Source organism: Patagioenas fasciata, chromosome 1 (assembly GCF_037038585.1).
Source record: "Patagioenas fasciata isolate bPatFas1 chromosome 1, bPatFas1.hap1, whole genome shotgun sequence".
Lineage (NCBI taxonomy): Eukaryota > Metazoa > Chordata > Aves > Columbiformes > Columbidae > Patagioenas > Patagioenas fasciata.
Window position 1 is genome coordinate 171,381,690 of NC_092520.1, and position 142,407 is coordinate 171,524,096.

The 142,407-nt window shown below is 38.8% G+C and overlaps 5 protein-coding genes, 1 long non-coding RNA gene and 4 other non-coding genes across 36 annotated transcripts in view; 6 read left to right on the forward strand and 4 right to left on the reverse strand.

Annotated features, from left to right (window-relative positions):
- Window positions 1-4,458, reverse strand: part of LOC136111260 (uncharacterized) — a 12,756-nt gene extending 8,298 nt beyond the window's left edge. For 2 of the 3 annotated variants that reach the window (XR_010652724.2, XR_011736049.1), the window contains exons 1-3: window positions 4,222-4,458; window positions 2,608-2,678; window positions 1,356-1,466 (exon numbers count right to left, since the gene is read on the reverse strand). This is a non-coding gene — a long non-coding RNA (uncharacterized lncRNA). Of the gene's footprint in view, window positions 1-493; window positions 1,467-2,607; window positions 2,679-4,221 lie in introns of those variants that run through there. The other variant, XR_010652723.2, reaches the window with a different exon arrangement.
- Window positions 4,459-16,304: 11,846 nt separating this feature from the next.
- TRNAD-GUC (transfer RNA aspartic acid (anticodon GUC)) lies at window positions 16,305-16,376 on the forward strand. The gene has a single exon. It is a non-coding gene; the product is annotated as a tRNA-Asp (tRNA).
- A 186-nt stretch (window positions 16,377-16,562) lies between these two features.
- TRNAD-GUC (transfer RNA aspartic acid (anticodon GUC)) lies at window positions 16,563-16,634 on the reverse strand. The gene has a single exon. It is a non-coding gene; the product is annotated as a tRNA-Asp (tRNA).
- A 444-nt stretch (window positions 16,635-17,078) lies between these two features.
- TRNAW-CCA (transfer RNA tryptophan (anticodon CCA)) lies at window positions 17,079-17,150 on the forward strand. Its single transcript has one exon. It is a non-coding gene; the product is annotated as a tRNA-Trp (tRNA).
- An 8,238-nt stretch (window positions 17,151-25,388) lies between these two features.
- TMPO (thymopoietin) lies at window positions 25,389-48,897 on the forward strand. Of its 5 annotated transcripts, XM_065836884.2 has the most exons (11): window positions 25,389-25,821; window positions 35,669-35,795; window positions 37,176-37,334; window positions 38,790-38,890; window positions 43,465-43,584; window positions 43,688-43,783; window positions 44,326-44,436; window positions 45,312-45,401; window positions 45,491-45,556; window positions 45,717-45,811; window positions 47,014-48,897. In XM_065836884.2, exons 1-11 carry the CDS (start codon window positions 25,579-25,581, stop codon window positions 47,303-47,305), a joined length of 1,500 nt encoding a protein of 499 aa, XP_065692956.1. In that variant the 5' UTR covers window positions 25,389-25,578; the 3' UTR covers window positions 47,306-48,897. The 5 variants fall into 5 exon arrangements, with proteins under 5 accessions (XP_065692956.1, XP_065692966.1, XP_071656457.1 ...); XM_065836894.2 differs by lacking the exon at window positions 45,491-45,556 and having other exon boundaries at window positions 25,391-25,821; XM_065836902.2 differs by lacking the exons at window positions 45,312-45,401; window positions 45,491-45,556 and having other exon boundaries at window positions 25,397-25,821.
- A 4,997-nt stretch (window positions 48,898-53,894) lies between these two features.
- Window positions 53,895-63,320, forward strand: SLC25A3 (solute carrier family 25 member 3). Of its 2 annotated transcripts, none has more exons than XM_065836862.1 (8): window positions 53,895-54,021; window positions 54,175-54,328; window positions 58,152-58,273; window positions 60,877-61,056; window positions 61,172-61,353; window positions 62,013-62,185; window positions 62,750-62,860; window positions 62,971-63,320. In XM_065836862.1, exons 2-8 carry the CDS (start codon window positions 54,181-54,183, stop codon window positions 63,129-63,131), a joined length of 1,077 nt encoding a protein of 358 aa, XP_065692934.1. In that variant the 5' UTR covers window positions 53,895-54,021; window positions 54,175-54,180; the 3' UTR covers window positions 63,132-63,320. The 2 variants fall into 2 exon arrangements, with proteins under 2 accessions (XP_065692934.1, XP_065692942.1); XM_065836870.2 differs by lacking the exon at window positions 58,152-58,273 and adding an exon at window positions 57,866-57,987 and having other exon boundaries at window positions 53,900-54,021.
- LOC136097417 (small nucleolar RNA SNORA53) lies at window positions 61,518-61,757 on the forward strand. Its single transcript, XR_010650806.1, has one exon. It is a non-coding gene; the product is annotated as a small nucleolar RNA SNORA53 (small nucleolar RNA).
- A 4,618-nt stretch (window positions 63,321-67,938) lies between the features above and the next one.
- APAF1 (apoptotic peptidase activating factor 1) lies at window positions 67,939-112,509 on the forward strand. 7 transcript variants are annotated; one of them, XM_065836822.2, is made up of 27 exons: window positions 67,939-68,036; window positions 79,287-79,428; window positions 79,711-79,900; window positions 81,159-81,356; window positions 82,343-82,526; window positions 83,579-83,691; window positions 84,218-84,349; window positions 84,777-85,015; window positions 85,561-85,728; window positions 86,652-86,783; window positions 90,185-90,298; window positions 90,896-91,074; window positions 92,911-93,037; window positions 95,106-95,231; window positions 95,850-95,981; window positions 97,874-97,999; window positions 98,447-98,608; window positions 98,911-99,039; window positions 99,831-99,956; window positions 100,837-100,956; window positions 103,370-103,495; window positions 103,860-103,985; window positions 105,787-105,906; window positions 106,243-106,368; window positions 107,144-107,269; window positions 107,729-107,872; window positions 110,856-112,509. In XM_065836822.2, exons 2-27 carry the CDS (start codon window positions 79,291-79,293, stop codon window positions 110,997-110,999), a joined length of 3,747 nt encoding a protein of 1,248 aa, XP_065692894.1. In that variant the 5' UTR covers window positions 67,939-68,036; window positions 79,287-79,290; the 3' UTR covers window positions 111,000-112,509. The 7 variants fall into 7 exon arrangements, 5 of the variants coding, with proteins under 5 accessions (XP_065692894.1, XP_071656447.1, XP_071656439.1 ...); XM_065836813.2 differs by lacking the exon at window positions 67,939-68,036 and adding an exon at window positions 77,540-77,665; XM_071800346.1 differs by lacking the exon at window positions 79,287-79,428 and having other exon boundaries at window positions 67,946-68,036.
- IKBIP (IKBKB interacting protein) lies at window positions 68,067-77,189 on the reverse strand. 3 transcript variants are annotated; one of them, XR_011736052.1, is made up of 5 exons: window positions 77,026-77,189; window positions 75,241-75,468; window positions 73,509-73,626; window positions 71,049-72,612; window positions 69,027-69,105 (listed from the first exon to the last, which is right to left on the reverse strand). XR_011736052.1 is itself a non-coding variant. In XM_065836848.2 (4 exons), exons 2-4 carry the CDS (start codon window positions 75,432-75,434, stop codon window positions 68,350-68,352), a joined length of 1,068 nt encoding a protein of 355 aa, XP_065692920.1. In that variant the 5' UTR covers window positions 75,435-75,468; window positions 77,026-77,182; the 3' UTR covers window positions 68,067-68,349. The 3 variants fall into 3 exon arrangements, 2 of the variants coding, with proteins under 2 accessions (XP_065692920.1, XP_065692912.1); XM_065836848.2 differs by lacking the exon at window positions 71,049-72,612 and having other exon boundaries at window positions 68,067-69,105; window positions 77,026-77,182; XM_065836840.2 differs by lacking the exon at window positions 69,027-69,105 and having other exon boundaries at window positions 70,374-72,612.
- A 13,134-nt stretch (window positions 112,510-125,643) lies between the features above and the next one.
- Window positions 125,644-142,407, reverse strand: part of ANKS1B (ankyrin repeat and sterile alpha motif domain containing 1B) — a 436,612-nt gene continuing 419,848 nt past the window's right edge. For 9 of the 12 annotated variants that reach the window (XM_071800388.1, XM_071800376.1, XM_065841641.2 and 6 more), the window contains 4 exons: window positions 141,041-141,127; window positions 136,422-136,559; window positions 128,734-128,901; window positions 125,644-127,563 (listed from right to left, as the gene is read on the reverse strand). In XM_071800388.1, the coding sequence (XP_071656489.1) occupies window positions 127,453-127,563; window positions 128,734-128,901; window positions 136,422-136,559; window positions 141,041-141,127 (504 nt within the window). In that variant the 3' untranslated portion in view covers window positions 125,644-127,452. The remainder of the gene's footprint in view (window positions 127,564-128,733; window positions 128,902-136,421; window positions 136,560-141,040; window positions 141,128-142,407) is intronic. The other 3 variants (XM_071800411.1, XM_071800380.1, XM_071800412.1) reach the window with 1 other exon arrangement.

The following is a 142,407-nucleotide window of genomic DNA, read 5'->3' on the forward strand; positions in this document are numbered from 1 at the left end:
AAGGTTCCTCTTTGTCCATCTCTCCAGCCTGTCAGAACAGCAGCCCTGCCCTGAACTGTATCAAACAGCCTCCTTGATATGGTGTGATCTGCAAACCTGATGAGGATGCTGTCTGTCCCCTCCACAACCCTAGAAACACAATCTAAGGACATAGCTGGTAAAATAATATGGGAGGACAGTGCTGGGAAAGGTGTGAAGAAAAGCCATGGAAGTGAGAGAAGATTTTATACTTGGAGATATTAATATCTAATTGTTACCTTTGGGATTCCTAATGGTTATGTGTACAAAGGGGCACAGCAGGATGATGCTACTGTTTTCCTGAGGATTGATATACATTGCTATGCTTTTCTGCAGATTTATATCATTATAAGTGGGTGGAGTCCTGCGCCAACAACTACTTTGTCTCAAGAAATCAGTAAAATGACTTGAGAAGACACTGAGCTCGTTGTTAAGGAAAGAAGCAAGACTTTGTATTTTCTGTTCAATTCAATCTTGTGATGTTTATTTCAGTATCACAGACTAACATTTCAACTTTGCAGTCACCCCTCAGGAGCTCTGACTAGAGCCCATTTGTCAATTATTTTTGCCAATACTCTGCTTCACATACCTCTTTCTTCTCATTAGCGATCAGCTTAGCCTCTTCCACATATGTCAGGAAGATGATGCAGAATATTTGGGGAGCTGTAATTCATATTTGCAGAGAACTACCTCCCTAATGTTTTCATTTCAGAAATACTGTGGCAATACAATTAAAAATCAATGGCTAGCAACTGAATAAATTTCACAAAATGTACTTAACCAGTCTTTCAGTCATGGAGAATTTTCTTACGTAACCTCAGGGTATCGTGGTTTGTAATGAGAGATAACATCTTTTATTTTTGCAATTCATATAGCTGGAAAAAATTGAGATATTTTCAGGCAATGTAAGCCTTTCTTTTGGTCTGAAATGGTGCTGGCAGAAGACCCCCTGTTGTTGTCTGATGGAGATATTTATATTTAATGGAAAGTTGAGTGTATTTCTTTCACATATTTGACTTTTGACACTCGAGCCTCAGATCTCCTCAGTCTCTGTTTCAAGTTAAAATTCTGCAATAACACTGCTTAGAAATAATTGAAGCTTACTGTCATGTTCTTAAATCCCTCCTTTCTTAATCTGCCTCTCTCCTATGAAAAGAATGTCAGCAGTTATACTTGAAGACCAGGAATCAACATCAGAAAATCACATAATCATTCAGACCCAGCAGTATTCACTCAAAGGGACCGGCTCAATATTTTGACTAGCGGTGTATGTTAGACCCTGTCCTGACTTCCTTGGTTTCTCTGAACTTTTTGCCCTCTATTAGCCATTGACTAACCCTGTACTAGTTTCAGCAGATGTAATGATGTTGCTTCTTTTCAGTCTGGGTGTTTTCTCCTTCAGGGGATGAAACAGGGCTTGCAGAAACTTTCCATTTCAGATGTCTTAGCTGCAGAGAGGGAGAGACGTGTTACAGAGACATGCTCATGACGTGGAAGCAATGGACCCAGCTCATAAGGTCTCCTCACCTGCCCTACAGCTCTTATACAGTCTCATGACCCTGCCATAGAGTATGGTTCCTGTGTGTCAATCATAAATCCTGTGATAAACTCTGTGTTTGCTGCTGACGCTATATTTCCCCACTTGTTTTGTAGTGCCTTTGTTGAATACATCTCTAAAGGTCCTGGGGATCTGGCAGTGGGGGTCAGGGCCAAGGCAGAGCCAGTGCAGCCCCTTCCTGCCGGTGTCCATGGGGAGAGGCCCTGGCCGGCCATCCCAGAGCTCCTCACCAAGCCTGATCCTGACCCACATCTGTTGGCTGATGCGCCAGCCTGGCCTTAGCCCATTCCTGTCCCCACAGAGGTGCCCAGTGCTTGGGGCTGGGGCTGCTCTGGTGCCCCCAGCTGCCCTGCTGTGGGCTGGGACAGTGGGACAGGCCCTGCCAGCTGCCCAACCGCCAGCCTCGGAGAGCCACCTGTCCCTGTGGAGAAAGGACAATAACCAGTCAAATACAGCTTCTTATCTATATATCTATATCCATTCAAATACAGCTGCTGATCTATATTGCAGGGATGGTTTTCCCAGGGAATCCACAGTCTGGCTTATTGACTGAGTTCCTGTTCCTCTGTACATTAAGTTTTGAGATACAAATTTCGCATTTGATGGAAGTTTCAGGTTCAATGGAAGCATACATGTCCTCAGCCACTGCAAATACTACGAATGCCAGTAAAATGCATTTAGTGTCATCATAATTATCCACTGTCATCTCCAAGTACAAAGTCAACTGCTGCTCATGCTACATGCTGCTGTAAATCCAACACCACTGGTGATCTCAGTCCCACCACAGTGCTCTGATCTGCTGTTAGCAAATAATGCTTTACTGGTTCTCCTCCTCGCTGCTGGTTTCACGAGACTGAGTTCAGTCCCAGGGTTTGACGCACTCTGTGCAAGCTAATAACATGAGGGGCTTTTAAAACTAAAGGCTCTTAAAACTGAATTGTAGAACTGCTACATGTTATTGTGAGGTTTGCTTATTTGGTAGACCTTAGTGCCTGGATTTCACTGCAACACAGCACTACAAATTCTCTCACCCTCTGCAGTCACGTAGGCAAATGTGGTTCCTTGGTGATCTCTATATGAGCTGTATTTCAGGCCTGAGGTCCTGGGGAAAAAACAAACAAGCAAACAAACAAACAAACAAGCAAGTTTTGCATTTTAACTCTTAGATTTCTTGTTCCTGCATTGAAATGAGGCCCTGACAAACACTGGCAAATACAGCACCTCAGCTCTTCCTCCGTAAAATGACCAGCGCACCCAGTACATGGCCCATGGCATGTGTTTACATCCCTGAGCTCTTCATCCCTTCCGCCTTGCGTATCCCATTCCACCCCAAAATGGAGTTTAACACATTGGGTCTCCAGGAAAATGAGAAATGGTTTACAGGACAACTTAAAGAAATGTTGTAAGTAGGGTAATCTTGCAGCATGGCAGCTCTCTGACTTTTCCATACCGTCTCCAAACCCCTCATCCTCTAAGATATACTCCTCCTGTGAGTTCCTCATAAATGGCTATGTCTGGGAGAAAATGATGCTGTTTGCAGAACAACAAAAAAATCCCCTCCCATTGCAGGCTGTAGAAAAACAAATAGTGGTTATATAAAAGGTCAACTATTTTAAGTCATTTCAAAAGACAATGAAAAATCTCCCCTCTTCAGAAAAGTCTAGGAACCATATCTATGTCAACTAAATGCATTATAGAAAAATTCTTCATAATACAAGTATTTCTAAGTCATTTCAGGGTCTGTCTTCTTATGTTAGCTTCTGCTACAAACTTTTTCTCTACTCCAGTTTATCTGTATTTAGAAAGCAAGGAATAGATAGTCATTTAATGAAATTAAATCATATCACATCTTTAGTTGCTTGAAAGCAGTTTCATCTATAAAAAGCAGCCTCATCTACAAAAATGTATTTGTACTCTATAAATTTATTTTTACAGTTTTCAAAGACAGTAAGATGCATACATCTTTCTGAGAACGATGTAGTTCAGTGACTCCTCAGCAGCTGCTGTTAGGCATTTGCTGTACAAATGACACTATCACTTGCATAAAACAATCCGTTCAGCAAGTCAGAGTTCATATGTCCTTTGGATAAGGACTTTGATTTATAGACCCTCCTATCCTTCATTTCCAGTCTCTTATTAATAATGTTATCTGTGATCATTCAGACACAAAGAATTAATAACTCAGTAAGTGAACATCAGAGCCTTTGCTTGCCCAATGGAATAACAGTCATTAAGTTTCTGCCAAAAGATCATTGCTTCAGACATAATGATGAGTAATTATCATACAGGCTTGGAAGGTGCTTACACATAGTATATAAAATTAAAATATTCCCTTTTCTTGGGAGTTGATTCGTGGTGGCACCAAACCTATCAATTAAATTACCTAATGAAACACATTTCAATCTAAAACAGTCTTCAGTCCCAGTGTAACTATCTTTTTAGTAATAAAGTTGCAAGAATATGAGTTAAAGCTTTTGTGTATGACCATATTCCTGTAGACAAACTTAATGAAGGAAAACGGGTCAGGGTAGATAATATTTCAGTATTTCTGAAATTAAGAGAAAACTTTAGGAAGAAACTTCTTGAGACAAGGAGGGGTATATGAAACAAGCAGGAATAACGATTTCCTATTGAAACAAGCTTACCTTTATCCCACCTGACTTTGGACTGTGTGGGCAGTCCGGAATAACACTCTAATGGCCTAACACTGGAATTCTGTCCTTGTTTCTTTACTGACTGCCTAGGGAGGGAATGTTCACAGTGTGCTCATTAGTGTTGCCGATAGGAGCTAGGAGATAAACGACCACAATTTGGGCATCGCTGCTATGTGCACATAAAGTGAGAAGATGACGGTACACATAAGAGCCTGCCAAGCTGCTCAGAGCTCTGGCCAGACAATTTTGACAATGTGCCTGCTGCCGTTGGACTGCCCTGACACCATCGCACATGCTCACCCTTTCTTTGTACCATACCCAACCATTTAGGACTAGCCATGAAACAGCTGTTCTTGACACATAACTTCATGCGGCTTTTCTTTTCAGAAAGTACCCTGGTGCAGGGAGAGAGTGCGCTGCTCAATGGCCACCTCTTGGCTGCATAATTTGAACACCTGAAGGAAATGTGGTTTATGGGCTGCAGGAACTGTAGTCGCAGCTTTCCAAGTTTCATATGTTTCAAATTCCATGAGTTCTGTGCATATTTTCCTCCCTATAAACATAACTTTCACTACCTTGTCCTTTTAAAAGCCACAAATCCTCAGTCACCAAAATCTCAAAGTCATTGTTTTACCACAGAGGAAGTTTAAATAGGAAACTAGCAGAAGGCAACACCCAAATTCTGAATGCATCCTGAAACACAAAGGTATTAGAATCTGAGATATGTACCTATCCAAAACATCCTTCTCCCAAATATCTCAACTGAAGTTCTGCATCCGGTCTACAGAACTGCAGTGCTCTTCTGTTCCTCCCTAAATTGTAAGCAAACTCGGATCTAGGTCTAGACTTCACACAAGCATGTCGCTAGGTAAGAGAACAGTGATATTATTAATTGGCCCTATAGTGCCCTTTTTTGAGTGCAGTTGTTCTTTCTCTTTCAAATACAAGGAAAACAGATTGCTACACTCTGCAGTTACAGGAAGCAGTCTATGATAAGAATGCATGTTGTAATTGGATATCCACTGTGGAGGGGTTTCATTAGATGGAGATACATTGTTGAATTAGTCAGGCCCAAAGGAATCTCAAGGCCACTTTGAGAAGCTGAGAACATAATCTGCTGTGAGAAAGAGGGGCGTTTCTTCATTAACAGGGCCTCAGCATGGCGTGAGTCGTCAGACCTATCATCGGTGGGGCTCCAGCGTATGGACTACCCGTGATACTCATTTAGCGAATCCATGCTTGGAGCGTGGACGCATGATTAGAGAATAGTTGCGTATATAAGGAGGCTTGTTTCTGTAATAAATGGCTTTGCGTGATTCACACTGAATTGGAATGCCGAGTCCTTTATCGCTCCAAAAATCCGCAACCCATTTACCTAAAAAAACCTGTATCATTTTGGTGCTTTAATCTTTCATCCTATGAAAATACAATGTTATTCTACAGGGACAGTTAGAATTTAGGAAGCTTCGGCATCTTAAGATTTTTTCTCAATAAAAGTGATGACCAGAAGACTGATTGGTTAATCCAACCACCTATCTTCTGATATATCTTCTGTCTTGAATATACATCTTTTGGCCAGATTCCCAGACTGATCTAAATAGTCTCGCAAAGCTGCATCTCATCAACTTTGAAATCTTCTAGGGAATTGTACTAGATGATGGGTACTGTAAAAGCAATTCCGTACCCAGGTTTAAAGACTGACACACTCCTAAAAAGGTTGGTTTCAGTATTGTATTGGAACAGAGCCCCTTTGCAAAGTGTTTGCTTTTTCTCCTTTGTTTAAAAAAAGGCCTTCAGGCAAATACACACTTGATGTATTCATAATTATTGATTTAATGCAGAGGGTGTATTTGTTAGTAGTAATAAAGTATTATTAAAAATACTCGTATAATTATGTGTTAGAAGTAAATATTTAAAGCATTATGAGTCTATATTTTTAAGTCTCTACAGGAAGCAGAGGTGCTTTACAAATAGAAAGTGAACCTTTTTTCTACTTTAGTTCCTTTCACCTCCAGTTTTACAATCGTGTGTATCTAAGCAATTTAAACATGATTTCTGGCTTCTAAATATTACCTTCACTCTTCATCCCTTTTCTTGCACTGTACAGGTCTCATTAACACACATTAATCTAGGAATGTACTAGCAGTCAGGTTCTCTCATCAACACCTATTACTCTCAACAGTGCTTAGCTATAAATAGTCAAGCTCAGCTTTTAATCATATGATGTAGAGTTATGAATGACTTTCCATTCTTAATGAACAGTACAATCATTTTTGCCTTTTAAACACACCTGAAATTTATTATATCCTTTCTTGGCTTAAAAGCTAGTTTTATTTAAAAATTGGTAACTTATTACTGGTTCAATTGATTTTAAAAACAAAAAAGGCATTGCCCAAAACTAGTAGGTTTTGTAGATGTAGAACAAACACATATTGTGAAAATGTCAGGTAAATAACTTGATGAATAACAGAGGACTTCCTCATATGAAGAATAACATTTAGAAATACTAAAGTTCATCCTAAATGTTTTAGAATAATATGCTGACACACACAATATGTGACTTATCTGATGGTGCCTTACAGGTTAAAGAAATGTTCTAAGAACTTGCAGGTGTGCAGAATTATGTAAACAGGCCTTAAGAATGCAAAACTATTGTGCTTAAATACACTAGTAAGTGAATCAGAGAGAATTTTTCATTCTGCGGTAGACAAATATAAATATATTATTCACAGGTGCACCATTCTTACTCGTAGTGTTGTTGGTTGAGAGTTTTTGAAAACCTGAATTTACCTGTCTGAAATAATTCCGAAAAGCTGACATTTCAGATTCAGTAGCCCAATAAGTTCATTTAAAAGTTATCTTAAAAGTTTTTTTAAGTTATTTTGCTTGGGTGGAAGAGTTTGTAGGATCAGGATTTTGTTCATGTAAGACTTGGCAAAAATTTTATATCTTCAGTTGAATTTTGTTAGAAGTGCAAAATATTATTGGTATTTAGCACTGAAGTCCTTTCAAAAAGCTTAGTTTTCATGTTCTTTAGAAAACAACGGTTCTAAAAAATACCTTTATCATTTCCTTCTTTACTTTTCTTAAACTATGTCAGAAAAGATTGTGCCTCCGTCATCCATTTAAACAGAAGAGCCTACACTATTTCTTCCAATGTGAGTAGTTAATCTACATAAAAACTTGACCTTCTCCTGTCTTCCTCTTTTCATAGTTTCTGAAGTGATGTAATTAAAAGTAGATCAGTGTATTAACCTGAGAATGTTCATACAGCAGAGACAAACTGACCAAAAAATATTCTCCCTCTCTGGTTCCAGAAAACAGTCCTTGAACTCTCAGTTATTGTTAAGCAAAAGAAGGGGCAGGAGCATTCATTAATTTGGGAAACCCACCATGTTTGGTAATGAGGGCTTTTGCTGCACAGATAGGGGACTGAGATGCAGTGCTGATGCAACTTTAATAATTTTCTTCCTCTTGATCAGTCTTGCTACACTGAGAATGAGCAACTGCAGAGTTACCCAACTTTACGCAGAAGGGTTAGTTTCATCTTTTGCAAAATCCTCAAAATGTGAGTCCTTCCCACATGCATAAATAGGGAAAATTATCTAACTGCTTCCCCATTTCCTGCTCCTCTTTCTCCCTTCTGTCTTCTCGTTTCTGTATTCATTATTAAAAACAAATGGACAAAAACCAGGCATTAACTGCACATCTGGCTCAGCTCTGGCAAGAACTCTCAGGGTGCAAGTGGCAAGAGCTGCCAAGCACTTTAATTTCAAAATGGATATTCTCCTATTAAAACTTTCTGTAAGAGACTGATTGATTTTTGCTGCCAAGTGAAACAGGCCAGTCCCATAGTTAAGACATTGTTGTAACTCTTCTCCTTTCCAAACTCAAAATAGCAAAATGCTATCCGGGAATTCAGTTAAGAGCATGTGAGAAAGGGGAAACAAGTGATGTTTTCTACAGCCATTTTGACCCAGATTGCTAGAATTTAATTTGAGGAAATTTTAAGAGTTGGTTTTGTGTAAGACTAATTCGATTTAAGATGTATGATTATTTGTTTCTCCTAGTTTTAATACAACAATTACATAAACTAGGAACATCAATTTCTGCTATCAATCTAATTTTGAAACAGTAGCTTTAGCGGACCAAAAAGTAGAGCATTTCTGAATGCCACCAGAGGGAGCCAGTACAATTGCATACTTGAAACTGTAGTTCTTTGCGGAGGGCGGCGGGGGGGAGGGACCAAAACGAAACAAAACATTATCCTGAAAAATAGCAAACAGCAAAGAAAAATAGATTATTCTTCTGAAACACGGTGTTTGTGACTTCTGAAGTAAAACCCTCCACATTCCAATCACACATAATGAGGAACACCAATGTCAATGACAAAAAAAAAGCCTTGTTTATATTTTTTCCCCAGAAACAGATGCATTATTTTGCCTTGCAGTACACTTTAATAACCTCTTATTTTAATTGTTTATTGTAACCTTGAGAATGTGTCCCTTCATGCTTTAAACTGACATGTCCAAACCAGTGATTGCAGATCGCCATCTCTCATCAGCCACGAGAAAGCTGTAAAATGTCCTGTGTTCTCTGAACCTGACTCTACCTAGCCACGCATCTGACATTTTTTCTCCTGCTGCTTCTTCTTCGGTGTTATTAGAATTAAGAGTAATTTGGTGATTGTCAGGCGATGTATTGCAGATACATAGCAGTGCTAAGCTCTTACTTCAAGCAGCTGTGCTCTAAGCACATAATTCTCAACAGTTCCTCATTTGTGGTCTTGGCTGTTCAACTGACTTTAAATATTCATCTCTTGTTTCAAATTTAAAGTGCACTGTGATTCATTTCTGCACTTTCTTTAAGTGTCAGGCTTTTACAATTGAGCGAGATGTTTAACCATCCATCACATCTTGAACACTCTGTGGTGAATGTGCACATTTGCTTTTCTCTATCATGAATAACATTGGAAATGGCAATTAATTTCTGTAAGGGCTTTTTAATGTTTTATTTTATACCATCTTCCTTCCTCCATCTGCTAAAATCTAAAAACCTATCCACTTCCCTTCTATTGCTCTCACACACACTGAAAATTGTGTCAGAAGCAAAAGAAGCCAAGGCCAGGATCTTCTCCTGGCCTGGCTGAACAGGACCAGCAGTTTCCTCCAGCCTCTAAATTGCTTTTTTGCACCCCCATGACTTGGACAAGACATGGGGAATACAATTTTTTCTTAAGGAGAAACAAAACAGGGGAGGAAAACAAAAACAGGGGAATGGGGGGAAGAATAGTGAAAAGGAAGACAAAACAGTGAAGACTGCAGAGTGGAGAAGCCAGAAGTAAGAGTAATAGTACAATGCACAGCAGGGATAAAACCCAACTGCTTGAAACGGGAATTAAACCTTACTGGTTTCTGTTAGTTATGAGGACCACCTGGGATTTCTCAAGGTTTCCCTGTGCACATGAATTATGGCAATCATTGGAGTACACCCCTGAATAAGGAAAAGAAGAATGTGGTTTCCATGACATGTGGTCCTTGTATCCTAAGGAAAGGAGAAGGAAGGAAACTGACACCCCATCAAGCCATAGTTTTGTCTAGAAAGGGGGCTACTTTTCTGTTCCCCACAGAAGTGCACAACACATTGAAGTAGTAAAGGGTGGCAACTGCAGGACCAGGAATACACAGTGGAGCCAGCACTACAATAAATTGCTAGAGTGCTGATAGCTTTGATCCAGTGCTTGGTTGTTAAAATAAATGAGTTGTCAACTCTGTATTTTGCTGAGGCTCTTCTTAGCTTTTTTTTTTTTTTAACATTTATCTTTTTTTTTTTCCCAAAACATTCATCAAGCTCTGAAGGTCCTCCATAATTGAAATCTTTGAGAAAGATTGCAAACAGACATTATATTGTTCATATAAGGTCCATTAACTTTGATGGCATTCAGAAGATTCCAAACTGCCATTTGTTATGCTTTCTACTTAATACCAAATGCTTTCACAGCCAAAATGCACCTTGATGATGCACTATGATGTTTCATTATCTGCTTACAATGCTGCTTTCTATCTCAGCTACAGTGTTTTCTAAACTCTGGATTTCATGAGTCAATCAATTTTTCAGTGATGCGTATCTGCCTGTCGTGCTGAAACTTCTCAAAATCTTCATAAAAGCAGCAAAACAGACATAAATTTCCCTTTATACTTCCATGAAACATCCTGATAGAGTTTTCAAGGTGAAGTCAGTCTCCCTTGTGTTACCTACTAGATAAAAACTAAACTGACACCTATTCATTCTGGGCTCAGCATGCTGACTTTTTTTTAACTGCTGATTTTTCGGTACTACAGTAGTACAATCTGTGAAACTGAGAACAGCGAGCATTATTCTGGTCAGTGGCATTAGTAAGTTCTGACATGGGAGGATACATTTTTTTTTTCAAGTCTTCTACAGGATCTTTTGTGTGTTCCTAATTTTATACCTTAAGCAAGCACAGAGGTTTTGGTTTCAATAGCACCTCCTCCCTATGCTCACTTTGGTTTAGATGTTCGGTTTTCCTCACTTTAATTACCTGGCCTGCATCTATCCGTGATGTCTGTATCCAGTGAGCACTGGAACACATGAAAGAAATTTCTGATTATCAGCTTTCTAAAACTCATTGCCTATTTCATCATCCATAGTTTTGTAAAAACAATGTCTCCCCATTCTCTTTACAGTATAATTCATTTCTTTGTGTGATGCCTCTGTCTTATGACATCTTTGGTTTAGGTACCTAACTTCAGTCTATGGTGCTTTTTATTGTTACTTTATGTAAGTTTTGCTATCCCATGTTTTTTTTCCTTTCTGTACACTTCATTTTGCTCTATTAGATTCATGATTCATTTTTTTTAAAATGAATCCTAGAAGCGATATGATGTGAGAGTCAGACCTGATAGTTATATTATGGCCTGTATGATAGAACTTGATTCTTTTTTTCACATTTGTCTCTAGAATTTTCCTTCTAAGTACTACATGATTGGTCTACTTTGAAGCAAATTATTGACAATTTTAAGATTCTAAGAAATCATGTCTTTCAGACCAAGTCACACCAATGGTGAAATTGTGTGGATCCGTTGCAGTCTTTCATCACAGCTAGAACATTATGACTATTCTTGTAGTTATATGGTAGGCATGCTCTAGCATCCAGAACTGCATTACACAGTAATACTAACATTAATCCACAATCTATTCATTTTTTGCAGTATCTTGATATGTCTTTTACAGCTTTGCTGCGTAAAACTCTTTTGAGATTACTTTGAAACTACACATCTCATAAGCCAAAGAGACGTATTCTGCACACAAATTGATCAACCTTCTCCCTCCTGAGTCCTATCCTCTGATTTCTAAACAGGACATCTCTCAGATTTCTGCTATTCTAAATTGAAACTACTCATTAAAACCAGCCAGCTTCCACTTTTTTTTTGTTTGAGTTTTCCAGTTTTTTACAGTATCTCTTTAATACATTTGCTTGGCAATCCCTTCAGAGGGGAAAAGTGATCAGAATGCCAATTACCTCTGAGAAGGAGTTTATTCTTATTGGGAGTATCCATTGGATTTCAACCACGCTATAGGAATATAAATGGCTAGATTCAACTATTGACCTTTTCTTTTAGAGTGCTTTTTACCTAAACAGAAAAGGCAGTTCTGCATGGGCACTCCTTGTCTTATTTTATTTCACAATTCTTAGGACATAAATTTTCAAGCCCTGAGATCCCTCCAATGGGTTTTTAAAAGGTTCCATTTATTGGACAGTTCACATGATGCAACAGGGAGAGGAAGCTGCCCAGCTGTGAGGCTGCATTTAGTACTGTATAAACTATACTGAGCATGCTAATAGGGGAAAGCCCCTTAAGTCCCTCCTCCAAGAAATCCAGCAGGCACTGACACACATTGTCACTGTCCACTTTACCTTGAATTACTTTACACAGGATGTCTGACCACTCATTCCTTTAAGTGATGTAAACTGATTTTTCCAATAACTTCTAAAACTTCATTTTAGCTTGATCAAAATACATTAGCACAGAAAGAGGTTACTAAGTCACACAGATGGGACAACAAATCCACTACAATGGACAGAAACTGTATAAGGAAAAAAAAAAAACAACTATACAGAAAGCACCTCTGTAAGTTATTTATGTGAAAAAGAAAGCTTGACGTATTTAATCAGGTATCATTTTCAGAGTGTGGTTCAAAAAGCTTAGGCTGAGAGATGCCCTGGTATTAAGAGGCTCGATCTAGTTCAAGACACCATTGTATGGTTAAATTTTAAGTGATTACTTCAAATTAGAGACAGCACCTTGACTTCATTCCACCGTCACTGCACTGCACCGTGCCAAAACCACTGCTGCTGGACTTGGGGCTGGCAGCACGGCCGCACTGCACTTCACAGTTTGTGTCTCAGATCTGTAAAAGGAAAATGAGTCTCAGTGTCACACCTGGACAACCACAGTGCCAGAAGCAGGGACAGTTCTGTGTGGCAGAAGTACAGGCTGTTACAACAGCATGGTCCATCCCAGAGCACACTGCCAAGGATGGTATCAGCTGTGCTGAAACTCAACATGCCATGGACAATGGCATAGTATGTTCCTTGTCAAGGCAAATAAATATCAGCAACTGACACATAGGGATGATATCAAATTGAGGGGTGTGACTGATACACTCAAGGGTAGGGTTTTCATTCTGCAGGACTTTGACAGACTGGAGAAATGGGCCAACATACGTGTCTTCCGATTCAACAAAGGCAAATGTAAAGTTTGGCACCTCGGATAGAATAGCCCCATACAACAGCTAGGAGCTGACTAGGTCAACAGCAGCTTTGCAGAAAAAGTCCTGGATGTCCCAGTGGACAACAAGGATGGACAAGAGTGAGCGATTTCTCTTGTGGCAAAGGAAGCTAATTATATACTAGGCTGCACTAGTAACAGCATAGCCAGCAGATCTAGTACTTGTGAGACTGCCTGTGGAGGACTGTGCACAGTCTGGGGCACTGCCACACAGTAACGATATGGACAAAATGCATTTATGAGCTCAACAGAAGGTCAGCAAAAGAGCAGGAAGCTGGAGCACATTACAAAGAAGGAAACACTGAGAGAGCTGGGTTGGTTCAGCCTGAAGAAGGCTACTAGATGATCTAATTGTGTCTTCAGCTACTCAGCAGGAGGGAATAGAGAAGATGGAGCCAGACTCTCTTTGGAGGTGCACAACAAAATGACAAGAGGCAACTGATCATGTTGCAATATAGCAAATTCCAAGTAAATATAAGGAAAACAATTTATTCACAGTGAGCATGGACAGCCGGTTGTATTCTGTTTTGTGGAATCTCCCATCCGTGACGACATTCAAAACTCAGCTGGACAAGCTGCAAGTTCAGCTTCAGCTAAGCAAGGTGAAGGAGAGGTAACCAGCATCCAGTTACAATGACGCAGTAGATCCCAGCCCTACTCCTGCTTATGGGCATAAAGGGCCTCCTGCAGATGGCTGTTGCTCCAGGGAGTGTGTCCCTAGTGGATGCTGAGTATAAAGTTGGTGCAATGATGAGGAAACCATGGAACAAGGTTGTCAGAACTGGACACATGGAATAGCTGTATGCAAATCCCAAGAAGAAGGCAGATGCTTCACAGACTTTGGAACACTGATGTTAGTCCCTAGTACCTGTTCTGCTTTGTGCTTACATGTCTTTCTGCCAAATCAACAGGGAATGCATTTGCTCTGTAACTGGAAGTCACTGCAGCCTTGTAATAGCCCACCCACTTCAAACCAGCACCTTTGCTGTGCTGACTCGTACCTCAACATCTCTTCTTGTTTCCCTTCTTAGACAGTTTTGAATAAGTCATATTCTTGGTTGGAGTACACAAGGATGTCTTTGAAAGACGTACTTCAGAAGTGCATGTAGGCCCCACTGAGAAAACAAAGGTGGTAATTGTTTTCACCACAGCAGGACAGTTGGTTAATCCTTCTTTAGGGGTGTTAAAGAATCACCATCACCAGCTCATGTCACAGCAGGTATTTTTGGTAGATACACTTGCTCTCCCTGCCAAATGGGTGGTGGGAGGAGGTTGTGCAAGAGCATGAGCCGGCATGTTGACTGGCACTTTTGGTTCAGGGTTGTCTTGTTTGGAAGAAGGTGTGGAGAATGTACAAGATGCTTGATGCCATCAGAAGTAGCTGTCCCCAAAATGGGAATGGGTGGGCAGCAGAGCAGTGAGTTAAGGCATGACAAAGGACTCTTGTTGCTAAAGTTACTTTTTTCTGACAAAAACACCCCAAAAACATCCACTGAGCTATTGAAAATGGTGTTTCAAGTGTGCAGCACTCCAATAGGCTTTCCCCATGTCTTCAGCAGGTCCAGAACTCCCAGACAGATCTGCTTTTGCCCTCGTGGACAAAGTGAAGAACTCAGTAAAACATCTAAACAACTTGTTGTGAGCCTGGCTCTGGTATTCTGAAAATGCTTAGCAATGTCATAAATTTCCAAGAGACATTATGGAGATAGTAGAAATCCTGTTCCAAGAGAAGACAGCCCAAGGAGAGGTCTGTGCAGGAACCCGAGACAAAACCAGCTCTGAGGCAAAGAGCAGCAGCAAAGGAAGGTTTGACTGCAGCAAGCACCACACAAGCCATCACATCTCGGCTACCTGACCACAGAGATCAAGGAACAGAAGGAACTGAGAAGTGACTGGCAAAATCTCTAAACTAGCGAAGTGTGAGGGGTCCCACAAAAGGCAAACAGGCAAGTTTGATCCACCAGAAAATCTCCCATCTTAAAGTTAATCATGAACATCTTTTGAATAACATTTGAACCTGCACAGCAAGTTTGGACCAGCCTAGCAACACTGTTTTTGACCCTGCTCCACGAGATTTACAGCCTATCACCTGATCACAGCCCTACCAGTTCATCTCATTAAACTACCTTTAAAGGAATTAAATTATTATGAGATTTTTTTATTTTTCACTTGTCAGGATAAAATTTGTATCTGTTGCATCCACTGAGAAACACAGTTACATTAAAATGCTGGGATGATTTTTAGAAAAGTTTCATTTACAGGTCACTTATATTTGGATGTCTACATGTAGATTGCTGTTTGTTCTTTAGCCAGGCTTGTCTGAAAAAGCTAAGCTGGGGTCCTTTTATCCAAAGAAATATCTCAAAAGAGAACACCAGTTGTTTCAATCACCCACTTATGTTTGGTGTTAATTCTTCATCTAACAAGCTAGTAAATTAAATATAGTTTCCTGTTTAATGTCACCGTGATGCAAACTTACAACCATGTTACTGCTGACCGGGTCAGTATCAAGCCATATGGTCAGTATGTGTCCTTCTGCCTTTTACTCTCAAATCTCAAAGTACATGGTTTCCATTTCTCTGGTTCCCTTTTTAGGTAGGTAAGAAGCAGGTGCTCGAATCCCTTCACCCCAAGGACTGCTGACTCCAGGGCTTCTCAGGTTCCCGTAAAAAGAAACTGTCTGCGTGAACGAGATGAAAAAATACAAAGACATCCGAGGTGCTGCTCTGCTCCTCACCGTCTCGAGCAGGGCAGCTCCCTCGCCCTGCAGCTTTCAGGGATCTGAGCACGCACCTCCCCAGATCGCTGCGCTGTGGGGCGGGAGGGCGGACAGGAGCGACGGGAGGGGCCCGCGATATCGCTCACTCCCCACGGCAGCACACAAAGTCCGGAAGGACGCGGAAAAACACGAGCCGTATGGAAGTCGTTCTCCTCCCTCCGCCCTCTTCCCACCGGCTCCCAGTGCTGGACAAAAAGCTGCGGTACGCCAGCAGCGCCCAGCACAGCCCCTTCCCTTTTCCGCGCCTGCAGCACACAACGCACGGCGTGAGGCTTCTGCACATCGTGCGCTGGGCTCGCCCCGTGTGCCGCTGCGTATCCGCAGCCTTCCCGAGGCCAGGGAGAGGGAAGGAGCGGCGGTGTGGGGGACTGGGGAACCCCTGTAGCCTCCCCGGGGCTCAGGGGAGCGTAGGGGCGGCCCAGATCGGCGGCAGAGGCCCCTTCCCGGGCAGCGGCTGCGCGGGGGCCGCGGCGCCCCCCGGCTCCTCGTTAGTATAGTGGTGAGTATCCCCGCCTGTCACGCGGGAGACCGGGGTTCGATTCCCCGACGGGGAGAAGTGCGAGCGCGCGCTTTTTGTTGCCTCCCCGCGTCAGCTTTGTTTTCCTGCCGCCCCCCTCAGCAGGAACTGCACCAGACCCAGCCGTTGCCCCCCCCCCCCTCCCCCGGGCGGCAAAAGGCGCCACTCCAGGGCGCCACGCCCTTCCGCTTGGGAGCGGCGGGGATAAAAATCTTCGTACGGCCTCCCCGTCGGGGAATCGAACCCCGGTCTCCCGCGTGACAGGCGGGGATACTCACCACTATACTAACGAGGAGCTGCCATGATAATCGGTTTTGCGGGGCTGCCTTTATGCATCAATGCACAGAGAGCCCTGTTGTGTGATAGTGCCAGAGAGGACTTGCAGCGGGAGGGGCTATCTCCAGGCGGCGGGAACAGGGACCCGTGAGCCTGCGTACGGCGGCAGTGCCGCGGGAGACGAGCTCGGGAGAGCAGGAGGCTCTTGCTGCTGGAGGCTGGTAGTGGGCGTGTGGACGGGAGGAGTTAACGCATTTGCGCGAAACGGCGGGAGACGAAGCAGTGGCGCCGGAGAGCGGCCGGTGTGCGCGGCTCCTGCGGTTTTAGTCGGTGCGGTTGCCTCAGCGGGCAAGAAGGGTCCTCAGCTACGTCGGCCCCCCGGCCTTGTCCGAAGTGGCTGGGGCTGTGCGGCCGGCGGCCTTTGTGGGCGAGTTGTAACACGCTGAAAGCTGATGCTCAGCAGGACCTCGTGGCGCAACGGTAGCGCGTCTGACTCCAGATCAGAAGGCTGCGTGTTCGAATCACGTCGGGGTCACTTGCTTTTGTTTGCCTTCCTTTGTTTCCTCCGCCGCCCGTTATTGACTTCATCTCGGAGGAAACGGAGGAACGTGAACTCTCTCTTTTTGTTTCTTTTTTTTCCTAAAGCTTATGGGCCGCGCTTTTTGCTTGAGCCTGAAAACGAAAGCAAAAATACAATACAAAACGCGGGCCGTCTGAAGAGCGGCACCGACGGGGCAGCCTGGGCAGAGAAACGCCAGAAACAGGTGTTTGGAAAGCATCTGCCGTTCAGATTTCAACAGCAGCGGTTTGTGGGAAGTGCTGGGACAAAAAGGTGTCATGAAGTGGGAAAGAAACGAGGACACCGCTTCCTTAACCCCCGGTTGGGGCCGCAGCTGGCGGCAGCGCACCACGGCGGGAGCGGCGGGCCTACCCGGAGGCTGGGGCGGGAAACGAGCGTGCGCGGACGTATATGGGAGTCACGGCGCAGGGTTACTGCTCCAGCAATGCAATAGTAAAGATCCCATTGGATAAAATAGACATGGCTTTGTATAGGATGTTTGTGTATGCAGGGCTTCCCAATATCACGCTTAAATACAGAAGGCAAGAACGCGTCGAAGATCCATTTGAAGTTTTACAAAGACAACCCGCTGTGTGGAAATAATGAAGAAAAAGTCAGAAAGATGTATAGAAAGAGTCGCTTTAAATTTTAAATAGGACAGAGGCCAGAAGAAATGACAGGGAGACCCTGTGTTGACTATTATAAGTTCACACGAAAAGGATCGAGAGGCAAGGGAAGCAAGTGGTCCAGGGAAGCCGAGAGCTGTAGATGCTCTGTTAAGAACCCTGATGGCGGAAAAAAACCCTCAGGAGGAGGGAGAGGGGACCCTGAGGAGGAAAGAGGGGGAAGCGGGGTGCCACGGGAGGTGCGTCAGAGGGTGATGGGTTTAGGCTGTGAAACAAGAGGTTTCTCAGAGTAGCCATTTCCACAAGCTGAGGTGCCAGAGGCAGAAAGGCACAGAAAATACTTAATTTTCATCTAGCTATAAGATAGCAAGTCCTAGAAGTAATACTTTGATGACTTATATGGACTGGAAAGTTTGACACCTTTTGAAATTTCATAAAGAGGGAAACAGAATAGTTTGTCAAGAGCCTGAATTTGAAGGACAGAGAGAAACATACCAGAGATAAGATTCTAAGTTTGTAAGGATTGATTATTAGTGTTGTGAACCATGGCAGAAAATGAGGAGAATACAAAAGTCTTAGAAATCAGAGTCAGCAGAGTCATCAAATTATGTGGTGGGTTTTTTTAAGATAAATACTGCTGGTTTTATGGGCTGATATTTGTGCCATATACCTTTAAAACCTTTCAAACACAGAAATGTTGCATCTTCCTCAAATGCTTCATTCCAGTGCTTTGCTATAAGGACTTTGCTTTGCAGTAAGGACTGTTATGAAGTGATTATGTGTAGTTTAACCCTGATGTCTCCTTTGATGTAACTTAAATCCAGTACTCATGCTATCACACCAGAGAACAGTATATTCCTTTTTATAGCTACCTCTTACATATTTGAAATTCGTTATGCCTCTCCATAGCTGTTCTAGAGTAATAGATCGTGTTTGCTGGGCCTCTGATCATTTGTATCACTTGCCTCTGGAGTCCTTCCAAATAAATTGCATTTTTAAGTGCCCAGAACTAGTCAAAGTATTTCAGCTGACTCAGATTTTTCCAGGTCTGAAGAGAACTGCCTCACATGCTGTGCTGACTGGACTTCCATTTATGTGGTTAGTCCTTTTCATTTTGGATGCATAATCTGTTGGATGTTTCCCTGGTCCCACAAAAATATCTTCTGTCTCTACCTTACCATCCTTCAGAGAGCTGGAGGTAATGGGTGTTTGCAACCTGCTTGCATTCCTGTACTGCTGCCAAAGCAGGTGCGCTGTTCTAAGGTTGTTTCCAGACAATATCTCTGGCTTGCAATAACGGCTTCATCTAATAATACTGAAGAATACTGACACAGGTTACCCAGAGAAGTGGTAGATGCCCCATCCCTGGAGACATTCAAGGCCAGCCTGGATAGGGCTCTGAGCACCCTGATCTAGTTGAAGATGTCCCTGCCCATTGCAGGGAGTTGGACTAGATGACCTTTGAAGGTCCCTTCCAACCCAAACTATTCTATAATTCTATGAAGTTTTCCAGATATGGTTTCACACCAAACCTAACGCAGTGGGAGTGCAGGTTGTCACAAAACGGTCAGTCTCACTCTGCCCTGTCCATCCCTGCCTGCGTGTTCCCCTTGTTCCACTTGGATCATGTCTTGCAATCACGCAGCAGCAGCAGCTGCTGGCTCCGCATGCAGACCTGGTGGCACAACTACTACCTCCAATACAAGGAAGGTGACAGAAGCACATGGCCTGAGGCAGGAGAGAAAGCAGGATCCTGCCTTTCAACAACAACCACAAGTACCAATGGTTTGGTTACATTTTTTTGTTGGTTGTTCATTGGAGAAAGAGCCCACTGTCCCTAAGTCAATACAATCTAGTGATGTTTAAAAATTAAATGAAATCATTAACTGTGCCTTAGCTATGTCCCTCTCGATTTCCTACCAGTAAAATGGGGGTAATCATTCTCTTTATTCTCACAGCTGTTTTGTCAAGTTGACTCCTTTAATTCCAAGGCACTCAAGTATGCTGGTGTTTGTTTCTCATCAGTATTTCTACAGTACATGTGCTTCCGTGCTTTTATCCCTTTCTAACTTCTGAATACTTCTCTTAACACAGACTTTTTTTCTTATTAAGTTATTAGTAGCTGTCAAGGTTTAAGGCAAGGCAGCAATAAACCATGGCAGATGCTCTCTTTTATCCCCTTTACCTTCTGCCACCCCTTCCATTAGATCAGAAAGATGATGAGAAAGATAAGGGGAAAGGAAGAGAGACTTAGACTTCAAGTTGGAGAGTTTTAAAGGGTTTTACTAATGCTACTAATAAATAGAGAATATATACAAAATATACAAAACCAATCTCAAGTGCTTGATGTGGAGTTGGCGTCACTCCAGCAGCAGCGGAGCTGGGTGTGCGGAGCTGGCGGCTCCAGCAGGTGCAGCTCAGGCCCCCAGAAGTCATGGGCTGGACTTCACAGCAAACCAGAACCTGTTTGCAGGGATGCAGGGCCTGAGGCCTGTAGATCACAGGCAGACGGGCAGGGTCCTCTCTAGATGCCGGCCATGGTCGACGAGTGCTTGACCCTTGTGATCACCCTCTTATATAGGGGGTATGATGATTATGGGATAGAATACTTCTGTTGGTCAGTTCTAGTCACCTTTTCCATCCACTCCTCCTCAAACACACCCCTCTCACAACGGAACATGGGAAAGCTTATCAGTCTTTCTTAACTACCATAGTAATAAATCTAAACATGAGCTTCTTCAGCATTCCGTTGGTCTCTTATCAGCACGGAGTACAGCCTCCTAGGAAAAATATGCAGGCTAAAACTCAGAAAAGTGCAGCCACCTAGAAGAACTTAGCTGAAAGAAAAATCATTAAAAGAGAACCGGTCTTGTTTTTAACAAAACCAGGACAGTAGCTAAAGACAGGTAGTAACTTAAATCCACATGAGGTTCAAAAGTCTTGGAGCTGAACTAATAGCTTAAATATGGTAAATACAGCTTCTGCACTATCTCTGCCTGTATATGATAAAAATAGATATCCGAATAGTTATTTGGAAATTATTAATTGTGGGAAACTTCCCTGTAAATTTTCCTTTTCACTTTGTTTCCATCAGTGTACTTAAGTAGGAACAGATACTTTTGTTTTCACTCCTCATTGCTACTGGCCTACACCTATCTCAATATCAGCAGTAAGAACAGTTACACCTCTCATTTGTACACATTTCTCTCCCTGCCTGGGGACCTTTGTACGGAGCACCCCAGCGCTGGGTGCCCCTGTATTCACAGCAAGGGTGACCACCCATCTGTTTACCACGTCAGGCAGTGCAGGTACAGCGGTCTGTGCTCCCCAGCACGTGCCAGCGAGCAGCCTGTCCCCCTGCTAAAACTGTGTCCAGTGGCAAATTCAGCAGATATAACAACTTCTACAACAGAATTGCCCCAGAAGTTATATGCCCATTATAGTAAGGCATGCTTTTTTTTTTTTTAATCCCTTTGGATTATACTTTAAAAAGACATTTCTGATAAGAAAGCTAGAGTTATTAAAAAGCCATCTAATTTTTCTAATTTAATCAAGATTGTAAATAAATGAATGATATTAGAAAGTACAGTTACGCTGCACCATAATGATTAGGCAACTGCTTATTTTATTTATAGTAATACTTTCCAGTTTCTGTTGCTTTTCTCAGAGGGAATATTATTTTCATTGTGAAACTCACTGTGCACCAAGACTGAATTAATACTTCATCTAAGTTTTTTACATTTTCTTTAGCTAAGATTTCTGTATCAGCTTAGTGTAAGACAACGGCATGTCTGTAGCACTACCTTAAGTGCCTTTGCCATGAAAAGGTTTATAGCCTTTGCGATTTTATTGTGTATTATGAGGCAAATGTTACACATGAATGCAAATTATACATCTAGACTTCATTATAGATTAAACCCTCCACTGAATTTAGAATACTTTTTTCCAGTGTAGTGCAACATAAACTGCCTGTCTCATTTGTATGGATGGAATTAGAAGTTTGGAATCATAAACTTGGGGAAACTCAGAGCCAGACATCTGAGATAATTTAGAAGGCATTCGGTGTTTTCATGTCAGATAAGACTGTATGACTGTTTCTCATGCTTAAGGAAAGCTAAAAATTCCAGACATTTGGGAGAGTCCTACAAAAGAAGGATTTTTGGCTTCTACTTTCAGCATCTTTTACATTTTAGGCAAGTTTTCAGCAGTTTTTCAACCACTGAAAATGGCCGTAGTCTCACACCATTTGCACTTTTTTTTGCTAAACTTGCCTTTTGTCAGCATTTATACTGAGAAGAGTTAAAATGCAACTGTTTTTCTTTTTCTACCTGTTTCTCAGGTAGAGTCAGGTATTCTGGTCTTTGAAAACTAGAACTTGCTGTTAGGGATAAACATTTAAGTACTGGAATGCTTCACAGAAGCCATGGTAAAACAACTCCAACCTTTAAGGCGCAAATCATCTAATAGGCCCACCTCATCAGGTTTTTTGTTGTTGGTTGTTCTTTTTTGCTGTTGTTTGTTTTTCCTGTAAAAACATTAGAAAGCTCTTTTGAGCTCATTCATAACAAACTCTTTCTCTTATCCCCTTTGATTGCTGTGTTAGGCTACAAAATGTAAGATTCCTTTCCTTCAAACCAAACAAACAATAAAGGTGAGATCCTTAGCTGTATTGAGGTCTGACTGTGATGATACTTGCAAGTTCCAGAGTTAATCATTATGTATGTGCTCATTTTGGCACTTTGTCATATTACTTTCCCTGTTTATACCTTTACTGGAGAATGCCTATTGCTCCTAGGGAGTGATGATAGAAAGTATAGAACCAGCGAATAAAGGGCAGTTTTGTGCCAAGGATTTTTATAGACTTGGCTTCCCAGAGAAATAGGATGCTTTGAAATAGGGTCACGCTAACATGTTATTTATTGCTTTTGTCACTTTGGAAGCAGCTAAAGGTGAGCCAATAAGAGTGTAACAATGTGTGTGTAACAACGTAACTGAGAAAATCATTCACACAAGATTATATTTCTATAGCTGGGGAAATAACTTTCTAAACATAAGTGGACTGTAAATATGAATTGTAAGTAATGTTAATCTGAGGCTGTGGCTCCACAACTGTACTGGATTTTGAATAAAATAGCCAAAACATAAGATGCTTAGTGTCTTCTCTCTTTATGCTTCTATGCCAGTTTTATCTGACAGAAAAAGACAAAAAAATACAGATCCAAGATAAAGCCAGTCAAGCCATCCATTTATTATGACCAAAGCTGAACTGGGAGTGTAACTTTGTAGTGATTTACTACTTCATACTATATTGATGTTGCATTTTTTTGTGCTACATTTAATACATTAAACCCAGACTTACCATCAACATATTTAGACCGAAAGGTGTAAACTGACTCAAACTCAACAGTTGTCACTCCTTTCACTCCTAAGGGTCACTCACAAGAAAAGCAAGCACCAGCTGTATTGCCTATTCCAAACAGTAGGATGAGTTACAAATGGCAGCTGCAGTCCTCTAAGATGCGGTGTCAGAAAACAATCTGAACAGGCCTGTAGTATCAGTATTGTCCGTGAGGATGTTAGATGGTGTCTGCATAATTTTTTTAGATTGTTTTTCCACTTCTAACCTTGATTAATATTTCCTGGACTCAGTTCCCCATTATACTGTTTTAAAACATTTTTTACTCTATATGAATCAAGCTTGTTATTTTTTACATTACTACGATATCTGAAGAATCTCTCTGCTGCTGCCCTTTTCAAGTATGCTGTGTCAGTCTGCAACTGGTTTTATATCTGAATATGATGCAAATTCTTAAGGTTGGGGGGGAAGGATCTGTTTTCCAAGGCACCTAGAGGCTTTTCAAAGTGAAACACACTATCCACACTTTAAATTATTACTGTCAAATTTGGAGAAGAATTTAATTTCCTTCAAGCATTTCTAGAACATTTGTCATGTGATCCCTATGTTCCAGGAAAGACTTTGTGTAAGATATGCTGGAAATAAATAGAACCATCTAATTTGTTCTATTCAGGCTTAAAAGCAAGTGATAATAGTCAATCGACGTTGTTATATGAATATTTGCTTTGTATGCATATGCTGTCAATGGAAGGAAGACGTTTCTACCCACTGTTCAGCTTCATTGTCTAGCAAACTGAAGAGATGAAGTATATACAACATCAATACTTGCAGATATAAAGAACTGCAGATGATGGCCACCTCATATCACTGCTTGCACTACAAGGTAAATTAAATTCCTCAAGCTAAGCTTCTCCTTTGTATTCATTACTTTCTTTAACCACACCAATTCCTCAGCTGGAAGCATAAGGCTTGTTGTGGGTGGGTCCTAGATTTGCCTCGAAATTACCTTCCACATAAATAACCCTCAGCATCTTCATCTAGCTGACACTGTGGCAACAACTAGGTAAACAGGAATGACAGCCACCATATTCAGAGATGGAGCAAATCAAAACACAGGAAATACTTTTCATCAACTGCAAGTTAAAACTCTTTTTGGAACATAAAGAGGAGTGGGAGCAAGCACTAACAATCCTGTTTCATGTGCATGATCGATCAGCAAATGAAATTCTCAGTTTTGGTTCTTATCTCTGATACTGCAATACAGTTCTCAAAAGCATAGGATAAATGGTCAGATCTAAATATTAAACTGTTCCCATGATAAAATACAGGAAAACTTACAGCACTGTATGTTCCCAGCAAGCATCATGTAAATACAGAGATATTTAACTCACTTATTTAAAGACTCGTGCAGTCTTATACTCAGCCGTCCTTCCCCAGAAGGGTCGGGCTTGTGGGACTTTTGAAGTCAGCTCAATAAAACGACTTATGTGCCCTTCAGATTTTGCAATACGACAGATTTTTTTTTTTTAATTTTTTAAAAATTTTTTTTCTTTTTAGCATGTAGGTCATCGCAGCGGCAGCAGTTACACTAACAGAATAGCCACCAATTTCCCGATTGGGTTTCTGCTCAAGCCGGGTAACGAGTTACATGAAGTTCAGCGCTCGGCTGGCGGCAGCAGCAGTTCGGCTGCCCTGGGAGAAAACTGTGTGTTTGCGAGGCGGCCCCTTCAGCAAACTGAAGCTCTGCCAGCCGATCGCCCCAGGGAAGCCGGAGACTGAGAAGCCGGCGGCAGATGTCACAGCAGGTCACAGGGATCACGGCAGGTTAGAGGGAGCTCCTCAACCCCCACCTCACGACAGGCGCGACGCCCGGACCTGAACCGCCACTCCAGCGGAGCGCTCCCACCCCTTCACCCGGTGGGGGAAAACAGCCTTAATCGCTCGAACGGGCGGCGCGGAGGCCCCGAGAAGACCCTGCCGGTAGCGTTAAAGGGACAAGCCCTGTTGCTAGGGGCCCGTCTGAGCGGGCGGGGTCAGGGCGCTGGGGCAGCGCGCGCTGCCAGCCAGCCCGCCCTCCCCACCCCCGCGCGCCAGCACCACCCCTCGCGCCTCTCCCGCCTGAGCCGAATTTAAACTGCGTTACTATCCCTCGCGCAAGGCACTAACGCTAGTGGGTCCCGCGCGCCTCTCCTCTTTTCCGCCCGGCAGCCAATAGTAGGGCCGCTTCGTTCTCGTCTCCGCCAATCGGGGTGCGGTTTATTGCTGGCTGGGAGCAGCGGTCGGTGTGCGCGCCCGCCCGCTGTGGAGCTGGGTCCCTGGCGCGGGGCAGGCGAGTCCTTCTCCTCCTCCTCCTCCTCCCTCCCCCGCCCCTTCTCTCCGCGCTTTGTCGGTGCCTCTCCCGGGAGGGCGGCGGCCGGCGGCGATGCCCGAGTTTCTGGCGGATCCGTCGGTGCTGACCAAGGAGAAGCTGAAGAGCGAGCTGATCGCTAACAATGTGAGCCTGCCGGGCGGCGAGCAGCGCAAGGACGTGTATGTGCAGCTCTACCTGCAGCACCTCACCGCCCGCAACCCGCCCGCCGCCGCCGCGCAGCCCGACTTCTCCAGCGACGAGGAGCGGGAGCACACGCCGCTCGGCGTCAGGAACCGCGGCGCTGCCGCCGGGCGGGTGAGTACCGCCGCTTTTCTCCCACGCCGAGATCCTGGCTCCGCCCGCCTTCCTTGGGCTTCCCGGCGGTCTCGGGCCCGCTTTCCCGCTCGAATGGATCCGTCTGCCCGTGGCTTGGAGACCGGCGTGAAGCGCCGCGGCTCCCCGCGTGTCCTCCCGCGTGAGGCCGGAGACGGCTCCGCCTCGTCTTTTTTAAGGTGCCGCTCGGCTGAGGGCGCGATCGTGTCCGGTGGGGACGGTCCCTATCGCCTAGGGTGGAGGGGCAGGGGCGCGCTGCCAAGTGGCCGCCCCGGGAGGCGAACCGTAATCCGCGGGGTCGGTGCTGGGCAGCCGCCGGCTTTGCCTCTGGGTCGCGTCCTGCGTGTTGCGGTTCTCGGCGGTGTTGGCTTCGGAACGGCTGGTGGAGGCCGTTCTGGCCAGGGAGGGGCAGCGCGATCGCACGTGGAGCGTCAGACGAGCCCCCGACTGTAGTCTGGGTAGCTTTTACTTTGGTTTGGCGGGCGATCTATTAAGTAAAATGCTTGGGTTGTTGGAGGAGTAAAGTAAGAGAAACTCGTTACGAGGCAGCAACTTACTTCGGAAAGAAGACACCCACCAGCTGTCTCAGTTGTATTGAAGCAACGCTACTCTGTGTAATTTACTCCAGATGAAAGGATGAAGCTGTGAAGGAACAGCTTGTTTGTTTTATTTAATGAAGTGGACTGTTTAGTGTAAAGAGGGTCTGCTTAATGTAGCTGTCTCTCATACATCTAAGCATACGTTTTGTAGCAGAGTACTTCTGTGTCTTCAGTCGATCCACTGTTACTTGCCTTCCTAGACATACCTTGTTTTATCATGCAAGGAAAAAGGGAGGGAGCTAATTGGAATTTTTCCCTTTTGGAAGATGTTATTTCCTTTTTAACTTTTAATAAGTGGTCTGTAAATTTACATAACTCAGAAGTACGAAAGAAAAGACATCTGGCCTTGTGTAAATGCATGTATAAAGAATACCAGCTATTGGAGTTGTAATGTGTGTGTTATTACAAGTATTTAATTGTAGTATCTGAAGTAACTTTCAAAGCTTATTTGTAAAGAGAGTGAAGGGAAACTGACTCTTTCGAAGGTCTTTTATACTTCAATTTTTTAAAAAAGCCAACAAAGAGTCCTTGAATTAGGAAACTGAAAACTGCAACTAAAAGAGGATGGGATTTCTCACCAAATTACTTACCTCTTTTTAACGTCTATCTAATTGAAGTACCTAACTGGTATTCACTGCAGAAACTTTACAGTGAACTAGACAGTTCTTGGACTTATAGTGGTCTGCCTGTTTCGCTTGTTAGGTGCTTTTGAGTAATAGGATGAGCTTCAATCTGACTTGGTTGTAGGAGAAGGAAAGTCTCATAACTGCTGAAGTTCCTAGATCTGATTTTCCCTTCCCCGGTGCTGAAGTTTAAACAATTCTGAGTTACTTTTTTGATGTTTACAGAATGGGTGGTACTCATATACTTTGTTAACAATGTCTGGAAGGCTGTGTGCTGTTTCTGTTTGTCTTGCTGTTTCTGCTAGTGTAGTGTAATAATATTAGAGTAGTGTCTAGTGACAGTTTGGATTGGGGTTTGTTGCACTTCCTCACCACCCCTCTCTTAAAAAAAAAAACAAGCTTGGTTGATATATGCTGGTTGTCTGCTTAGTACAAGTTAGGTAGTTGTGAAACTGCTTGTAGCTTGAGTAGCTGTTGTCCCTGTTAATGCTTTGTGGCATAAGGCTGCTGCTTTTGATCTGCTGCCCTTCCAAAAGAGTAACCTGGAGGACTTCAGACTGACTTGCCCTCAAAACAGTTGGAAGAGAGAGCGGCAAAGTGAGGGAAGGCTGACATCCGGGGTAGTGGGACTCTGCTATGGAAACAAAGCAAAATATCTAGGTAAGATTAAGAGAGAACAGGAGAGAAAGCACTCAAACCTCTGAAAGAGAAGAAACTAGAAATAACCGGCAGAGGGAGGAAGCTGGGACTGCAAGGCTTTACGGAAAGGAAGAATGAAATAAAAGAATCCCATATTTCATGTGAGTCACTTTGTAGGCTCTGGAAACAAAGGTGAATTCAACAACATCTGTCTTTCACTTCTCTGTGTAACTTCCATTGTTTTATCTGTAGGCATTTAGGTGTATGTTTTAAAGGACCAGAAAACAATTTGCACTGGGTGCATAAAAGTACTTTCTAACATGTACTGGTATAATATGGCTCTTTTGCTGGGTGGAGATCTGAGTAACAAAATTGCAATGCTTTATTAGTTCCATTTTTATATATATTGCAAGTCTTAGAAGTTGTAGTACTGGTCTGTGTACATTGGAGGGGGATGTAAACCAGCAGTTTCAAACTTTTAAGTAACCAACTACTTAATATTTTTCTAGAACACAAAAATACTTTCCTGTGTTACAGAGATATCCTTTATGAGGTTAAAAAAATTGGACGACTCTATTCTCGCTCTAAAAATTTGAATACTGCTTAACTTGAAAGGTGCAGAAGTCTGTTCAGTCCAGATGACTCAGTTAAGGCCAGTATCAACTTGTAAAAACATTTGAATGAGTACTTAAATAGATTTGCATTTTGGAGGCTTCTGTCCCACTGTGCTCTCTGCTGTTCCTTATTTTCTGGTGTTTCTTTGGATATAGCTTAATATTATCCAATACTTAAAAGAAAAGACAATCAAGAAAACCAAACAAACTTATTTTGGAGTGAAGGCTTACTCCCACTGGTGGGATGCATGAGTGCACCTTGGATGCATTGAGGGAGAGGTAGAAAAGGGTCAGAATCACTCTTGGAGTGAAGAAATGGATACTTTTGGATAGAGAAGAGCAATATAAGCGAGAGTCAATATTTTACTTCTTAATCTTGTGCTTATTCAGTAGTAATACCAATGCAACAGTTGTGAGTACTGAACTTTTGTGTGCCTGCCTGCTGAAGTCCGAATGCCTTGAGTGAGCAATCCTTTCTGAAACGATTGGGGTCACAGTCAAAAAACAGTCTGTGCTTACTTTATGGGCATACACTATCAAGGATGTACAAAATAGATTAATATGGTTTTTAGTGTGAAAATTTGATTGTAATCAAGATTCTATATTGGCCTGAGTAAGAGTGGTCCTAACTTAGTCACTGGAGGGATTTACTGGTTGCTGAGTCTTCCCCCATCCTGCTCTGCATCCGCTCACACTTCCCTTCAATAAGTGCAAGGAGTTATAACCTTTTCTGAGCCTGCAACCAGTTGAATTAACAGTGCTTGTGTCTTTGTGTAGAGGTGGTTAGGACTTAGAGCTGCATGGGAGAGCAGATACAGCCCCACTGTCAGCCCAAAGCAGGGCCAAAGTTGGGGTGTGAGGTGGGGCAGGGCTGCCTGGGATGCTGGTGGGTATGGCTGGGCTGGCCACCCCTCGAAGGCTTTACTGCCTCGGCACCCTTGGAGTGTAGGGGGTAAGGCTGCAGGGCCCTTTTCGAGGGGGAAGGAGCAGGTATTCCTGTTATGTTTGAATCAATACCTTACTTGATCTGTCAGCTGACTTACAGATACTGAAGGGAGGGAGAACAGTGTTTTTCTTAAAATGAATATGAGAAACAATTTTGAAGTAGTAAAAATATCCATGCTGCAGTCAGTGTAAAGACAGCAAAGCTAAACCAGGTCTCTTGATACTGACAGTTAATGTTTTGACATTGCTGTGGTCATTAGTAGTTTTAAACTGTCTACACTGTCACTTTAGTGTTCTTTTTTTCTAAGTTCTGGGCATTTGACAATGCTTTTAGGTGCACATTTTCTATTGATAAAAGCTGTGCAGCAATGAGACAAGATTCCGTAGTTTTAATTCTACTATAAATTGTCTTTTAAATCCATCACTCTTCCAGTACAGCTCTGTCAATACTACACCCAACCTATACCTCTGTGAGAACAAATAATAACCTTAATGCATGAGTGATGTAAAGTTTATGTATTGTAGGCAAGTGGCATGCATCCATAGTGATGCTGCTGCTCTTTCACTTATATTAATACACGTTTATTTTTACCTGTTTTTTATTCTGATGAACATACAGATGATTAACATGCCTATATGAGCAGATCAAAGCTTATAGGGGTTTTGTTCTGACTCTGTTTTCAAGCACTGAAACCATCATGCTTTGGAGCAGCAAACTCTTTAGGCAGTTAACATTTTTTTTTGGCACTTGAATTCAAAAATTAAATTACTTTACTGTAGGAAGATCTTCCCCTCAGTGAAACTTGGACAGCATTTTTATGCTTTGTAATGTGATGCAGTAAACCCCCCTCCTATTGCACAAAGTGCAGTTCGCTTTGTAGAAGATAACTTCAAATGCTGTCAAATACATAAAAATCACGAAATCCAAGTAAAATTAAATGTTAGCCCAAACATTTTTAAAGAGCTTTCCTGTGAAGTATTTGAAAGTATCATTTCAAATACAGCCATTTCTCTAGATGTAACACTTATTTTATTTTTTTGGAGCAGGAAGGGAAGGGCTCACTTTGGCTAAATACTCATACCAGGAGAGGAAAAGCTTTTAAAATAGTGCTTGTTTGGGCCTCAGTCTGATAATACTGTCTGTAAGAGCCAGCTTCTCCAGCTCTCCTGATGTTTTTGAGCAACTTTATTTTTCAAAGCCTATTTAGCATAGTGGTATTTGAGGACAGTGGTTGGTATGCGAGACACCTTTTTGCTGCGGGATGGGAACCATCTGCATCTGGATGTTCCTGATCCTGGTTAGTTATGGGCTGAATATCAGGACAGATAGCTCAAAGGAAAAATAACTATGATATGGCATTTTTATTTCTTTAGGAGCATTGTTTTAAAGCACATACTAAAAATATCATCTTGACAGTATTGCTAAACAGGAGCTGTTCACAGCTCAGAATATGTAGGTTTTTTTGACTTAGCTTATTGGTGCAATTTGTATCCTGGAGTAATCTCTTCTAAAACACTGAGTGATATTTTTGACCTTTAAAGTGGTAATTTGAAAAATATCAGTCAAATGTCTTGTCCTCACTTCTGTTAATGAAGGTATGATGAGAGCATCTGAACCCAAAAGGCCTGTTCGGAAGTTTGTAAAAGAGACATATTGGGTAAGATTGATTGTTTTAGTCAGGTAGCCAAATAAGTTCCAGAACTAGCTTCAGCTCTTTGTGGTCAGAGTCGTGTGGTAGTGATAATACCTGTAGCTGCGGTAACTGTATGATTTCAACCCTATCTCTATTGGAAAAGGGAAGGTAGTAATAATACTGGTAGTTTATGAAGATTGGGAGTGTGGAAGGTGAAACCGCACACTTGGATAGCTGAGAGAATGTGTGTATGTGTGTTTACACACACGTGTTACCTGTTGAAGGCAGAGAATCTATTCAGTGTTTCCTGTGTGGCTGTATCTGTTAATAACTGTGTGCTGTACAAATGTGACCCAGAATACAGATTAACACCTTTGTGGCCTTTTAAATGGCACTCATCTGTGATCTGACTGACAGCTGTGAGCAGTAGGGGTGAGCTGACTGAGCAATTTCTGCTGCAGTGGGAAGTTGTGTTTTGCTGTTCTGCACCTCCAGACTTTCTGTGGTTCTAGACTCATGAACTAGAGAGACATACTTGTTAAAGTGCTGGTATAATAACAGTGATTATATTTAAATAATCTTGTTGAAGTAATTTTTGTCTAGCAGTGTATGTCTGTTGTTCAGCAGGGACACATAAACAAGCCAGATCTCCAGGTCAGCATTGAGTTTGAGCCGTGAGACCGACCATCTGTTAGTTTGGTTTCTTGATGTTGTGAATTTTTATTCTTTCACTTACATTCTCTGGAAACAACTCTTCATTGTGCAGCATTCATCTATTTTCAGAGTGGGTACATTACTTCAACTGGGTAACATGGAATTTAGTGGGGTGGGGGGAGGAGGAGGGGATGGAAGGGTTAAAGTAGTCCCTGTTCTTATAATTTAGGACTGTTACCATATATAGGCTTGGAAATTCTAAGTCTGGCATTTATTAAGGTTAAAACGTAGAGAATTCTTGAAGTTTAGTGTATCAGTATCTCTGAATTACTCCTGCATAATTTCCTTTCCATTATTTATTTTGTCTGCACTGTAGCTTTTGGCAAATATTGTCTTGAGGCGTTTGAGGTTAAAAAGTTCAGTAGGACTTGGTTTTTTTTAAAAAAATTCTACTGTAGGAAATGTTTGTGTATGATTGCATAAAAAGTACAAGGGGAGTAGAAACCTCTGTATTTCACAGTATGTCTGTTACTGAGACTTGGCGTGTACAGTTCCTTCCCTTCCCCTGAGAGAAATACAGGTTTGGGGGTTTTTTTGTTTGTTGGTTTGGTTTTGTTTTGTGGGTGGTGGTGGTGTTGTGTGGGATTTTTTTTGTTTTTTAAACCAGAGAGGACACTGTACAAATGGGAGAATTAAAGAGCATTCTGTTGGCATGATTTGGGCTTTCTTAGCCTGTCTTAACCTCATTCAGAGAAAGAGTAAAGAAGCCCTGAGCCTTTCTGTTTCTGGTGATGAAGCTGCACCTGTTTGGGATTAAAGTCCTTGAATATCCTAATGTAGGTGCCATTTAACTCGGCATTTGAAAACACCTCTTCTGGCGATGTTGCATAGTAGTCATATGTGTTTGGTGGAATAGTGCTAGAATTAGTAAAGGGTAGCTGTAAAGTTTGTCTGATAAACTTTACTGTGGCTGTTGGATTTCTGTTCAGCAGGCATGCCAAAGATGAGGTGAGGGACAGCTTCCAGGTCTGAATTCTTATCACTTGCATTTTCTGTTCTTCTCATTAGTGAAAGCTCTTTGCCATGGAGAGATGACACTCTGACAAGATGAACTTTTTATGCTCTTGTTTTGCTGTGGCCCTGGAACTGAGAATGCTGTGTGGTAGCCCCATGTGTAGAATTGTTTGGAGGGTTGGGGCCTAGTTAATCTGAACCTGGCAGATAGCACTACCAAATTTCCACCTCTTTGATGTGAACAAATCTCTCTGAAGTGAGGTATGCAAATCATCTTCCCTCTTCTGTTTTCTAGAAAATAGCAATGACTAGAAATATTTTTAAACTCCTGCTAGCTCTAGATGGAAGTAGAAGATCTTTAGATAAGGATTTATTGATCTGGGTGTACAGTTACAAGAATATTTATGTGCAGAGTGGTCAGCTGCACCACCTTACTTTGGCAAATCCTGGTGTTTGCCACAACTTCATTTTAAGTGCTTTACCTCTGCACCACAGTAAGACAACTTCAATTTTGCTAATGATCACCAGAGCAGGAAATGGGGATGGTTTTTTGTTTGCAAAAAATTTTAAAGCTAGCTCTTTTGATCCGTTTCATGGTGTAGTCCCATGGATAAGTTGTGATGATGCGTAGTAAGTGTATTGGTGCTTTATACTATAATAGTAGTGGTAATTAAAGCCAAGGTTGTTGCTGAGATTAATGCTGTCATACCACAGCCAAGGTATCAGAGAAATTCTTCTTTCCTGCCTTAAGCTTCCAGGGACTGATCTTACAGTCTAGTGGGTGGTTAAATGGCAGGTTTCTGTGTGTACAAGTGAAGTCATTTGGATCTGCTTTAAGGAGAATAGGTGTTCAAAAGTAAAAGTTGAAGACCTCACAGAATACAAGGTAATCAAAGCATGTGGCCATATTATTGAAGAACACAAATTAGCTTTTCATCCCCTCTCTGCCATTTGCTGAAACTGACTATTCTGATGGTTTCAATGTGGGGTAATACTACAGGAAAAAAGTGAAATGGTACTTGAAAGAAAAAAAAATACTGTGGATACTATGAGATGTGAGTTTACTTCTGTTAGAGGACTGTAGTAGTCATTAGTTGCAGTTAGATTTCTGGTAGTTAAGATTTCTGTGAAATGTCTAGTAGAATGCCAGAGAAGTTCTTCTGGTGTATATTGTTATAGCCTCTCCTGTGGCCCCTAACTGATACATAGGCAGATACACATTACATCAGGTTTCAAGTTTCTTTTAAGTGCCATCGGGATGTTGATTTCTGCATCGTGGTAGTTGTTTTCTTTTGAAATATGGAAGTAGCTTCTTAGTGAATCTGCCTGGTGATGTGTGTGAACACCAGAGCTGTCAATAGTCCAAACAAATCCCAACAAGAAAACCCAGCATGTGTTTTGGAAGTCTCTTCCACTGTTTCAACAGTTCAGTAGTCCAGAAAAAAAACTGCACTGAATGTGAAATTATTGTTAATGTAATACTTAATTTAGAATAGCATTATGACCAAAACATTCAAAAGTAAATACAAGTCTCCTATGGCTACAGGTTGGTTATTTTTTTTTTTTTGTGTAGTAGATAAGTAGGCTCTGTTGTTTCAAAAACTTAATTAGCTTTTTATGTGGTAAAGGAATTAAATGATTGATAAAGTGGGTGGTAAATTTGTCATTAGTCAAATTTGCCACTTCAGTGATCCTATCCTTTCCTCAGGCTGCTTGGAGTTTGTTTCTTAGGGTTAAGAAAAATCATGAGCGCTCATCTTGGAGATTCTGTTGTTTTTTAACAACTGATTTTAAGTTTACCATGCTGGGATTTTAACAATTCAGGAGTTAGAGGAAAAGCTGTTTTGAGTCGGTTATGTTTGAGAAGTCCTCAGAAGTCCCTCTATTGCTTTTAAATATGAAGACAATTGAGGCAAGACCGAGGTGGCATGCAAACCAATATTGAACTGGCATTAATGGCTAACTGCTGTTGACTCATGTCAGTCATCTTATTGTCTTTTAGTGGTATTTTACTAAATACAACAAGAAAAAAAATGCTACTTTTGACTGTTTGGAATTTTAATCTTTGGTAAGTATCAGAAAGCCCAGATTGATCTTCTGGGCAAGCAAGCTGAGAAACATGTGAAGTGTAGGATATAAATAGATACAACTTCTCCAACTTTGAGATACTGCTTTGAAATAAGGCATATTTGTATCAAGATCTTTCTTAATTGAGAGGAAGCAGATCCTAAGCATATCTCTTTCTGTCTTACCTCTTTATTCTCTTTCAGATCTTGGAGATTGAAAGGCCTATTGTAGTAACAAAGGCTTCCAAAGTTGAACAAATGTGATGATCGCTCTTTTTTTGATATAGTGGAAACTGCTCATTTAGGAATAGCATCTTGGCAGATTATTTTGATAACCATCTGTATGTGATGGTGATGTGTTGCCAACTGTTCAAGCAGTGTTGCCAGAGTTGAGTTTAGGATTTGTTAGAGCTACAATAGCAGTAGCCTAAGCAGACAGGCAGGATTTTGAAAATCTGAAGGTGTTTCTGGCTTTGCCTTTCCTGCACCTGCTTTATAACATCATATAATCTTGGGAACCACTGATATAAGTGGGAATGGGGATTTTTGGAACTCAGTTGAGAGGGTGTACATGCTGAAGAACTTGTTGCATATCATTAGAGGAAGAAGTGTTGACCTACTAGGTTGAAGAATAATGTTAAGAAATGCCAGTGGAACATAAATATTTGTACCTTAGAGTAGTGATGGTGAAACAACTAGAAGCTTAACTCTCCAGTCATAGGAAAGAAATCCTCTTCTGTTGTGTACTTGAACTTCAAATTAAAACACAGGATCAGAATAGTAAGATTTTTTCTTTCCCCCTATAGAGGAGGCTTGAAATGGGTATTTCTTTAAGTGGGAAACTCATGCATGTTTGTTTAGTAGGTGTAAATGTTTGAAGTGTTTCATAAAGCCTTTAGTGGTGGTGATGGGGGAGAATGTATGGTTTTTTTTCTGGTTCTCTATGTTTAGGACTGTGTTATCTCCCGGTTCCCTTAGAAGAAAAATACTGTTCTGTATGAACTGGAAACACTGTCTTGTTTCTTCCTTCCTCACTCGCAGAAAGCCACGAAGAAGACTGACAAACCAAGGCCAGAGGAGAAGGATGACCTAGATATAACAGAGATGAGTAATGAAGATCTTCAAGAGCAACTTGTGAAGTATGGACTAAATCCTGGCCCAATTGTAGGTGGGTCAACTGAACTTGCAAATATTTATCCGTTCAACATATTTCTCACTAAAACTCAGTTTTGAGTACTCTAAGCTTCTTTGATACAGTTGCTTTTGAGTTTTAGTACCAATGCTGTTGTAATCCTACTTCCCACATAAGATGTGTTCAACAAACTATTTACATTGAGTAGATTTGAAGCATTGCAGCTTAGGCAAGTCCACAGTTTGTTCCTCTTGTGTTCTGGGTTAGCTGGAGTTGTTCCAGCTTCTGTTCTGAAGCTGTGTAACTAATAAAGTTCAGCACTGGGGTAATTAGGTCTTCTGATAGAAAGGTTGAGGTTTGGGGCCTGCTTAAATAGAAAATGCATCTTACATAGTAAGCTAAGAGCACTGAGAGCAGAATGAGAACATGGTACTTCCCCTTTCCTACTCACAGCATTGTGCAGTAGCTTTTTCCTTTAACTTTTTTTATGGCCCCTTGAACCTAGTGTTCTGTCCTGCAAACTAACCTAAGTCAGAAGTCCTGACCCTAGCTTTATCTCCTTCCTTGGGCACTCAGCTGTAATGTGGGATCAAAGCTCCTTGACTTACAGATTGTGCACTAACCTGATGGCAAGGTACTTTGATTTCACAACTCTTTAAAAAAAAAAAGAGGTTGCATGTAGCGTGCTGAGCCTTCTGTGGCATGTTCTTGAAATCCTGTGTGGATAGAAGTGCAAGTGATGGAGCCTGGACTCCTGAGTGTATTCAAAGTCTTATGCATAATAGTTTTTGTTAGCTGTTCCTATATGTCTTCCCATTCAACCTATTCCTTGTGTCTGGCACTCAAGTCTTCTGAAAAATTCAAATATCTATGCAGTCCACTGGAAAGATGTTCCAATCTGGTCTAAATAAAAGCTGTAGTTCTTACAGGGTATGAATTCTGTTTCTTGTGAGAGTCTGCCACTTCTTCTTAAGGGAGCGTGTCCTCTTATCTGAAATCTTGAAGGTTGGACTTTTCTATGGCTAACAGCTCAGGCACCAGTCACATGGTTTAGTGCCAGAGTTAGGTTGATGGTTGGACTTTATGATCTTGAGGGTCTCTTCCAACGAGAATGTTTCTATGATTCTATATGGAACAAAATGTCAAAGAGGCAGGTAAGTTCCCTTTCTGTAGATAAATGCTTTTCATTTTCACTGTGCTAACATGTCTAAGTTTGTGTCAAAAATTTTCTTAAACCAAAAAGTTAAAAGCCTTGAAGGTAGTTATACACCTAGAGGTATATGCTTCAGGCTATATGAACTGAACTTTTTTTTGTATTTTTGATCAGAGTTTCCCAAGGAATATATAACAGCCAAGTTCTAGCAATCATGTCAGGAAAGATGGAAACTCTGTATCATGTATTCTTCCTTGTTACAGCTACTACTAGGAAACTTTATGAGAAAAAACTGTTGAAACTGATCGAGCAAGGTCCAGAACTGAATGCACCTGTGCCTCTAGCAGCAGTTTCTCCAACTGCTGAGAACAACACACAGAATGGAAATAATGATTCTGACCAGTACAGTGACAATGAAGAAGGTAAGACTTAGGTGAAACCTGCCTATGAACTATTCAAATTATACATTGGTAATACTTGTAGCAGAAGAAAGGTCTAAAGAGGGGCATGATCTTTCTGTTACATGAAGCTTAAAGATACTGCTGTAGACCATGCAAGTCATGGACTTGATCATGCAGTACTAGCTCAGTGATCCAGGTACCTGTTCTGAGGAAGGAAACTTTTTGGTAATAAACTATTCCCTTTTGTCCATTTTCCCCAGATTGGACACTGTAAGTCTGATAGGTAGGAGGACTGTGTATGAAGTGTTCCAGTGTTCTTTGCACCTCATGTTTAAGTGCAAGTGCAGTTTTGTCTTATGATGCTTACAATAGCTATCTTTACTATGAGATAGCATATGAATGTTTATTAAAATTCTGTACTTTTTCATGTTGTTTCATGTCTTTCATGTATGACTCAATTTCTTTTATGCTGTGTTCCTCATGGGCTTAGTTTGGGGTGGGTTGATTGGTAGTTCTCAGACATGGTTTTTGCAGTTTTAATATCCATTTTATAAAAGAAGTATAGGAATGGGGGAAGGGGAACCTAAAACGCTATTATACATCTTAGAAAAAGTAAAAACTGTGTAGGCTTTAAAGAGTGTCTGGAGTTAAATGTTAGAAGGTGGTGGTTTTGTGTGGTTTGGTTTTGGGGGTGTGTGAGATTTTGGTTTTGTTTTAATAGGAACAGAAAGGGTTGAAATACAACTAGTAACTTAATCAATCATCCTGTGTATTTGGGTTTGTTTTGAACTTCAGTCTCTTACACTTATGGGGCTGGGGGAGAAGTTAGATATTTATTTATTTATAGGACAGCCAAGAACCCAGTCACAACTGACAGCCATCTCCTTATACTTACCTGTGCTTCTAGTTACCAAACTGGTCAAACACTAAGGGGATAAAACCAAACATTTCCCCTGCCCCCCCAAAAAACTCACCAAAACTCTAAATATGTTGTAATGCTGTTAAAGTTTTAGAAAGGTGTTGGAAATGGTACATTCTCTTACTGGTAAGATGACTGCCAACCATTCACCCTTCTGCATCAAAAAGGAGTTTAATATGTTAGGACTTATTTTAAAGGAAATGAAACTAAATAATATTGAAAAGGTTTAATACCCTTACTGCAATCAATAGTGTAATGGTATTTTGGTTACTGTTATTGCAACGTGACACCAGTTTCTGAATGGCACTGCTGGATTATTTCAAGTTTATCAAAAAGGTAGGGTCAGTGTTCTAAAATAATTTTTGCAGTTATTCTTCAAGACTTTGTTCTTCTGCTTTCGATGGAGAAACTTTCCTGTGTCTCTGAACTTTTAAAGGAAATGGTAACTCGGAGATATGTTGCCACTTAATTTTTTGTTAATTAAAATACAATTGGTTTTAAGCTAGTACAGCATCCAGTAGTATTAGAGAAACTAGTTATATTAAAACTGGTTACAGATCTGAAGACTGAGCTAAGGCTTGAGAAGAGAGAACCATTGAAAGCCAGGATGAAGACACCAGTCACACTCAAACAAAGAAGAGTTGTTGAACAAAACCAGGTATGTTTAATTTAGTAGCTTCTGAAATGGCTACTAACTGCAGGTGATGTGTTTACTGAACGTGTTACTACTTTTAACATTATCACATTTGACTGAGGTATGCTGTTTTTTTAGAAGTTCTTTTGGAAAGCCTGTTCTAACAGAGCATGAAAGTCTTGTGAATGAACTATAGCTGCTGTTTTTAGCCTGTCTAACATTGAAAACTACGGTCTGCTAAAAGCTGTTCATCTGACTTGCCAGCTGCTGTAGCACCTATTAGAAAAAAAATAACAGGCAACCGACCTTAACATGTTTAGTTTTGGAAATATGACAAGTTTAAGTCAGATGGGCTGATGTCATCCTGTTGGATGTTTGTAAACAACTTGATTCAATAGAAGAAGCAGTTTCTCAAGAAAAAAAAAAAGGTAAAACTATGGTATTTTGGTTTTGTTTGGTTTCTTTTTAAAAATGTTTTAAAATACAAATACATACACCATATTTCCATCTATGTAGTTTGATATCTATAAATATGTGTGCATTTTAAATACATAGGTTCAATGACCGATTCAAATATAATACATGAAGTAATGTACTTCTGTATATGCCTATTTATATATCTAATAAATGTGTGTGTGTACACATGCATTAGCAATCTATATAATATATTTTCCTCAACTATGCTTGTTGCAGCAATAGAGTGGAAGTTAATTTGTTGGAAAGTTTATCCTAAGAGGGAAAAATAAGTTTAAATCTAACTGTATGTACCGCTTGTCCTTTACTTATAAATAATGTTAGTTCTGTTGTCTTGGTGAGAGAGGGATTTTTTTACAGAAGCAACTCAGGTTTTTTGACTGCTGACTGAATACTGAATTCAGTAGTTGGTGGCTGATCTGTCCTCGTGATGTAACAGTGTCAGTAAATACCCTGTTCCCCAGCTTAGGTTACTTAGGTTCTTTACAGTGTTATTCATCTGACCAACAAGTACTGGAGTTGTGCTACAGTAAAGTGCTTGTACAGAAAATGTTCAGTGACTCAAAATACAGCCTTTTAATATTTTGACATATCTTGGCAGATCAGTCACTTTTCTCACTACTTTGTTATGTTAAATGACAGATGGTGTGTATGTATGTATAAATATGCTTTGCTATGGATGCCTTCTAAAGCAGGTAACACACTGCTGTGTGAGCCTGGGTAATACAACACAGTTATGGAGATATATAACTAGTTCTGCTTATTTTTTCATTGACTTCTTAGGGTACAAACTCAACAGATTTCACTTCTACAGATTTAGAAGAAACACATAGTTTAACAAGTATTGGAATGGGGAAGTGTAACCTAAAACGCTATTATACATCTTCCAGCCTGGTCTCTTAACACTAATTTATTCAGGCAATTTCTGTTTGTGATGGTCTTTATAATGGTAATTTAAATCTTAAGGTTCTTGTATTTTAAGAATTACTTTTCTCTAAATTGCTATTTACCCAGAAATCCCTGCGAGCCTCAGTGTAATAGAGGTATTTAATTCAGCTCTCAACAAAGCTTCCTAGTCTTCAGGAACCCACCTACAGAATAAAAGGGAAGAGATACAGTGATGTGTTTTTGTGGCATTTTCAAGTGACGAGTGTTACTCAATTTTTTGTCATCCAATTTCACTAATATCATTAGGTCATTACTGTGTTTTGTCTTGTGTTCTCTTGTATGTGCAGTATAGATGCAATATTTTGCAACTTGCATATTTTAATCACTTGATTAGGTCATTTTTTGGATTAATTTCAAAATGATGACAAATTCTTCAGGAACTCTCTAGCTTGTTAAACCTTTTACCTTTCAACTCCTGACTGCTGTGCATAAGAAAGCAAGCAAAACCCCATGTACCAACAAAAATTTACAGCTACTTGGAGCCAAGAACAATTATATTTTTTTGGCTAGCGAATGTGTGTAGTCATATTTTACTGAGAATAAAAGTGGAAAATGGGGAAGATTTTATCTTTTCCTTTCTCTTTTCCTGTGAAATTGAATCTTAAGTCTGCAGCTGATGTGTCCAGTAATCACACACATTCTGCAGAATTATATGCAACTGTCATACACTGTGTGGCATTGGCTTAAATATTATGAGACTCTGAAGAGTGGTGGAGCTTAACTGGTTAGTAGTGTGGTATGAGCAGACTTGTTAGTCCCTTCTAAGTCCTGTGCAACATTAGTCTTAGTCCAGATGTACACAGCTGAAAGGATTGTCATTTGGCACAGATGAATGTTGCCTTTCTCAAGAAAACAGTGCAATTAGATAGTCTTTGAGCAGGTTGGTGCAAAAGATACTGGGTGGGGAGGTTGAGCAGGCTTATGGGTCTTATCAGTCAGTTCACAGGAGAGGGCTAGATTAATTTGAGCTCAGCTGTTTGTGTTTAATTGCTTTTTCATAGTGAACTAGAAAATTTGGAAGAGAACCCTAATTCGAATGCCTACTTCCAATCATCTAGGTGAATATAGAGTTCAAAACTGAGCCTAAAGCCTTGTAATAAATGACACTGGACAGAAAGGGGTGGGCTAAACAACTTGTCATAGCTGAGCTGAACTCATAATCTATAGCTTCCGTGCTTGTGAGTAATATGACAGCTAAAAGCACATGCTGCATAATACTTGAGTATCATACCACTGTAACTTTCCCTGGCTATGTACAGGGTGGTGGTATTACGTTCTAGTAGGGTTTATTTGGTTCAGGTATTTGTGGGGTAGGCAGACAAGGAGAGGTCAACTGACAGGATAACTATAACTGTAGACAACAACTTTTTTGTGTCTGAATATGCTCTGCTAAAGTCTGGGTGGGTCTTAAGCAGGAGATTTGTTGGTGGTTTTTTTTTTGTTTGTTTTTGTTTTGGTTTTTTTTTGTGGGTTTTGTTTGGTTGGGGTTTTTTTGTGGGTTTTGTTTGGTTGGGTTTTTTTTGTGGGTTTTGTTTGGTTGGTTTTTTCCCTATACTTTTAATGCAAGAAAAAACTTAACTTGGTACTTTAATACATGGCTGGCAAGCATATGAAGAACTAAGGAGAGGAGTGGTTATTTACTGAAGTGCTTCTAACTTTTCATTAGAAGAAAATAAGTTCCTGATCAAACAATCTGAGGGAGGGGAGCTCTCCATTAGTTGGAAATTGCCTTACTGCTTTCTTGAGTGGAATGTGTTTGAGTGGAAACACTTAAAAATTAGTGGTTTTCTCTAAGCTTTTAAAGAACATTGTCTTTCAAAAAGTGTATGGGGATGAGGCGGGAAGCCATCATTGAAGGTTACAAGTTAAGCTTTTAATAGGGACAAGAAGCCAGTGTTTGATAAAGATAAGAGGGACTGGGAGATCTTTCATCAGAAGTCTATTTAAATTGAAAATATTTGAGAATTAGACCAAAATCTACCATTCCATATGAAATATAATTTTTTTCTAAGTATTTCAGTGACTTTGGAGTGAAGCAAAACTCTTGTGCTCCCTCTTCTGGGTATGTAGCAGCAGTAATACAGAACCACGGAACCTAGGCGAAGAATCATAAAGCTGCTCAGCTTCTGGTTTCACTGTGCTAACTTCATAGATACAAGTGGGAAGTGAATAAGGGCACTGTTAGACTTCTGCCCCCTCCCCCTTGATAAATACTTTCCAGCCTGCTCTCTTAACACATTGTTTTGGGGCTAATACTGTTCCAGTTAAGTTATTTCTGCTGTTAAACCTCTAATTGACAGTTGCACCAGTCTGTACGACTTCCATCAGCACCAGTTACCAAAAACTTGGTAATACAACAATGCACGAGATGTTAATGTGCAAAGATTTTTGTATTAACAAAGTAATAATTTGGGGGTTTCTTTCTAAATTTAACTAAATAAAAAGGAAGGTCTTGTATATAATCTAGAAGAAGCAGGCTCTCATTTCCCTTTTCCTCCAGGTCTATGCTTGGAATTAGTTTGAGGAGGTTTTTTTTTTTTTGTTACTTTCTTTTGTTACTTAGGTGTGTAAAGTTCTATGTTAGGCTTCATTGTTTAAACCCACTGTTATACGAAAATTTGAGAGTTTCATCTCTGTACACAGAAACTTTAAAGATTATGAAACATTTTCCCCTGCCCTTTGTGGCTGGAGAGTAGTTCCTGTTGAAGTGTAGGTGGCTGTACCTAAACCATTCCCATCTCTGCTTGAGAGAACAGACACCTGTCTGGGTAGGGAACAAGGTGATGCTTTTGGCTTGTGCTCATGAATTAATTTTTTTGTGTAGGCAAGTAAAGTAATGGGCCTGAATGTTGGTCTGTCTGTTGTCCATGACTTGATGTAACTACTTGTAGCATTAGTTATTTCATACTATTGCAGCAAGATCATCAGTTTTTACATTTTGGCGTTACCTAGTCAGTTCAGTATTTGAAAAATAATTTGCTCTAACGTAAGTATTGTGGTCAACACTACTAATCTAGCTAGCTATTAATTATTGAATGTACTGGGGTTCAAATTCTTTTTTGGATTGTAGACACACTGCTTCTGGAGTATGCATGATATTCTGGCTTTTGGTTGTGGGTATCCAATATTGAGAGCTGGCTTTCATGTATTTGATCATGTGTTTGATGCTTGAATAGACCTATTCTCAAGATGAAGTTACTGAGACTGTCTGGAGAAGTGGATCTTCAAAAAGTGGACCTCTGCAGGCATTTTCTAGGGAGTCGACAAGAGTGTCAAGAAGAACACCAAGGAAAAGGGTGATGAGAGGCTTATTATAATAGACAAGCTTTTTTTTCTCTGTTAAGGGTCCCAGTGACTGTTTTATTCAATTGTTTTCTCTTGTTTGTTTTAAACAAACAGGTGGAAGCTACAGCACAGTTGCCTGTAGATGATGCTGTAATAACAGAGAGTACTCCCATAGCTGAAACTATATTGACTGCAAGCAACGAGACCCTAGTAAATATGCTTAGTAAATATGTTTAATAAATCATGCGAGTGGTATTCTTCTGTAATAATCTTTACTGACAGAATCATTCTGTTTTCAACAGATAGTCTTACTTTTTTTAACAGTCTTCTATTCAGTAGTCTTTGAAAACTTGTTTTCAGTATCTCTATTAGTACTTAATGCTGTTTACTATGAGATGGGACTAGGTAGACACATAGGCCCACTCTAATGTCTTTTTGGGGGGAGGGTTGAGAAGAACCACTTTAAAAGCCCAGATCTTTATTTAAGTACATGCAGAATATCTGCTTTTAAGTTTGTCTTTTCTCATGAACTAAATAGAATTTGTTTCTAAATGGCTTAAAAGAAACTACTTGGAATGATAAGCAATATGTTTCCTGTGCTTAGTTAGAAGTATCTGTTACATAACCTTCTTGAGTTAACTCATGTATATATGCAATGCACATAAAGGTTTTGTTGTTTGGTTCTGCCCCCTTCTCCCTTTTTTTTTTTCTTTTGTTTGATTCTGAGTTTGAACAATTCTGAATCTTGGCAGGTTGTCAATAGGGTGCCTGGAAATTTCAAGCATGCAGCTCCTACACTGTCAATCAGTGAACTCTCAGACATGCCTGGAAGAACACCAAAGAAACCACTGATGACAGCTGAAGTAAATAAATTAAAACTTAGATTGCTATTGCTTATTCTCTGTGAACAAGATTCTTGTGTGTATGTGCTTACTCATAAGTACAGAAGAGATGGAGGACATCACTGCCCAGGTGGCACTAGTCAAAGTAGACTAGCATAAAAGAGAAAATATAAATTTATTTTTGTCTTCCCCTTTCAGATTTGGGGGTGAAGGGGTGTGTGTATGTGTGTGGAGATCATACTTTTCTTTTTCCCAAGCCAAGTATGTTTTGGTTTGTCATTTTTCCTTGTGCTGCTATTTTTCCAGACAAAATGTAGATTATTTTATTTTCTTTTAAATTTTTTGAATAAGTTGAAGACAGAACAAAATTGGGTTACCTACCTTTGATCCTGTAAATCAGCCTATCCTGAAAAAACACTGTGTGTCTCAGTTATAGGTATCAAAGATTTGGGTTACTTTAGACCAAAAACCTGAACTTAAAAAGCATCTGTAGATTCCTGTCAGTTATCAAGAAAGTAATTATTTTACTGTTAACCTGTTCAAGCTATCAAAATTATATACTCTTGGAGAACTGTCTAAAGCACTTGCAAGTCTAAGTAATGCAGTACTGTAATATTGTGGAAATTTACATTACAAGATAATGCTTGGCTGAATTTAAATGGAGTTCATTGCTTCATGTAGTTACTGTAGATAAAACTTGCATTAACACTTGTGAAGCCTGCTCTGCTAGTGGGTCTGAGATTTATGGAATGGGCTGCTTTATTTGTTTATAATGTGACTGCAGTGTAGACTTAGTTGTCAAATAGAAGGTTGTGGGAAAACTTGATATTCTATTTCAGACCACATGAGTGTTTTTCATTTAATATTTTACTGTACTGTGACATTGTTTATTACAGCAAGAAGAGACAGTTTACCCACGTCAATGCTTTTTTAATCATGTTGGCCACAAACAATCCTGTGATCTGCTCAACACAGCCATGATAGAGGTGATGGCTAAGTTTTTGGGTTTTTTTATCATCTATGTCAGTGGCTGGCAGGTGTATTATATTTATACAGTGTATTCTTTATCTTAAAGGAAACTGAGGAGAGCACCAAATGCTTTAAGACACCAAAACTGACCAGACAGCTGCCACTAACAAAGGTTAATTTAACTTCTAAAACCCAAGAAGTAAACTTCTTGAATGTCACTGGGTGACTGTTTCATTCTTAGAAATTGCACATGGTTGTGGTCACTGAGATGGCAATGCAGGAACTTCTTGTTATGCAGTCTGTTAGGTCTGTAACTGTTTTTGGTTTTCTAGGTGCTGGAGAGAAATCCTACAGAAGAACGAAGAGGGGAAAGGGATATTCTTAAGGAAATGTTCCCTCACGAAGTATCAACACCTACAGGAATTAGGTATTATTAAGGTTTATGGGGGCTTGTTTCTTAGTTTTGTAAACCTGTTTAAGATGAGAAGTATCTTGTCATTATATTGCAGGATTTCTGAGGAACAGTTTTTGCACTCTGGCTCAATGACAGTTGAGATGACCACCTAGTTCTTTGGTTTATGCATATAGTTCTGTTAGCCAAAACAGTCTCTCTCTTTAAGAGTAAGAGGACAGGATAGTACTGTAGTAGGCATGAATAAGTGAAACTTCTGGATGCTGGAAGTTAAATGTAAGGGCTTCTCTGTGGTAATGGCTCACAATATTTAAGTTTTTGGCTAGATAAAGCTGCTTTAGGTCGGCTGTTAAATTAAGGAAAGATCTGCCAGTGTAGATTTAAGGGTGTGGGGGTTTTTCAGAAGCAAAAATTTTCAAATATCCTATTATTTCCTTTAAATAGTAGTCCCAATGTAGTCAAAGGTTACTCTTGAGGTGAACAAGGATGTGATCTAGGAAGGGCTATTGTATTTCTCTTTACGGCTTTGTATTTAAACAAATTAAAGCAACCATCTGGATAATTAAGCAATTCACAGAACTTTGTCCTGTTTAGAGAGTATGAGCAAGCTTCCCTGTATTTAGGTGTGAAATCAACTCCTGTGCTTCCACAATTTAATTTCAATTTAAACTGGAATTGCACGAAGTCTTACCATGAGGAGAATATGCAGTACCACTTACTACTACTGTGGTGTATCTGCTCACTACTCAGCTCTGTTCTCTTTTGTTTTGGGGTCTGTCAGTCTATGCCACTTCTTAAAATAAAAATCATGCACATGTACTCTTTGTATATAAGGACTTGGCATTGTGTGTGGGTTTCTTAACCCTTCCTGCTTTATCTTCTACTTCTGGGTATTGGCTTAGCCATCAGTAGATATTTCAATGACCAGGAACAGTCTTAGGTTTAGAAATCCAGACAGGGAGGGACACTTCCTAGAGTTCTATTGCCAGTTACAATCCATTGATTATGTGGATAGAGTGAAGTAAAGAAGTATTTGAGTTTTCTTTAAGGGGTGTTTACTTGAATGCTAAATGATTGAAAATACTAATCATCACCATGCTAGAGTTTGAGAGCAATATTTCAGGTATTGCATTCACTAAAAATAATTTTTACTGAAATTTTCCTGTATACACCTTTAGGTTGCTCTTTTAAATATGCTTTTTTTTTTTAATTAACAGTGCTAGCTGCCGTAGACCAATCAAAGGAGCTGCTAGCCGGCCTATAGAGCACAGTGACTTCAGAATGGAGGAAAGTTTCTCTAAGTATGTTCCAAAATATGGCATCTCAACTGACAGCAAGTCAGAGAAACCACCAACAAAAAAGGAACGCTCCATTCCTCTGTGGATAAAAATTCTTCTCTTTGTCATTGTTTCAGTCTTCTTGTTTTTGGTTTATCAGTCTATGGAGACTAATCAAGGAAACCCTTTCTCTAAATATATGCGTATGAGCTCTTCGGGCAGTGCCAAATGAGTATCTTTCTGAAAGGCACACCCAATTTGATCTCCTGTTTTTTAACTATTGAACTCTTCTGCCCTCTCATCGGCTCAAGGACTTCTCACAAATAATGTGTTTGGAACCTGATAAATTGGATAAATGATGCAAGATAATATTAAATGGACATCAACTTTCTGGACTTTGGACTAGTAGGAGATCACTTTGCCATAGGAGTAACATTTTTTTTTTTAGATCTTTGAACTTTTTGTAGGCTTTATTTTTTTAATGTGGACATCCTTTAAATTCATTTTTGAGAAACTGTATATTTGTTTTTGCAAAAACTTGGAAGCTGAGAAGGGCAAAAATGTAGTAAAATGTGAAGCTGTGTTTTTAAAGCTTTTGCTTTGTACAGAAAAGAAGTTGTACTTTTGTCTCTATAGCTTGTTGTGGAGGAGGATTTTAACACAGGTGATACAGGGAAATGCATTTTTGTATGCATTTTTTCAGTAACAATGTAACATTTTTTTTAGTGGGTAGGGAGAGTACAAGGACAACCTTTTCTGTAGATTACTGTAACTTTTTAGTAAATGTAACTGTAAACCTGTTTGCATTTCTGTAAAAGTCTTAGTATGATATTAGTAACTCCATTTAAGCGTAACATCATTTAAATGTATCTCTTCATTTTAGTGCTTACAGTGTTGTAGAAGCTGAATACAAATCTAATTGGCAAGAGATGTCTTAGATGAACTTATTTATTAGTAATATGTGTGGAAAATAAAAATTGCATCAATATAATTTGCTACTAAAATACTTTTTTGGGTCAAGGTTGTTATCTGAAGTAGTCTAAATTCTGACTTCAGCAGTGGTCTTTTCTTTTTTTTTAAAAGCAAGGTCTTTCCAACACAGCTTTATCAGATTATCTTTGAATATTCATGTAGAGAAGTATTGTCAAAGTGTGAAAATTCCATATGAAGTTTTATTCTTGTATGAAGAGGGCATTGCTGCATTTTCTGCTACAGTTTCATCTTCTAAGGTGAGATTTACTACTTCCATGCAGTTGAATATTTTTCTCAGTGGAAGCACGCTGAAACACTATTCTGTAACTTAGTTGAGCAGGCAGCTGACTTCACTACTACCAATGAAGAGTGATAAGCAACAATTTTTTAAAGTGAATGTATACATTTTGGCGTGCTTAAATCTGCAGTATACAGATGTTCAGTCTTATTGCTTAGTACAAAATTGCAATAAATCATACTACATATTCTTAAAGTGCTACTTACAAAAAGCTGAGAACGTTAATTAGTAGTCAGTATCTTTTTACTCTAGGTACAACTATTGTGTAGACTAGCTATGGGGAATCTTTACTTTCTGTGAACTTTGGGACAAACATGGTAATTTGTAGCAAAGCAATAGGGGTTTTTTCTGTTAAGGTTAATGGTTTTTTTTCCTTTTAATCTGCTTCTTTGAGTAATCCAGATAGCTAAACTTGTGTCCATCCTATAGAAAATTGTAACATAAGACATTCACTTTTGGTGTCAAAATGCAGAAAAATAAAAATGATTTTAATGTGTGTGGATTTTTCCTTATCAAAATAAATGGGTTGCTGAAAAGCAGCAAAACCAAGACAACTGATATAGCAGTGGTGTTTTTTTGTGCAGCTACACATGTTAAAAAAAATCTGATAGTAAAACTAGCGAAGTTCATGTCAACACTTGGTGGGAGGAATATTCATCATACTTGTACTATAGCAATATTTTTACACTGTAATCCTTTAGGCTGTTAGGCCTTTAATTTGGATGGGGGAGAAGCTAGTCTTCATTTGCTTTTCAGTGCTTAAGGAACTTCCTTTTCACTTGATTTTTCACACCACCTTGCTATATATTTTAACATAAAATATATCTTTTTCTTCTAGTTACATGAAATACTTTCAGTTGACCTCCTTCAGGGATACTATTAGCATCATAAAAACCAACCCTGAACTGCAATGCAATTAAATGTCACCATTCTTTCATTTATGCACTGTTTTGGAGAATCCTCTCAACTTCAGTATTACTTCATGGAAGGTAAAGACTTTTCTATATAAGTCTTCAAAATAACCTATGTGTAGTTCAGTTGTAGTTGCAAGACAGTGCATCTTCAAGAAACGAATGAGCTTATATTTGAGGCATTTACTGGTGTGAGCCCTGAGAGTAATCTCTTCTTTCTTTATTCTCTCTCTTCCTCCCCTAGTCCCACATATGGATTTACCAGCATTTCTAAAGCTATTGATGTTATTCTAAGAGTAACACATGTAGTAGTAGTGCTACTAGCTGAATAGTTGGATGTGCTTAAAGCCTTCTAAATACTGCTGCTATAAGTTACGCTGAAGTATACTACAGTCTTTGTATCAAAGTACTGAAGCAATATGAACTGGCATTTGTGTTGCGGTTTGGTGGTTGTTGCTTTTTTGATAATATCACTTTTGTTCTAATAGTTTATATTGGCCTCAAGACGTAGCCAGATTAAACTTTCAGAAGCGATCACAAAATAGAGCAGTTTTATGGACTAGTAGTACTATCCAAATCCCAGTTGCAAAAATTAGTTGAGTTCTGACATAGTAAATAATGCTCTAGTCCCTTTTTAGGGTAAGGGCTACAAGAATTCTGGAAAAAGGCCTGTGTAAGTTAATAGGCCTGGCTGTGTTTTGGTAGGATTTGTTCTTACTGGGCATACTGCTTGGAATACTGTGCTGAAAACATGGCAGATTTTGATTTACCTGTCTGAATTAAAGCTTTCTAGCCCACAGGTTGTGCTTTTCCCTTTAAATTGTGTGGTGATCTAATGTGTACCCAGTTTCAGGACTCTGGTATCAGTCTGCAAATCAGTAGAGGGTATCACTTGCAGTGATGAGATAATTTTATGGCACTTGATCCATGGGAAGGCTTTGAGATCTTACTTAGTGTCTGACACAAACTCCTGAGGAAGAACTTAAATTTAAATAGTGTGTGTTTTGAAACTTTGGTTTGTGTTTAAGTAGGAAACAGTGTGAAGGAACTTTTTCTTCTCCAAGTTTACTTGGTGGTAGTATGCTCTGTACTGCCTTATGGAATCCTTTCAAGTCCCTCTTAGGCCTGACCTGTGTGTGTTTTGGTTTGTTTCTTGTGACACAACTGAATATTCATGGTCTTAAAGTCCTCAGTTCCTGCTAATTACCTCTTTGGACAGTTTGGTTAACAAAATATCTTTAAAAATAAGTGTTAAATCAGAGAAGCTGCATACAAAAAGTATGCCTTTAAAGAATGGAGCTTCAAAAGGAGACTCTTCAGCAGAAAGAAAAAATAATTGCAAATTAAGCTTGTAAATTGTGTGGCATGTCTCATCTGTGGTATATTTGGCTTGCTTTGATATGGCAGAAGTTACATATTGGGCTGAAAGCTTTTAAAAAATTTTTTAAACTTCATCTGACTGATCAAAATAGATACAGGGTGAGTTTTGATGTATACTTTTAAATCCCATGTTTACAAACTTGGGCATTTCAGCTATCCTTCATTGTCTGTTAGTATAGCTTTTGCTGTACGTTTGGTAAATCTACGTATGTTTGTCTAAAACTTTCCTATGACTTTTGCTTTTCTTTTTCCTTAGGAAGTATACCAGGCTGCTTTGCACCAATACAACAGCAAGCTATGACAGATGTATGCATACATGCACATGTTCATACAGCATAGGGTCTACAGGTTAATTTAACTTGTAAAATAGTCCTAAGGTGGCATATATACTTACTACTATGTACCTATTGATAGTTAAAAGAATAATTCCTCTAATTTTCTGTCCCACATCACTTTGAAATTCTTTGTCAGCATTGGTTGGTTGTGGTTTAAAAGTGTATCTGCATTGCTGCCTTTATTTATTATTTAGGGAAAAAAAGTTAAATTTCATGGAGGAAAACCATGGAATGTCTGGAGATAATTTAGACTGGAAGAGATTATCAGACGAGGACATCTAAGGCAGTGATGAATAAGAACAGTAGAGGTTTCACTGCTTTCAGAGGATGCGACTGCTGTCGTTCAACTTGACTAGTTTGGACCCTGTTGAAGAAGATGCTGCAGTGTTAAGGCTTCCCTGGGGCTGTGAAACCTACATACAGCTTGAACTGATCTGTTGCTGATTCAGTGGAGTCACAGTTTAGTAGTTCTGGTGTTGATACAGTGGATGAGTATGTAAAACATATGCTTACAGCAGGAGCAGATGCTACTTGTGTTAACCTGATTATCAAAGGTATGCGTGGTTATTTTTTTTCTACTGCCTCATATATTTTTGAAAACAGTAAGTCATCTGGAGAACAAGCTTATAAGAGCTTTGATTTTACTTACAGGCTTCACCAAAATGTTAGAACTCTGAGAAGTTATTCCAAAACAGGCTCTAGTCTACAATTTCTTGATTGTATGCTGCTTGGGGTGTGGGGGAGAACAGGGGGTGTGTGGTGGGTGTTAATAACAGGAAGAGAGATATACTTAGGAAAACTTCTGAGTTGCCAAACACATTTTCATAAACTCCCAAAAATTGAAAAGCAACCAATAAAAAGATGGATTTAATTTACAATAGCTCTTCTTACTGCAAATCTGACAGAGGTAGACACCAAAAGGTAATATCTTTAAAGTCTTCATCTGTTACTACCTTTATTGTGTGTCAGAAATCAGATTAATCTACATGGTTTGAATGACACTTTATTTAATGCTTTTTTATTCTTTTACATCTGGAATAAGTTGAAGAGATTCTATGTATAATAATCTGCATTCAGCAGGAACATGTATTATCCCTGTATTTTCATGGAAATATGTTAGACTCTGCTATTTATTAGTACTTGTTAATAGTACAGCTGAAGTTAATTTTCAGATAAAACAAAAAAAACCCTCATTGTTCTACAAAGTCAGTACTAGTTATGCACACAAGTTGCCACTAGATGTATATAAATACAGTCACATGCTCATCCTTCATAATTGGTAGGAGCAGATGTTTTTTATATTTTAAAAATCCATAAGTCTGCAAGAATTTTAATCATTTATATGTAAGTTTAAGAAAAGAGTTCAAGTCTCAGTCATATTTAGAGGTTATTAGCTAATTAAGTATCAGTGTTTACCAAACTGTCACCAACATTTTTTTTTAGCTGCAAGTGATTAGAGCAGAACAAGTACTGGCAAAATGAATAATTCTGACCCATTTTCCTTGCTGCCAGTGGCAGAGCACTTCAGGCTCTCCCCTGGTTGGTAAGTGAAAGTATTTGAAGAATGCAAGTTTCAGCTGACCCTTTTCCTATTCGGCAGCTGGAGTCTGGTTTACTCAAGAGGCACTTAGCCAACCTGGACTTCTGTGACAGTGCTATTAGGCATGTGTCACTTTTGCCTGTGTGGGACAGTCTGCCTGAATCAACCTTGTGAAATACAGCAAGTAGAGCCAAGTCCTGCAGTTGATGTAGCGGGTCATCTTCCAGGGAAGTTTGACAGGAGCCACTGCACTGACTGAAGGGGTGGTTCTTCACTGCGGTAGTGCAGGTACATGATGGTTCTGTGCCCAGAAGTAATAGCTGGGGTACTCAGGATGTGCCTCCTGCTTTGCTGTCTTCTGAGGTTATGTTGTTACTGACCCCTGTGATGGAAAGGATATGATCAAGATGGTGAAGGCTTGGAGTTCTTATCTCTTGAGGAACTGGAGAGCTGAACTGTGCTGTGCTAATTTTTTACTATGTAAACCCACTAAAATGAGTGAAATCACACTGTATTATAAGAGGCATAGTTTAAGGCCAAGCATGGGTGCTGTGTTAAATAAAATTCTGCTTTAAACAAACTAGTAACTGGCAATTCTTATCTAAGTGGCTGCAGCTGTTGTAGTGTAGGCCATGCCCTGCAAGTGTGACCTCTAAAGGTGAAATGCAGCTGCAGAGGTTGCAGCCAGTTTGGGGGCCTGCTTCCTGACTGTGCTTGGTCTTAAACCCCACTGTGGTGGGAGCCTGGTGAGGGGGGGTGAGCCTTTTGGCAAGAGAGCTGCAGCTTGTAGCTTTAGCAGACTGTGATTAGAAAATACTATTAGGTGCTAGTGAACAGAACTGGAGTTCAGGGCAAGCCTGAGGCCACCTTTAAACTGATCTTCAAAACTGCGTGCCCTTCCCAGTACACCTGCAACAGAGCATGAATCAGGGCTGGCCTGCTGCTGCCACACGGGGATTTGGGAGTGTCTCTAGTTTAATATTGCCCTGGGCTGTCACAGCTGCCTGAGGCTGTGGGAAGCACGTGGACTATTTGGCAAGCACACAGACACAGGCAGTAGTGAAGAGGGATCAGAAGTGCAGGCACAGGGTTTAACGCAGGGAGGGTGCACCGGTACACCTGACTAGCCAAGAAGAAACTCCTTCCGCCGGGAGCCAGTGCGCTTCTCTAGCCTGTCGCAGTTGCAGCGCTCGACTTGCCCTCTGCAAGGGCAGCCGCCGTGAGCGCCCTCATACCGTTCCCATCCCCGGGTCGCGGCCCAGGCGGTGTCCGCCCTTTTCCCCAGCGCGGTGGCGCAGTGCGCAGGCGTGGGGAGGAGGGCGTTGGCCTCGGCTGCGCGCGCGCCGTGGTACCGGTTCGGCGTGCGCCTCCGCCAATCGCCCTGCGGCTTCTTGGGCTCTGGCTCCGCCCCTTGCGTCGGCGAAGGACAAAGTGAGTGCGCCGGGCGCGCGGTCAGCCTCTGCCGAGCTGCTGCCCGAGCAGCGGGTTCGCGCGCTGCCGCCATCTTAGGAGGTGAGTGGGGACGGTGCTGGGTGCCCGGCCGGTGAGGCCGCTGCTCGCTCCGGGACCACAGGCCGCCGCGCGGGTGCGGGGCCAGGCCAGCCCGTGGGGCCTGTGGCGGGCCTGCACCGTCCCACGTCGCTCTGCTCTTCTCGTTTGCCTCAGGTCGCCATGTTCTCGTCTGTCGCGCCTCTTGCCCGGCTCAACCCCTTCTACGCGCCGCACTTCCAGCTGGCCCAGGATGGGGTGAGGAAGCGTACGGAGCCAGCGGAGGCGCCGACCTCACGGCGGAGCTTGGCGGCCGCATCCGCCGCTGAAGGTGAGAGGAGCAGGGAGGGGGCGCGGCGGGGGTCCGGGCTGCGGGCGGTGGAGGCGCCGGTACCCGTGGAACTTCCGCTGGCGCGGGCCGGTGCCCGCGGGGGTGGCGAAGGGGGGTTCAGCGCTTCGCGGGGCCCGGCCGGGCCGGGGAGGAGCCGGCGCTGGGCCTACGCGCCCGCTTGGAGGACGAGGAAGGGCACGGGCGGGGGAGGCGCTGGCGCCTCTTCCGCTCCCGCGCGGAGTGTGCCGGGTGGCAGCGGGGTCTGGAGGTACTGGGAGAGGACACGGGATGGGGCTAGCTTAGGGGAATTAGAGAACCCCGATGGGATCTGTCTAGGGAATAACAGGGATTTTTCTCGCTCCGCTGGGCCTGCAGCCTCGGGGACTGAGGCTGCCGGCCCATACTTCTTCCATGGAGAAGAGCATCGTGTGAATCTGGATGGGTTTGAAAGATCATGTCTCCCATCCACGTTTTCCTTTGCATCTCATTTTTTTCCTTGTTTATTTACAGCTGAACATCTGAACAACCAGACACATTAGGAGTGCCTGCAGCTGTTCTGTGGGGTTTTGTTTTGGTTTTGCTCTTGTGGGGCATATGTCAGATAGTTTTGCTGTGTGAGATACAGTGCTGCATTTTAAATTTAAGCGCTAGTGCTTCCTGTATGTTTCCTCATCACTCTTGTGACTTCCAAAGGTCATACCGTGATGATATTTCTAATAGCAGAGGTAGATGTTTAAATTATAGTTCTTTAAAGCTGATAATAATTTAGCATCATCTTTCTGCCTTTACCTTTTCTGAACCACTATGATTACTGGAGTATGTTAGTGCTCTTGCATGATTATTCATGTAATATGTAAAAAGAAGGCAGAACTCTGTGTTGGATTTTATTAAGATTTTAAGCTTTGAGTGTAGTAATTTTGTTGTTAGCTAGCTAAAGCCCTAAATCACTCTTTCCTATGCTAAAAATATTCAGTAGATGCACTTAGTTCTTAAAAGCACTGTGCTTAGTCTTCATCCTGTTTGTAGACACATGCAGTCAAAGGTGACCAGAGTTCTTAGCCTTTGGAGTCTTTTCTGCTGCATTTGTTATTTCACGTACCAGTTGGCTCTCTGGCTTTTGTGTTGGGAGAGTAACGTGTTGCAGAGGATATCTGAACACATGCAAGGTCATACAAAGTCAGTACAAACCATAAGACCTTGTGAGTTCAGCTCAGGTCATCACCCATAACGCAGCTCAGAAATAAAGTGTTTTATGATCAGCTCTTGGAATTTGTCCTTGTTAACGTGTCAGATCAGACGCAAAGAAATGAAATAGTTATGATGTAGCTGTCTTAATAGTGTATATGTGGTTTTATACTGCATGTTTATATTTTAGTAGCTTTAGAGTGTTTGTGTTAAATCAGCCTTTAGGTATGCTAGAATAATTTTCTTGCCCTCTGTCCTACGTGTTCAGCTGGTTCTCTTTTCAGGTAACTGTTTTTAGGAAATCTGACTCTACTTCTGATATAGAAAGTCTGGGATCTACTCTGTTTTTTCTAATACTGCAATACCACTATGACCTTAGATACCTGTAAAGAGGTTGAGCCTAATTGATACTGGCTTGCTTTTCTTAATTACTGGTTTTGAACACCTAGTTGACAGGTCAGTCTGAATAGCATTGTAATAAAGCAGATGTCAAGCTCTACTTTTCTGTGGCTTGTACAAATGTCTGTCAGTTGAGTATGACTTCTAATTAAATTGTTGTGAAAAGGGGAGCTTGAACAAATACTTGTGGTACCTGGGCAGCATGGTAACTACTGCAGTACTGGTATGCTGCAGACCAAAGATACAGCTAGACAGAGCTGCCCCGTAATACAGGCTCAGAGTCTGTTCTGTGATTACACCTGCATAGAAAGCCTTGTTTGTGTTTGCTTAATCAGTCATTTTGGCAAGTTGTAAACAGAATGTTACCGCTGTCTGCAAATCTGATAGCATAACCAAGCTATTTTAGAGGTATGTGTAAATCCTGGGCCAGCATATTTATAATCTTGAGTAGTATCTCAGTTAAAAAAAAATCTCATAGATTATGCATTATTCTGACTCTTAATTTATTCCTCTCTTTAAGTTCAGGCTTAATGTGGTGTCTGTTATTTGGTATTTGCTGTTTTAGGATAAAGAAAAAAATGATTTTTTTTTTTTTTTTGTCCTGGTGATTAATTTTGAAGAATAAGGTGAGAAATAATGTAAAATGTAATGTAAAATCTGGAATGTTTGGGGGCAAAAGTTCCCTTATAGCGAAGTTATGAGCTGGATAAGCCTGCTACTGTGAATTGGTGCTCTGTTGATGCTGTTGAATGTAAGCATAAATTTTTGTTGATGTTCATAAAGAAATTTATTTCAGAAGCAAAAGGGCAAATGAGCTCTGAATAAGTTAGGTTTTAGCTGTCTTTTAATTTTCATTAGTGTTTCTCTGGAGATAGTTCTTATTAAGTTGGTGTAACACTTTAAAGTCTATTCTATTATAATGGAGTAACACCACTAGATGTAATAGCAAAAGAACCTAGATTCTCCCTTTCTACTCTGGGGAATATTTTCTACATAGTGTACTGTTTTCTGTGTGCTTATTTGGTATATTAGTTTTGTGTATATACTTCAAATGCTAAGCGTAGTAGCAGAACTGTGCTGCTACCTTATGCTTATTTTGTACTGTTAGTTGTAAACTTGAGTGTTTTCTGGTTACACATAATCATACGCTCTGAATCTTCTTAAAAAACTGAACAGGGGAAACTAATTCTTGTTTTTCAGCTCCAGTAACTTTGGTCTATTGCAATTTGTGAAAATAACTTGGTCTTTGAAGGCTAAGTGGTTTTATACACAGTACAAAGAAATATCCCTCAATTAAATGTGATTTGAAAGATTCTTTAATGAACCTTGTTTATGAGCATTGAATGTGACGATTAACTTAAAAAATTTCTGCAATTTAATTAAACAGAAGCTGTATAAAGCTGAGATCCTGCATTGGAAAGAAAATTTTTAAAATCTGTTTTAAAAAATCTGAAAAATACCTGAAAATATATCGGCACAAAGAAAAATCGAACACTGATCTTGGAGATCTGTGTGGTGTCTGCTAAATACAGAAGTTGGACTATCGCATAATATTTAACCAAAGAAGCTTTGTCTCCAGACTGCTAGAGAAACACTGTTCTTGTGTAATTCCTTGATGTAAGAAAACGTTAGATATTACAACTTCTAAGTCATAATTTCTACTAGGTGCTTCTGGGATTCGTTTCTATGTTTTAAATGTGCTGTGAGCTAAAACTCTTCCATTACTTTCTTTAAAGGAACAGACCCAATTTGGAAGGCCTAGAATCAAATTTTGTCATTTCAAAAGGGAATTATTTTTTAGTATAACACGGTAATTGAATAATATTGCATGAGAGATTATTTCAGTTTAATATTTTTGAAAAGGTAGCACTCAGCCAATTTTGTTTATTTTCTGGTCTTTGTTACCATTATGATCAATCATATACATGTTATTTTTTTTTCTCAATTAACTAGAATACAGCTGTGCATATGGCTCGGGCAGATTCTTTGTACTTTGTGGCCTTGGTGGGATCATTAGCTGTGGAACAACACATACAGCATTGGTTCCTCTAGACCTGGTTAAATGCAGAATGCAGGTTTGTTCTGCATGTTGGTATGTGGTAACATTGACAAAGCATGTTTAGTGTGGTATAATTAATTCACTAATGAATTGGAAACACAAACTATCCCTTGGACATCATTGTCCAACAGTGCATGGAGTTTATGTAAAAGCATGGTGTGTCTTTATTTTTTGCTGCAGAATACAGTTGTGAATATGGCTCGCTCAAGTTTTATGCACTCTGTGGCGTTGGTGGGGTCCTAAGTTGTGGCCTGACACACACTGCTGTTGTACCTCTGGATTTAGTGAAATGTCGTATGCAGGTTTGTATTTACTTAAACATTTCTTAAACTTTTTCTCTATGTAACCAGCATATTAAGAGTTTACAGTAGGGACACCATCTTTTCCGAATGACAGGAATTAAGTAAACTCAAATGCTGCTTTATCAAGTCTACTGCTGTGAGACTTAACAAAATACCACTTTAAAGAGAAACAGGCATTTAGGATAATTTGGATTAAATACGTTTTACTACATTTAAGGTGCATTTAGCTGGCTACATTTGCTAAAAGGCATCCAAAATGTCACTCTTTGCTCCCTGATAGGATATCTAGAACTATTTATGTGCTTTTGAGGAAGGGAATGGTATCTTTAGTGAAGATATATGGTTTATAGCCTGGAGTGACATGCATGTAGAATTTGATCTATTAACGTTGTGGATATCACTGCATGGCTTATGGATTGGATACTTTCTAATGATGCTACTTTGAACAGAGTGAGTAAAACTTGGTATGGTATCGGTAAGGCCATCAGTGCTTGCAGCTGGTTTCCTTGAAGTGGTTCTTGATTGAACAGAAGGGAGTGTCATCACATTGCACTTAATTTGCAATACCAGCTTCTGCATTAAGATCATCCAGCGAACAGTCATGGATAAAAACATACTAATGGATTTCTTCAGGTAAATCTGTGTCTCAAGAATGAAGCAAATTGAAGCACACTTCTAAATTTCTGGAAATACAGTCGTTAGTGATTTCCCTGTCTGACACTGATTACAAAAGTGGTGATTTTGTAATGATGTTCTTAATTTCAGGAGGTCTAATTAATTAGTCAGACCTGGTAATCACATTAGGAATACTGTATGTCATACTCTTTGAAATTGTGTTCTTCTGGAAGGCCTTTATTTACTGTTCTTCAGAAGAGAGGCTTCTCTGTGTACTTGGAAACACCTGAAATTCTACTCTCAAACTACTAATTCTGTAACACATTGGATGAATGTAGAGTGCATCAAATGGGGGTAATGTGCTGCTTTCTGTGAAATTTGCATTGAGACTAAGCTAACTGTGTAGGAATTTCCTACTTCTAATGGTAGGGAATAGCTGTAGCTGAGCATGTGTTGTATTTCTCAAAATGTAGCTTAGATGTGCTCTTCTGTTGTTATGGTCTTCAAAATCCAAGATCGGCAGCTTGACTACCCACGTTGAGTTTCCTGAGAAGAAGGAACTTGATGTAGCATCTCAAACAGTTCTTAATCTGACTATAAACTGGGTTAGTGGGTAGAAGGCCTGAGAGCCATACAGTGGTGCATATACAACTGAGAGCAAGGCCTCATGGTTCCCAGGCTTCATCTGTTGGGCATAGGTATGTTTGGCTTGGGCTACCGGTCCTAGGCTTCCTACGTGATGAGGTTGGTGATACTTCCTTCTCCAGCACTTACAGGAAGGTGCAAGAGGAGGGTTTCATGTGGATTCCAGGTGTGACCTTGCAAAGCTTGTCAGCATTTCTCTCTTTACAGATCCAGTACAGAGCATGTTACTAATCCTTTCTAGATACTCCGGGAAGAAACATGCTGCCTGCCCTCTCTTGTCTTTTTAAGAAGTCACCTTTTACGTAGATGATAATTAAGCATGATTTTTGTCATGAACATAGTCTCATTTTACAGTGCCTGATTAAATACCTGATTTTTCTGAAATTCCGAGTCTTAAAATTGACGTGTTTAGTTGAACTAATTCTCAAGTAGGTTGTTGTCAGACTGCAAGACAAAATGTCATTCATTGCAGGTTGCCATGTGTGTCCCATAGCTCTCTCAGAAAGCTTTGGTTGACTGCTAATTTTATATCTTCCTTCTTATCCCTTTGAGGAGGTGTTGGATTATGTCAATTATGAAAAGTAACAGTGTGATGTTACTTAAAATTGGTCAGAACGGCCCTGTTAAGAATTTCTGTTAAAAGATTTCATTTCACACAAAATTATTCAAGTTGGTCTTTTTAGAATTTCTGATAAGTTATAAATGAAATCTCATGCGAAATTTTATGTGCAGGAAATATTTTGTATGTAGCCTTTACTGTGAAGTCAAAGTATAAGTGTAGAAGTTCTTGAGTACTCTTTGATCTGCTTTGCTCCATCTGGCTTAGTCTGACTGTGTGGAGGGATCAAACTAACAGTGGACAAATAACTTTTTCCAGTTAGGAATCAGGTGAATCATCAGGCTTGGTTTGTGTTGACAGCTGAGTGTACATAGGTGTAGAGTGGATGAGATTGCTGAAAAAAGCTGTCAAATTTTTGAAGAATCCGATCTAAATGTTATACTAGTATATTACTGATAGTGTTAAAATAATTATTTCAGTAAATCTTTTCGATACAGAAAGTCATGGTGTTGTTCTGGAGAACAAATATAAAGCGAAATTCAGGCAGTTTGGTGGTTTGCAAGTATTGAGGAACACATCGGCAGTTAAAATAAGTCAGGGTTTGAGACTAGCAAGTAATCATTGCAGTTACGTTAGCTAACCTTGTGGTGAGTACATCATCTGTCCAGAGAACCTCAGGAAGCCAGCTGTACAAGGCATTAAAAGGATTTTATATTTCACATGGGGGATGAGGAGAAAGGACATAGTTAGTTATATCAAGCAACTAACTGCCTATTCTGTTTAGGTTGATCCACAAAAATACAAGAGTATCTTCAATGGATTTTCAGTGACAATCAATGAAGATGGTGTTCGTGGCTTGGCTAAGGGATGGGCTCCAACCTTTATTGGATATTCCATGCAGGGACTTTGTAAATTTGGTTTCTATGAAGTTTTCAAAATCCTATATGGCAACATGCTGGGAGAGGTAAGCCTTAAGTGGTTTACATCAGGCTATATATCTGCAACATCATAGTATTAATAACACAGTAATTGCAAAACCATGATTCATTAATTAAAATGTGTATTTCAATTCACTTCAGGAAAATGCATATTTGTGGCGTACTTCACTGTATTTAGCCGCATCTGCCAGTGCGGAGTTTTTTGCTGACATTGCCCTGGCTCCAATGGAAGCTGCTAAAGTTCGTATTCAGACACAGCCTGGATATGCAAACACTCTGCGGGAGGCTGTACCTAAAATGTTTGGAGAAGAAGGCATCTGGGCGTAAGTGTCTCTTGATTTTAATTTTTATTCAGGTTCTTGATGTTGAATATTTCTTCCTAATGAGTGTTGCTAAAACTGTTGTGGCATTAGTTGTAATACTTTTTGATCTTTGTATTTCAAGACAGTGTACTTTAAGGAATCTCTGCTGAACTGGCTGTTAATCCCACATGCTCCTTAGATCCATCTTTGTGAGTATCTTTGTGCTGAGTTCTGCTGGATAACTTTGGTTTCTAGCAGTTCCAGTCAGAGATATTCAGCAACTTTTTGGTTGTACAGTCAAAGATGCTTGAGTCATTGGCATGTAAGAGTAATACAACTGCATGTTAGCTTTCTGTTCCGGTAGAAGTGGCTGTAAATATACAGGTCATGTATCGCTATCGGGACTTGGCTGGTGTGCAGACATGAGCCTTACTGCACTTGTAGTATCAGTACTGCATTACTGCAATGCACTGTAATCTGAAAAGTGACAACAAAAAAGATCTGTGCAGCATAGGAATCCAGGTAAATTTCTGTTCTGTAGGTATTGAGTGTTACAGTGTCATTATTTAGAAGCTGTATTCCCGATAGAAGCAACAGGCTAACTAACTTTTTTTTCAAGTTAAAAACATGTGTTAAATACTGGAGGAAAAGAACCTGAGTTTGTCTCTTCTCTGGTTAAGTTTCTACAAAGGTGTTGCTCCACTATGGATGAGACAGATTCCATACACAATGATGAAATTTGCCTGCTTTGAACGTACTGTTGAAGCTCTCTACAAGTACGTTGTTCCCAAGCCACGAAGTGAATGTACAAAAGGAGAACAGCTGGTAGTCACATTTGTTGCAGGCTATATTGGTAAGGAATATTTAAGACTTACACTTTGTTAATGTACTACCACAACTCAAGAAGCCTGTTCCTTTTCAGGATGTCAAATAGATGTAACTAGAATGGGAGAATTTACATGTAACTTTAAAATGTACAGGGGAAAAAAACCCTATATTCATTCTGTAAGTGGAAAATGGGTCTGTAGTAGGACAACACTCTTAATTGTTATTACCGATATTGATGTCCAGGTTTAGAAACAGCAGCTGATTTGAGTGAAAACAACTTATATCTTTGCTAGGCTGGGGAAGGTTGAAGGAAGGGGAGATAAATCAGGATGGAAGGGGGATTATCAGCATCCAAAGATTTGGAAGGAGTTTTTGTTTTAGCAGAAGAGGTACTGCAAGAGCAGAAGCAAGGTGTTTTCTAATATTCACGTGACATTACAAGGAGGGACCTACTGTCCTTTTGGGATACCAGGAGGCTTGGCATAACTTCTGTGAAATTAGAAGGTGCTGTTTCAGTTAGTTGTATCTAGTGTACACAGTAATGGTACAGCTAAAGTGCCACAAAACTAATGTTGAATTACTCTTTCAGCTGGTGTGTTCTGTGCAATTGTTTCCCATCCTGCTGACTCCGTGGTGTCTGTGTTGAACAAAGAAAAGGGCAGTTCTGCTTCACAGGTTCTTATGAGGCTTGGATTCAAAGGTACATCTCTCTTTTCATGTATTTTGGATCAAGTGTTTGTGATGTTTTGGGGAGGATTTCTTTTTTTCCTGGCTTCTTATGCTACTCATGGTTTATGTTTTGCTCTGCAGGTGTATGGAAAGGTCTGTTTGCTCGTATCATTATGATTGGTACCCTGACTGCACTACAGTGGTTCATCTATGATTCTGTGAAGGTTTATTTCAGACTTCCTCGTCCACCTCCACCTGAAATGCCAGAATCTCTGAAGAAGAAGCTTGGTCTAACTGAATAGACAACTCATGGACTGACTATGCTGGCTGTCCCAGTGATGAGTTTCATGAAACTTTTATATATTTGACTATGTAGAAAACAAACTCTATATGATGTCAATATTGGCTGTGCCCTCATCCCACACGAGGGCTTAAATTTTACCACTATCATTGCCTGAAATAAAAGAGAAACAGAGTGCTTAGTGTCTTTACTACTGTGTATGTAAGCTTCATTTCATAGCAGCAAATACCTCAAATAATCCCCCCGTCCAAAAATTTGACAAAAAATTACCTATTCTACACTTCAGGAAGTAGGTAATTGTGAAACAATTTTGACAAAAGTAGAATTTCACTGTTTCTAGAGAAGTGCCAAGAACCTATCCTCGCAGAACCCATCAGCAGTTCTCTGCACTGAGTCCACTGTTTAATTTGACTGTAATAAGCTGTTACTGTAGAATAGCTGAACTCTGGAATGGCTGAGATGAGACTGCAGCCTGGCAGGGCATCCTGGTCATAACATCAGTGTTCTCCATAGAGAGAGAAGGAAACTACATAACAGAGCTGTTTCTGCTTTGGAGTGGTCATCCCGACATAACTAACTTTTGCTTACTTGACTAATTTCTGCTTCTGTTGGCTTTGAACCACACCAAAGAACTCGGTCCTTTTGGTTGTACTGTAGAATTAAACAGTAGCTGCTACCTTAACAAAATAAAAGCTGATGTTAATAAAGATTTCTTAAAGAGATCTGACCACTAAAAGCTTACTACAGCTTTGCAATAAAATAAAAATGGCTTGCTTCTTATTGTGGAGTTTGACAAACTTGCCAGCTTTTCCCTAGACTTGATACTCCTGTGTTTTTTTATTTGTCTGGATTAGTTAGATTAACTGTAATGCTGAGTTTTGGTTGAACCATGCACTGCTGCAGTGCAAGAAGCCATACCAATTTTTTGGGAACTTAGTTGATGGGAAGAAATCTAGGCTCCTAGGCATGCAGGAGGAGATGTGTAATGTTTTGTTAAGGCAATGAATTTGTTCTTTACATGTAGTCTTTTACAGAAAGATTAGCATGTTGCCTTTTGCCTGTTCAAGAACCCACGGTTCATAATCACATTGAGATAAATCCAGAAAATGCCTAATACTAAAGGGTTGACTATATCCAGTACTACTTTGTTCACTTAGTAGAGCTGGAGCTTAAGTGTCTTGTGCAAAACTGTTTAAATATGCTGCCTTTCAGCATGTGAGCTGATAGTGAACTTGGCATTCATGTATGTTGTGCTGCTACTTCCTCTGTACTTGTGTCCTTCAGAGTCAAAGGAATTAGAGCAGGTGACATTGAAGTAGCATAAGTAACCTTGGCCACCACATCTTATTGGAGTCTGATGTTCCTGCCGCCATTTTACATGCTGTTGAGTTTCTCACTCCCTGGAAAAACCCTCCAGCTTCCAGGATTTCAGATGGTTAATGCTAAACAAGCCAGTTGAGCCGTGTTTTGAATTGCTGCCTTTCAAAATGTGGGGTAAAATCTGAAACTGCTCTATTTCCCTCTCACCATGACAGTAAATACATTCTTAGAGTGGTTAAGTCAAATTCCATAAATCTAAATAAAATGTGTACAAGTGTTTTGGTGTTGGATTAAATATATTTCATGGTATAAGTATGTGTATCTTGTTGCCCCATTGTGAGTGGGAAGCTTTGAAATTATTTAACAAATCATTAAATGCTCCTAAAGAGTTTCCTTGGAGAAGAGCAATAACCATGACTTGATCTTGTATCCAGACCATTGATGCTAAATCAGCTTTTGAAGTTAACTTTTGTATGTGGTTCAACTTGTTAGGAAACACTTTTGTGTACTGAATACCATAGTTCTTCAGAAGCATGTTTTAACTCAGCAGACTGCTAGAAAACATCTCAAGTTCCTTCTAATCCTGGGACAGTAAAGTGCTTCTGTCAACTTTTAAGGCTGGCAGAGAGAGAGAGAAATTTGGCTCATGTAGTGAGGTAGTTTGATTGTCAAGTAATTTAATGATAAGCTAAATTTCTCAAGACTTTTCTTGTCATTCTGTGTGGAGCAAAATAATGCAACTTTTCTCTAGAGTTGGGTCACCTTTGTGCAGCTATTTGAAATATGTACAGTATTATGAAAATCTTAAATCCATTTTCTCATTGCTCAAGGGTAGGCCTGAAACTATATTTTTAAAGATGCTCAGTTACATTTTATCAAGGTTAATCCGAGATGAGACTGTGAGAGGCAGCTGCTGTTCTCCTTCTGTAACTGAGAAAGGGGAAACAATTAGTGCTACTTTAGTGTTGTAGTTCAGTGGAAAACCTGAAACAGGGAGAAAATTGCCTTGCAGCTGCTGGCTTCGTTGACATTCAGCCATAGGCTCGTTTGGATGCTGGAGATTAAGGGGTTTAACGTAAGAAATGCTATTGAAAGGTCACCCACTGATACTTTAAATAAGCTTTAGTGGGGAAACTAGTATTAAAATACATTTAAAAAGTCAACTTTGTCATTGATAACTGCACTTTATAGGAGCACTCCCTTTTGAACCAAGTGTAACAGATAACTGCAGAGCAGTCACTGAACCCAAAAGTGCTTTGTAAAACATGGATTATGTATATGCTGCTTGTGTATATTGTTTTATGGAAGAGAAAACACCCTTTCTTGCTATTACTGGAGCTGAAATCAGCTTTCTGGTTTAAAGCGTGCTGTCTATATAAATTTGGGATAACAACTCCATTCACACCCTGTGTATCAGGTTGTACTACAGACTGAATGTGCTGATACTTGCTGAAATGCTTGTTGCATATCATTTTAAAATGGGCTGTAATAATAAAAATAGTTGTAATTCATTTACATTTCTACATAGAAATGATGTAGTTCACAGTGAAAACAATAAACATCCTGCTTTTTTATAGCAAATACGAGTACCTTGGATAGCTGAGTGAGTTCAGTGAGTTACTGCTGGGCAGTGCTTACACAGAGGAAAAAACAAAGAGTAACACTGTTAGGGTTCCTCAACAGATACAGTGACACTGGGAGAAAGCCATCAGTAGGGTTAGTAGGTCTTCCAAAACAACTCCAATGTCCCTGTGTTATCAGCACTGTTTTCCAGCACAATTCCAAACCACAGCCCCACATGAGCCACTATGAAGAAAATTAACTATTCCAGCCAAAACCAGTGCATTCCTGTTCCAAAGAGAGAGTGTGCCCTTTTAATCCCAAAAGACCTTTTTGCTGTGTCAAGACTCCTCTGACTCACAGTGCTGCTGGAGCATATTTTCCACTTCATTTGTGTAGACAGCACTCTGCTAGTTCTCCAGTTCCTCCTCTCCAGATTTTTACTGGGTACTGACCACAAATGAGTAATCCTTAAAGTTGAAAGCAAAATAAATAAAATTACTATAGCCCATGATACAATTAATCCACTGATAGCAACTGCATCATATGGGCCGCAGTGAAAGACGCACAGATGTCTCACCCTGCTGTCTCAATGTCCTTTTGGTAGCCATATCTATTCTGCCAAGTGTTTTTGATGGGACTAGCATGAGCTTGCACACAAAAAACCCCACCCAGGATTGGTGGATTCGGTGAGTATCAGGCTTTAATACACAAATGAGATATATTTATTATGTAAACCCCAAGCTCTCATATGTATGTGCATGTATATATATTGGGTTTTTTTTCAGGTATGATGCGCAACACATGCTTTAGCATGGCTGATCATTCTGGATGTTATTTAATGTTTTTGTCTCCTTCAAATGCCATTTGGTTATTTTCAGGAGCTTGCTCAAGAATTTTGCGGAAGAGCAAAAGGACACTGGTAGGTAAATAGTATCTGTGGATGATTTCTAGAAAATCTTTTGTTTTGACAGGTTTATCCTTGTGGTTTGTCAGGTGGGCTGGAAAGGGGTAAATGAAAACTGGGAGGTAGGAATGAACCTGTACCAAAAAAAGGAAAACTTGATGAAAGAAGGCATGTGAGGGTGAAGGCAATGAAGCAAGCAAGGTATGGAAGACCAGCAACGTGAAGCAGGCTGAAAGATACCGAATGCTGAACAAGGAATAGTGAGGGAGAGGAATAGGTCTATTATATCTTCATTACGCTCACATGCAAGATGTTCAGGTGTGACCAACTCAACAACTGAGATGCTTCTTGGTATCATTTCATTTACAGGGATTTTCTAAATCGCTGTGTCTCTCCTAATGGGTATAGTAATTTTTATTCCTATTTAATACGCTTTCCCCCCTTTTGTCTGCTAAAGCCATTCCCATTATTATGTTACCAGTCTACCGCCTACTGCGTTTTCAGATGTCTCATATCTCTTAAAGTCTTGTTCTTGACCACGGAAATACTGCCAGTGGCTCACATCAGTCTGACCTTTTGGGACCTCAGTAGCTTCTCTTTGCTAATTCTGCTGCTTACTACAGTATTTTATAGGTTAAGAAACAGAATAACAGGATTTCTTAACAGATACAGTGACAATGTGAGAAAGCCATCAGTGGGGTCAGTATGTCTTTCAAAGCACTGTTCCCATACAGAGTTCTGTGTTTTAAAGACCTAACAGTGCTGCACAGTAATTATAATTTACAGAAAAACTTAATAAAGCCTCACAGAAAACCTTATACATAATATTCCATATAAATGCGTGACAAACTTTTTGCAAGGCATCAGCAATATTTCTAGGCATTGCTTGCTTCACTGCATTTACCTACTTAAATATTGATTTTTAAAAGTGCTATGGTTTACAAAAATCATAGAGTGAATATATTGAGACAGATATTAAATTGCTACAGCAGTTTGACTAACTCTTGTTTAACTCTGTCTTAGAAACCACAATTTTATTTTTTCCTTTGAAGCAGGAAAGTAAAGCTGAAGATCTGGCCATCTTGGGTCCTGCTTTCCTAATGAAAGCGAACTTCAAAGGTAAGAACAACATTTTATGCTTTAACACTGTTTCATTGTACAAAACAAGCAATTTATTAAATATAGCATCTGTCATCCTTCAGAAGGACAAATACATGCAGAGAGACATGTTTTTTGCTCACATTATAGCATGTCCCTTGGAATCAGTATGGCTTTTTTCTGTCCTTTTTGAAGCAAGAGGACAAATCTCTAGTCAAAGTTTTGGGTTGCTTCTAAGTGAAGCCTTTAAATACTGCCCGTCTTCTTAAAACTACACATGGAGTTCGTACTTCTCAAGTACAGCTACTCTTTAGGCAAAGTCATTTCACAGTGATCAATTCATCTCTGAAATCTGGGTTATTTCATCTTTTATATCTTTGATCTGAGTCTGAACTCTTGTTAGATTGGTCAGTTTCTCATTCAGTAAAGCAATTTCCTTCTCCCGTCGTAAAACATCCTCCACTAATCTTCCTATTCTCAGTGTTAGGTCACTTATTAATGGCTCCAAGATGGCAAAATCCTTTTTAAGTTTGTACATCTTGGGTTTTAAATCATTTGCAAATGTAACTGTCTTCAGAACCTTTGCTCTGTCACCTTCAAGATCCAAAAGTCTATCCGCATGCTTGTTAAAATCACTCCTTAACTCGGATAATGTTGTCTTAATTTGCTCAATTTTTCTTGCGTTACTGGACGCCAAGCTTTGTAGCTCTGTACTTCGGTCAATGCTACTGGTAAGCAGGTCACCTATACTTTTTACTGTCTTCTTCTCACCTTTTTCTACTTTATCTTCTAGCGTTTGCAAAGAATCTGTCAGTGCAGTCATATCTGAGACTAGGCCCGAAATGCGCCTTATGTCAGTTTTTACGGTCACAATTGTCAAAGTTATGTTTTTTGCTGCAGAAGCTGCATTCTGTTCAACACCTGAAACTGCATTAAAAAGGGATGTTAAATTCTTCTGCAGTTCTTCTTGTTTCTTAACTATGCTGCTAGACCATGTTTTCATTGTAGAAGTATCTTCTTGCAGATGTTTAATGTAAGAAATTATTTTAAGGTCTTCCAGCTGTTCCATTAAGTTCCAAGTCTTTTCACACTAGAGGGATACAAATACAAATATTTGACACGATTTCTAGCTTAAAAACTCACATAACAGTTAAAGCTCCTCTCTAATAGGAATACCTTACTATCCTGACATTGAAATTGAGCACAAACCCTGTCTTTACAAAATAAACTACTGCAACACAACCATTTTTTTTTCTTTTCAGTACACATAAAAAATTCAAATGCTACTACTTTTTCTATGATAACAAAAATTACAAGGAGGTGCATATGACTTTCTAGCATGACCTCTGAAAATGCACGTCAACAAATGCAATCTTCTGATTTACGAAAACTTTCGTATTGAGCCCGTAACCTGCATGATCCAGGAAGACATGTGTAGAAAGGAATTCAGAAACATTTTAGAAAGATGCCCACTTTAAAATTCCCTTATCCAAAAATCATAGACCATAATTAACTGATGTGGTTTTATTTTGGTAATCACAATAGGTATTTTGGACGAGGCATTCACGGCAGAAAAAGCCAAAAGAATTAGGCATGGTTCCCTTTTGTTTAAATAGCCACCAAAATACTTCACAGGAAAAACATCACTTAAACAGCCTGTCCCCATAAAAGTTACATTAACAAGAGAACACTCACGCTACTGTTGGATTTTTGGCTGAATATTCTAATTTACTAGTTAACTTTTTTTTTAAAAAAAACAATTGGTTCTTGGTTTTCAAATTTGAGAGGATGAAAGGAAAATATCTGAGTGATACTATCCTCTTTATTCCCCAATAAATCAGTGTAGAACTTTGGAGAGAAAAAACACACCAAAGGGGCAAGCTGAAACACATGCTAAGAGGCCGTAATTAGTTTCATATTAATCCTTTTCTTGACATGAGTAGTAAAAATACCACCAAGTAAATATTTATAACTTTCTGATAGCATTGGTCATTCCTCACTAACACAGAACTGTTTAAAAACAAAACACTAAAATCTAGGTTGTGGAGAGTTATGCTGGTTTCCCAGTCGATGCCCTCAAAGAATGAGGATTTCCTGTTCGATCTCATGTACATTCAGGTTTCAATATGGTTGAGTTTGATGAAAGACACTGAACTGAGGAGAGTATCACTGGTCATTTAGCCACCCTCCCCCAAAAATATATGAACTAGAAACTCACTGGAACACACTTGTGAAAAGTATTTTTAAAGCATTTCCATATAGGATAGTATTTCTTAATGGAACACTGAAATATTTATTCCATACTCATTCTGGACAAGCAATTTATTTTGACTTAGAATTTCTACCAGGACAGGGCAATCTACTACAATATATTTTTATTGAATAAAACTGTAAATGGATACAAATCTATACAAAAGTAATAAATATATGAAACTAGTGAACATTGAGAAACGCTGGTTTGATAGTGTCTCGAGTAGGCAGCATTAACTGTTCAGTGAATATTTCAGTGGCATTCTAGATAAATGAATGTACAAAACCAGAATAATTTAACTTAAACCCAATTAAGTCATAAATGCTGTGGGTTCATACTGTCTATTAAGCAATCTCCTTTCCTGAGTTCAGGAAATTTTCAATACGTATGTCTGTAAACACAAAATTATGGTGGTCCCAAGACCCAAAATTTCAATGAACAGCTACAGAACTACATCCTGCGTAAGTAGATCTATGGATAAATTAGATATTCCCTACCCCCACGTACAGGCTTCATGGCTTTAATTGCTTTTGCATCTCTTGCTTCACCAAACTTTGGGAAACAACCTGACACTTTTTTTTTTCCCCTTTGAAATGCAAAGCAATACCAGACATGCCATGTAATGCCTAACAGAGAACATTCTTCAGAATAAAAGGTTAAAACTTGTTTCTAACAGCACCAAAACAAACCAACCTACAACTCCCCATCCTCCCAAACCAATCCAGTGTCTGATCACACCAGACTTGCAAATTAAATTATGGAAGATGATCTAACAGGAATACCTGTTAATAAGAGCTTCAGTCCATATGTAGTCAAACAACTTCAATGGCAGAACAAAACCATGCCAGTGATTTTAGGAAGTTTGAAAAGGCTGGAAATGAGGTCTAAGGAGGCTATTTGCAGGGGGTCAAACAAATAAAAGGTAACACAGCTCCTATGTAACACCTTGCTTATAAATACCAGTACAAGACAAGGTTCTCAGTAAGAGGTACTTTACTATTCTTTTCTGTAATGCTGTTGTATCTAAAACTTCAGATGTTAAAAATGTGCTTATTGAGAAGTCTGTACCAGAAGCACAAAAAATATTGTTGTATATAATACCTTAAAAGTGAGGTATATGTATATATTTGCCTAGAGAGAAGAATGTAATTGTTCATTGTGCTACAACTGAATGTTAACACAAAAAGTAACAACATAAAAAAACTATTGAAAATTAAATATCAATTGTACTCTGTCTCTGTTTTTGACTTTTTTCCTTAAATCTAAGCACTTTTCTTCAAATTCCTTTTTAATAAAAAACTTAACAAATAAGCTAAAAATTATCCTTAATTTAAGAAAACACTCCTCCTTCAATACAGTATTTCTTGATCTCTAACCTCTTTATAATAAATTTGCCTTTCATTCTGATCCAATGCTATTTAAATTAATGACAATATTTCAGCTATCCTTAATATATTTGGAGTAACATTTGTAATAAATTACAGTGCTCTTTCATAAATGAAAACTCCAAGTCCAAATTCACTTATCCTCATTCTGGTCATTTTCTAAACTATAGCTTTCTAAAGTGCTTTCTTTGGCTTTTGAAGATACTTTTATGTCATTCACTACTTCTAAAACTACTGTTTCATTTTGCGCTTTCAATATGCTGTCATTGTGTTGTATGCCTTCAAGAATCTTTTGCAAGGCCATTGTATCAGAAACAGTTTTCAACATATCATTTTCCACAGTATATAGCTGTGTTGTCACATCCTCTATCTTCTTCTCCATGCTTAGCAATTCACTTGATAATCTAAGAATAGAGTGAATAGCATTTTCAATTGTTGGCAAATGTGTCTTGCACTCCTCAATTTTAGGTTCATAGTTCGCAAGTTTCTGATTCAGGTCTGTGTCCTTGGCTACCAGACTATTCTGTTGTTCTTCTAGTTTTTGAACTGCCCTTGCATGCAAGTCCAACTTTTGTTCAACTCTAGAGAATTCGTCGTCTTCTTGCCTTTTCAGTGTTTTAATATTTCTGGCTGTACTGTCTTCCAGATCTCTTACTCTTTCTGAAAGGGATTTAATTCTTTGGTCAACATCATTAATTTGGGAAGTAACTTCTGTATGTATGAACTTTGCTTCAGATTTTAGAACAGTAGTGTTTGTGTTCATTTCATCTAAGCTTCTTCTCCAGGAATTTGTAACATTTTGGAACTTCTCATTAATGCTCTGCATCTTTATAGCGAGAGTCTGTTCATTGTTCTGAATATCATTTATGATGTTATGAAGAGAAGATACTTCCTGCTCAAACTCAGGCATCACTGATATGGATGAGGCAGCTTCTTGTAGGATACTTTCAGAAGATTCTAGCTGTGTTTATAACACAAAACAACGTCCATGTCTACTTAACAAAATAGAAAACCACTTGCATTTATTTAACAGACAATGAAGTTCCTTAGAAGCCACTTTACTTGTTACAAAGCTCCTATATGAATTATTTTCATATTTCGTCTTTAAAATAGTTAACCCATCATGAAAAAGTCACAGAAAAGGGTATGTTTGCTGTTGAATTTCTATAGAATACACACCATTTTCTTTGTTGTCAATCCTTTTTTTTTTTTTTGGTAAAATATATCACACTACCTAAATCCAATGCAACATTTTGCAATCTGAAGTGTGGTATATAAATATCCAAATTACATCATGTATAAATTACATCATCACGAGATCAGTGCTAAACCAACATTACTGGCATAAACCGTGCCATACTCCCATCATTATCTGTAAGATACAGGAGGTAATTTGGCAGCCATCCCAAGCTTTCTACTTGATAATGTCACACATGGAAAATAAAATAAAATAGCAATGAAAAAATATTACTACCACTTCATTATGACTTTCATATTTTTAGAACAGGTCTACTACATAAAAATGCCTGTAAACTTTCTTCTAATCAATGTGTATTAGAATTATACAGAGAACAGTACCAATAGAATGAATTATGTGCATAAATCTAAGTTTTTAAAAATAGTTCAATGTATAAAAAATAATACTAAGATACAACCACTATATTCACATGTTTGAACAATGGCATCGATTGACACATTTAGTCACATGAAATATTCCCCAAAGGCCTATTCACAGGCAAATAGACACATTATGAAAAATCAAACTGACTGGTTTAAAATGAATTAACTAAATGACAACCAAGTAAAACAATAGCAAATGTTCACCATAGATTATCCAATTAAGATGTTAATTATTACCTTTTCAGAAATTAAGTTAACTTTATTTTCCACATCCAGGAATTTTTCAGCTTCTTGCTGTAAAAAATTATACTTTTTCTCCATATTAGCAAATTGATTTGACTGCTGAAATAGGAACCTGCCAATTGCAAACAAATAAATAGTAAATATAACTACATAATTATCATATATTAAGTATTTCAGGACCTGATTCACAGCAAACTGTTACTGCAGGGATTTGTGTTCATAGCATTTGCCGGATCAATAAAGGAGAGGAAAAAAAAAGTGCATTTAAATGAAGTTGATCTGTCTTCATGCTGCTGTTGTCTTCTAATAGAGGTAGAAAAATAAGGAAACATCCATAGACGTGCTTTGTTTTTACATAGTATGCCATTCAAACAGGAAAAATGTCCAATAAGACTACTAACATGGAGGCCATTACATGCTTGTGAGGCATTGCCTCACAATAGATTTTATTGCTCAAGTATTATTTAACCAGTGACAATAAGACACACCAAAAAATTATTTGTACTTTCTTGCAAAGCATCACAAAATCATGCACAGAAGCCTCTGGATTCAGAAAGGCTGTTTAACATTGTTAGATTATAGCCATACAAGAATACATGGTGCATTGTGACAAAGGTTGTACAGCTACAGTCATGATGATGCTAACTTTGAACAGACACTAGAGATCTCAATTCTGTACTTTATATACATTCTAGATTCATTTACTGTGAACTTGAGAGCTTTCTGAACTGTAAGCACTTTATACAGCTACAAAGGAAATGAAACAACTACACAAGAGCCCTGAATTTTGCTGGATGTTTATTAATCCCATAACAAGCTTTATTGTAGACTATGAAGGGGTTGTCTCAGTGGCAGAACAATTTTATCCAGAACAACAGAGTTTATTTAAAATACTTGTGCTTTCATAAATTGGTATTTATCAGTACATTGTGTAGCATTCAGAAGTTTCAAAAGATCTACAATGCCTAACTTAATCTGTATAGGCTAATAAAAGCTAAAATGCAAACTATAGATAGATACAAGCAAAACAGACAGATATACATGAAACAGTAAGCAGAAGCATCAGTAATCATTTTATTCTACATTTCTCAAATATTAAGATAACGGAAACAGGGTGATGACAAAATAAGAACAAATTTTACCTCAATTTTCAGGTTGATGTCTAGACTGTAATAATCTGGACCAATTTCTTGCACTAGAATTCTAAGAATTTCATCATATCACTTCTGCAAGAAGCTCAGTTTTTGATGGAACTAAGGTACTGATGCTGCTAAGATATTCTAAAACAACTTCTACAAAGATATTTGACCTTTACTTGAAGAATCTACCTGACAAACAATTTACTACACTGCTGAGCAAATTATTTACAGAAAACACCACTTCTACTGTTGATTTATTCATTACCTGCCAAATGAGCCCTGTTCAACTTATTGCTGGATTAAGTTGCTCTTCACGGTTAGATGTAGTCTCCAAAGCAGGTATTCAGAATTCATGAGCAAGGCACCTTTTAAACTTCCAACATGATAGAACAGCTCAAGCCTCTGTAATCCAACGTTTCCACACTTGTGAATGCTATTATTCTTTTCTTGACCCTTCGAGCTTTAATGTTTCTACAGTCACTTAACACAAACACTACATTAAAAAGTAACTAATCACATAGCTCATGACTGAATACAGTATAGAATACAAAAGAAGTTATTAAAATCCATTTTAGAGGGTTACCTACCAGGTCAGCACCAGGCAACCAGCAAGGGAAATCATGCTCAAGGTTGTGCGTGAGTCCATCCAAAAGGAACTCCAGTTACTTCTGATCCTGGGGCTTGCCAGCTTCCCACACTTATTGTGCTTCTCAACCTTTTGTGGATCTTCATTGGTCTTGGGTGAAGAAATACCTTTTTTCCTCTGCTTAACTTCAGACATTTTGTGTTTTGAAAAGCAGAAGCAAAAAAGAGAGCTAGGGAAAACAAAACAAAAACCCCAAAAGGTACTAGTTACTTCCAAGTGTTTCCAAATACAACCTTTTGCCCTTTAGCTACACAAATATATGCCCCAAAGAGTTTATTTTAGTATTTACTAATGTTTATGAAATATTTACTAAATGTTTTCTAGTTATGTAAACTTCTGTAAAATGTTACAATACTTTCATAAGAGTGTGTGAAAATTTGTGTTCAGTACTATAAAGCATTTCTTTCCTGTTTTCTCAAATTGAACTGACTTTTCAAACTTTAGCAAATTTCAGTTTTCTAGAAATATTTCAACTATTGTACAATAAGCCGTTTTGAAGTTATATTTAAAATTACAAGGACTGAAACCATATTTCTTTTTATAGTTGATTACTGTGATTATTTCATCAGCGATTTTACTATCCTGTTTTACTCATGTATTATTTTAAAAATTATTACCAACTCCGCACTAAAGGGGAAAATTACTTTTCTAAATTTTAAAAATGAGATTGCAAATCAAGATTTAACTTAGAAATAGTTCTGCTGTGATAATTTCATGTCATCTCTAAAACCATAGACATCAGTTAACAGAAAAACACACAATACTAATTAAATAACACATCCAAATAAAAGAAGAGCTCTAATTTCCTCTTCGCTAAAATTAAGGTTGGAATAGATTCAGGCAATATGAACCTCCAGTTTCAAAGAGCACAAAAGCCCCTTTTCTAAGCAAGTGGAAGTACAGAGTGGAATTTTTAGGCCTAAAAATCTTCCAGTGTACTGCTCGAACAGACTAGATCCTTTGTGGATTTGGTTTAGCACAGTTTGAAAAAAGAATATGCTCTTTCTGGATCACCTTGCAGTATTGCAGCTTAACTGCATGTCAAAAGATAACTATTTAAATATCAGAAACAGTTATTTACTCACAGACATATGTAAAAAGCACTGTTTAAAATCTAAATCTGCCACAAGAGTATGAAGCTTAGAGCTGTTGGTGAGTCACAGTACTAGAAAGCATGCTCAGAGTTTGAAGTATGCAGGAAAAAAACATCTCTTGCTCTCCCCCAAAAATAGCAGAAACGCTATTTTGCAACTTTTAAAACAATTTTAGGATTGAGAGCGGGTATTATGAAGTTAAAAAAGGAAAAGAGATCAGAATGGTAGTTAGGGAAACGGTTTAATAGAGGCACAACAACTCAGTTTCAACAAGGACAGCCTCAGAGCGAACCCCCTGCCCCACAGGGAACGAGTCACAGCTCACACAGAGACTCCCGCGTCTCCCACACCTTCCTCGCCCCCTGTCCGACCCAGCCCAACCTGCCCTCGGCCCGGGGCACCGAAAGTGACCGACTGCCCCGAACCCCTCCAGGGCACTTCCGTATTCCCTGGGGGCTCCCAGGACACCCCCCTTCCACCCCGGGAATGGGCCTGCGCGCACCACCCAGCCCCGCCGACCTCCCACCGCCCCACCGACGCCCCCCAGCACAGTGCGGCCGCCTTTCTCCCTCCCTCGGCAGCGCGGCACCCCCTCCGCCCGCTGCCACGCTCCGCCGCGGCACCCTCCGTACCCTCAAGCGCTTCCTCCGACCCCAGCTGCACGGCGGAGGGGGCAGGGAGGATGTTACCACGTCTGCAGGCCCCGCGGCCCCACCTCCGGCCCGGGCCGGCGCCTCGCCCGCTGCTGCTCCCTCAGTTTGCGCCTCTGCGCCACGTCAGGCGCACTCCCACATTCCGCCGGGGCTCTGCGCCGGCGCGGGAGCGCCGGGCTTTGTTCCGCTCGGGGCGGGCGGGGGCCGGGCTGCTGCCGGGGAGGGCGGCGGGCCCGGAAGGAGGAAGCGCTCGGGGCGCGCTGCTTCCCCGGTGCGGGGTAGGGTCTGTTTCTCGGAGAAGGTGAGAACTCGTTGCCGGCGGCTCCGGATGGCGCTGGGCCGCCCGTCAGCTGGGCGGCGGCGGTGGCGGAGACCGACTGAGTGAGGTCGGCGGGACAGGACGAGGGAGCAGCGCCCCTGAGGCTGCCCCCAGCCCGCGGCTCCGGAGCTGTCTGCGGCGGAGGCTGTTGTCCCCCCGCCTTGGGGGAAGGTGCGGAGGTGGCCGGGCAGAGCCCCCGGCCCGGCGGGGTGTGGGGTAACTGGTCCGAGCGCTCCGGTTTCCCTTTCGTCCTCCCTGCGGCTGGTAACGGCGGCTCCGCTGAGGCGTGCCTGGTGTGAGGTAACCCTTTGTTTTGTGCGTTTGTGGCTTGTTTTTGTCGGGTGCTTCCTTGTGTTTACTCCACCTGTGGGTTGATTATTGTTATAATTTTTTAACTTGGACGCTTTTCCCCTGGGGAGCTTTCATGCCCCTCTTTTTAAGTGGTGCGGTGGCATAAAGACAGGGTGGAATACTTTCGTAATCACGTAATTTTCAGTGAAAATAGGAAATTCTGCCAGTGCAGGGGAAGAAGCACTCTATCGCTGGCTTATCCGAAGGCAGCTGTACATGCTCCTCAAGGAACGAAGGAGAAGCTGAACGCTTCTCTGGGCACCTGCTCTGTGGAGGAACCTGCAATTGCCTATGAAACGTTTGGTCGTTTTTTCAACAGTGTGATCGGAGAGATCGTTTTCATCAGTAGGGACTCTCCGAAGCAGCTGATCGGTATTGAAAAACCTTTAGATGGTAGACAATAGCTTTCACCTTCTTTTGTCTTCAGGCATTGTTTTATTTTATGACGTGGAGGAAGAATACAAATGTATAGTTGTGTATTGGATGCTGACAAGGGAAGCTATTTCTCAGTCATTGGCAGTGTTGGGTGCTCCAACTTCCATCGTGTGTCAAGATTCAAGTGTGCTTGTACAGAGTCCTGAACTGGAAGGCAGCATCAAGTTAATCTCATGGGATTTGGTACAGAGGGATTTTATTTTCTGTCACGTTTCTGCCCAGTGCTGCCAGCCACAAGACCAGACTTCTTTCTCATCCTGTTATCCCAGTTGCATGATCCAAGGACTTAAAAAATTTGAGTGATGTAGTGGGTGGGGAGAAGACCTTTTCATGGAGACATTTAGCAAGTTTCTAGTGTATGAGAAGCTTGCACAGAATATTTTTCTTTAGTTCTGCCAGTGTTCATAAACATAAATTTATAGAAATGTGAAAAAGTACTCAGATTTTTCTTTTTTTTTTTTTTTTTAAGAATTAGCAGTACGTATCTTCTTTTTAATGAAAGCTTCCACTCATGTAGTGAGCACAGAAGTTTTACTGTGAGTCTAATTAATAATTAAAGATTGAATTTCTTTTATAGCTGTTTATATTCCTCCAGGTAGAGCAATCAAAAATACTGTAGTCAGATTAATTATTATTAATGCTCAGCTGGGCGTTTTTATTAAATATAATAGCATATGACATCTGGGTAATATTTCAACAATAGTATTCATATTCACAGTAGCTTGTGATCTATTACAACTTAACTGTTAATAGGCCTATTTTTTCTATGTTAAAAAGGGATGATGTTAGGTTTCTGCAGTGTTTTCTTGATGCTACTGTACTGTCCGGCTAAGCTAGACTAGTGAGTCATAAAAAGTATATTTAAATTCCTGTAACAGTAGTATGAAAGTCTCTTTATAAAGACAGAAAGTAAAAAAAAAAAAACTAAATTTTTTAGCTTTCTGCAGTTTGTGCTATGAATTTACCTGAAGATTCACTGTATTTTTCCAGTGATGTAGCTGCTCTGCTGCTTTTTCTGACTTCAAAATTCATAAGCTATTTTAAAATTTTTTCCTTGTACTTTTAAGTTACGTTCTGGTTCCAACTTTGCTGTTTGTTTTTTTTTTTTTTTTCTCTCCTCTTTTTCACACTAAAGAAAGATGGATGTCAAAAGTAGAAATTATTTACTTAAGAATCGCCAAGCCTTGGAAAAAGACATCAAGACCTCTTATATTATGGATTGTATGATTTCTGATGAAGTACTAACATTAGAGGAGGAGGAGAGAGTGAAGCGACAGGTAGAATCATCTCTCACTGTTATTTATCTTCCTAGTCTACTCACATGTTTTATCATCCTTTTTGAAAATAGTAATTTCTGTCTATCTCATTCCTGGATTCAGCAGATTCTTTAGTATATGTGTAACGTGCAGATTTTATTGCACTTTATAAAGTTAAGGGCTTGGTCAAGTTGAAGGCTATTTCTGTAACCATAAACAGTCTGTAACTGACAGAGTGATAGATTAGGTGATTTCCAAGGTCTCTTAGTTTTGTATAACATCTCTTTTAATGTTTTTTTCTAGAATACACAGAAGGAGCAAGCAGCTATGCTAATAAACATTATTCTTACAAAAGATAATAATTCATATAGATCCTTTTATAATGCACTACTTCATGAAGGGTACAGAGATCTTGCTGAGCTTCTTCAGGACGGCATCCCCACCATCTCCTCTGATAATGGGAAGACTTCAATGGATGGAATGACTTCAGATGGTCAGTATAAATAAAGCAATCTCTGTGCTTGTAGGCAAAGTCAAGTTGCATTTTTTATTCCTTGCTAAATGACTATCTGTAATACTTGTTCCAATGAAAAAGGAGTAGATGGTGCATTCACTTGTTTTGGTAGTGTAGTAGTCAGTATATCTATATGTCATGTGTTTAATGTGGCAGGAGAGTTAAAACAGTTGTGACTTTCATAGGTCATCTTGAAAATGTTCGTATTTAATAATGTGTTTTTGAGAAGACAGCAAACCTGAAGCTCACTCAGTTTTCTCTAAATTATAACATTTTTGTTCTATATGAAAAAAAGATTTTTAATTGTTTATATTAAATAAGCTGAATCTAACATAAAAGAAGTTGTAGCCTCCAAACTTCTGACTTTTCTCTTGAAGAGCAATCTGCAATCTCTCAGCCTGCATTCTGGTAGTTGATCTCATTATTAGCTTGCTTGATTCTCTCCACCAGAGCTTTTAATTACCCAACATGAGTTCCTAACTTTTACCTATGTTGTTATCAGTATCATCTTTGACTGACATGAAATAATTCGATAGTATCTAATGGGAATAACCTTCTAACTGCATATGACGAAATGTCATACTTATTGCCACTCTGCATTTTAAGAAGTGTCATAGGCATGTGGAAGTTTTATTACCTGAGTAAGATTTCCCAGAGCTTGCCAGTATAATTTGACATTGCACATGGCCACTTTGTGGCCAGCAGTGGACTGATAAAGTGCACATTGCTTTACCTGCTTTGTTGCAAATTGTACTATCTTAGCTTAAATCAAAGAAGTCTTGCTCAGGCCACAATGCTGTGCTGTTAACTGAAAAGGAAAAGCCTTACACAGCATGTTTGCTTTTCTGCTGCATCCATGAGGCAGTAACTTCTGGCTTACGAACTTACTTGACAGTTGGGTATAGGAATGTTGAGCTCCTGTGTTTGCCACAGGTTCTACTGGAGCTGCTAATTATCTTTTCACGTCTAGGGATTGATGTAACTATTTTGCAGAAAATGTAATTATTAATTTGGATGCTATTTTAGGTGGGAAGCTAGTTACCATTTAACTAATTCATTTCCAAAGAGCAGTATTTTTTCAGTATTTGATGTTGTGAGTCCAGTAGGTTTTAGAGCATTTCTATGGGGCATAAGTTTCAGAAGGGAGCCCACTAGTTATCTGGGGTGGGGAGTTGTTTGGTTTGAAGAGGCATCGCATTTAGAAATTACTTTGTATTTTCATGTTTCTTGTTTTTAGTTAGGATGATTCTCTGCGAAGGAGGTGTACCACAGAGACCAGTTGTCTTTGTCACTCGGCCAAAACTGGTAGATGCTATTAAACAGAAATTGTACTGCTTGGGAAATGATCCAGGTTGGGTCACAGTTTATGGAATGGCAGGTTGTGGGAAGACTGTTTTAACAGCAGAAGCTTTACGGGATCATCAGCTCTTGAAAGGTACTTTTATAAAAACATCTATGTTTTTATAAAAATTACTACAGGTATATGACACATATGGTGAAGTATCCGATGTCATCTTGAAAGTAACTTAACGTGTAGCTTTCTGAATTCCTTAGGTCCCTTCAGAAATAGTTGCTTGCAACTTACAGCGTTCATGACCATTTAGTGCTCTAGGACCACTAATATTTTACCAATGTATGGGAAAAGATTCTGAGTAGCTTTTCACGTTGTAATCTGCTTTAGTTTAGGAGACTAGATACATCCTTAATTAACTTGAAATTGTTATTTCTGTTAGTGCAAAATAGCCATATTTAGTTTATATTCCTTTTGGGCGTTTCTTGTTAAGTCCTCAGATTCTTCCTTTTGCTATGTGAGTTTAAAAAGCCCTGCTCTAACTTTTGCATACGTTTTAATAATGGCAGGCGTTTGTGGGGTGATTACACTAGTATCACTTTATCTTAAAGCAGATCATAAATTAAACCATTTAATGATTTTAATTTGTTTCCCTTGCATGTGACACTTGGAGTTGAAAGTAGGACTCCGAAATTAGAAAACATGATGTAGGGATGGAAACTACAGCATCCTTTGCTGTACCTGGCTCTTCTAGATGCCTTCTTGTTCACTGTTTTGGGATAATTTTCATATCCCAGACTCTGAACTCCTGCAGTAGTACAGGGTGAACAAAGTAAATACTAAGTCAGACCAGCAGGAAGATGGACTGAGAAGAGGTTTTCATGGGACAGGCAGGAAGGCCTCTAGAAGAGAGAGATGGCAGCATCAGTGGCAGTGTGAACAGTCTGTGAGAACTCACCCTACGGAGCCTGTTCGTTCTGTGTTAATGGTAGACTTGCAAGGTTTGCTTACAATAGAATTTAGAGTTTTATATTTTAATTGAAATTGGATTACTGGTTGCTATTGAAAGCTTCTATTAAATATTTCAAATTTTAAATGTATAGCATAATTAATATTGCTTTTTTTGTTAGATTACTTTCCAGGAGGAGTTCACTGGATCTCTGTTGGAAAACAGGACAAAGCAGGGCTCCTAATAAAGCTTCAGAATCTCTGCAGTAGATTAGAACATGACTCTACTCTTTCACAAAGGCCACCACTTAACATTGAGGAGGCGAAAGATCGTCTTCGATTGCTCATGCTACGCAAATATGCCAGGTGATGTCAGTAAAATGAAACACTGTTCTTTTAGCTGATAAAACTTCACAGAGTAACTTTGGTCTAATCTTGAGGTGTCTTTTGTGGTTACATGTCTCTACAGTTTGTATTTCTTTTTTTTTTTTAAAAACCCAACTTCCTAACTCTTTGAATTTCTGCTTTCCCTTTTTCTGTTCTACTGTAGATAATTAGGAAGTGTTATTCAAGATGAAGCTAACAATACTTCTAAAATTTCAATTCTTGTGTGGGGGTTCTAGTTAAAGTTTTCAAAATTACTGACTTGCATATGATAAAAGAATAAGTAAGTTCAGATAAGCGTACAAAAGCTGAAGGGTAAATAAATGCTAGAGGAAGATATATAGCATACACAGTACAACTCTGCCCCTGTTTAGATGTTTTTTTTTTTTTAATGGGATAACTGAAGGGACACATTGTAGGCTTGTCCTGAATATGAATATGTTTAGTAGACTAATAAGGCTTCTGCTAACAAAATATGTTAACCAACAGTCCAGGAGCTGGATTCACTTGAAAAATTATTAGTTGTTGAATAACAAAGGTTGAGAACGAACACTTGGAAATAAGAATTGCTCTAACTTCCAGTGTTCTCATTGGGTACGTAGAACGAGTCAAAAAGACACTGAAATGGTTTCTCCCGCAAAGCTTTTTGCTAGCCTGTGTCAAGCAGACTTGTTATCTAGTCCTATACAACTTTTTTTCTTAATTTATGATATCTTATGACTTGAAAAACGGAGTAAATATTTGTTTTCCATGGCATCTACTAATGGAAATATTTCTCGAAACTTCATTGTTTATGCTTCGGTTGTAGCTATAAAGCAATAAAGGGTAAAAACTTTTGGTTTTTGGAGATACTTGCATTCTGCTTTCTTGCCAGCTGTTTAATGCCCTCTTCAGATATTTTACATATTTATATTAAAAAAATTATGCAGCAATACATTGTAAATTCTGAAAATGGTTTTTCATTGTTAAAATGCAATACTGTATTTTAGCACTAACAGTTGATCTGAAATCTGCAATATTTCTTCTTGCACTAGATCTCTTTTGATCCTGGATGACATTTGGGATTCCTGGGTATTAAAAGCATTTGATAATCAATGTCAGGTTCTCATCACCAGCAGGGACAGGAGCGTAACAGATGCTGTGGCTGGTAAGGAACATTTTTCTCTCCCATGGCGCAGACTGTGTGTATTTATGCAAATTGTTCTTGTGAACTTTTAAAAGAACCTGATAGAATGTGTCTAACTTGTGCACAAGTGGCAAAGTTTTAGAATTCTTCTCTGTCAGACTTTATGCTCTTCATGAAATGTTATATGTTAACTTGAAAGTTATATGTCTACGTTGAAGAGTGCAATGATTCTCTACAGGGAACCTCAGTGATGCTGCTGCTGTTAGGCTGATTATCTCTACGCTATTAAGCAGTTACGGGTACAATGTGTCTGTAATGCATTTGTACTTATTAGACTATAGTCTAATTTTTTTTGTCTCTCTAATGCAAACTTGATTCTTACAAGAATTCTTATAGAATTTATACTCTCCTTAGTACAAAGCATCTAAAACACTATGCAAAAAATCGTAAGCCAGACCCTTTGCTCTAGATTTTGCTTGGAAAGTACTCTTTGTTTCCATAGGACTTTTTACATTCTTTTAATTTTTTTCCCTGTTTCTATGTCTAGGCAAGAAATATGAGGTTCATGTGGAAAGTGGACTAGCACACGAGAAAGGACTGGAGATTTTATCACTATTTGTGAATATGAAAATATCAGAACTGCCAGAACAAGCTAACTGCCTTGTAAGAGAATGCAAAGGTATATTTGTCACTCTTTAGCATACTGTTTACCACTGATTGTATTTTTTTCTTTGAGGTTTTGACTTAAAGATAGAGGAGGGAATGTTCTTTAATACTGTACACCTTAAGTAAAACACAGGTGTTTGTTAAATGCTCTTTTTTAAAAAACAAACAAACAAACCAACCCCAAAAAACTAAACAGAATTTCTCATGTTGAATTTCAAAGTTTTCTTCAACGTATCTTCCCCTTCCACGCCCCTGTTAAACGTAAATTTGGTGAGTTTGCAGATGTGTACATGGATGACATGTTTTCTTTGTCTTTTCTCCACACCTCAATAATTTAATGAATGTATTAGGAAAATTACTTGATTTATTCAACTGCTTGACTGAACTCTTGGATTGTGTTCCTTGAAAACCTCTAAGATTAAATCAGTCTTTTCTTTCAGGTTCTCCTCTTGTGATATCCTTGATAGGAGCATTATTACGAGACTTCCCTAGTCGCTGGGACTACTATCTCAAACAGCTGCAGAATAAGCAGTTCAAAAGAATAAGAAAGTCTTCTTCTTATGATTATGAAGCTCTTGATGAAGCAATGTCCATAAGTGTTGAGCAACTGAATGACAATTATAAAGACTACTATAAAGACCTCTCTATCCTCCCAAAAGATGTTAGAGTACCTACTAAGGTAATGACAGCACTGCAGAAATCTGATCACTTTTAGTGAGATATAAGCAATAACTCGGAAGAATTCATAAAACTTATAAATGTTGTGTCTAACTTATGTTGGTTATAACTTAATAGTAATTGCTGGGTTGGGTAGGTCAGGTTCATTTTTGTATCATGACTTCCATTGTCAGTAGTGAAACTAAAAAAATCGTAACTGAATAAATGTGTTCATAATGTTAGTTTAATGTGCATTCCATGTATAGCTCTTTAATTAGACTGTAACTGAGCTCTCTGGAGGTTTAAAACTGTTATGTGAAATTTGGCTCTATTAAGAAAAAGATGATCACCATAAATCATCACAAGTAGGCAAAAGATGGGATAACTTGTGTTATCCATCCTATAGGTTGGAAGATTTGCTAACTTGCTAATTTATTGCCATTTGTAATGTTTTTATATTTGTTAGTATGTGTTTTGTCAGTTAATTGGTCGCCTTTTTACAGTATTCGTACAAGTCATAATACGCCTTAGTTCTGATTCTTTTCTGTCTTCATGTATCTATTTTAGGTGCTCTGTATTCTTTGGGATATGGAAACTGAAGAAGTTGAAGATATACTACAGGAATTTGTTAATAAATCACTATTGTTCTGTGATCGTAATGGGAAGTCATTCCATTATTACTTGCATGATCTTCAGCTTGACTTTCTTACAGAAAAGAATCGCAACCAACTTCAGGTAGGATATTGACTAATCTACTTACTTTTAACTTTACTCTCTGTAGCTGGGCATTCTTCAGAAAATGTTCCCTTGTTGAATAGTATCCAGTGAAGCTTCGTAGAATGCAGTTAAACTTAATGGCGACTAATTAAAACATTTATTTTTCAACTTGAAGCTGTGGAGGGATTTCATGATGGTTCCATTTTGAGCTAAGAGAATAAACTCTGTTATTTCTTTCTCAAAGACATTTCCAGCAGGAGATGGAATGTTACATCTAAAGATTCCAAAGCATCAAGACCATACCAGAATAGGAAGTTTCTTCTTTAATACAGGGAAATGCTTTTTTTCATTTAAGGCAATACTTGGAGGGAAAGGACCTATAAGTTGGACCAAATAAATTTATGAGTTCTGAACAACAGGGCAAAATGAGTAGATATGAAGAAAAGGCAAGTTTTTAGGCTTGCTTTAGATCTACATACATAAGGGTCTTTTTTTGTTGGCTACCCACGTTTAATGCAAAAAGTAACTTGGTAGCTGTTCTCAGCCTAAGAAGAAAGGTTAACAGCTTGCTCTTCTGTCTTTTAATATCCAGAGAATGTTTCTGGAGAAGTTGTGAGCAATAAATTAGGTTAAGTGTACAGTTTTGGAAGATAAGCTTTTCTAATTTCATTTGTTGATGTATTACAGTTGAAGAATAATAGTAATAATCCTTGGTACTATCTGTCTGTCTGTCTGTCTATCTATCTGTCTGTCTATCTATCTGTCTGTCTATCTATCTGTCTATCTATCTGTCTGTCTGTCTGTCTATCTATCTATCTATCTATCTATCTATCTATCTATCTATCTATCTATCTGTCTTAATAACATAATTCCTTAATACTGAAACCAGTCCATAACTTGGTATAGTATTAACTGAAAGCGTGTTTTAATTCATATTGCAGGAGCTACATAAAAACATAGTAAATCAGTACAAGAAATATTATAAACTTGATACACCTGTTCCTTCTCAAGAGGATTGCATGTACTGGTATAACTTTCTAGCGTATCACATGGCCGGTGCCAACATGCAGAAGGTGAGTTCTGAGTAGTGTCCTCTGTTTCTCAGCCCACCCTTACCCCTGCCTTTCCCCCCAGGGTTTTTCCCACTTGAGTATCTTTTCTCCCAGGCTTTTGTGCTGATAGGTAAGCATTCAACATAGAGTCCTTTGGGGAGGCAACTGGGAATCACTTGTCTGTTATGAAAGCTACTTTATTTTTACCCTTCGTGTCTTGTCTTTTCACCCAGTTCTTGAGAAGATTTCTTGTTTTGTATCATAATAGCTCATGTTTTATTTTCCATTTGGAGAAGCTTTGATAGGAATTCTACTCTAAACTTTTTTGAAAATTCAGTCTTGCTTTATTGTGTGATAATGCAAGTTAATTGATTTCTTCAGACAATTCAGTTGGATTAGTTCTTTCTATGTAATTCTTGTTAGTTTTTTCCTCTGATGTCATACTGATTTATGTGTAAAAGGTCATTCTATTACTGGTTTTCAACAACCACAAAGAATCTGGCAAGAGTTAGATGGGCAAACCTCTTGTTCCCAGGATTGTCTTGGTGCCTTTAAAAAAATTGCTGTAATTTTTGCCATCTACTGTTCTTTAGATTCCAAGCTAGGATAAGACACAAATTATGCAGCAAGATTAATATTTCAATACTTTCACATAATGTCTTAAGAATTCTGCCTTGCATAGCATTTGGTCCTGGTTACTAATTGCCTTATTTTTTGCATGTACTTAGACCTTTTCAGTTGAACCTCTTTTGAGATGGTTCATCTGGCTTATATAAAATATACTTTGTATACCTATAGGAATGTTCAGAATTAATGTGGGCTACAGGTCTAGTTGTTTTGGGTTTTTTTTAATCATTCTTATTTCATTATCTCAGTGTCTTTAATTTCAATGTGTTGGAAAAATGTTTTTATTATTAGCTTTTCTACATTTTGTAGAATTAGCTTCTCAGAGTTCTTTAGCCTTTCTTGGTATGACTCTATGCTTCCCAGAGTTTACACTCTTATTATTAAGGCATGATTTCCTTTGTTGGAAGGCTAACCGTGATAAACTTTTTGTTTAACTGTGATAAACTTTTAATGCTTATGGTATTTACTGATTTTAAATTAGAATATACTTTGAGCCTGTGCAGTGTTGTTTCTAAACAGTTTTTCTCATCCTAGCAAGTATGTTTTTTTTAACAAGAAGGGCTTAAGTACATTAATAGCAAGGAGAAATCTAAAGACTTTATTGGACTGTTATTTGTTGGAGATGGCCATCTGACTAATAGGGATGAAGAAAAAGCAGAGGCGGTCAATGCTTTTTTTGTCTCAGTGTTTAATAATACTGACAGACCTTGGGCTGCCCAGTCCCCTGAGCTGAAGGACCACGAGTGTGAGAAAAGAGGCTTTGCATTTGTGAGCACTGAAATTGTAAGGGACATGGCGTATCAGCTGAATGTTCACACGTCCATGAGGCTTGATGAGATTCATCCCAGAGCACTGAAGGAGCTAATGGGTGTTATGGCAGGACTCCTCTCAATCATCTACAAAAGGTTTTGGGGGTCTGAGGAGGTCCCTGCTGACTGCATGTTTTTCCAGTTTATAAGAAGACCCAGGGAACTACAGACCTGGTAACCTAACCTCAGTTCCTGTAAAAATTGTAGAGAAGATTATACTGGGTAGGGTTGAAAGGCATTTAAAGAATGATGCTATCGCCTGGCACAGTTCACACAGGGAAAGTCCTGTTTAATTAATTTGGTATCATTCTGTGATAAGGTCACCTGCCTAGTGGATGAAGGGAAAACGGTGGATGTAGTTTTTCTGGTTTTTAGTAAGGCTTTGGATGCTGTCCCTCACAACATCCTTTTACTGGACAAGTTGTCTGACTGCAAGATGAGCAGGTACGTGTGCACTGGGTGAAGAGTTGGCTGAAGGGCAGGACTTAAAGGGTTGTAATAAATGGGGCTACGTCCAGCTGGTGACCAGTCACCAGCAGTGTTCTTTGGGGATCAATTCTAGGGCCAGTTCTGTTCAATATATTTATCAATGATCTGGATGCAGGAATAGAGTGCACCATTAGTAAGTTTGCTGATGATACCAAACTGAGTGGTACTGTCGACTGTCTTGAGGGACAAGAGGCCTTGCAGTAGGATCTAGGTAGACTGGAACATTGGGGAGTGACTAATGGGATGAAATTTAACATGTCCAATTGCTGGCTTCTGCATCTAGAATGGAGTAATGCTGGGCACAAGTAGAAATTGGGAGAGCAGTGACTGGAGAGCAGCCCTGCAGAAAGGGATCTGGGGGTGCTGGTTGACAGCAGGGTCTGTATCAGTCACCAGTATGTGTGCCCTGGCAGCCAGGAGGGCAACCCGCATCTGGGGGGCATCAAACACAGCAAAGCCAGCCAGTCAAAAGACGTGATTATCCCGCTGTATTCAGTGCTGGTGTGGCCTCACCTTGAGCACTGTGTGCAATTCCGTGCCTTGCAATTTAACAAAGATGTGAAAGTACTTGAATTCATCTAGAGAAGGGTAACAAAACTGGTGGAAAGGCTGGAAGGAATGTCCTGTAAGGAGCAACTAAGGACTTTGGGCTTGTCTGGTTTGGAGAAAAGGAGGCTGAGTGACGACCTAATTTCTCTCTACAGCTTCCTGGGGAGGGGAAGTGCTGGCAGGTGCTGATCTCTTCTCCAGGGTATCCAGGGACAGGATGCATGGGCACAGTGCAAAGCTGCGGCAGGAGAGGTTCAGACTGGACATGAGGAAGCATTTCTGTAACAGTGGTCAAACACTGGAACAGGCTTTCTAGAGAGGTGGTTGATAGCTCAAGCCAGTCAGTGTTTGAGGCATTTTGATAGTGCCCTTAATAACATGCTTTAGCTTGGTCAGCCCTGAATTGGTGAGATAGTTGGATTAGATAATCATTGTAGGACCCTTCTGACTGAAATGGTCTATTCTAATAATTCCTTTTGCTGTTTCTGACAGCCTCTTAAGTAGCTTTCAGATTTTCAAGTTATATGCAACTGTAACAGCCTTTTTGCTTTCATTCAGACTCAGAATCTGTTAGGAAGACCAAGAGAGACCACTATTAGCAGAGTGGTCTTTGCTAGACTGGACTAGAAGCAGCTTTTTCAGAGTTGTATCTTAAACCAGGTCTTGTGTGCTACAGAACTCAGGATTTGCTTTGTACCCCCATCCATTCTCTGACTAGCTGTATCAAAGAGCAGTCTTTGCATTAAAATAACAAGCTTAGCCTTCTATACCAGAATTTTCGTACCTGTTTAAGATGCAGGAAACAGGAAATTACCTAAATTTTTAACTGGAGACAATTCTACCCAAGCGTATTAAATACCTATTTTATTTCCTGTGCTTTTCTTTTTCCCCTCAAGTAGATTTGGTTGTGGAACTCATGCTCTGAACTTGAATTTGTGTTTCTTGTAGGAACTCTGTGATCTTATGTTTTCTCTAGATTGGATTAAAGCTAAAACAGAATTGGTAGGGCCTGCTCATCTGATTCATGAATACGTAGAATATAGTTCAGTCCTGGATCAAAAGGTATGATACTAAAAGGTAAATGATCGGTCTGTTCCAAATATATTTTTCCATGTTTAAGTGCATTTTGTTGAATGTGTATATATCTATATGGGAGATATCTAGAAAGCTTAAAAACCTGAAACATAAAAATGGCGCTAAGTTTAATTTGGAGAAGAGAAAAATGAAGAAAATTTAATTTTTAGTTTTAGTTGTAACTTCTGTGTAGGCACAAATAATTGATGATAGATAGAACTCAATAACTGAGGTGAAGAACAATAACTTAATGGTGGGTACATATGGTACTCTGTTTTTGAGGAGGTGTAGAATTTTGTTGGTCACTTGGAATAGTCTCTCTGATACTTCACATTGAGTGCTTATTGAATAAATCACTGTTGTCAATATCCTTTATTTGAAAAGTAAGGATTATATGCTTTCCTGAATAAGATAATGAATTTTTTCAGTCTATCCTATGTACTTGCTAATAGACCTAAATATAATAGAAAAATAGAACTAAGTGCTTCTGTAAGAATATTAGCTGTATAGAAAAAAAAATGCAAAGGGCACTTAGGAAATAAATCTGCTTTCTATGTTATCAAATATTTTCTGCTCTGTACATAGGATAGCACAGTACGTGAGAACTTCCAGGAATTTCTGTCTTTAAATGGGCACCTTCTTGGACGGAAACCATTTCCTGACATTATACAGCTGGGTCTTTGCCAGCCAGAGACATCAGAGGTGTATCAACAAGCCAAATTACATGCTCAAAGACAAACAGGAGCATTTTATTTGGAATGGATGTAAGTAGCTACAGTCCCATCTGCTGATATGCTCGTCCCTTGATCCAAGAAAACAATTTCATGAATGACCAAATACAGTGTATGGCTAATATGAGAAGATTTTTAAGAGTCGGTGTGTTTTTTCTGGGGAAAGAAAGTGAAATAATTTTCAAGAACTTGTGGGAGGAGGAGAACTCTTGATATGTAAGGCTACAAATTAGTAATAATTACATAGAAATAACTAGAGGATTATATTTACTTCTGTACTGAATGATTGTTCCTTTTAAATAGCTATACGAAGTTGAAAATAAAATACTTTTAACCTTCTCTAAATACATTTTTTTAAAGTTAGATTTGTAATGCAAGTATTAAGTAGGTTACAGCAAGTTTTTAAGTTTCCTAGTAAAGTGCATACCTTAAAAAGGAGAACGTTTGTGTTAACTTGCAAAGTTTTTGAAAGTAGTGAGATGGGAAATACTAAAAGGCTTTGCAATGTCTATCCAATCTTGAAGTTTCTCCTATTTAAATAATCTCTTGCTGTTTTCATATTTTCGGAAGTTGTTCAAGGAAAAAGTATATGTATCTAAATATTTTTTCAGCATAGTCCAGTAGTCATCTGACCATGTAACTGTCTCTGCTAGATTGTTCTGTTTGATGTTTCTGTTCTTATATCTGCAGTACTTGGTGGTTACAAACCAGAATGACTCTGTCAGGTAATTATGGTAATAATCAGGCAGGTTGCTCCAGGCATATTTGAATTTAGGTCTGCTCTTTGAATATCTGGTTATTTAGTTTTGCATAGGTAACAAAATGCTGACAAAAATGCTTGAAAGTTGCACAGTTCAGAAGAGTCAATCCCAGCAAGGTCACAGCTTTCAGCTTGGGTATTGGATACTTATGCTGAAGAACATGACCAAAATTAACAGAACAGAGACTGATGGGTTTGTATCCCATCCTAGGAAAAGGTTCCAAAAATGGTTTGTAGGATGTATAGGCGAATACACTGCTCTCTTGACCAGCAATTTTAGCTTTATTAAAACATGTAAAAAAAAACCCAGTGTTGGCTTGGATGACTCAGTATTTTGCAGTGAGAAATTGCTTTCATTTTGAAGCACAGCTACTTTGAGATGTTTTACCCGTTATTTAAATGCTAAGCCTGAAGACTGAAACTGGTAATGAAAAAACTTGAAGAACATTGATTCATTTTGACTCTAGGAAGAAATCTTATATCAATCTATTTGTCACCAAAAATCACGTTATTACAGTGATAGCTTTCTGTAGTAAGGTGTGGTTAAGCAGGATGATTGATTGATACTAATTTGAAGTTCTTGTTAAAGTGAGGCAAGGGTCATCTAAGCTGAACTAGATTCTGTAGTGATAAGAGTTGAGTTGTTGCTGTGAAAATTAGGCAAATCTAAGATCTAAACAAATTTATAAATGTTTTTTAATAAGCTTGAAATGGAGCCTCCAGGAGATCAAGAATTCTCAGGAAGAAATTTATATTTGGAAACAGCACGTGTCAGATCGTAAAAATGCCATTAGGAAGGCTGTGTCTCGCAGTGAAACAGCTTTGTCTATAGAGTAGCATGTTAATTTCTTATGCACATATTACCTCTCTTGATCTCTAAGCTGTGACTATTGAAGGCAATACAATCTCTGAGTGAATGTTAGAATTTGTATTTCCCTTCTTATGTCAGTGTAAAGGCTGAAAGGTAAGTTACAGTGTCTTGATTGATTTGTTTCTTATAAAGCTCGCTGCTCAAAATACATGAAAAAGTGTTTTTATAGAGGATTTTGAATAATTAAAAAAGCAGTAGGAAATTCTACTGATCTAAAATCAACTGTCTTACCCTGTAGAAATAAAAAATCCTTGAAAAACCTGTACCGTCTGGTTGTTCGTCCGCATAGAGATGCAGTTTACCATGCCTGCTTTTCTAAGGATAGACAAAGAATAGCATCTTGTGGAGCTGATAAAACACTTCAGGTAAGATACCTATGCATGAGTGAAAAGAGATGCTGTGTACCATTTTGATAACATCTGTTAACAGTCCTGTCACTTTTCTTTTGCTGCTACCTGGAGATATTAGGGATCTAGAACATATTGGAGACATATGATTAAAAAGGATGTATTGTTACATAAACAACACGTTGCCTGGTTAGACTACAAAGCATTATCTTCTAGTTTGAAAGCTAAACTGTCTGATTTCAGGGCTTATACCGTCACCGATGTGTAATACATGAACATGAGATACCTTTTAGTGATACAGAAAAGCTCACAGCCTGAGCGATGTACCCCAGCACGTTTCATATTTACTTGCAAAAATGTTGTTTCCAGTCACAGTAGGCCTTCTACAGCACTGAAAAACAGTATTTCTGTGGGATGGTAGTGGACATTATGCTACTCTGGCGCTTAATTAGTAAACTGTCTTATGCAAATAAATAAATCTGGGGAGAAAAATGAACCCCTGAAGCTGAGGACAGTATTAGATTGAAAATGGACCAGAAGTGCTTAGAAAGTGGGTTAGAGGAGACAGAGAGGCAAGTGACTAATATAAATTTGCCAGCAGTCTGCCTGGAGGGAGCCAGCCAGCTCTCAAGAAAACTAGCAGTCAGCCAGCCAATAACCTGGTAAGGTGTCCGTATTCCAGACAGCCAAAGGTAAGGGAAAAGAACAACTTTTCTGCAAGCCTTTGGTATTGTTTTGGATGCTTGATGAGTACTAAAAGTAATAATATTGGTGCTGTTTAGTTGCTGTTAATTTGGCTACTTAATGTGGTGTTACTGTGGTTTTAGTTGTTTTATTTGCTGGCTTCTACAATATTATGATCATGGCATCTACTTAAGGAGATGCCTCGTGGATGTTCTCATTTTATGCTGTGCTGAAGTTACTGTGCTGGGCTTCTGTACTAAATGGCCTCAGTATTGAGATGGCAAATTGCTTATTTTTTCGCTTCATTTTCTAACCAGAAAAGTAAAATTTGTGGATTGTGATTGCATTTAAACTAAGCTTGTGTTAAAGTAGTAGTAGGAAAATCAGCAATAATCCTTATTTCATTGTTTAACTTCAAACTTATTAATGTTTTTTTTTCTAATAGTGGTCTAAACTTTTCAGTTTTCAAAGCTACTTCTGATATTTCTGTTAGATAAAAAATTCTGCAAAAATATTCTGCAAAATTTACTGTAAATGAAGATTTCCTGTTACTTCAGTATTTATGTTCTTATTTGAACAAATACCAACCATTTCATCGCCATTGATATACCCATTCAATTAAAAACTCAAGAGAAAACCAGGGACTTCACAATTGTAGTACCTTGAATGCTGCTGTAAGGAACACCTTGTGATTTGCTTTAATGATTAAGAATATGTAACCTGAAGAGGAAAGGGAGACCTGATTCCCCTCTCCCCCATTGTAAAGTTAAATCCAAGAATTTTGGGAGGTTGGTTGATTTATCACTTTTCCCCAACTGACCTTTTATTGCCAATGAGGAGCTCAAGACTGAGACTTGGGTCATTTTGTAGGACTTTTCACTACTTGTTTTCTCTTATTTGTTTCCCAAATCATCAACTGCTGCTGAAATGATTACTTTCCACAGAAGGATGTCTTATACATAAATATGATTTTTATATATCATGATTTATATATATGATTTATATATATAAACTTGGAATTTTTAGTTTGAAGAATAGTTTAGATTTTGTTAACAGTGTTGTGCAGTTATTATGGAAAAATACTGAGAAAGGACATGGATTTAGGCTTAAAGAATGAGGGTAGAAAAAGTAATTAATGAAACACATATTTCATACAGAAATGTTTTTTTAAAATCAGTTTCCCCTATTTCTTCCCTAACAATTTCTAGCATCCTTACAAAATTGAAGCTCAAATTAAATATTTTTAGAATTATTATAAGTTCCCTGAAATTCTAAATGCTTTCAAAAGCAAACCAGTTTTATGAACAGCTTATACAAAGAGAGCTGTTTGAGAGATAACAAGCCTATATTAATGTTTTAAAATTGTATGTGAGTTATAAGATTTTATTATTTATTGTTTTAGGTGTTTAAAACAGAAAGTGGAGAGAGACTCCTGGAGATAAGTGCCCACGATGATGAAATACTTTGTTGCGCTTTCTCTGCAGATGGTGAATTTGTAGCAACTTGTTCAGCTGATAAAAAAGTAAAGGTAAGAAAATGGAGAAGAGACAATTTTTTTCAAATTCATAATTCTAATTTCAGTTTTAATCAGCTCAGGCCAAGCAGATTCTTAAGACTAGAAGTTTTTTAAAATGTCTTAAATCTTATGTGGATAATTCACTACTTAACAAACAAACAGAAGAGCCCCACTTTTACGTAAGATAAAAGCTACTTAATGTTAATATCATACTTAAAGAATTGTCACTTAATTTACTTGTATTATCAGGTGTTTCTTCTTAAGTAGAACATAATGCATTAATCCAGTCCTATCCATAACATGAGATGGATATATCCAGAATTCTTTTTTTCATATTTGTTTGTTTGTTTTGTTTTTCTGTTATATGTGAATTTTTTTTAATTTTTAATTCCTCAGTATTTTAACAGAACCTTGGTGAAATTCTGGTATTTATCTGAATTGTGATCTTTCCCTTCATAACTTGTTTCTAAAATTAAATATATAAGCTTTGCCTTTATTTTCAAAACATTTTTGAGGTGTTATTAATGTTTTAGGGCTTCGTCTGTATCTCAGCATAGTTAACTTTTTTTTTTTTTAATGAAGTACTTTAAATATATTTAAAAGTCTTTTTTATCCTTTAATTCTGTCTAGATCTGGAATTCCAGAACAGGACAGTGTAGGTGTGTATATGAAGAACACACAGAGCAAGTCAATTGCTGCCAGTTCAATAACAGAAGTGGTCAGTATGTTTTAGCCACCTGCTCAAATGACACTTTCATCAAAGTAAGTGGAAAATGCTGAGATTATTCTCACACTGCTTATAATAACAGGCTAATTATTGATGTATAAATATAGTTAAACACTATAAATTGTTTTGTTGAATGAGCCTGGTAGAAGAGAGATGGCAACAGATTGAGAGTAGTGACTAAAGCTCTGTAATTGGATTTCAACAAGGCAGAACAGAGGAGTGTTTCTGCTCAGTGAAGAATGGGCCAGTCCTCTATTGGTAGGGAAGACTTTTAGAAGGTGAGATGGGAATGGGAGAGTATGAGAATGAAATACTTGATTTAAAAAAGTGTAAGAAAAATGAAGGTAGAAATTTAGGATTGAAAATGTGAAAAAACCTGGATGCTGAAAGATTGGGGGGAAAAGTGTATGGAAGTGTAGCAGGTACATTTTTTGATTAAATTGATTTGGCATTGTAAAGAACTGAAGGTGGAAGCCAACAAAATAACAGTAAACAAGACAAGAGGTTTGTCAAGTTAACTGCCTGGCACAGTTCAGACTGGGAGACAGTATGTGCCCACAGAAAGAGCAGAAACTGGCCAACTGAAGTCTGCATCTGAGGGACTGGGGAAAACAGAAGGATCAAGTCAGACCTAGACTGTGGTAAATAAGAGTGCGGTTGCACAGTACAGCTAAGAAAATCTTATAGTTAACTGACACTGAAGATGATGGTCCTACTGCCTTGGCTGTGTATTCTTGCCTCTGTTGCAGTGCATTTGCTGTCTTATTCTGCAGTGGTCTGGTTCATGGAGCCAAATTGACAAAAACTTCTGGTGGGATCGTTTTTCTGATTGTTTGATTCCCTGTAGTGTCTCAGTTGCCCAGTTCTGGTGCAAGAGAGCTGTTCGGAGAAGGTAGTGAGGATGAGATTGTTAGTTGGGAGGACAACTGTGTCTTCAAGCTCTAGCTAGCAGGATGTGAGGTGTTTTAATTGTAATGTGAAGTCTCATCTGAAGAGTTCTTGCCAGAGCTTATGTTTGTGTAAACTGGAGGTGAAATACTGTTATGATCTGATGTCAAAGTGGAAGGAAGAGTCTTTCATGCTGACCTCCTGGATGTCTCAGGAAATTCCTGTCTGAGATTGACATCTTGGAACAAGTAGATTTAGAAGGAACTTGTTTAAAATGACCACTTTTGTCCTGTAAATACAGTTAAGACTTTAGACAGTGATTGACACTTTTCTGGGTAGTGAGTAATAGAACTGAAGTATGCACAATCATCAAAAGGGTCTAATTTTTTTTTTTTTCAGAGAACACTGTACAAGTGGCTGTTCTTGTTTTAAGCTCTCACGTGAACGCTCAAATGCATGATTTTTGGTTTTTTAATATAGGAGAAAAGGAAGAAGTTTGGAAACAGAGAAAGGAAATGTGGCCTATAGGCTTGGAAAACAGTGTGTGTGAGAGGGGTGAGGAGGGGGAGCCCTAAATTTAAAAAAAAAATGGAATGTTCTTTTAACTTTGTTAGTATGGGTATGGCAAGAATGACATTCAGACTGTCCAAGACTAACATTTTTGTTATTATGTGTAAGCTACGTAATTCTGAACTTCAAAGGTAAAAGAGAAAGAGATGAGAGGAAGCTTCTTCCTTAGTCTGAGGAAACTTTCAGTAATTATATGCTGCTCAAGGGCCTTATCTACACTGTACAGAAAGTTTAACTAGTTCTATATAATTCTGATGTTAATAGTTTTCATGGAAGTTAGCAGATGGAGGTAAATCGTGGAGTAGCCCAGGGCATAGCATGAAGTCCATGAGCATGTGGGTAAAAACTAAAGAAAAAAATAAAAATTGAGGTTTTGGTTGCTAGTGCCTGATTTTGAGAAAAACATGAACAATCTGTCTTTTAATAAGTCATTGATATGATGATATTTATATGTTTATTTCTCGTGCAGCTTTGGGATTTGAACAAAAAGTATTGTAGAAATACGATGATGGGTCATGTAAGTTCTGTGAACCACTGTAGATTTTCACCAAATGATGAATATGTCGCTAGCTGTTCAACAGATGGAACAGTAAAGGTACAGAGTGTATTTTTAAATCAAATGTTTGTTTTGATGGTGGATTTTTTTGTTTTGTATAAAATGCAAACTATGTATAAGAAAAGCTTGTATGGTCAACTTTAATGAATGAAATCCTGATTATTGGTCCCAATTTTAATGCAAGATTTTGAAATGGCTGTCCAGTATCGGGGAAAAAAAAAAAAGTTGGGTGGCTGTAGTTATGCCTAAATCCTAGCGAGTCTCATTTTGAATCCTTTACTTTTCACCTTTTTTTTTTTCCCCTGGTCTAAGCTGTCTGGGCTTCTAATACTATTTCTTGATCAGGGAAAGTAGTAAAGACTCTTGTATTCTACCCCCCGCCTCCCTTCTTCCCTAGAAGTGATGGGGGATCAGCTCTTCCTTGTAATATTCTGTATCCACATCAGTATAAGAGGTTTTGTGTATTTCCTTTACTTTTCATTGCAGCTTTGGGAAACACGGTCAGCAAATGAACTGAAAAGTATTGAGATAAAAGATTTCTTCAAAAATGCAGATGAGCAACCAGATGATGTGGAGGTTTTAGTAAAATGTTGCTCTTGGTCTGGAAATGGTGACATGATTTTGGTGGTAGCCAAAAATAAGCTTTTGGTAAGTACCTCACTTCAGTAATTTTCTTGAGGTAGTATGGAATCATAGAAGGGTTTGCATTGGAAGGGACCTTAAAGGTCATCAAGTTAGAAATGATGATTAAAGATAAAATTCTAGGCCATTAAGATGTTTCAGGTATAAAGTGTGTGGTTTCAGTTGTATGTAAAGTAAAAATATGTGGGCAATCAACTGCGAGAAATACCTTCTAAATTCAAGAATGCACGTTATTGAGCATACAAGCTATTTGTCTATAGTGAAGTCATACAAACTGGGTGATAACTGTTGTAATTATGTGTTCACAGCTTTTTGATGTTAAAACATGTGTTTTGTTAACGCAAATCATCGAAAGTCATCACAGTACAATCCAATACTGTGACTTTTGTCCTGGTGATGAGCTAGTAGCAGTTGCTTTGTCTCACTGTTCTGTTGAGGTAAGTGATTGTCCTTGCTACGGTACACCAGGAAAGACTATTTGTAATATAAAATGTTTGTCTTAAAAGTTTATTGTAGGCAGGGATAAAACAAATGTAGCCATTTTAGCAGGCTTGAAATGTGCGTCATTCTTTTAATCTTTGTTTGCTTTTGAAATGTAAAATATCTATTGGGAAATAACATTTTAAAGTTATATGTGCATTTCAGACAACAACTTACGTTTACATATAAAGGCTAAGTTACTAAATTTATTTAAAGTTACTGTTGTCACTCTCAGCAGTATAGGCCTTCCCATTGCTTAACTCAAAGCCCCCTCTCTTTCTATGTGCTGCTATAGAATGTGACAACTTACTAAAAAGGAATAAAACAGAATGACTTTGGGACTAGCACAGCCAGAGTCAGCCTGTACAAGTGTCAGTTTTGGGGTTGTGGGTTTTTTCATTGTTAATATTGTTTTTTGGTTTGGGGGTTTTGGTGTTGTTTTTGTTTTTTTTCAATCTACATGGTTAGTTGAACTTCTGTTTATTTATAATGTGATTTTTAAAAAATATTTTCTTTTTTTTTTTCCTGCCCCACCGTTTTAAGATTATAGCAGTCAAAGAGGCTGTTCATTCAATTTACCTGGCCATCAAAATGTGATAAGCAGGCACAATTCTTGTTACACCTGATTTCAGAATGAGAAGTAAGAAAATACTAGAAGAGTAATTAAGCATACTACTTGTTTTGCACTGGTTTGCCTGGAAATGTAATCTAAATCCATTTGAGTTCTTCTTTCACATTTTTGTTGTAGTTATGGAATATTAGATCTTTATCAAAAGTAGCATACTGCAGGGGACACATGAGCTGGGTTCACTGTGTGACATTTTCTCCAGATGGATCTTTATTTCTGACATCATCTGATGACCAGACAATACGTGTAAGATGACATCTTTGGTTTTTGAAATATTTAAATGTTTATATACCTATTATTAAAATACTAATTTAAGGAATTGTCTATTATTAAATTAAATGTTTATATTACATATGATCTATATTAAGCATTTATGTATGCCTATAGCCAATATAAATTTAAATATTTGTTGTAAAATTAGAAAATTATTTAGACGTGCAGTAAAATGAGCTATCTTTTTTGCTGTATTTACTGTGTACCTAAATTTACTGTTGGCACCGTTTAAAACTGGGCTGGCAATTAGACAACTGTCCAACTATATGATTTTTTAAGTCCAGTGGCTGTTCAAGAGCAATTGTTTGTAACCTCCTTTTTTGTTTTAGATTTTATCTGAATCAGGAATTGTGAAGTTTTCTGAGGATTGTAGTGGACTTGTTATTGCTTTCATTGTTAGATATATTTACATGTTAGTATTTAGGATAGACTTCTGTAATTAGAACCTGTTGAAGTAGAACTATAGTTTACCAAAGTAACCTTTCCTTTTCTCCCAAGTTAACATTCGTATTATTAGAATTTTGAAAGCACTTGAAGCATGGAAATCTTTACTTGGTAGTTTTCATAATTTGATTTTAATGCTCTTCTTTGGTCTAGAAAATTGTAGGCTTTACGGTTCTAAACACGGTGGAGCCTGTTAGTCAGCCTGGGAAAAATTAGTTCTGTTTCATCTGTTGGAATGACTACAGTAGTTGCTTAACCTTGCCTGGTAAATAAAAACAGTAGAAGCATAATTTTACCTGATGCAAAAAATCAGTGTTGCAAGTTTATAAGACTTTGGTTTACAGGTACTCAGCAAGTTTTCTATCTTGTCCTTTTAATGAAACTAATGAAATATCGTGTTCTTCAACAGATTTGGGAAACAAAGAAGGTGTGCAAGTCTTCTGATGCTGTTCTAAAAAGTGAACTAGATGTTGTATTTTACAATGGTGAAGTGATGATTTTAGCAATTTACAATCAGAAGCATTTACAAGTAAGCTGTATTTCTCAATATTTTAGTACGTTTGAATGTTATTTGTAAATCTCAGTAGGAAACTGAGGAAACGTTGAAAAAAACTGCTTGTTCAAGGCTTTCAAACAGTGAATCCGTAGCAGGTGACTCTTAATGTATGATAACATTTTTATGTCTATAAACTCTGCTTAGTTTAGTAAGCAGAAAATGAAGTTTGAGGGGAAATTTCCACGTCGATGTTGAAATGGAAGCTGAATGCAGACAAACAAAACTGGTTTATCTTCACAACTGGGGAGGCTGTGAGCCCTCCAAGTGGCTGAGAAATGCACAGCAATGTGCGATGTGTGCATATGGTAGAGATCAGGTGTTATAGAGCACATAATGCATTGTAGTGCATCAGAGCTACTGTGTCATAGCTGAAGGAATCGTCTCAAACTGGGGGAATGAAAGGCGTGAGCCCAGGTCTGCCTGTTGCCTTAGGAGACCATGGTGTCTTATGTCCTAAAGAAAATATAAAAATGGATACAGTCTTAATACTGTGGACCCACCCACCATGTAGTAATTACACCAACATCCAAAATACATTTTTTCTATTCCATGATAGCAAGTGCATGCACATCTAATTAATCAAATAAAGTCAGTTGACTGTACTATTTAAAAGCAAAAGCACTTTCATATTTATTACAGAATGCTACTTAGGCAAACAAGTTGCATGTTGACCCACAAATCTGTCCATGAGGTGACTATTTCAGGTGTTTAACCTAAACCAGCATCTGAATAGCAATGAACCTTTGTTCTGGCCTGTGAAAGCAGTGAATTCTTATTGCTAGATGCATAGGTAGGTGAGTGCTGGAATAGATTCTGCCGCCCTGCACTGAGGGATACTGTACAGATAATCCTTTTGTGCAGGGTCATGTCCTTTCTCCTAACTTGGCCAAAGGCAAATACGTAAGCTGTGTAATCCTGGCTAAGCAGCATGACCATTGCCTTTATTTCTAGCCTGAAGAGATGCTCAGCTTTTCCTAGGCTGCTACTAGCATGAGGGCTTTCTTTGCAGAAACTTTTGTTTGCCCTGTACGTCCTGTTTCTCTCTTCCTGATTATTTTTTGTCCTCTTCCGTCTGTCCTGTCAATAAATTATCCATTTCTTACTCTACCGAAAAATCCTATTAAAAAAACTTTAAGTGGAATGGTGTTGATATTTGCCTGCTGTAGAATATAGATGTACAAATACCTGAAGTGTCAATGGGGCCTTGGAAATTCGAAGATTTCAGACTTTGAGGCCACAGAAAGTGATCAATGGTGAAACTAAAATTGATGTGAACAAATAATATGTGAGGAAAAGGGAATCTGCATCTGTTGCAGTGAAGAGATGGGAGAAACCACAGCAAATGGAGTTATGCGTGTTTGTGTATGGGAAGCAGTTTAGGATAATCATTACTTCTGAATCTTCCTGAACTGTAAAATTTGTAGCAGTTACTATGAAATGGTGTAGTCTGGCTCTCATTTGAATTAGCAGACCTGATCTATTTATTTACAATTAGTATATTTCTATTGTAACTTTACTTGAACCATTTCCTAGAGAAAGATAGTGCTTAGGTTTTTTTGCCTTAAATACAACATTGTTACATCCTGTAGAGGTGCAGTCATGAGAGAAGACTCCATTGTAGAAAGATAATAGATTTTTCACTCTTGCAGGAGTCAATAGGAATTGACTGAAAAGACAAATTGCAGTTAAGCATGTGTACTGTAATTTAACAGTAAATCTCTGCTATCATATCTCTAAAAGTAGTTTTTCTTGCAATTGTCATGTTTTACCCTCTGTAATTTGTAGTATCTCAGAATTGGCACCCTAGTCACCTTGTCACCTTTTGATGTGCAGTATGTTAATTTTTAAACACTCCACACTGGTAGTTTTCTAAACTTAAACTGTGTTTAAAAATCATTGTATTCCAAAGATTATTTTTTTCCTGAGGGGTTGATTTGAGAGCAGTACTGAGTTGAGATTTTGTTTATTATGTGTGCTAATAAGTTTAAAGTCATGCTTAGGGCATGAACTTAAAGTATTTTATACTCCATTTGGCATGAGCTGTAATATCTGTCTGGTAAGGTGAATTTGAGCATGGAGCTCACTCTGTGGGTTTTGAATTTGAGAGTAGCTTTTAGAGTTACTGTTTTCTGTAGTCAGACAAACTTTAAAAAGCTTTCTAATACTGGGATGTGTTTCCTTCTGCAAACTTGTCCTATTCAGAGAGTGTTCAGTGGAGACAGTTACACTGACCTTCGGTGGGATTGGTTTCTGAAAGCAATTGTTCTTTATAACGCAAAGTTTGAAACTTGTTATGCTGTTCTATTTAGCATTCTTAGCTCTGTATTGTAATTTATTTAAATACTAAATTTTAAAATACCATAATAATTATCTTCCTATCTTGCAGCTTATCAATGGAAATACAGACAGTGTTATTATGCAGACAGCAGCTCAAGAATCCCCAATTTCCTGCTGTTGCTTAAGTGAAGATCTTCAATTTGCAGCTTTTGGACAGGAGAGTGGAACAATAAAGGTATTCAAATCCTAAATCTGGTTTTAAAAATAGTATGTAATCACCCTTCTTGGTGCTTTTTCTTTTTAAAGAAATGTCATTTGAATGACTTTGTACAATAATTTTCTTCAACATAGGACTTCAGGTTTTTTACTTTTGTGAGCGGTCCCTGAGTGGCAGTAATTTAAAGGTAGTGCTAATAACATAGCTCTGAATTTTGTTTTACTGAGGACTAAGCTAATATGAATTTTTGGTTGTTCCAGTCCATTGACTAAGAATAGTGTATTTACATTTCATGTTACTTAAAAAAGGATTTGCATGTTATTTTCTTCCTTTTCCTCAAGCATGTAAAATAAATATAATTATGGCATTCTTCATTTTAAAGGTATTACAGTTGTTGGATGGGAAAGTTCTGAAGTTTCGGGAGGCCTACAGGACATCTGTGCAACATTGTCGATTTACATCTGATTGTCGAACTCTCATTTCAAGTGCTCATGATTCCGTTATACAGGTTTGGAAGATACTTTAAATATTATGGTATAACTGACTTACAATTTATTTTAAAAGGTCTTTTATATGATAGAAAATGTAGGCTCAGTAAATGACTACTGTATTCTCTATTGCTTCATTTTGGGGAAAGGGACTGTAGAAACTGTAGCCTCTATTCATGTGATAGCAAATATTACACAATATCTATTTTTAATGCTGCCGATGATAAGCACCTACTTCTTTAAGATGGGTGAAAGAAGCATTAATTTTCAAGCAAGATAACTCAACGGTTCTGATTGTTTGAGTGAAGGGAACTGGCTATGTATGGTGGGTCTGTCAGTGGGTTTGCTTACGCCATCTGAAGGAATGAGGTAAAAGATCCGTCTCTGAGTGGGCTGGTGTGTCCATCTAGTCCAGTACAGTGCTGAGTACAGATACTAGCTAGAAACAGAATGACTCCATTGATGTAGCCACAAATTAATAAGCTCTGCCTCTCAGCAAGGTAGATTGGCTCTGGAGAAGCGTTCTAGGGTGTCCATACTACTATTGCATTTTAGCTCACCTCAGGGATGCACTTTTGAAGTGAATGTCCTGGTCGTTTATGCTTCCTGTGCTTTATTTTGCCCTGCAGAGGGCTGCAGGTGTCCTGACAGGGTTCCTAAACCAGAGCACATGCTCCAGCTACTAATGGGCATTCAGTCCACACAACCAAAATTGAGCTGGTTTGAAGTAAAATCTCCAGAACACCTGTGAGTGCTGGTCCTCAGCTCTGTTTTGCTCACCAAATCTGTTCCAACACGAGTATAGAATCATAAAACGTACCAAGTTGGAAAGGACCCACAAGGATATTGAGTCCAACTCCTGTCCCTGCACAGGACAACCCCACAGTTCACACCATGTGTCTGAGGATGTTGTCCAGTCTCTTGAACACTGTCAGGCTTGGGGCCGTGACACCTCCCTGGGGAGCCTGTTGCAGTGCTCCACCACTCTCTGTGTTCTACCTGCTCCCTGATACACATGTAACCCCTGCAGTATCCCCCTTCGGTGCTTGTTTCCACCTGAAGCCAGCTGGAGTGCCATCACTGTGGTCGGTTGAGCAGTACAGGCAGCTCACCAGTGAATTGGCTTTTGGATCCTTCTGTCAGGTCTAACGTTTTTCTTTTGGGTCCTCAGCCCCCTCTAGTGGACGGTGCCTTGGTGAAGCCTCATGGATTGTCACCAGAACACCTCTGCTTTCTGTTCTTTCTTTGATGCAGAAAACACGTTAATTTGCAAACTATTAAGTCATTGTCATATAAATTGATGCTTAATAGCTTCTGTAAAATAATGTTACATTTCTTCAGTTTTCAGTGAACAGTTGAATTAGAAGAGTCATTCCGTTATAAAAATGCAAACCAAAATGGCATTTCTTTTAAAATATGCTTTAAAAATGTAAAAGAAAGATAAATTGAAGACTGCCAGATGGTAGAAGCCTATTTGTTGCAATAATCAAAGGTTTGAATCTCAAAACTTCTGGGTTGCCTAGAAAATTGTTATTTTGCTCTTTCTTTTTAAATTACAGGTGAATTTTAAGCATCAAATTCAGTTTGAAAATCAGATTATTTGTGCATTTTGGGGAAGTCTCTCACAGGTGCATTAAATGCAGTGGCATCCCTCAATCTTCAGCATCTCTACTATGGATACCTTCATTATCTAACCTTTTAATTAGTTGTCACCTCCATAAGAACTTTTCATTAAAAAAATCAGTCAGTTTGTTCATTCTTCTTAACTTATGTTTGTCATTTAATCTTTTTTAAAAAAAAGTATTCCGTCTCTATGATTAGGTGTGGAATTGGCAGTCGAGCGGATGTGTGTTTCTAAGAGGGCACAAGGAAGCAGTCAAAGATTTTAGACTTCTGGAAAATTTAAAACTTCTTTCTTGGTCATTTGATGGAACCGTTAAGGTAAATAAAAGGTTCTGTACTGACAAATCACATAAAGTACATGTTACTGTCTCATCTGACATTTGGTGTTTCCCGCACTTTGTGTTGACCCACATTTTATTTAATTGATCATAAAGTGTAAGCTGACTTCTAAGACACAATTTTGCATTTTCTGTTTCTAGTAAGATTTACACTCCTGTTGTTTTTTAACTGTGCCAGTAAGTATAGCAAAATGTTGGCCGTATTAGAACCATATAGCTGAGTTTTATCTCATACATATTGTTGTGTCAGATGCAGGGTTTTTTAACCTTTTTACAGTGTTACAAAAGTAACCTGGTTTTCCTGTATATTTGGTAGGTTTGGAATCTCACTACTGGAAACACAGAAAAAGATTTTGCTTGCCATGGCGATGCTGTTCTTTCCTGTGCTGTTTCACCTGATGGTAGTAAATTTTCATCTACTTCTGCTGACAAAACTGCAAAGGTTGGTTGCTTTCTGTACAAAGATAAAGATGATGCCTTATTTGTCCTGAAATGTATGCTATCTTTTTTTATTATGAGGTAACTAGTGATTAAGTTACCCTGTTGTATTTCTAGTAGTAAATTTTCTGTATCTGTGAACATGTTTCTAAAGCTTTTAGAGTCATTCACAATTGATCTTGGATATAACTTGAGACTGTCCTGGTGATTTCTGTACAAATACAATGCAAGTTTAGTGCACAAGTTTGTGCAGAACCCTTTGTTTAGCTCTCTATATTGATTTGTGAATAGCCTATCATTCTTAATTTGGAAAACTAAGTTAGGAAAAATTTCTGGAACTTCCAGTGAAAGTGCTGTCCATGGTTCCTCATATTCCTGTTCAAAAGGAAGGTGCAAAAAGAAGCAGATTGTTTAATATTCTAGGGCTGTCCCATGTGAATTTTGAAGTGTCCCATTAGATGTTTAAAATATAGCTTTAAATGGATTGGTGAATCCTTCTTCTATGAGGAGCTTTAAACTTTCATGTAGATGAATCAGTTTCATTAAAGAGTATATTCCAAGGAAAAAAAAATGCATTCACAGTTGGTTTAGTTATTTGTAGCAAATGCATTCTTGTGTGATTCAGATGATAAAAACAGACTACACTATAATACATATATAAATGCACACATATGTATGCATATCTATAAAAAGTCTTATGTACTATTGCCTTTTCAGAAAGAAGTCATAATTGCTTTTGAACTTTTCTTTTTCACTTTTCTGTAATGTTTTCTGTTTAGATATGGAGCTTTGAAAGTTCATCTGTTCTTCATGAGCTGAAAGGTCATGAAGCCTGTGTGCGGTGCTGCACTTTCTCTCCTAACAACAAATTATTGGCCACTGGAGATGACAAAGGAGAAATAAGGGTACTGCTTTAACCATGCTGTTTATTTCATAATTTGGTTGATAGTTCACAGACAGAATGGTTCTCGTAGTTTGTATTCTTGCATGTCGAATTCATTAGGGTTGTGGTGAACATTGGGGAGTTGAAAATAGCAACGTTAGCCACATGATAAAGTAGCTTGTCACAATATTCATAGATTTATGTTCTGTGAATGCTGAGGAACTGATTCACATGATTTACTAGTAATTCTACTGTGAATTGCATGTCTGATTAAACCTTGCAAATATATGATACAGTTCTAAGAGGAGAATTCTTTTTTTTGATTATTCTGTCACTTCAAGTAAAATGCTTATTTACAAGGGGTTTTTTTTCCTTTAGTGTAGAAAAATACATTTCGACTTTCCTGACTTTTCCTTACTTTTTTTTCCCCTTGTTTTCCCCATGAAGTTTACTTATATACATAATCTTCTCTCTCTTTTAGATTTGGAATATTTTAACAGGTGCATTGCTTCACTTCTGCTCCCCAGTTACTGCAGATGAAGAACCAACCCATGGTGGTTGGGTAACAGACCTCTCATTTTCTCCTGACAGTAAAATGCTTGTGTCATCTGGAGGCTTTCTGAAGGTAAGCCTTGAAGTAATGAAATATCCTAACATACCTAATTAAATGGCAATGTTCTCATAATCTTAAAGGAAAATGCCAGCTAATTCACAGAAACAAACCTGTAAAACGTTAACACAAAATTGCTTCATATTCATGACTTTGTGGAACTTTTCACTTCTCAAATCTGAAAGCCACTTGAGAAGGTCTCTTAAGAATTCAGACTTCAGACTTGGAGTTTGATTTTGAATTCCATATATCCTGGTTTTATTAGCTTCAGATTTTTATTAGCAACTTTCTTCATGGACATCTTGAATATTAAAGATCCCATTAATTTTTGCCTGCCTTAATATCCCCTCAATTTCAGCAGCAATTGTGTTCTCTATAATGAGCAGAAAAATGCTCTGTCAGGCTTTTATTTTTTTTAAAGATACTGAGTTTAAACTTTTTTAATAAATAGAAATTCAGGAGGAATTGCGAATGATAATTTTCTGCCTTAAAATACGTTCTATAAGGAATCTTTGGAAGAGGGCATGGTGAAACTGAGGAAATCAGTCTTTTCATCAGTCTTTCATAGGTTCAGACATACTGGGCATGTTTTTTTGGGAAGGGGAAGATGTGGTCATTCTTTCAGTTTGTGAATTTGTTCTTCGTGATTGTAAATTTCTCGTGAGTTTACTTTTCCCTCATGCAATAGCAAATACCTGTTAGTAGAAACTGTGTATGTGAAATGGCAGGTCGTGGAGTTCTCATCTCAGAGTGCTGGAGATTAGTTGATTGTTGGTCAGTGTTTGGCTGTTGGACATGCTACAAGACTAAATTCTTTGAACTCAGTAACCGTTTAACAAAGACCATTGAATTTTATGATTTAGCATTTAAAACATCTTCTGATGCTCATTTAATTTGAAAGGACAAGACATGCATCCTATTTCTAGCTTCCTTCCCATATGTCTTGTGGTTACACAGTATGATATCATGATGTCATGATACTTCTCAGAGTCATACGGTTTAGGATGTTAGGGACTTCTGGAACTCATCTAATTCTGCCTCTTGCTAGAAGTAGTTTGCAGAGCTAGGTGAAGTTGCTTAGGACCTTGCTCCATCAGGTTTTGTCCCCAAATCCAACAGGGGCACCTTTGAGCCCTGAGAAGAAAGTCTGTAACCCTGTTCGTGGTAGTTGAAGACAGCAGGCTAAACAAATTCAGTGCTCTCTCTTCCATGATGTCTGTTCTAGGTGTCCAGTCATCTCAATGACCACATGCTCCTGGATTTGCTCCAGTTTGTCAGTGTCTTCCTTGTACTAGGGTGAGGCTCAACACACCATGACTAAACTGTTGATTACTACTTTTTGACTCTAGCAGTCCACGCAGTTTGTCACCTACCTTGTCTTCCACTCATCCGATCTTTATCTATCCAGTATGAATATAGGGACACCCTGGGAGACTACATTGAAGGCTTGGCTAAAGTCAAGGTTAATCACACCCACTGCTCTTGCAGTGGATACAGAGCTACCAGTATTGTTACTAGAAGTCAGTTGGGTGGTTCAGCATGGTTTACCTTTGATTCATGGTCACCTTCTTGTCCTTCAAGTGACTTGAAATATCTTCCAGAAAACTTGTTCTATAATAATCTCAAAACCTGGAGTAAAGATTATTGGCCTATAGTTCCCAGCATCTTCTTTGCCATTCGTGAAAATGAGTATGGCATTTGCCTTTTTCCAGTCATCTGGACCAGATTCAATCCCAATGTCTTCTCAAAGTATTGAACTTCTGCTTTTCTTTCAAGATCTACAGATTGATGTGTATGATATGCATGAAAACATACACACTTGCACCCTTTTTGTAGGGAGATACTAGTCAGTGAAAGTCTAAAACATTACAGAAGTTTGGACCTCTAAAAACTGGACTGAGTTGTATTGTAGTTACATGGAAGATACCTTAAAACAAATGAGTCATCTTGTTCGTATATGAGGTGCATCCAACTACGTAGTGTTGAACTTACTTTGTGAGTGGTACCTACTGGCCCAACACCTGATGATTTATCCATCAACAAAGGTTCAAGAGCTAATTAAGATCCTTTTTTTTTTTTTTCTGGGTCTCCATCAAATAACAGACACTTCAGGAAAAGTGATTTTAATTGGAACATTATAGCTGTGTAGTTGCCAATCTGTATTATGCACACAACTGTAATCTTACATATGTCATGAGATGAGTAAGCTAAAAAGTAGTAATACCACCTGCTTTTATAGATTATCAAAGCTGAAGGTGATCTGTTTCGATATTCTGCTACTGCATCCAAATGTTACAAGAATAGAGGGCAGAATTCTTGGTGGAACAAACAAGTAACAGCTTTGTGCTGGATTGTGTTTGGTTCACTTTTGCATTGGTCTACAGTTTTTCTGAGAAATGTGAAATTTCAGTCTACAGTCATGGAGTAAACTGATGATCAAAGGTTTCTCTGAATCTTTGTTATTCGTGCTTTCTGTATATTCTAAAAAAAAAAAAAAAACCCAAAAAAACTAACCTCCTTGAAAAAAACCTGTCCTTCTAGCAGAATGGGAAAGGGTTTCAAATGGGTACATGATTGTTCCTCATGTGAGGCAAGCTGTTTTTCAGTCCAGCTATAGTTTCACTTACGTTTCCTGGCAATGTGTTTCGTGTATTCGTGAGTGTATAGAAAAATACCTAATCTTTTAAATTATTGATGCATTACAGTCTATGTCTGTCCATCGCATTTTGTGATGGGGTAGGGGCAGTCCTTGAATTTATTATTTTGTATTCTTTCCTGAAATTGCACAGCTTCAGTCTTTTTGAAGTTTCTTTTCATCAGAAAGTCTTATACCTCTAGGTACTGGTCCTAAACATTTTCTACTTAAGATTGCTTGTATTTTTATTTCTAATTCTACCTTTTCGGGGTAAGCAGTCAACAGGGATTGCTATGCTAATCCTGTTTACAGAATTTGTCTTAAGCTTGCTTCAACTAACTGAAAGTGTGTTATTTTTTATAGTGGTGGAATGTAACTACTGGAGAATCCTTACAAACCTTCTACACGAATGGAACAAACCTCAAGTCAATACATGTGTCCCCTGATTTCAGAGTGTATGTGACTGTTGATAATCTTGGTATTCTTTATGTATTACAGAAGTTGTGATTAATATGCTGAACGCTGTAAAGATTATTCCTGTTTTTTTTGAGCTGGAAGCAAAATTCTGCTAAGTATTTGTCTGATGCTCGTTAAGCTGTGAATTACATTTCATTGTTGTATTCATGGTGTTTTCTTGTATTTTTATTTACAATTAAGCATCTTTTTTAAATGAACTTGCATTTAATTTTGTTTTTAATAAGCATTATTATAATCTTTAAGTCTTGATTTGCATCTTAAGTGTGTTGCTTCCAATTGTGTAGAGAAATTATATTCAGAGTTATTCAAATTAGTTGAAATTAATATTAATACCAGTGAAGAAATAATAGGAATATAATACTTTGAAACTGTATTTTGTGCTAATGCTGGTGGCTAAATGTTCTCTAGCCATGAACACAACTGCGTAACATGCAAAAAAAGATTATTTTACTGTGATGCAAGGATTTTCATTTAGTACAGAATGGAAAGAATCAGGGACATCGTTCATTTGAGAAATGAAACTCGCTATCTTGGTGCTTGACGTTCTAAACAAATCAAGTAGCTGTTTGGTTTAAGCAGCAGTGCTTCCTGCTTACGGTAAGAACCTTCGCGTTTCTGACCTCGTGGAGATAAAGTTCATTGTTACCACACGTGAGCTGTTCTTGTTCAGGGGAAGATCTTGAGTCTTGTTTTCTCAAGGCGAGATCTGAAATGATATTTGCAATTGAAGTGGAAGAGATTGTGCCACATTTCTATCAAGGATTAATAGAGCTAACTGAGAATGGAAATAGATTTAAAGCTATTTATTGAAAAATATAAGGAGGTGTGAATTTTAGGGGTTTTTTGACTTTTTGGAATTAACATTCAGTTTATACTACAGAGACATTTTGTTGTCATCAGCTTTGTTTACATGGGATTCTACACACAGGGATCTCTTGCCTGGTAATATGTGATTTTCTGTTTGATTTTTTAACTTGTTTGTTTTCTGAATGTTTTTTACAATGTATTTATAGATTTAATCCGAGGGTGAGATTTTGATGTTTTATACTAATTTTACTTGACATATCTTTTGTGAATAATTAGATGACCATTTTTCTTGGCTACCTGATAAGCCTTGTTCTAATAAATTGCCTCTGAACTGCTACAAGGAACTGCACAAGCATTAATAACATGATTTTCATATTCTCGTAGTTGGGACCATCTAAGTCCTTAATTGTAAAAAGTACATTATGAAGTGTCTGAACTGATACTGAATAATGAAATTCTCACTTTTAGTATTTTTTGTGTGCATTTCAGAAGACTTTATATATACCTTCTTGATATTTCCCTGTTTTTGACAATCACCAGTTTTTCCTCTTTTTTAACTTGAAATTCCACCATTTCTAAGGTACTATTGAATACGGGTCAGTATAATCAAAGTACTACTGGCAGAAATGTAAAGAGAAGAAATTCAGTAGAAAAAAAGTGATGTTTTGTATTCCAAGTGTGTACAACATTCAATAAAGATAATCCAGGCAATATTGGCCAAAGTTGCAAATGACTTTGAATTCTGGAGTGGTTGTTTTGTTTGTGGTTGTGTGTTTTGTGTGTGTGGTGTTGTTTTTGTTTTGTTTTCACAGGGTAGGAGGGAGGGGGAGTGCTGCCTCTTTTATTGTGGTTTTACTTTCCATCTCAAAATAATGCTGCCTTACAAACTACATCAAAAGCAACAGTATTAAATATGAGGATGGAGGGAAAATTGAACAAAGGGAAACCGAAGTCTGGGAACACGTCCTGTAATGTTCAGGATGGAGTTGCTTCTACTGTGTGGTTTGTACAGACCTCGTTGGTGCTCTGCCTGAGTGAGATCCAGGAAACAAGGAGGTCCTCTCAGCCAGTGTCCCTTGATTGCTTGGACCGTGCTGTCCTTGTTCCACAGGCTTGTGTTCGTCTGAACTTAAGAGACCCAACTAGGTAAAAAGTTACAGGATAAACATTTTGCATTAGGAACCAGGGCAGAAAGTTGATTTTTGTCACAATGCTAATGAAACTCTGATGTCAGGAAAAACTGGTCGTGGTTTAATGGAGGAAGTGACCTGTGAATGAGAGGAGTTCATGGATGATTTCAGTTTTCAAGTGAGTAGGAATCAACTAGCCCAGAAGCTTGAAGAAGTGTGAGATAAATAGTGCATTCTTGAATTATTCTGCAAGAATGACAACACAGCAGCTTTATACTTGTCGCTGGATCTGAGGAAGCCGTGCTTTATAGAAGGTGGTGTTAATAAAGTCAGGATGGTTGTGCTCGTGTACGTCTGTGGAGTTGGCTCTAAGTCTTCATAGCTGAGGTGGAAGAAGAGAAATACAGATGAGAAAGTCTGAAGAGGATGACAAAATGTAAATGAAGATTTGTTTAAAAAGGGGCCAACCAAGTCAGCAAGTCTTTAGTTTAAAATGTTAAATGAAGTTAAGGCAGTTTACTGTAATAAAAAATAAAGTCGTGCTGGGTCATCAGATTCAGCTGTTCTCTTTGATGTTAGATGCATTTTAAAAGAAACAAAAGAAAGTTTGGCCACCAGCAAATTTTATGTAGATTGAACAACAGCGCTTCCATTATCTCTTGTAATGCCAGACCAAATTGAATCAGTCTGCATTCAAATTTAACTAATGAGCATTGCCAATTTTATCTAGTTCTCTAACTGAAATTACAATGTGCTTTTGTGTAAACAATTTTTAGGTACACTTCCTCTTAATGAAGAGTGAAGAGTCTCTTCACTGTGGCAATTAGACCTATAGCTCCTTCACAAATCTGTTTTCTCTTTATTCACAAGGAATTGTAGCAACATGCAGTACAGCTGCTCAAGAGCATGCTTTATATTGCCTTGAGTTGTACGGTTCCTTTAACTACAGTGTTCCCCTTTTCCTCCTGCTCCCCGCAGTCATTTGAAATGGAGCTTTGCAGTTATTGCCTGAGGTTTTCCCATGTAAAGGTTTATAGATCTCTTCTAGTGCTGGAGGGTGTGGGTAGAGCTGGAGCTGGTAACATGTTGCCGGTAGAGGAACATCCTCCACCCCAAAATTATTCTGCTTGCCCTAAAAACTGATGCAGCTAAACTCTTTATTACAGACCACTGTGCAAGTTTGTTGTTGTTTTTTTTTCCCCACAGTTTCTTATTTAGTGAAGTCTCTGTATGGAACCCAGCTTCCCAGGTCGTCTCTGGCTATGACAGAGCCTGTGTCCTCATCTGTGCTTTCCTGAGGTCTTTTACAGAAGCTGATGCCTTTGCAGGTTTCAGGGGAAAGCCAGGCTGAGAAAGCAGCCTGACTCGGGTGATGTCTGCTTGCCCTCCTGGAATGGAACACTGCAGGAAGGCCACTCTGCCCCATTATCAAGAAGCCAGTTAATCCAGAATACCAGTAGGTCACAGAGAATTCAGGTACGTTCTTCCAGTTGCTAGTAGAACATGAACACCTCACCAGATCATTCAGTTGCCCTCTCTCCATAGTGCAGAGACTGTGGCAATGCCAAGGAGGGCAAAAGTCAGCTGTGTGCCTGAGAGATGCTTCCTGGTGTTTCCCTCTGATAGCTCAAACTCAGATGTATTTGTCTACCTTTTGTTTTCCTCGTTCTTCTGTCTATTATGAAGACACAAATTTATTTGGGCTCATAGGTGTAGGTGATGATGCCCAAGAGCTCTGTGGACTTGGGACACCTTTATTTCTGTTGTGTTTTCAAGAAGAGCAGAAGCCAAATGAACCGTACTGCTTGGAGAACACGGAGTGTGCCAGCTACTCAACACTTCCAGTGTGATTTTTTTTGTGCTTGATTTCACTTTGCTCTTATAGGCTAGGAATGGGACAAACCACTGGCTCTGCCAATATGCATTAAGATGTTAAGCTCAGGCTAGGCTTGTCTGTGGAATCAACTCTGTAGTAGGTTGACCTATATGGCCAGCAGGACTAGGGAAGTGATCATCCCCTGTACTTGGCAGTGGTGAGGCTGGTCCTGAAATATCATATTCAGTTTTGGGCCACTTACTAGAAGACATCGAGGTGCTGGAGACAATCAGAGAAGAGGAATTAAACTGGTACAGGGTCTGGAGCACAAGTCCTATGAGGAGCTGAGGGAACTGGGGCTGTTTAGCCTGGAGAAAAGGAGGCTGAGGGGAGACCTTGTTGCTCTCCATGGCTACCTGAAAGGAGGTTGTAGCATGGAGGGTGTTGGTCTCTTCTCTCAAGTAGCAAGTGATAGGACAAGAGGAAATGGCCTCAAGTTACACTAGGGAAGGTTTAAATGGGATATTAGGGAAAACGTCTTCACAAAAAGGGTTGTCAGGCGTTGGAACAGGCTGCCCAGGGAAGTGGTTGAGTCACCATCCCTGGAGGTGTTTGAAAGATGTGTAGTTGAGGATCTTAGGGACATGGTTTAGTGGTAGACTTGGCAGCATTAGGTTACTGGTTAAACTCAATGATCTTAAAGGTCTTTTCGAACCAAAATGGTTTTATGATTCTATATTTTTCAGCACTTCCAAAGCTGCTGTGCAGTGCTGCTATCCACATCTTTGCATGTTGGTGTGTTTTTTGTGGGAGGATGGGGAGTGGTGGGTTTGGAGGAAGGGTGTTGAGTTTTCTTGGGGTTTGAGGTTTGTTTGGTTATTTTTCCCAAATTAACTTTCTGCACACCTTCTAAGGGGGCTTTTTGTGAGAAACCTTGCAACTGGGTTTAATAGAGGCCTAAGCTGGGCAGTTAGGGTGCATCCTAAAAGATCCAGCAAGTATAAAGCAGTAAGATTTTTCCATCTACATGTGTTATTGACAGCTTCAGCACTTCCTCTGTCATCTACTACAGTTACACTTGTGGGATACAGCACAACTGTTGGGCTACTCGAACTATTTAAGTGGCACGTGTGTGTTTATTCAGAAGTATGAGAAAGCTGAATTATGTCTTTCAATAGGCGGTTTCTCTCTTGGGGCCTGACTGTTTACAGAACAAATTAGTTTCCCATGATTGTTTCCATTTAACAAACCATATTTTGTATGTATGACAAGTGCTCCAAGAACAGTTAGACTTAAGTCCTTCAGCCTAGAGAGGATTCTTGTTCTATACTCAGAGAGGTCACCTGAGTATGTACTTAGGATGCCACAATGAGATTCTGTGTGGTTATATGTGTGGTATTTTTCATTCCTTCTATTTATTTCTTTCAGTTTGTGTCCTTCTGCAATTTTTTTTAGCTTTGTCAAGTTTCTCTAATAACATACAAACTCAGATGAATTTTGAAAACTATGTTTAAAATTACTCAAAATGAGGCAAAGATAAATTTATCCAATCCAGCTGTGTAAAAGTAAATGCAATGCTATTTAGGTAAAGCATGTGCTATTTCTAACGCATAAATGCACACAGAGTATACTTAATATTTAAATTAGCTTAAAAATATGGTATTTTACATTACATTAGTTGTGTTTCTAAAGCTCTTTTAATTGTTCTCTACTAGTTGTATAGCAAATTTAATTTCTAGAGATAACCAGTACTTTCTAGCAAATGAGACCAGGGATTTCCTGTGGTTCTAAAAGTCACATTAGTTTTCTTTAGTATTCTCCGAAGATGGTAATAACTGGTCCATATTCCTCTTCCTCACTAGACTCAATATTCAGGTTTATGTGTGCCAAGATTTTGTAGCCTGCTGGTTCAAACTTACTCCAGTGCTAAGAAATCTTAGTCTTGTCATGTTTTGAGAGTAAGTTTTCGAGTCCCAGAGATACAATGACAATGTGCTTCCCAGTTAGAACAATTTAAATTCAGCTTTAATGCTGTGACCAGTATTGGCTGTTGTTTGTAAGCCCCTTGGCAGAAGTAGCACAGGAAAAAAAAGATTAAGGAACCACTGAGGAATATAATTTCAGTGTTACAGCACTGCAGTACTGCATGAGACGAATGATGTATTTTTAATGTGAGATTTGGAAATGCTCAAGAATTTTGTCTTTTTAACAGTGTTTGGTTTGTGGTGTGGTTCGGGGGATTTCTTGTTTGTTTAATTTGAGTAGAGAATAAATGAATGAGCAGACATAGGCATAGGCCAGTGGAAATCTGTGTCTAAATACAGATCAAACATTCTGATTTAAAGAATCCAATCTGAAGCCAACAGTCATGTCTTGATGGTTGAGCACTCAGTTTCTAGACAGTAATGTAGGATTTACTTATACAAGTTGGTAGCTCCTAAGTTTTTCAAAGCATTTGCATGATTTCTTACAATGTGCTGTGGAGTTTATTTATATTCAGTACAGCATAGTGATCATACATTATACACAATTATACATTATACATGTATGTTGTACTTCCAGCTGAACAAATGAGAGATAGAAGGAAATATGTGGAAGGAATCTAATCAATATGTGACTTAAACTTCAGAACTGGGAACTGTGAGGAAAAAGAGTTTCAAAGAGTTTGAACAGATTAAATGTTGGATAAATTTTACCTCTATTTGAGTATATGTTTAACAATAGCACAAAAAAAGGTCACCTGAGTGAGTCTGAATTTTCAAAGCTTATTGAAAGAAGTATTTTATACATCTTGCAGATGTTGCACTCTCAGTTTCCCAAAGCCAAACAGTTGTGGCTTTGTCCCCTCTAAAAATTTTAGAGCAGGTGATATTCTCTTCTCTTTCTACAGGGTTCAACTGTTCTGACTCAGCAGCTGGTTTTTCATAGTGTGGAGCACTGGGTTTGTGGGAGATCTTCTGGGTACATGTTCATTCAAAGAGAAGAACAGTAAGTGGCCAAACTGAATCTCTGGAAGAATAGTTTGTTTTTCCCCATAAGATTGTAACAGTGAATATTTGCCAGAGACAGGTACAGTTCAGTTGAGCTACACATGATCTGGAAGATCTTTAACAAGCAGCTAGACAAGTGTTTTATACATCATGATGCTTTTGTTAGTAAAACATGAATCTAGATAATTAAGATTACCTTCTTTAAAAATTATAATCCTGCCTATATGTTTGATTTATGGTTTGCATACAAATTAATTATCCTTCTTTTCAAAAATTAAACCACAGTGCCTCTAGCTCATGCAATTTGTACCTCCGTTTTGCATTACTTATTTTGCTCCTTATCTGAGTTCTGTCATGGGTTAGAAATTGTTTTAGGATAATAATACGTCTGTCCATGTGTCTGTTTTGTTTAGCAAGAACCTATTTGGAAAATGAGAATTTGATCATGGTGAATACTCTGAGCAGACAGCAGCACATACAAGAGCTCCTCAATATATTCTCTTTTCTCACAAAAGCAAAGTTTGGGAGTCTAAATAAGAAATGGTAACTATGGCAAGTAATAAGGGGATTTGAGTCTTGGGTGCCTTCTAGTTTGAATGTGTTTTGTGCAATGACTGAGTTCTAACAAAGTGGTTTTCCCTGTTGAAATGATGGCACTGGGACATTTTTTGCTGTTTTTAAGGTGACTGACCATTTGTGGCCACTGAGGTTCCTTGAAGGAAAAATTGGGAGTTCCTAAACTCAGTCAAAACTTCCAAGTGAGAAGAGCTGAATTAGGTATCGTAACCCAATGACTTGGCCCAAATGGGAGGAGTGCAAAAATTCTTTCCCAGAAGTAAAGAGAAAATTTAAGTGACTGCAGTCAGAGACCAGTAGCATGGATAACCTAGTAGCAGGTTAAAGGAAAAGGTGTAATTAGAATGGGGTGTTTGTATCATGACAGACAGAAACAGTATTTTCAACAGTTAAGCGCTTTTTGCTTTCCTTTTGAAGTACAAGCTTTGCTCTTGTGGATTGTTGGACTTTTCTTTCTTTAAGCCAGTTTGAGAGGCTATTTTGAATAGGATATTCAAATAATTCTGGCATTTTTCCTTAAGAACTGATTAGAGTTTGAAAACTTGGTACCTTAATCTATCTTTCCCTTTCAGGGTTTTTTTTTCCTGACAGATTCTTGCTATGTTAAACAAGTGAAACCATATAACAAACACTCTGGTAATCAGGCCAACATAAAGCACTCATAAATTATCACCAGGCAGCTCTAAATCTGTCATAAATTCTTACTGACTTGTTCACAGGAATGTTTATGTAATTGAAAGAAAATATGGAGAGGAAGTTAAGTCTCCTTTTTACAAGTTTAATCAGCTATAGCAAGATGAAAAACACCCACACACTTGGCTTTGGATCAACGAAGACATTCTTGAAAAGCAAACCTTTATGAAATCTTCATTATGAAATCAAATTATGAAATCAAATCCAAGGTGTAAAAATTAGCAGTTTGCCAGGTGTCACTGATGATACTCTGCTTGCATATTCCTTGTATAACAGGGTGTCACCTCGGTCAGGGAGGTACAGATTTGGAATCATTCCAGCAAAACAACTTTTCACATAGCTGGGAGCATAGATGTAATGTAGGATATGTTAGAGCTGGAATCATTGAAAGGGGTCACAGTTCCATAGACGTGAAAACAAAACAAAGCAACACGCCACAAAAACAGCTGAATGAGATACTGGTTTACATGACTTCCCTTTTTTAAAAAGAGGGGTAGAAGCTGCAGTGAAACACAGATAAGTGTATTAGGAGATGTTTGTGATATTATAGGGTACAAAGTAAAGTACAGGAGCAACTGGTAGGGGTTTGTGCACCAATGAGTGAAATATTCATAAGCAAAGTAAATGAGAGGTCATTTAGTACTAAACACAAAACAGCTTAGTCCATTGATCACAGTGATGCAGTTGTGAAATATAATGTTAGAAAGGCAGAATATTTGGAACATATTAATCACAGGGATAGGAAGTTTATAATCTTAACAGAACAGGTGGTTACAAGGATACATTTGTTCAAACTAAAAAATTTTGAATCAGCAAGTCCAACCAATAAATAGCCAAATATCTGAGAAGGATAAGGTGAACTGTCCTTTGATTCATGCCTGGTGAAATTCATCACACCATGGAAAAAATGAGAAATTATTAAAGGATTGTGAATCATGGCAATTCTGGTGTTTTAAAAAAGATGACCAAAGCAACTTTTGACCTGAAGTCAGTCCTGAGTAAAATGGTGGAATGGAAGATTTAGGGTTATATGGAAGAGTCTACTTTGACTATCACCGATTTTTTCTAGGTGTTGCTGATCATTGTGGTTTTATGAGAGGGTGGTTTCAGCAGACATTGCCGGCTGATTTCTAATGGTTTTGTTTGTGCCTTTTGTTTTTTAACTCATCAGTGTCAATACGTGACCTTTGGGTTTCTTTAAGGAATTTGATTTCTTATCACACATCATTTTGATTTAAAAGACCCTCTGTTCTGCAGCACTGGAAGAGAACATATTAGATGGATTAAAATATTGGTCACATTTGTTGGTAAAATGTTATTTAATGTTTTTGTTCATGATCTGTAAAACCTTTGATAAATAGAAATTGGCTAAAGAGTGAATTGCAAGAATAAATAGCTATCACAAGATGATGCTTGTCTGTCATTTAACATCCAACAGTATGTTGTTGTTACCTTATGGACAAAGTACAACTTTGTCATACACAGCGGGCTTAAGAATGCCAGTGATACCATCTTGAAAATGGTGATGTGGGAATGAAAGTGGAATGAAAATGGATGGTGTCATTCATACAAACTTCAAAGTGTCTGCAGTTGTATGTAAGCAGGCCCTGTGGGTATGTGCAGAGAATCTATCTTAGAAGGAGAGAGGTAATGATTTTGTGCTTCATTAATAAGACACCCGCTGGAGTAGTGTGCATGGAGCTTTCCTATCTGTATTTCAGGGACAAAAAATGCATTTAACCAAAATTTAAAAGAGGACCACAGAAAGTGATCCATGGACTGGGCAAAAGTCTTGCACTGCACATTTTGAGTTGAATCTGTTTTGTTGAACTGGAGAGAGGGTTGGGAAATGACCTGTTAGTGCGGTGTCAGATAGAATAACAAGTTCTATTGGCTAGAAGAAAAACAAACTTGTAAAACCATGTAAAGCAAGGGAATTAGTTCTTAATTTCTACATCTCTATGCAAAACTGCACCTAAACCAGGGCTGTTAAACTCATTTTCACTGGAGGCCACATCAGCCTCACCATTGCCTTCAAAGGACCGAATGTAATCTTAAGACTGAATGAATGTAGGAGTAGTTACATTTATGCAGACCTAAGATTACATTCTGCCCTTTGAAAGCAATGGCGAGGCTGATATGGTCCCCCGGTGAAAATGAGTTTGACACCCCCGATGTAAACAAACATATCAGAAAAACATTCCATTTCTACTTAAATGCTCCCAGCTGTTCTATATGCATCAGATGTTATGGGTTACCTTAAAGCTATGATCTTTATGCCCTTGCTTTGCATGTCTCACCTAAATACAGGTGCAGAAAGGAACTTAAGAGACCCTCTGATAATGTTTCTTGCTTCAGGTACACACAGTCTGTGCTAGGACAGTGATTCTAATGAAATACTGAGATTCAGAGTTTTTGTTGGTCATTTGTGGATCAGGAAGAACTTCACTCTTGTACTGTATAATTTGACCTTTAAATCTTTTCACCTTCCTTTGAGATGATCGGCTGAAGTAGTGAACATAGGTGATCTGTGCCTCCAGGTGCAACAAAATAGCAATCTTTTTGTTTTCCTACTGTAGTTTCCTTGCAGACTGCATCACGTGATGACTAGCCTTCTGGCCGAAAAGCAGGTTTCTCCAAAGTCAGATTTGCAGAGATAATTTTCCTTGTTGCCTTCTGTAGTATCAAGTCCGGGCTGTGTGTACCTCCAGCTGGAATCACTCAGGTACGTCTCACCTAAGGGCTTTCCTGCCACATCAGGGCCGGGGATAATGATGGCACCTTAGTAGTCTCTATTCTTTATTTGTTTTAGCAATCAGTTTGACTTTCTAGGTTTTTGTGGTATTTGATTTATGTAATTCCTGAAGCTTTACATAATTATAGCTGAGTGAAACGTAATGGCTGTGACAGAGAGATGGTCACTGTGAATGATCTAACATCTTTTAATACTAACCTCTACTCATGCACAACATTCCCAAATACTTGGAGGTTTCAATAGGTTCACTCAATTCCTATACAGAATTGTTCACCTAATCCCTCACTGATACCTTCCAGACATTATATAACAGTGTAAGTAAAGGTAACTTGAAAAAAAAAAAATTAATCTTCTTTGCAACATCATAAACTCAAGAAATAAGTAGTGCTAGCCTCATTCATATACATTAGGATATTTTTGCTTAGGACATGCCCAAGCCCTTAATTCTGCAGCCTGGCAACTATCATTATCCAATAATTACAAGTGCAAGAATGAAAACTGCAGTGCACCTAATGCGTCTTCAAAAATCAGTGTAGTCTATTCATTTTTTCCTCATGGTGTCACTATAGGATAAAGTTAATGCTCTTCGGGTATTCTTTATACTGGAACATACTTCCATTTCCTTTGTTTCACTCTGACTTTCTGGGTTTTCTATTACATGTTTAGAAAAGATGATAACAAATATACTGCCTTCAAATTTGGCGATGTTGTCTCAAGCATTGAACTGTCCTTAACATTGTGCGTGAGTTTTTAGTTTTTAAAAAATGATTTAATATTAGAATAATTTTACCTTTGGATAAAGATCTGAAGAATTAGAACAGTTCTTCTAATCAACTGAAGGTAGGAATTGCCATGTTTAAAAAAATCATGAAAAGGCATGTATCTTACAATTAAGTGAGCTTATAATGTTAAATTAGTGATATATATTTTCTGTGTGTGAGGAAGAAATCTAGGGCCCTCTGTTTCTGTCTAAGCTTCACTTTTTCTTATGTGGTTGTATAGTGTTTTGAATTCAACTTGATAGATCGATAGAAAAAAATATTCTTTTCCAAGTGCTTGGTGGCAAGAGAAGAAGGAGAGAGATAATTTTGTTTTGTTTTCATATCAATAGCATTTTTGTCTGTGTAGTTGTTACCACTTTACCCAGACCCATATTCTCAAAGAGATCTAGATACCTGACTTCCATAGTGGAAGAGTGAAAGATGTGGCAGTAGCGAATGAATATACATATTAAGTAGGGCTGAAGAGCAATTTGCATGTGGTATTGTACAAGAATAGGAGCCAGGCACAGAGGAGCCGTTGCCCATTCCTGCATTTGGAGCATATCCTTCCTGCAAGGCAAGGACCACAGGCCATTCCCCCAAGTTCCCTCTTCTGCCTTGTCAGTAGGACCGTGGTGTTCGGCTGGCCACATTCAGGATTGTAATGAGGATGAGTGTGACTGTCTAGTCAGTAGGAAGGAGATCATCCATCAGTTCCACAAAAATCTACATCCTACCGTGAACTCTGGCTGCAAGTGAACCTCTTGGGTTTGCTTTGGTTACCTGAGCTGGTGATCAGCCTCTGTTTTCCTTGGGTTATGAGCTCACAGGTGGGGAAGGTAACTAGAACCAGTGTATTCCAGGGTGGACTTGATAGCAGTATGGTCAGTTTGCGAGTTTAGCGAAGGAGTTGGTTCACCTAAAGAAGTTACTGAGGACTGAAGAGTTACAGAGCTGCTCAGCAGAAGCCTGAGCATTATCCCTCTGTGCTTTTGAGTGAGCTGAAAATCCTGTCAATATTTCCAGCAAGTTAAGAGTCCTTTTTTCTCCCACTTTCTTCAGTTCGTCTTTTTACATGAGATAACATATATCCCTCTTCTTAGGTAAGTGCCCACATCTAAATATTGTCTCTAATTCTTATGCCATGTCTTTCACTTATGTGCTTGTCACTGCCCCGCAATTCTTCTGTAGAGTCAATTGTTCTTTGGGCTGCTAGTTTGGAAACAGTTGAAGTTACTATTTCTAGACTGTTGTCTTGATGACATCTTAGATATCATCTTCCAGTGAAGTGTGAAGTGGGACAGCTGAACAGCGCACATGAAAGAAATCTAGGGCAAAATTAGAGTTCTGCACATGGCACAAAATGCCTGTTTTAATCTAGAATGGAAGCTATAAACTATTTCACAGCTGGATGTTAATTAGTTGTCTAGGGTGCTGCTTTCTTTTCCAAAGGGCTGACACAACCTTCTTCATGACCTACTACTTCTCTTTCCATTGGTCACCATTTTATGGCCCTGCCAGTTTTTGATGCTGAGATGTTGGCTTCAAACTGCAAGGCACGTGTAACATTCTGGTTCTGCAAGAGAAGCAGCATCTCATAAACTTGTTGGCAGAACCTCAGAACCAGATATGCCGAGTGTCTCCTCCTGCCAGCTGTGAACAGTAGCTCTTCTGGGTTTTCATTAACACCAGGTCAAGTTGGGGGAGTAACCATGTCCAGTCTGAAATGCAACATCTGCTTGAGAAAACCCTTCACCTCCACAACACAGAATTTCCCCATTGTTGCCTCAGGAGTTTCTCCAGTTTTTAAGCCTTTTCCCAATGGCAGCTTTTTAAACTTGTGTATTAGAGATGTCACTACCCAAATAATTCTCAAATTCCTTTGTCACCCACACTTACCTCACTTTGATCCCAATTTCCTTATCTTCTCATGTCAAATGCAATCTATTTCCATATCAACTCTCTTCTTTTGCCCGTTCTCCACTCACCCGCTGGAAGGCAGTTGTTGCAACTAAATCCCAGTTTTGCTACATACTTCCTTGACTTCCTCTGCTTCCCTCTTACCTTGAGTAGAGATCAAGAATAGCAGTTTTCCCCACTTTCCGACCTTTTGGAGGTGTCTGGCTTTTTCCCTACCTTCACTTCTAAGACTGATCATTGTCCCTTTACTGCCTACACACTTCCAGCATACTAGGAACTTGAACAGAATGTCCCCTTGGCCAAGAAGGACTGAAGATCAAGTGGAAACTGCTTTGGGTTAGTATAGGTTTGTAGAAGTCTCTTTGGATCTGAAGAAAGGAACGCTGAACCACTGTCCCATGCCAGAGGTGAGCCCATGAACTTCTCTCCACCTGGAAACATGTCCCCCTAAAATCCCAGGTTTCTGCAAATACAGAAGCACCTTATGCCTGTTAATTCTTATCTCTCCTTCCAGTTTCAATTTATGCCTGCTATGGGGGCTCCAATTGTTCATTGCTTCACTGTCCCAAAACTTTTCACACTTATTCCCTGCTCTACCAGTGTTCCATGTCTTGGCTTTCATGTGTCTTGCTGGCCATCCTCAGTGTCTTTTGCCCCAATTATCTCTCCCAAACAAGTTCAGCTGCTCACTGTGCCACCTTACCTCCTCGACATCTCTTTGATGAACCCAGATCAAACTCTTCCTGACAGTTTTCAGTTCTTCTTGTTGTTTCACTCGTTTCCCTTAGGTCTGCTTAGAGTTGTGCTGCAGCTTGTGTCTCGTCCTTTAATTTTAGGGGTCAGTCAGCAATGTAAGAGATGCCCCAGTTTTATAGCCTGAAAATCCGGGCACTTTGTACTTTTGGTGCCTGAAGTGAACGTGTTTTAACACAACTCCCTGTGTGACTCTTTACAGGGTGCGATTAAATATGGGAAGTCAGCAGTTCAGTAGGGCACCAAAGAACCAGTTAATTAAGGACTTTGAAGTATTTACCATCCGTAAACAAAATCTGCATTCTAAACCAAAACTGCCTCCATAGCAATTCTTGGGTTTGTGCGGGACAAGATCAAAGCCCAGTGAAATCAGAGAGAAAAGGGAGGGGAGGCCCTTTCACTGATTTCAGTCTCCTTTGGATCCAGGCCCCTTATGTCCTTCAGCAATGATAAAACGATGCACAAAGCACTGGGACTGTACAACTTCATTTTATTTTGTGTGCTTTTATAGGTTATAAATAAATGACAAAATTACAAAATTTATAACTGGAAGCCCAAGCATATTTACATAAGTATTTGTTGCAGTGAGGCTACTATTTACTGTTCTCCTATACAATTTTCCTTTTGGTACCATATTTTTAGTGTTATTTTTTTACCGTCAGTTGACTACATACATATCAACAGTGAATAGGCAAAATATGTACAAGGAACTGTTTTGTTCAAGTAAATTGAATGTTGTATTAAAAGTATGTCATCACTCAGCGCTATGATTAGGTTTAACTAAACCATATACAATTATCAGGTTTAAACCAAGTTCAATTAGTGATTTCTGGTTTTGGAATTTACCAGCTGATGATTCTAACTGAAAACCTCAGCTGGATACGAAATAATAATTAAAAAAACATTAAGACAACCACACAATTTATCAATATCTCTATAATGAACTTCAAAATGATTCACAATTTGACTGGATAGAACAATATACATTAAAATGTCATTTTTCTCCTATAGTGATATTTGCACTGTTATCATTTCAGTTCTACATAAATATACATCATGGTATTATACAAATACTCCACGGACATTAAAAAAATTAAAATACTTCAAAGAAAATGTAAGTAAATCTTATTTAATCAAATATTAAGCAAATGCTTAACTATTTTGTTCCATGAAAACAGTTTTATTACTTTGGAATTTTTTTCTTTTTCTTACTATTTTTATTTAGAAAATGTTTTGCAGTAGAATTTTATCAACACTCTTCCAAACAAGGTTTCTGTGACAGAAATCTTGATAGCAAAATCCATGGTTTTGACTTTTTTAGAACCACTGAGATTATTTTTTAAAAATACTAGTAGAATTCATGGCTATAGCAATGTTGAACTGCATAAACTATATGTAGGTGTAGAAGAATGACCATTCCACTTTCATTCCAGACTGATCACACGGAACATCCAGTGCACTGATGCTACAACTCTTAAAATTTTCATAATGCTGCAATAGCAGTGGTTTACTTAACTTTAAAATAAACAACATTTGTCATAATTAATCTGGCTTCCTTCCATAAATAGTCATATGTTTTCCTATAGTATTTCTCTTCCATAAAAATATTTAATAAATGTTTTCTGTGCATTATTAGTACCTTTTGCTAACCATTCATAAAACTCTGATCCTTTGTTACAATGCAAGACATTCCTATTTCTGTAGAGGATCAAAGGACACCAATGATTACATATAAAACCAGTGCACACAGAAATCAGGGTGCCTAATTTCATGTCACTTTAATGAGCTCTTCATTCAACATAGGAATTATTAATGCATTCAGTGGTTTCACAAATACTCTATTTATTAATTCTGATTCTATATCAATTAAAAACTGCCAAGATTTAAATAAAAAACCAATCAAATATTCTACTCATAGGCAGCATTAGTGTTAGTTTAGAGACCTTTTGTTGTTTCTTTAAAAAGTAGAATTCTCTAAAATAAGAAATCAAAGAAAGCACTGTGGCAGAGTCACAAGGGAGAACTGCGTGAAAAATAAGGTTTCTCACTCCTCTTGTGGACCGTAATTTTAAAAGTCTTCATATAGTGTCATTCTTCTGTCAGTGCTGCAGGAAGAAGAACATCACCAGAGATGACTGTCAGCCTTTTTGTGTTAGTTACAAGGCCACTCATGGGGTGCAGTCTTCCTCTCTGCTGGGTTGAAACGTTGCCATAAAGGAAAGGCTGTGCTGTGACTGCTTGGCGTGCAAGGCACAACAAGGAACAGGGGGGGCAGTTTTGTATCAGAAAATGGTAGTTTCATACTTGGTATTAATGCCTCTTTTGGCTTCTTGTCCAGGTTCAACAATCCATGGTAGATTCGCGAGAGTCTTTTGTTCGGATGGATCTATCTGCTTTAAGACAAACGCAAACATACAGGCGGGTTACCATCTCTGCGCACAGCGATCCTAGCAGAAGATTTTTCTTTAAATGAACAGAACACAGAAGAAATCCTGTACTGATGAGGTCCTGCAGCCGTGAGTGCCGTGGTCTACACTCCCCTGTACCCACGGTTCCCTTCTTTCTCCTCTCTAGATCAGAGCTGCATCTATCCCCAAGCTATAGGTCATCACAGGTTGCTATAGCTATGTTTAAAGCTAGACTTGATCCTGAGAAGTCTTTTGGTTACTGAAACAGATGTTCTTTCTCTAAAATTTTATGGATGAACATTCTGTGTCAATGGACAATAAAATGTACAGCCATACATTTTTGTCCCCCCTTCCTCTCATCCAATAATTAAATATCACACAGTTTGGTCCTCAGCCAGTGAATAGAAGACACTGTGCAGTCATTTTTCCCCTTTCCAACACAAGCCACCCTGTGCCTGTATTCTCACCTGATTTAAAATAGTTTTCATAATTTTTCTTAAAGCTCTACCATAAATGAATATTTCTCTGCGATGCAGGCACTTCAGGAGTGCACTTCAAAGACACTAAGGAGGCTCCAATGAGCGTGGATTCTTAGACATTTGGGATTACAAAGAAAACATTGAAAACGTATATTAAATCCCAGTTTTGGTACAGGAGGGTCCAAAAAAAAAAGGGTAAGAAAAGAAGTTGCTTGGTGTGACAAGATAATTGTAAATTAATTTGGATTTGTAACTTGATTTGGATAGATATGCCGTGGTTGTATATCAAACAGGTTTGGTGCTGGTTTTATTTCTTGATACAAGATTAGGAAAGTCCATGGAACCACAGAGTTTTAGAAGTATGCATTGGCTGTGATCCTCAGCACTTAAAAAATATATTAGGCTGAATCAATTACAACTCTGCAATTACTATAAAGGACATAAGTGCAACACTAGCCAAGCAACATCTTAAACCGGATGAATCTGAAGGGAGCAGCTGCTTGAAGTGGTTGCCTGTGCTGGAGTGATACAACTCTCCTGGCTGATGAGCAGAAGTGGCACGATGGAGACATGGAGCATTTCTGACTCAACAGGTATGCTCGTTTATACAGCTTCTATGTATAACAACTGTATAGCTGAATTTTGTTGTTTGCATGCACCACGACTTTCTACTTACCACTGACTTCCGAATACTAACGCGTGGTTTGGGAATAGGCTTGGAGGGTTTATTTTCAAAGCTTTCTGGGAGGGTTGAAGAATGGCCCCCTTTTCGTGCTTGTAGTGCAAGCTGATAGGCCACCTCAAATGCTTGTCCTAGTGTAAGAATGATTTCGTAAGCTAAATTCTGGAACAAAACAAAAACAGTTAAAATTGGAGTGTGGTTGAATTAGTGTCAGATACACGAAGTGGGGTCATACGGTCTACAAAAGTGATTCATATTGTAAATACTTAAAATCACACTGGTACTAACTTCCTAAGTCTCTGCAATATTTACCTCTGTCATTTGATTTCTCATTGATTAAAAACAATCTAAATGTGATTTATTGTACTGAAAGTCATTACTTCTAAAAACCTTGCAAACATTGTCTCACTAAACATGAAAACGGGAGTGGGTGAGTGTGTGTGTCATCTCTTTTTAGAACAAGCACATTAACCCCCCACACCTTTCCAGCTCACCCTATACCTGCTGCTCTCAAGATCCCACCCATCTTCCACTACTACTCCTCCTCTGTGACACTCTACCTTGCTCAATTTTGGACCCTACGCACATGTGAAAGTCAGTGTTCTGCTTCAGGTGCATGTTTCAAGTGCTGGGGGACCCTTCTCATGGTTTTGTTTTCTAGAAGTATAAATGTTTGAGCTAAAACAGGCATGCCAGCATACTCTTGTAAGTTTGGAGGGGTGACTGTATGACCAAAGAAGTCAGGCTCTTAAGACTAAGATCAGTTTGGTGGTCAGTTCTCATTGCATATGTGGAAGGAAACTTGTCACAAAGCTTTTAAAGCATGAATGAGGATCCAGGTGGTTGGTTGGTTGGTTGTTTGTTTTCAGTACAGTTTTACATCAACTGAAAAGCAGCTTTGAGTTTCATATTTGACCTTAATCTAAGCTGCAAGTGAATTCCTACGACAATTCTTTTCAGGTTTGTGGGTTTGTTTTGTAGGCTCCTACCAGAGCCTATTTCTAGGTTCCTAACTTTCCAATAATGTTTCGACCCCCTGCAGAGCAAATGCAAGCCTGCAGGTGCTCCTTGTTATGTCCTACAGTCTCCTTAGAATAATTCATAAATCTTCGATGTAATTCAGAAGTTACTCTCTCTTCCCTGAACCGCTGGAGCTGATAGTTGGAAACTATCCTACATTGCTTTGAAAGTAGGCAATCCCTTAAAATTCTCACGTTTCAAATATAATTTTAAAGGAGATATCTCTTTAGCTAGTCAAGCCTAACTGTTGAGTTTGCAATAAGCCAGAAAGCAATGCAAGACACTTGGCAATACACTATCTGCCCTTCGGTCGTTAAAATATAGTTAAAAGGATAAACATTTTATTTCATGCCCTATGCTGTCATTTCACTGCAGTCATGAAGAATTTCCATCCCTTTGTTATCATCACACATGTATAGGCCGAATTCAGGGTATTTAGCTCATTGTAAGAGCTGCTTATAAAGGTGCCAGCTCTGGTCTTCGTTAGGTCATACAGAAAACAATTATTCTCCTCCACTGGGAGATGCTCTCAGCTGTTACAACTGCAGTCACAACAGCAAGCTAGCCAAAGTTTCACAGCTTCCCAAATAAAGACGTCTGCCTGATTTGATAGCAGTAGTCTCCAAATTGTCTCCCCTTTAACTTAAGGAAACTGGCCAGAACCAAGAAATGCCAGGGATGCAGTTTGCCAGGGGAGTAATAAATGAAAGGCTAAAGAGACTATTATAAGGTGCCATGCCTTTTAGCAGAATGCTGGCTATGGAATTAAGACCAACAGAACATAATTGTTGAAAATGTACAGAGTAATATTATTTTAAATTGAATGTATCTATTAGTAGAATAAGTATATTACCCTAGAGACAACTTAATCACTGTTGTGACAGTAAGATAGTGTACTATATCATTGTGGAATTGTCTACAGTGGATAATATTATTGCTAAGGAATACATCAACAGGACAGGGTGTAGTAATGGCTTGGAGAAAAGGCAGACTGTAATAGCAGTGGGATTGAGAAAATGCGCCATCCAGTGTGGCACAAAAAAAAAGGTGACTGAGAGACAGGCCTGAAAAGCTCTGAGATAAGAGTGGAGACAAGCAAAGAATTTGCTATGCTGAGCCATAAATCTACTTTGGGTCCTGCATCTTGTCAAAAGCCACTATGATTTGTTTTCTCTTGTAGTCTGTGAAATGAAAAAATAGGCCTGCCTGGAGCCTGAAAGCTATTGGAAACATGTAACTGTTTCTATGGTTAATAAATATTTGAAATAGAGCAAATAAAACAGAACATTCACTGTTCTGTTCAATATTCAAAATGTAAACTGAACTGTAACTTGAACATATATTTCACATATAGCGTACTGTGGTAGAGGCTCGATGAACAGAAATCTGCAAATGGAGGCAAGGAGGGCTTTAAAATCTGTAAAATTTAAAAAAGGCATCTGCGAAATTTTATTTGGGAAAAAAAAATAAGTAAATAAGTTTGATTTGAGGAATTTAGCAACACGATGTAGTTGAAGATGTCCCTGCTTATTGCAGGGGGGGTGGCCTAGATAAGCTTTAAAGCTTCCTTCCAACCCAAACTCTTTTACGATTCCATTAATTTCTCATATGAGAATGAATATGAGGGTTAGTTTGTATGGATTGTTGCATGGGCTATACCAGAGAGGGGAGAGCAAGATTCCCTTGGGGATGTGGGTGGAAAACCAAACCACAAAAACCACAGTGGAAATCCTTCTGATGGAGTGGGGAGACTGTTTGATTTTTATCTTTCTTTTTCACATGTGGCACAAAAGGAAGGAAACAGGTCTGCCTCTCTGAAAGATGCTCAGCTCAAAAGCTGTAGACTCCTTGCTCACTGGAGAAGACATTGATCCTTACAACATCCCATCAAGCTCCTTGGAAAGGAGGCAAAACATTTAGGACCACGGTGCCTCTGAGGCTGCTACAATCCTGTTCCTTGCTCAGGACGGCAGAGAAGGAAAGTGAGTAAGCGAATGCCTTTAAGCAGGTTTCTGGGAGATGAGAAATTGAGGTCAATTGCCTTGTTTGCCACGTAATGTTACAATTCAAGGCCTCAGCGCAAGTCTGAGTCAGGATTCTTCAGCTGCTTTAATTCAGCCAACCCATAAAAATGGCTAATTGTTATTTTACATTTTAACTGACTTTTTTTTACTGCGTAAGTACAGCAGGTGCTGCTTCTTCATAGCTTTTTAGAAGCATGAAAATGCAATGTTCAGGTTTCAGGAATATTTTAAGAAGGAGAATAAGATTGTTAATTTCTGTCTTTTGAGCTATAAAAGCTTAAAATGTCACTTGCAAAGGAATTCCTTTAAAAACTACCATTCTGCCTTTTTTGGAAAGCACTTTTCATATGTGAGGATTTTACAGGTTTTTGCTTTTAGGTGATTTTTCCCTCTTTAAGATCAATGTCAAATCTGGTCTTTTTGAAGACCGACTTTATTGAAGCAGCTTCCTTTGGAATCTCAGAGATGATTAATGGGAGCTACCCACCACATCCAACGTGCAGGAATCTCAATTAGGACACCCTGTGTTCAAGGTACCGAACTTAAAATCGCAGTTTGCAAAATCAAACAGAACATTGTATACGGAGCCTTAACTTGAAAGATCTGAATAATACCAAACCAGTTAAAAATATCCATTCCCTTAGGTCAAATCAGTTGCCTACTTCTTACACGTATTAGAGTCTTCAAGGTCAAATGTTAAGGATTTCTAGTACAAAAGTCTGACAAGGAGGGAAGCTTACTTACTAGTAACAGGGCTGATGAGAGATGCAGAGCTGACGTACATATACATTCACACTGTTGAATGTACGTATGTTCTATCCCTCCAGACCACAAAACTCTTACTTTTAGGGGGTATCGGGAAAGGACATGCATTTGTCTGTGCTCTCCAATGGATCAGCCTTTGTGTATTCAAGGGGAAGGAACCTCAGCTCACTAAAGATGGTGTGATGAGACCATTGTGGCTGATACTCGCTTGTAACAGCTGTGGACTCCTGGGCTGCATGAGGCTTTCATGATCAGGCACTCCTGCAACTTAAGTTCTTGATCCTTTCTTTCTCATTCTGGACTTAAAGCAACTTTGGAAGGCAAACTCTTCTGAGTCCATCCTTCTAATGCAGCACAAAAAGATCTCTTGTATGCAATGGGAGGATGGAAACAGGCCTTCAAAGTGGACCTTTCAGACTGTTGCAAAAGCCACTGATGCAGACAAGAGGGGGAGATGAATTTGCTCATGAGCTGAAAGCTCCTTCTACCTGAGTATGCTCCATCTCAAGAGGTTTGCCAGGAGCAACTGAAGTGGTTTGACACATTCCACCTAACATTCCCCAGAGAGGGGACTATCTGGGCACGCTGTCTCTGGGTACTGCAAAGGAAAGAAGTTTTCTGTTCCAGGGACAGGGGGATGCCACACTTATTGTACCTGGATGATCATATGAACAGAGAAAAATTTTATATAGTCACTTAATCCCCTCATAGAAGGGAATGAACAGAACTTTGAGACCTGAATGCATGCTTTTTCTTCTCTTCTAAGTATGTAAAGTAGCATTTTCCAATTCATATCCAGCTTAAGTCTGTGCAATGAAGGACAAAAGAATACAGAAAAGGAGAAAAAGGTCTTTGTGTTATGTAGAGCACCAGTCTAATCCTTGGCATGAGCTGGAGCAGAAATTGTTCCAATTTATGCCCATTGTTTTCCATTCATAGCTGCACTGGGCAATGAAGGAATATCTGATGGAAATTACTTTGGATGTCTCCCATATATGAACCAGAATTTGGTATAAGAACTGTTACAATGACAGTGGATTCCAAATATTGACCAATAAATTCTCTTCTTCACCCAAAACTTGTCCCCTTCAGTATTTTTTTCCGATGCTTTTGCAATTTTGCTTATAGAATTTTAACTCTGAGTAGAGAAGTTACGTGTACAGTGACTCCTAAATAGTAAGTATCAGTAATACTGGTAGTTGACATGTCACTACACTAAATGGCTTTTCTATCTGCAGTGAAAATTGTTCTTGCCCACACTTCCTGAGGAACTGAAGGACGTAGTGAAGTGAAATTTTTTTCATAAAGCTGCATATCTTGCATTACCATAACATATATGATCTAAGATGCATCTTTTTTACACCTTATTGTGGATTTCTACCATTTTAAACCTTATTTTTCTTAAAGTGATTTGACCTCACTGACAAAGGAGCAGGATTGTTTTTGTTAGCAAACTGGAAGATGAGGCTAACATGTTAGACTTTAAACAGAAAATTTGATTTCCTGTATGCTGTGTTGTGAATATCTAGCTATTTTTTATGGAGCTTGTACTTGCATCAAAAATGCTAGATCCTGAGAAATAAAACAACACAAAAAGAGAATATTTGAGTAGGTACCCCACTGAGGATTATATTGCAGGAGAAAACTAAGTCGAGACAGTCAGACATTAAAGTTTCCGTATTGCTTAAAATAGCCATTTAAAGTGCTTGGGGTATTAAATTCTTCTCCTAAGCTACAGGAAGTGAGCAAAATGTTTTAATTATTCCTGGATCGCTATTCTTTCATTGCCAAGCAAGGAGAAAATGAATTTCATCTGCCATACCTGGGTCTATGTTTGTGCTTGATTATTAAACCTATAAATGAAACTGCAGTAGTTTGAAACCATTAAGAAGTATTTAAAAGGATCAGGAGAAATAACCACCTCACTCAGTATAATTTCAGTTGATTCACTTATCACTAAAATCTATATAACGTAACATCTTCTTGATGTCTATATATTTTAAATACAATTTTGAAGTTCTTCATACTCCCTGTGGACACTAAAACGTCAGCAGAGAATTTAAACAAAAGCACTGAACCAAAACACTAGAATTCCTTCTAAACTACCTTCCTGTACATCTTGTTTAAACTCTTCTACAGGCTATTACTCTACAATGTTGACTATTTCCCCAATCCAAAATAAAATGCCTCAGTTCAGACATCTCTGTTTTTTTAAATTTATTTATATTCATGTAAGCATGTTTCAAGAATTCATACATATACTATATTAAAATACCTTCTCTTAAATGATTTTAAAGTTTTAATAGCATCTTGAATTTATCTAGTGCTTAACTTGGAGGGCAAGTACTTCTGAAAGTTTTGGACAATAAGCCCTCTTATTCCTATAAATGAGAGCCACTACTTATTTTACCATATTTAGCTGAAAACAGCATGACTGACTAATTGATAGGTGTTTATGATTTCTTGAAACACTAGTAGTCTGTGCATCACCATCTGAGAAGAACAAATATAGGAAGAACTTGGAAATATTATTTCAGAAAAAGTCCTCACAGCTCTTGTTATTTTGGTGGAAAATTATTAAGACATATTTTAGGCAAGAAAGCTGGAACAAGAAAGTAAAAATTAAAGAATTAATCTGCTATTTTCAAAATAAATGCATCTTTTTCTGAAAAGGAAGAGGTGCTTCTAAAATACAATTTCCCTAAATTCTGTATGTGCATTATTTGTTAAGCTAAAACTCCCACTGATGTGACAGAGGGCAGAGCAGAGCAGAACAGAGGGACCATCTAATAATTAATAACCTGTGGATGTTTACAGGGGTAACCTCTTACACTGGAACACAGGAGGGACAATGTTCCACACAAGACCTCTGTTATCACAGATGTTTCAAATCTTTCAGATGCAGTGTGGTAGCCAAATATTCCTAGGACCTCCCAAGAAATGTAATTAGCTACCTGTGTGGTCACTGTCAGAGCTGTGTTTTGCTTCTCTGGCTAAAGTAAATACAAAACTTTTCACACATTCTCTACAGGTTGCCACAGGAAACTTCAGTTTTACAGGTTATTCAATATAATGTAAAAAAGTCTAAACAATATTTAGAGAGATGTTCTGAGTTACTTGGTTTGATTCAGCTTAACACTGAAAACACTACAAGTCATGGAACAGCAGGGTAAGAAATCTGAAGAAAACTTACGGTGGTAACATCTGACCTCTGGTCTAAAAAGCAGCCCACATCTGCTTCATGAAGGTGGGATGTGTCCAGGCTTAAAGGGCCCCCACAAGAAAGTGTCCAGCCCTTTCACCCCTTGTTGCCTGGCGTGGGATGGGCACGTGAGGGTGAAACCCAGAAGGCTGGATGTCACCAAGCCTGTCTTTCCCTGACTGCCCGGGCAGTAAAACACAGTCAAAAATGCAGGACGCCCTCCAGGCTTAGTTCAAGTCAGTTCCTGACCGCACCTCTCAGCAGGACTGAGTGTCGTATATAACGCACATTGATCCAGTTCTGATTTGTTTATTTCGTGTGCACTGAGATTTCAGAATAAGTGGCCAAACCCGCTTGTTACAAACTTCTTAGAAGGCTATAGCTTAGGTTAGGTCAAGACTTATACGAAAAGCTACTTGGCTAATTTTGCAGTCAACAGCTCAGATTCCAGAGGTGAGTTATTTCAGATGGGCAGTGCGAGGATATAAAAGAAAATCTTTGCTCATCTCCAGAAATGTCCTTTTACTATCCCATAGTAGATTAGACTTTTCACGTGCTAAGTGAATGATACCTTCCATTAATCACTATATACCCTGAAAATGTTTTAATAGAATTAAATAACTATTACTATTACAAAGAATTATTAAATGAAGTATTTTCTATGAACTGACCACATCAAACGCAGTGAATACATGGCAGTAGTGGTGATTAGTCTTCAAGTCTTTAGTGATGTACGCAAATGTAGAAAGGTCTTCAGGGTCTTGTGCAGCACAGGAAATGTTACGGATTTCATGTTCAGCAATAATGTTCTGTTTAAAAAAAAAAAACTCAATCAATTTAGGAATTAAATTTTAAAAAGCCATAAAATGTGTGGTTTTAGATTCGTGGTTAAGTTCATATGCTGTACTGAAGTTTTTCAGAAGTTTCTTAATAAGAAGAGATTTAATACACCCCCCATGTGTGATCTTACACAAGTCATTGGAATTTTGACCCTCTCCAATGATATCTAAACTTGCCAATAATCTGGTAGGAAACAACTACATTTTAGAGTCTTCCCTGTGAGTCTGCTTGATTTTTATACAGTTTATCCAGTAACCTATGACAGAGACATCTTTCCTGGCATACAACTCTAAATACGGTTTCAAAGCACTACATGAGCATCTCATGATGCTGCTGGTTTTCTGTATAATGATCACTACATGACACTGTTGCAGTCTACTGACAGACAGGATCTGATTAAACCCAACAGGCTCCATATCCATTTTTTTTCACGTTGTCTGACAAATTTCAGCTATACATTTCCAGGAGAAAAAGGCACCAAACATGGCTTATAATTGAAACCGCGAGCTCTTTAAAGGCTTCTCTTTAGTAAAAAGATAACTAGAGGAGGATCTGGCAGTTTTTCTCCACTTACTGACAACAGCATCCTGTAAGAGAGATGTAGAAAAATTAAACCATTCATGCACCGAGCAACACTACTTGCAACAGCCAATGTAAGCTATAGCATACTATTGAGATAGAGGTGGGGCATGTCTGTCTGATGAAATAAAAAAAAGCTGTCTTAAAGCTTTGGAGAAAATTATGAATATTCATTACATAAATTGCTGATATGTAATTATTGTGTTCAGGCCAAAGGAACCATGAAGCCAGAGAAGAAGATACTGCAGAGTGGCTTATGATTAGGCCTTGCTTCAGCAACACACGTCTTTCAAATGGTTTATTTAAACAGAGGAATGATTCACTGAATATTAATTTAGTCGTTAGCTTATAGGCTTTTCCAAATTGTGGCCCTGCTGGCTGTAGCTCTGGCTTTCCCACAGAAACCCAAAGCGAACAAGCCTGCTGCAGCACGACGATGCTACTGCACTGCAGAACACGGGACATCTGTTGTGTCCTGGTCCCTCCTGGAGCCACCGCTTGCTGCCGCTCCAGTGGCATCTGCCCAAGTTAAAACAATCTCTGGTTTCCCCTAGCCCCTTTCTTTTCCTTCCCACCTCTTCTCCTCCCCCTCTTGTTATTTTAAAGAACAGAAAAAATATGCAACTAAGTTACTTGAGGTGCTTTGCCATTACTTCTTCCATTTGCTAAGTGGCAACTTTCCCCCTTGCATGTAGGTGTCAGGTTTTTGAAAAGACATATTAATATATCTAATTGAAGAAAACATGGCTCAGGAAAAATCTTAGTAGAAAGCATTCAAAATTTCAAGTTATGGAAAAAAACACGATAAGAAAATTGTTACTGAAGAAATGAAATAATCCTCTTAAATTGTTGCAACATACTTGATTATTTCTGTTTAATGCATTATTCATAAAAACGACAAAACCAGTACTTATGTTTCGATATATGCCAATTTATAATGACAGATATAATCTCTGCTTAACAATCATTGGCTTTTTAAGTTACTTTAAGCGTTTTATTTTCTTTGTTCTCAAATTGATAACTTTTACCCTCAACAAAGATTTTTATGAGAATTACAATTATACCAAAACCAGGGATTTAGATATCCACAGATACAGCTGTAATATGCTGTCATTGATGTTATATTGGTAATGTTGTAGTTTAGAAAGCAGAAAGAATTAAATCTTGGAAGGTCTTAAAATCATGTGAAGTATGTATGCCAAATCATGAGCCACAAAGTAACCACCTGATTTTAAGCAGTGTATGTGAAAAGACCTCTGCTGTGCTGAAACTTTTCTGAGATGACCTGGGGCTGACACAGGGCCTCTCATGGAGATTATTTCGATGTTCTAACTTTAAATCGAGCGAAGTTTGGAAACAAAGCTATACCAAGCTTGTTTTGAATCAAATGAGATATACCTAAACTAAATCTTCTGCATGAAAATTAGTAGTGAAATTGAGCTTTTCCCTAGCTTCTATGCTCTGTAATTGCCTTTCAAAATTAAACATATTTTCAGTGCATGCATTTATTGTTTCCCAGAGTCACTACTCCAGCAGACCCATAGCCTTATTTGCTGGAAACTACAAGGCTACGAACCAGCTCACCGTTCTGGCTACGCTCTGCAGGCATTGACTAACACTGCACAGTTGTCCTAAAATTTGTCCTTGGTTTGTCAAGAGAAACCTTCATCGCTTCCAAAAAAGCAGGGAAGCTGAAAGTCTGTTCTGGTTCTGCCAAGGAAATACCTCAGAGAGATGAGGTTTTTGCTAAGCGGCCTTCCTTCTGCTTGCCTACCTCCTGTCAGACAATCCCCCTCTCCTGGTAGAAATCATCCAGAAGCTAGGGTTAGCTGTGACCCACCAGAAAATTCTGCAGGTCTGCTTTTTCCTAAGCAGCAATTTCTTTCTGGCCTCACTTGCAAAGGAATGGTGTCATGTCAAAGTGGTGTCATTCCAAGCTTCAAGGCGCCACTGGAATAGCTGTCATGGAATGAGGCCAGGGCCTCTCTGTCATCTGAAACTTCACCTGCCACGACTTGGAATACAAATTCTTAGCTTGGTGGTAATAAAGGAAAAGGATGAACAGCCATGAGAGCTGAGTTTTCAAGCACGTAACTGCTAGCTACTTTGTCATTAAAAAAAATATGCATTTATTGCTAATTGATGCCCAGCGCTGTCAACTATAAGCTCATATGGAAGCGGTACAAGTCTGAATAGGATCTCACCTTAGTGCTAATCTGTTTTGGGTCTTGAAGGAATTGGGTACAGCACACTGTGGACAAGGATGATAACAACGCTCCTGGGAGAGTTGCAGGCTATTACCTGGTTTTTACAGAAGGGAAAGGCAGTGCAGATTTTGAACTGGAGAGAAAGCAATCTACCACTTGAGAAAAAACACAGGACTGTGGCATTATTTACCTCCACCAAATACATCTATTGCACTACTAGGCATAAGATTTCAGTGGGACTGGTTTAGAGTCACCTAATGCAATTTGCCAAACTTCTTTCAGGTTTTCTTCTTATGTGAGATTATATGTACTGTGCATAGAGATACTGGAAACTCGTTTTGTTCTCCTGATTTTTTTGGTAAACCTAAGTACGGGTACATCCTTTACACTACAGAAGAACTTTAAGCACTGAAAACGGCCTTATCCAAGTTAGAGTTAATAGCATTACAATGTCCTGATTTATGTCTGCACATCAGAGAACATAAAAGAAATGAGGGTTGTAGAAGCTAATTTTTGAATCATTGGTAGAAAAAGGAGCTGACAGGAATCCTTGGCCTCTCTGCTCTGGTAAATATGCCAGACTTGACATAAGAGTAATTTCACCACTGTTTTTATTTCATGCCATCTTCTAACCCTGGATACAGCTTCCAAACTCTAGCAGAAGCTCACAAATCTACTTTTGTTCCTTCACTTAAAACCCAGTTCTAGTTAGACACCTTTAAAAACCGACTGATTTGGCAAGTTTGACAGATACTGGCTTAGATGTACCATGTCGTCTGAATGTTCAGCAACACAAAGCCGCTATATACATTACTAAACTGGTCAGGTAGCTGGGCTGTCAGATTTATTTTTTATATTGCATAGTAAGTTTTAGTCACATAACATAAAAGATAATTACTATTCATACAGAACATCAGTACAGACTGCATTTTCTTGCCAATTTAGACATCTGAAGAAGAGAAATTCATGGATTACTTTACTCCTGCTTACAGAGCTTGTTTTGGTTTGTGTTTTTTTTCTTTTTTTTTTTTTTTAAAGATGTTGTATGTATCTAAAATATAAGAAACAAAGCACAGGGGCACTGCCACACAGGAATTTGAAAAAAATATGGAATAACAACTGTTAAGAAGCTGCTGCATTTCAAGGAGTCAAATGGCCAGGAAAACAGCTCTCCGAGAGGCACTGACATTTGAAAAGGACATTCAGGCTCATGTTTCTTAGTCTTACAATGGCTGGCCCTGCATCAAACCTTGCATTTTTATTGTTCATTGAGAGACCTTTTTTTTTCCCCCAAAATTATATCAATGAACAAATATATATCTATTTTCTGCACATTTAAGAGATCGTATGGGGAAGAATACGTTAAAGGATTCCACAGAGGCTCCCTGCCAAATGTCTTTTGTGATAAGCTTGCCTTTTAATGGCAGAAGGTTAGACACAATGTTCTCCAAATGAGCCATTAAAGCTGCTTCACTTGTCCTCCAGACTGAGTTTCTGGAGAATGACAATAAGATTACATTCATTTTGGAGAGAAGATAAAAAATGAGAGGAAAACACAAAGTGCAACTCTGCTCCCTCTCTGGCCTGGTGCTCTTACAGAGCCAGCCTCATAGGTATTCCTATTTATGAGGAAAAAAAAGCTAATATTGAACAATTGCACATACCTTATTCGTTGCATCAATAAATTTGACTCCCTTGTAAGAGACAGATAGGACAATGGTTGGTACTTTCTTCATTTGTTCTGTAGACTTCTGAAATAAAGATGTTGTTAGAGTTATGTTGCATTGAAAAAACAGTGATCTTTCTCTTCTTCTGACAAAATACGTAAGTTAGACAAAAGGTACTTTTGTATTCAAATATTTGACTTTTTCTTGAGCTGACTATGCTCTGCATTTTTTAAAAAGCTGCCTTCTAATTAGAAAACTAAAAAGAGCTTTACACCTTTTTGCAAGGAGGGTAAAAATTCTCCTTTTTCCTAGCATGATGGGAAGAAAATGGAGTAAGTTTGCCAGGCTTAAAAAGTCCAGTCATGTAGTCAGGAGTTTCCCAAAACGTGTGTGTTGAAGACATCTATTTGACATGCCCCATTCACTGCTGCCTCCTCTCCTCCTGCCCTTCCCAGCCGTGAAAACCAACAGCGCTGTACTTTTTATAGTAGTGTTTCTTTGCTCCAATTAGCTGTCATTTAGAAATACCTCACTCTCTTGCCTTCTTGCTGTTGTATTTAAGGCACAAGCTATCCCTGCAGCCCTGTAGGCCTGCCAGTCAATCTGACAGTCCAACACTGTATCTTGTCACATCTGACCGTCTGTAGTTCCTCGAGCGCAGCAGTTGCTGGAAGCTGCTTTACACGTGAATTAGCACGGAGGCTTATTCTGCATTCCCTCAGTGCCAGGTTCTCCTACCTACAGTTCACGTCTTCTTATAAGGATATTTTTTCTTTTATGCTAATCTACTTCTGTGTGCCTTCAAAGTGATGCACACAGCAAAGATATTTCCTGCCGAACAGATTGAGCAAATATTTGACATAGATTTAATTTCTCTGCAGAACAACCTGTTGATTAGTTTACAGATTAAATTTGCTAAAAAAAAAAAACCCAAAGGAAAAACAAATATGGCATAATATATAGCTATTTAAATTCTTTTAGGTGGAAGGCAATAATGGAGAAGACTATTCTATACAAAACTACTGTAGATAAATAATGTAAATAAAATTCAGAGAATGCTCAGTCATGGTAGTATCTGCAAACACACACAGAGATCAAGCAAACATTTTCTTAAGAGGAAACAGTAAGTTCAGCTACAGTTAAAGATGAAGAAATACCAGCACAGGGAATGAGAGCGTAAATTCATTGGAAGGTCTAGAATTGGCACCTAGAAAGATCATTAGAGCAGCTGAACAAAGTAGCAGGGGTGGTTATGTATTCTTCCAGAAAAATAAAATACCACAGATTTAATCTTGAACACACAGATTGAATCTGAAAAAAGATGTCTGAAAAATAGGTGATGGTAACAACTGAAGAGCAGAACA

Coding starts and splice junctions, on each gene's coding strand:
- SLC25A3 (XM_065836862.1), top strand. CDS start 54,181: ATGTTCTCGTCTGTCGCGCCTCTTGCCCGGCTCAACCCCTTCTACGCG. Junction 61,354..62,012: donor GGAGAAGAAGGCATCTGGGC/GTAAGTGTCTCT, acceptor TCTCTGGTTAAG/TTTCTACAAAGGTGTTGCTC. Junction 62,861..62,970: donor TATGAGGCTTGGATTCAAAG/GTACATCTCTCT, acceptor TTTGCTCTGCAG/GTGTATGGAAAGGTCTGTTT.
- APAF1 (XM_065836822.2), top strand. CDS start 79,291: ATGGATGTCAAAAGTAGAAATTATTTACTTAAGAATCGCCAAGCCTTG. Junction 79,429..79,710: donor AGGAGAGAGTGAAGCGACAG/GTAGAATCATCT, acceptor GTTTTTTTCTAG/AATACACAGAAGGAGCAAGC. Junction 98,000..98,446: donor CAACAGATGGAACAGTAAAG/GTACAGAGTGTA, acceptor TTTTCATTGCAG/CTTTGGGAAACACGGTCAGC.
- TMPO (XM_065836884.2), top strand. CDS start 25,579: ATGCCCGAGTTTCTGGCGGATCCGTCGGTGCTGACCAAGGAGAAGCTG. Junction 37,335..38,789: donor GTACAGTGACAATGAAGAAG/GTAAGACTTAGG, acceptor AACTGGTTACAG/ATCTGAAGACTGAGCTAAGG. Junction 43,585..43,687: donor GAAGAACACCAAGGAAAAGG/GTGATGAGAGGC, acceptor TTAAACAAACAG/GTGGAAGCTACAGCACAGTT.
- IKBIP (XM_065836840.2), bottom strand. CDS start 75,434: ATGTCTGAAGTTAAGCAGAGGAAAAAAGGTATTTCTTCACCCAAGACC. Junction 73,627..75,240: donor GGTTGCCTGGTGCTGACCTG/GTAGGTAACCCT, acceptor TGCAATTGGCAG/GTTCCTATTTCAGCAGTCAA. Junction 72,613..73,508: donor TTAACTTAATTTCTGAAAAG/GTAATAATTAAC, acceptor TTATAAACACAG/CTAGAATCTTCTGAAAGTAT.